Here is a 144,179-nt window from a genome sequence, read left to right on the forward strand (position 1 = left end):
GCGCTTGCCACCTGAAGATAAAACTGACGACAGCTGTCTCAATGACAGCGAAGACGACGATGTCGATCCCGATCTTCATGTACAAGCACGAGTGTCTTCATCGAGCAGTGAAGATGAAGACAAAGATGTGGTAGACCAGCCAAGCTAGTGCCTCTCTAAAAATGCAGTGCGGTGGAAAAAAAAAAGACTGTCAAGAACAGCGGGAAATGCCACACTGGAAAAACCGCTCAACCTCAATGTGACGCTGTCCGAGCTCCTATTGAATATTTCAAGAAATTTTTTTATGACGCCTTCACAGAACACATCGTTCAGCAGAGCGATGTGTTTGCGACGCAGAAAAATCCGAACAAAGGAGTGGCTCAGTCTCGTGGTGAGCTAGATCTTTCTCGGTGCCTTCACCTTCGTGTCATTCTGTCGGCTCCCAAGAAGTTGGCTATACTGGGCGGCGGAGTCTAGGGCACATTTGGTGGCCGAGACGATGTCACGTCATTGGTAGGAGGCAATTAAGTCAAACTTGCATTAACAACAATGACGACGCCAAGTTACGTCGCCCATGAAGAGATCACCTCATTGATGCGGCGATGCCATACTTGCGTTGCATTAAACATTGAGCTACTATTGGCTTAAGTGCCGGTTGTCGCGAATTCGCGACATACCTAAAAGTATGCGTGAAAGTTGCATTTTGGATAATGCAACTGCTGATTTGTGTTAAGGCTGCTATTAAAGCTGAAAAATGAAAAACAAATTTTTGTTCGGCGCTTTCATAATTCAGGCATTAAAGGGTTAAACTCTCCTAGAATGCCTACAGCAAGTGCATTTGCGAAGTGCCCACTAGGCCATTTTTATCGTTTGCAAATTATCGAAGGACCCACTATGCATCTGCAAAGCAGTACATGCACCTACACAGCTGCACACTTGTTGATGCTGTGGCTGACAACAAACGATCAATTATGCCTGGTGCGATTGTACTCTTCTGCTACGCAATACTATCACATGTTGAATGACTCGTTGCACTACATGACATCCCTACAGGTTTTCTTTCCGAAGCAGTTTCAAGCACAAGTAGGACAGCTGCTGGCCAGATGGCCTGGGTTCTATTTCGGCTCAAATAATAATTGTTGGAGTTTTATGTCTCAAAACTATGATATGATTATGAGAGACATCGTAGTGGAGGACTCTGGAAATTTCAACACAACCTGGGGTTCTTTAACATGTGCCTAAATCAAGCACACGGGCCTCTAGGATTTTATCTCTATCAAAATGTGGCCGCTGCACCCGGGATTTGATCCCTTGACCTTTGGGTCAGTGGTCAAGCACTGTAAGCACTAGACCACTGCGGCGGGTACTGATTCCAGCTCGAACACATGATTTTATTATCTGAATCCATGAATCCATTTATTATCTGAATCCTTGAATCATGAATCCATGAATCCAAGTTGGCGTTGCCCACTAGGACAACGGCAACTTTTTGCACAACCAGCGATGCCAGCGCCGGAATTCTGCGACACAGGCTATACTTCCTTGGCTTTATGGTCCGTTGATTTCATTCACAGCAAATGACACTAATACCAAATGTCATTGCAGTTTGCGTTGACCAGTTCTCATCTTCTTTGCCTTGTTCTTCTTGCACTGACACTGGTCATCCACGCCATAGGTTGTGTGAGCAAGATGTGGTGTCTTCGCTTCTCACACCACCACCACGCAACGGTTCCCTGGCCATCTTAAATGTCAAGGCCTTGATCGCTATGGTAGACAGCCAGTGGCTGGCAAATGATAACTTCGAGGGTGAAAGCAAGCAAGTGGGGGCGATGCACGCTCGCACGAGCAGTCAAACTCTCTCCCAATAACTCGAAAATAGCTATGAGCGGCGTCACTGTACACCTTGCAGAGCGCTCGGCCACGCGCTCACGATGTAGCTCATACTGAGCGCGATAGAACATGCACAATACGTTTAGTGAGCTTTTCTTTTATAAAATTTTCACACTCCAAAGTGGGAGTGCAGGAGTTACATGGTAGGCCTTAAAAGAAAACATGGTAAATGGCTGCCATTTGGGGAACGTTATCAGAAAAAAATAATAGAAAAAGGAGTTTATATATATTAAAGCTATTCTGGCACATCAGCTAGGAAAAGCCACCTATAGGTTATTCTTACCTTCATATCGTATTGAGGCTACTTGGTGAATATGTCTTGTAGGCTTCATGTGCCTGTAATGCTGATCCTTCTCACGGCATCGCATTATCGGTTCCTGAAAAGTGAAAAACAAGGTATAAAAAAAAAAGAGTTGCTGTTTTTCCTAATGCGCAAGTTTGTGATAAACGCCATAAATTCGTCATTTTCCTCTAGTTCTGTCTGAAATGAAGGCTGTTTTATTGATTTCAGCACCCAATCTTTCAATGTGGCTGAAAATCTTGGCGGCGAAAATTTTGTTCAGTATCCCTTTAAATTGTAACAGAAAAAACCCTCTAGGACCCTCAAATGCAACTCACACAAGCCAGCTAAACCTAATGCATAACCAAAACAAAATACAGTGATTGCTACCGAAGACTTCGATTTGGAGCAATTGTTGGAGCAGCAAAATTCCGTTTTGGAGCACTTTGGAGCAGCAAAATTTTCATCTTGGAGCACTTGGAGAAGTATTTCTGCATCTGGGAGCACTCTGGAGCAGCGAATTCACATCCTGGAGTGCACTACAGAAGCATATTGCAATAACATCAAGCACCGGATATTACTATGGGGCTCTTGTGAAGGCTAGAAATATTTCGATTCATTGCAGATCTCATGGAAAAAATCATCTCAGGAGAACTCCATACTCCATACTCCTCCTAAATACTTCACTCGCTAATGAAAAAATAAAAGCTCATGCAGTTGAGTGTTCTGAATTAACCTCGTCCGCGATTATTTCGACACTAGCAAATAAACAGAAACCAGATCAATAAAATTGCACTTTATGAAATAACACTCTAAATACATCTATGTGGTTATCAGCAGACATTGTAGACAAATGCCGTGATGTACAGCAGTGCCACAATGCCAAAGAGCCACACTGTCCCTAATGCATTCCCCTAAGAAAAACACCAAGGCGAAAGCCAGGTTCTTTTTCTTTTCGATCGAGGGTTGATCCTCCCCTCCTTCTCTGCAAGCTATCTGCACTCACCTGGTTTGCGCAAGCTCCATGATCGGCGCACCGATTACGGAAGCAGTGTAAAGCGACGATGTCATTGGCGTCATCACGTGCCATCACGATATATGACGACATGATGACGTCACAAGTTTTGACGATCTATGACGCGATGATGACGCCATCACATGATTATTTTTTGCATCAATCGACGCCGCCGACGGTCAATTTTCGTGTTTGATAAAGCATCTGATGCTTTCGCATTAATATTGCGTATTGAACATTAACAACCTGGCCTTACACACCAAACTGTCCTCCACCATGTCACCTCCTTGCCATGTGCGAAACAGCTTCGCTTATCATCCACTTCACAGAGTGAAATGGCTCCTCAACTTTTTATAAATGTTTGTTGTGATAACAATTATATGGACGCTCTCCGCGGATTTTGCCGTTGCAATTGCCGTAATTTTCTGTATAAAGACCAAATTAATAACAACCACGCGCATTCTAGCCGCGGGTAAAGCTCACGACCGCTGGCGACGAACGCGGCTGAAGCGGAGATAAGTAGCCGGCCGTCTGTCTCCGTCGCACGGACAGCGCATGAGATAACATCTTCCCGCGTGCGGGCCTGCCGTCGATTGCTCATCAAACAGAGAGGAAACGCCCGCCCGTCTTCGTAAGGAGCATGAAAGGACGCCAGAGGAGCAGGGGGGGGGGGAGGGGACTGCATCGTTCGAAGGGCGCAGTCGCTTGCGCGCGCGCCATCTCGAGGCATCGGGACGGCTCGTAAACTTGCTGTGCTCTCAACGCTTACTTCGTGTTTAGAGAACTCAGAGCAAGAAAACGCATCGGTTCCTGGAGCGGCCATATTCCCTTTAAACCAGTGTTTTGTTGAGTTACGCGAGATCGAATCCAAAAGAGTTAGCTGCTAGCCTACTTCGTTTAACAATACAATTTGTTGGTATCGCATTCATTGCTTCGCCATTAAGCGAAATGAGTTTTTTTACCCGCCAGCTATTGACCCCCGAAAGCGAGAGGCGGACGTGTAACATGGGTAGCCGCTTCACTGGGCCGTCAGCGACGGGCCCGCTACTGACGCTGCGCATTTACGGCTGCTCCGACCAGGATATATGCTTTTAATGAGATGACATTTTTAAAAAGCAAGCAAAAAAATTCGAATTGGAACCCTAGCACGTGAGCTCGAAAGGGCAGGGCCTTTTAGGGGGTATTTACCGCAGAGTGATTAAACTCGGACGTGCTGGTATAAGCAATTACGAAAAAGCTCTTCCGAATGAAGATCCATGGATAAAGTATATCCGAGGAAAAGCGTGAAGCGTGTCCACCGTTCGCGTGATCTTCCATAAACGCGAAGCAAGGAAAATTCGATTTGTTCCATATAATACTGCTAGCGATCCCAGATTTCATTCCGCGATGTCCGGAAACAGAAGTGACAGACATTTTAGCAGCACACATGTAGTTAAACTGAACATTGCTTTCTTACATGCCGTGCGACGCTTGAAACGAGCTATCAGCAGCGTTTCTAGAACAGACGACGTCCGCCGATGAATCGCCGTCGCACTTTCTCGCTACCGAGAGGCCTAGACGTCACGAGCCTCTGCGGAGAGCGCATTTTGCTGTCGAGCCGACTTGCAGAACAGAAGCTGCGTCGGCACCGTGCATGGCATCGTGGCTTATTCCGTACGCACGCGCGAGCGCTATTTATTCAGCGGAATAATTCTTGGTCCATGGTTGCGACTTTGGCAGCCCCAAGATCAAGGTGCACATGTTCTGACGCGCCGGCCGTGCGATTGCCGGTGATAGACGCCCCAAACCCGAGACTTTGGCGCAGTTTGGCGCAATTTTCGTCGACATTATCAGGATGGCGCAGTAAATACAATTTGGCGCACTTTGGCGCAGTTGGCGCAGGAGTGGAATCACTGAAAATAGAATGAAGCTATACCATTTCTACAATATAACAGTTCAATCAAAAGCTTTTCGGTCAGACACTTTTGATCTACAGTGCTACAATTCTGAGTCTTCTAGAAGCCTGTGGCACTTAAACACAAGTTTAAAGAACATGACATAATTGAAACAAGCCGTAGTGGGGACTTCGAATTAATTTTGACCACCTGGGTTTTTTAACATGAACGTAAATCTAAGTGCATGGATGTTCTTGCATTTCAACTCCATCTAAATGCAGCCACCGCGCCAAGAACCAAACTTGTGTCCTTGAGATTAGCAGCGTGACACAAATAATTATACAAATTGGAGGGAAACAGCGCAAAAGACGAAAGACCAGGCAGAGAAGGACACATACAACAGCGCTGACTCATGCACATACAACAGTGCAGTGTATGCACTGATTGGCACATACAACAGTGCAATTCGCCCAAGCAACCACTTTAGCTAATCATACAAGCAATGACAACAAAATTAGAGAAAGTACACTCACACATAATATGTGCTTACTTCGTGGAACGAGGGTCGATTTTATTTTCATATATGATTTTGTATTTATAGTGATCTTGAACTGTATATGTACAGATTGTGATTCCTATTTTCTTCATTTATAAATCTTTGCTGTTACTGTATTTTCTCACATATAACCAGCACCACCCACTTTTTAAGCACATTTTTCCATTTTTTGGTGCAGGTTATATGTTAGAAAATACAGTATGCTTATGCATGTTTATTTGCAACCTATTTACTGTACCTCTGCTTATAAACCTGTATATATATATAAGTTGGTGTATTACACCAATAATTACATATAGGCTAACAGTCCAACTACTTCTGTCAACATTTATCCTGCATTCAGTGACATAAACTCCAATTTGATGATGGCAAATTTGATGATGTATCACCTGCCTCCACAATATCTGGTGGCAGTAGGTGCCAAGGCTGCTAGAAAGCATCCACATGCATCATGTTACGTTCAAAAAGTGAACATGTAAGAAAATCAGTTGGCGTAGCGTACCCATGCTGCAATTGCCTGCAATGACTCCTGGACAGGAGGTGGTGGCAATGGAGGAGACTCTGTGCCAGAAAGTGTTGAAGATGGCAGTGCCAGGTCGTCTGCATTTGCGTATATCGGCTGAGAAGTCGCTGCAAGGAAAAAAGAGGAAAAGCTAAATGTTCTCTGAATAAAAAACAGAACCTTACTGAAATGTCTGTTCTAACATCCAGGCAGATATGCAAGCAGATCTTGGCCGGTATGGCACTGCTTGGTATCTCCCAGTTAACCCACATATGCCCAGTATCCTACATATAGGACGCTCCTTGATGCACTCTAATATCGCTATTCTTTAGCTGATGACTAGCACCACCTACAGCACATCAAGCAGGCCTCATTCTCAATGTGTGCAAGCCTTGACATTGCTTGCTTTTCATGCTGCCACGTGCTGACCGCTTCTCCGGGCAAACGCGTGCTTAGTGTAAAACGCGTCATGGAGAGAAAGAAGTAAAGAACTTGTGCTTTCTTTTGAGGGTAGAAGTACACTTTCTGTGAAAAAAGAATATTTGTTTGTCATTTTTCCTGAGTTAGGGCATAAATGGGTTAATGGCTCAATGCCTATGGTTTAAAAAAGGTGCAAGACGGTTGGGTTTAAATGTGTGGTCAAGAAGAATGTTGAAAGTGGCCTATTTCAAAACGGATATATACAAAACCTAAGCCTTACTGATGTGGGCAACATTTCATACTTGGGTTTCTGGACACTGTAGAGAAAAATGACAAGCCAAGCTTTTACTTTCCTTCATTAACAGAAACCAAGTTGTAGCAGCCTGCCGCACTTAGTTAAAACTGCATTAGCAATGAAGCCACAGATGCCACATAACCATGCAGATTGGCCTGCATGCTCAGTTATCCTTGAACTAACTTTTTAATCAAGCTTATTGAGGGTTACAGAAAGCTTGTGTGCAGGCAGAATAACTGAACTGGATTCCCACAGAGTGTAACAATATATACAGAATGTTTGCATTGCATATTAAGCTTATGTGCAAGGTTGAGCAAAAGCCTATTTCTGTAATTTAGAAGATTTTTGTGTCAATTGTACTGCAAAAAGCAATAAAACTCCGTGTTCCCCTCCTTTTTTTTCTTTTTACTATTCTTTTGAGCCCTGCTATCACAATTCTAGCATTGTCAGGCAAAGTGAGAAAATTTTTCAGCATAAATGTGTTGCACTTGCAGTGAAATGCTCATTAAGCCAGGATGCTATGTATCTGCAGTAAAATTCACCTAACAGCCCTTGGTGGATATTTACTTTCCTAGATTGGCACATGCAGGAAAGATCACATTGAAAAAAGCTTTTACAAGGACCACACCCAGTAACTTATCACTCTCTCTCTAAGGTTGCAAGAAATGGAAACTTTAGAGGGATAATGGCCTAATGATAATGGATCATAATGAATAGACATTAATTCATTCAAGAATGAATGAATATGAATTCATTATGATATCTATTATTATGACACCCGTAGGTGGAGTGCCCATAATTATAAAAAAATTGCAGCACTATTCAGTAGACAAACAGGAGGATTCATAATTGTGAGAAAGGTACACCTGTGGGTGTCTTATCAGTTCATCAACCTACCTTGACTTGGTAGTTGTACCTGATACTGTAGCCACAGCTGAGGCTGCATGTTTCAACACAGCTGGCTTCTCTGGCAAAGAAGGTGCAGTACTGGTGCTCGATGTGGTCCTGGATAGTAAGAACATTACCAGTCAGGCTCAATGCAGGGTAGCACACTTTCCTAGAGTGAATGGTGAACTAGACGTGCCTGATGGGTACTGGTGGCCGAGGCCCTCTAGTGGGTGTCTGGGGAGACTTTGGCCTTGCCCCACCTGTGGTCAAAGACTGTGCTGCCAGCTCCAGGCCATCTGAGCTGTCCCCCGATGTTGAAGTCAGTGTGTCAGCACTGCCACTGTGATTGGAGCCACTCAGTAAGTCGCCTTCAAGGGGTTGAAACGTCTCCGCCGTAAGCAGAGGCCTTGCCTGGTGGCCTGACCGCTCATATGCTATAAAAAGAGAGAGAGGGTGGGAGAGAAGAAATGACATGAGACCTTCACTGATAAACAAACTAGCTACGTACAGTCGCCAACTGCTCATTTGGACACGACAGGAACTGCCAAAAAGGCACAATAATTGAAAAAAAAAGAAAGAAAAGGAAAAAGGGATTTACCACAAAAATGTACTTTTATTGTCCCACTGGCCAGAAAATCTTAATACAGTAGACTCTCATAAACGGAACCTGAAGGGACCAGGAAAATACGTTCCGTTTAACAGGAGTTTCGTTTACTGAGAGATGAGCCAGGCTGAAACATTCAGGTACGAAAACAATCATACTAAAGGCAGTTGTTCCATTTAAGCAGAAATTCCGTTTAAAGGATTTCCGTTCACTGAGAGTCCACTGTATGCGACTGTGCACACACATGCATGCATATGCCCGTTTTACGTGTGACCAGGTCAGCCTGCATGTTATCAGCCAGTTGCCTCACAGGCAAAATCTTACAAAAGAGGCCAGTCTCATCACAGTTAAAAGACGTCTCGAGAGCACTGGCGCAGCAGTGCACACAGCTTTGTCAGCGTGGTAGTTCGACGCAAGGGTTTGGTCAACAGCACTTTTTTCGCCACACCTTTGTTTGAATGCCAGGTTGTACCATTTTTGAAATTCTGCAGCCAGCCATGGTGAATCTAGAATCTAAAGGTGGCCACATTCATGTGCAGGGCCAGACTCTCTGACTTTTCTCTGAGCCGATTGCCAGACAAGAGTATCCTCCAAGCAACAGTGGCTCAGCACCTCTTCCACTTTAGATGGCTGCCATCACAGGAATTTTTCTGCTGCCCCACAGACGTTTCTGCTGTCTCCAGGATCTTACCCTGGTTTTTTAAATATTCAGAGACTGTTTGCTTCAAAACCAAGAGCTCTTAAGCAACCTTGCATGGAGGTTGGTTGCTTTCCACCTGATGAATAATAGCTGCTCTCTTCATCATGAAAGTGTGGTAACTGCAAAGTTTTTTCATTGGTATTGGCGGCTAGATGGCACAGGTGGCAGCAGAGCCATTTTGCATTACGTGATGACTGGACGAGATCGTATGGAAGCAAATAAGGCCTCACACCAACTATCAAACACTAGAAGAGTGAGACTCAAATGTAGCAGTTGATCAGGCATAGCTCAAGAATTTAATGACAATGCAATGCCAAGCACAGACTTTCAAGCTCAACGGCCAGGTTGGCCTGCGGTTTGGCCCTGGTAGACAGTCAATGAATACCGGGTTGGACTGGTCAAATCAAAATCACAGGAACCATTATGTGCAGGCAATAAAACCCTACCCTCTGATATTGGCAACGTTAATTTAGAAGCAACAGTTGTTGCGTGGATTTGGACACCAACTATCCAGCCATAGCCAGCACATCTTTTCAGTGCTGGTTGTCTAGAAAAATGTAACATGGCTCAGTCAGCTTGTCATGCCACTTGACGTCGCACTTGATCAGGCAGCTGGCATCTGATAAAATTGAATGGCATGCTAAGGGCATACGAACAATCGATTGTGGTACATTACGCCAATGGAATGAGTGGGAGCACCAGCACTGTGAATGTGTCCGAATAAACAAGCATGCCTGAAATTTCAGTGTCCAATGAATGATTGGCAACTGTAATCACAACATGGCACAAAAAAAGGAAGTTAGCAGATTCAACCCCACTTAACAGTGCAAAGTATTGCACATTATCGTTGTAGCACCAGATGCAAACACATGTTGAATTGGTAGGGCCCTAATGGCTTGAGACATACTTTGTTGGTTTCCAAATGGGCAGTGTTTTAAGACAGAGGGGCGTGCGTTTGTGGCAAAATTAAATTGCATTAAGCGCCTGAATGTGCTGGCTTTACACAAGTTCATGCTTTGAAACAACTTTGTTAAACAAATGTGAAGTTGACGGTGCAAAGATATGGGTTTTATCCCAACTGCAGCCGGTCTTCTTCTCCACTTTCATTTTCCTTTCTTAATCTTTCATTTTAATTAAGCAAAGATCATTTACCCATGCTTTCTTTGGTTCTCATTGTCAAATGGCTCTGTTATGATTGTGATTTAGGATACACATGCCCACATATCACACACTCATATTGTGCATTGCACAACCATACCACTTAATGCATAAAAATTACCACAACAAAAATATTCATGACAGGTGCATAACGTAGTTTTGATGGTGCAGCAGCTGGACACTGCCATCCCCAAAAGTGAAAAAACCCTGCCATACACCACAATTCAGCTACTCACAACTGAATAGCTACTCATGCAAGTCTTCAGGCTAAAAAAAAAAAAAAAATGTCAAGAGCAAATAACAAGCAAATGTGCACTGCCATAAAATGCCCCTCTAAACATCGTTGGGAAGAGCCAATAGTTAGAGAAATGCCATCACCTTAGTCATCACAAGATGGCAACAGAACAAAGTCTTGTGTAGTTTATGACAATAAGTATTTCATTAGAAAATAATTAAAAAGATATGTTATTTTACCAGCTAAACTAACAGCAACACTGTGTCACATGTTCACAGCATTTCGGAAACATTTATTTCAATCAATCAATCAATCATCATCAATCAATCAATCAATCAATCAATCCAATCAATCAATCCAATCAATCAATCAATCAATCAATCAACTTTATTCTTGTCCATTTCAAAACAGACAGAGGAGAGGCGAATAAAACCTGCCTTTTGACAGCTTGACGAGCCTGCTGCCCTCATTACAAGGTTTCACGGCAGCACAGAGAAAGTTGTGTTTACACAAAAATTGAAAAAAACATTTCAAAGCTAGATCACTTGGAAACATAAGTAGATAGAAAAGAACAAGCGACAACGACAACAAAAAAGAATATATACATATCAGTAACTTATTCTATCGTGTTTACAAATTTCAAGCGTAATTTGCTTGATGCACAAGAAAACAGATCAAAATTAGTTGATATATAATAGTTGAGAAGGCAAGGCAAGGTATGGCACAAGCGTTGCATTGTAGAGTTTAAACGTGCGGCCGGTACCATCCATGTCTCACCTTCTCATGTCGCATAACTCTGTTTTCTCTTTTCTAGACAAGCAATCCGTCTTAAACACTCCACGTTTTCTTTAATTTCAAATTTAAAACGTAAACTTAGTCTATAGCAATACAGCTGATGAATTCTGATAATGTGAGAATTGCTGAACAAGTCAGCAGTTGGCACCCAAAAGGCACATTATAAGTAAATTTGAATGAACTTTTTTTGCACTTTATGTATTTTTGCAGGTTAGAGAGGAGAGAACAACTTTATTAAAAAATAAACGAACCCCAGTCCGGGTCCACTAATAAAGAAAGGCAAGGCTTAGCCATCAGACAAGCCTAAAAGTTTCAAATGTCCGAGTAGTGCCTTCATGATGTCTGGGGAAGAGTCCGCCAGCCACTCCTCCGGGGTCGCAGGCCTTAGATTGGTAGGTATGTTGCTGTACCCCAGACTAGCACACAGTAATTCAAATAGCAAGACAAGGTATTATAAATAAGTAATTTCACCTGTGTGGCGAGAAGGTTTGAGGCGACGAACTATTCCTGTTATGCGAGCACACTTTTGGATTACTACATTTACGTGGTTATCCCAAGACATATTGCAGAAAATACCACTCCTAAACTCTTAAAATGATCAACAATTTCAATGCTGCGACCGTTAAAAACTATACCTGCGTTGGGAGGGGGGGGGGGTGTAATTTTGTTCTTTGTTATGAAAATTAATGAAGCAAAACAAAGGCTGTTACTTTCAGGCCATTGGATAATGACCATGCTGCTAATTTTTATAATGTGTTATTACAGATGCCTATGAGGTCATGTATGTTGTTGCTAGAATAGAAAATGCTGGTGTCATCGGCATATATAATAAACTTTGCACTATATTTAATACATACCACATCATTAAATATAAAATGAACAACAGAGGACCTAATCTTCTCCCCTGTCGAACTCCGCAGAGTACCTTCATAGCCTTTGATTTAACACACTTAACATTCCTGAACCACTTATCATAATTCAGAGAACTATCACATTATTCTCTCCAGACATTTCCTGTCTTTTCGCCGCAAGTCATGATGGCAACCGGTGTTTGACATGACGCCAAAAGGGTACAAACTCTCAAGTGGTCCACATACAAGGAATATCAGACGTGGTTCATCTGCCATCATGTTTACTTTGTTGTGACATGCCTCTTATTCCTTGCGGTCTTGCTTGGCTGTGTTGCACAACCAACAGATTTCACCGATCATTTATAGTTGGTTTTTGTAGTGCACGTGGAAATAACAGTGTGTAGGTGAAAAGTGAGTGACGATCAGTACTGATGGGTTGTCCACCTGCCTTCTAGCTATAAAGAAATGAGCAGCAAGGAGGACAAGTGAAGCGAAGTGGAAAAAGTAATTGCTACCTCGCAATCTACTATGCTTCCCTTGTCTTTATTAATTTTCTGGTGGTTTCATTTTGTTGTGTCTAAAAAAAAAAAAAAAAAAGAGCCCCTCAAACAATTCCCCTTCTTTCGTACAAAATCTAGTAAGACAGGCACACAGTCTCCATTTGTACAAAACGAACAAACAATGCACCTGCTTCTGGTCGGCTAGCAAAAAACAATGAACTGTGTCCAAAAACACCACACTACTAGGTTGACGAGATTTGCTAGTGAAAAACAAACGGTAGTGCCTATGAACGTGCTCTTGATATTCAGTTCCAAATGTCTGTGTCATGGCAAAGGTTGAAAGTGCACTGAATAGAAGGTTTTAAAGGTGAATACAAATTGCTGAAATCTAATGTACAATTCATATTTGAAATGCTGAACAGTCCCACACCCTAATGAAATCACAAGTTTATTACACTGCCCTTTCAAGCAAACAAGCGACCAGCCCTCACCAGAAGAGATAGTGTGTGGTCTTTGGCACCGCAGCACTGAATTCATGGCCCGCTCAAATTGCAGGCTGTCCTGCAAATTAGGCCAGGTGGAAGTCACCGAGGGCGTAGTAGGAAATGGTGACGAAGGACTACTTGAAGCACAGCCTGGCAGTGATGATGCTCCAGTGTCCCCTCCCGACACCTGCACGTCCCCATGACAACAGCCACTGTCAAGACATACTCATCACTCACACTTCAGCTGCACAGTATAAAGAGCATTAAGCAGCAAGTGACATTTGCAAAAGTGTAATCACTAGTGGCAGTGGTGATAGTCCACCTGAGGCACACACACGCAATTTTTGGCACACGCAGCGGCAAGTTGCAAACTGTATAGTATCAGCAGCTGGTGAGGGCTCAGAAGTCTTACTGTCTTGATGACATAGTTACAAGTACTGAATTTGCATTAAAATGTGAGTGCGCTTGGCAAGCCCAATGAAAAATATAGACGTCAGAGTACAGATTCTGGTATTGTAGGCACATCGTGCTAAAGGGCCATTTGCATAAATGTACACACAGTAAAACCCACCACGGTGGTCTAGTGGTTAAAGGCCAACTCCGGCAATTTTTCGAGGTCGATGGATCTCAATGAAATTCGCTGGGTACGTTCATTTGCACGTTTCCATCATTTATGCCAAATTACAGGCTTGAGACATGCGCAGATTGTTTGCAAATGAATTTTAAAGATTGTCTGCAAAAGCCCTCCTGGCTTCCCACAATTATTGGCAACATTGCGTCTGTGACATCAGTATTGGTAAGGCGGCGGAAGTGATACAGCCGAGGGCACCGCTAACTTCAGCGCTTCGGCCGCTACAGCGAGCGTCTGCTGTGCACAAGGCAACAGACAGCGTTGGTTTGGCCGGCGCTTCGCTGGTCGTCCTGGCTGTCACAGTTTTCATACTCCGCGCCGGCGTCACCGGCATGCCTTGCACGACTTCCGGTTCGTTCGTAACAACGCCTACGTCATACGTAGACAGTACACTCGGTTGGGTTTCGGTTTCGGTGTTGCGCTTTTTTGCTTATTTAAAATTATTCTCCAATTTGCCGAGTATTTCTGCTATCGGGCCCGTAACAGGAGCGTCTCAGGAACTAAAAGCACCACTACTTTGACATGGCCAAAAAATCGCCGGAGTTGGCCTTTAAGGTGCTCGACCGCTGATCCACAGGTCGCTAGATCGAATCCCGGCTGTGGCGGCCGCATTTTCGATGGTGGCAGAAATGCTTGAGGCCCGTGTACTTAGTTTAGGTGCACGTCACAGAACCCCAGGTGGTCGAAATTTCTGGAGCCCTCCACTACGGCGTCTCTCATAATCTATCGTGGTTTTGGGATGTTAAACTCCAGCAATTATTATTACACACAGAAATATACATACAGCATGCATTAATACTTTAGGTATTATTTTTCTGTGTAAACTAGTTGTGCCACATGTGGCAAGCGTCAGCTGTAAGAGCGACAATGCTGTGCAGAAAAATCGCAATATGAACAAATGCCAGATGCATTCTGAGGGCCAACTTCAAATTTTTTTTCTTCCTTAAAAGAACAAATCATTTTGATGAAATTTCTTCAATGCTTACCAATCAAATTCCGCATACAAATATTTTTACTTGAACCGCATCAGTCAAAGTGCAATAAATTAGATATTTCCTCTACTTTCTCAATTTTCTGAATAAGATTTGAAGCATATTTTGCCCCTAAACATTTTTATACAAAAATATACTTTCGTGAAAATCATACAGATACTTATATAGATCAGGAAGAGTGCAAGTTTGTTTACTAAAAAATCATGAATATTGAAGAATTTCTTTGTTTTTGAAAATATGTAGCAGCCAGTGTAACAAAAATTTCAGTATTCCTATAATAAGACATCTAAAATAGAACCTCTATATTGGCACAAATGAAGTTTAGAGGTTCAACATACAAAGTTAAATTTTAAATGCATTTTTCATTATGCACAGTTTATTTAACCCCTTAACTGCTTTAGACGAGCAGAGCTCGTCCTGCCCAAATTGTCCCCAAACTGCTTTGGACGAGCAGAGCTCGTCCTAGCGGAATAGGTACTCCCCTCTAGCGTTCAGGGCAAGAGGCGCTCTTCTACAGCTTAGATCGCGTGTAATTCACCAGATGGCAGCATTTACTTGGCAATTTATTTTTCTCCTGCGGAAAGAGCGCGGTTTTTGTATGAAAAGATGGCTTGCGGTGGCGGGCACCTATGCATAACTGGCTCGTCAACACGAAAAGAGGCTTTTCGTTTTTGTCATCTTCTTCGAGTGATGATCATTCGGATACAGATGTTTATCTTGTGTCCGGAAGTGAAGACAGCGAAGGCGGTGAATTGAGCATCTCCTCCGGTGATGATGAAAACAGCTCGGAAGCGAACATCGCGAGTGCTCGCCAGTGGATCCTGCTTGATGCGGACAATCCTCCTGTGAAGCCTCCTCGCTTTCCATTCTTGGTCATTCCAGGCAAGACTTTCAACTTGTCATTGCCAGATGACCTTATGGAATATATTCAGCAGTTTCTTCAAATGTGCTTCGTTTGCTCTCGGAAGCGAGGAGAAAACGGGAAAAAATTGAGAAAGGAAACTCGCTTTTGGTGCAGGAGCTGCAACAGGCCCCCTTGCGTTATTCCGTGTTCTGATTTGACTAAGCATGTGGTACAAATATTTTTTTAACATCAACTAGCTATTTTTAGTACAATCAGATTCGAAATCAGGAATAAAAAAAATAGGCACTTTTGGTTGGGAAATTTTCAAAAAAATAAAGCACTTAAGGGGTTAAAGGTAAGCAAAATTTGGGAAGCACCACGGAACAGGAAAATTTTTTCATGCAGAGGTTTTTTATGCGGTACAGCAAAAAGCCACAAACTTTATCTGCAAAATTTGCGATGTCCAAGCAACATGGCTAGGACACTTGGTATGAAACCACCCCTCATTACAACAGAACAGACAATCAATTAAAACTCCAATGCACACTCACGAGGACCACACTGCACTGCATGGAAGGGTAGTCCTACACGGGCATGCGTCACTGCAATCATTTGCACAATACTGTATGTTAAAACAGCCTATTTTAGAACTTAGGCCTGGAGCTATGACACATATTGAGGTCACATTATAATCGTAATAGTACTGTACACAACTTTCCTTCCAGGTATCCGAAGTCTCTCATATTTATGTTTGTTTCTAAATTAATATCATAAATGTGCATTAGAGCTGCTGGTACATCCCATAATTTTAATCATAAAAGGCTTAAAATGGAAATAAATTCCTTCAGCTCACCTGGGCAGCTATACCAGTCCCTCGGGCGATGGAGGCCTCAAAAACAGGGTATCCTGTGAAGTGAAGCCAGAATCTTGTGACGACACACTTGACAGCCGTAGTGGTCCTCCTACAGGTGGCTGCTGCAGAAAATTCACAATAAAGAACAATGAAGAACACCAAACAAAAACAAAACTGAAAAAAAAGAAATCCAGGATTTTCAAAAGCAATCTTTCCACAATGAATCATTCAAAAAGTGTCCAACTTGAGCTAATACTATAATATTTAATTTGCCCTAAAGTATCATATTACCAGCCTCACAATTTTCTCAGGTCTAAGCTGGTAGCCACAAATTAGTATTAGAAAGACTTCTTAAAGAGTAGGCTGACACTTATGTAGTTCACAGAAGTTTCAGTCTGGCATAGCCTGAATTCAAATAAAGGATACAAGCAAAGAAAACCGACAGTGCTGGGTGACTGCAATGCAGCTTTTTATAGTGTATGACAAAACTAAATCACTTCTATGTCCACTCAAAGTGTCTTCTTCATAAATATAGTAGTAGCTTGAAATGCAGCTACGATAATTAATTGCAACTCCATAAAACACTCTTCAGTCTCTAGCCATTAATTGGTGATTCATGGCGCAAAAGGCTTATAAAAGCATTGCAAGTTAAATTGTTAGCTGGTGAAAGAGGCTTTAATGCCTTCAATAAAATAAACCTCCCATACATACGAAAGAAGCCATAGGTTCTTGATCAAAAAGGATGCCATTACAACCTCACCAACAATATGCACATGGCAAGAACTGAGGTTGTTAATTCTGACAGAAATATGTAACCAAGTTTATGTCTCAAGCAGTGAAGATCAATGACCACTCGTGATGCAGGGAAACTAATCAGATGAGAATAGGGGCCTTGATGCCCGCGCGCTCCGCTGAGGGTGAGGACAGGCGCGTCGTCTGCTACGACGGCCGCCATTGCGAATCCCGCCGCAGCTCGGCAGCATGCGAAACGCGCTACACAAAGCGCTTGCGGTGAGCGGATACGTCCGGAAATAAGTGCACGCTAGTGAGCTTTCTCTTTTTCTTTTCTTTTTTGAAGCTTGGGCAGCTTTTATTGCTGTTCTTGCCTAAATGTTTATTAAGGAAGCATGTAATTCATGTAAGCTGACGGCCTGTGCATGTCTTATGCGTTGGATGTAGACGTAGACTGTTATGTTGAAAACGAATCCTCTTCCTTACGCCGGAAACGAAAAAACTCTAAAGCCTTACTTAATTTTCTCGTAAGCTCTGCATTCCAAATACACAAATAATCGTTTAAAGTATGTATACGTGTCAGCAGCAGCAGTATATGTATCTGAACACACACAAATTAAGTGTTGCGAAGCTACCTAAGCGCGATTAAGGTGGCTCATTTTGCTAAGTTTGCAAACAATACTCGTTTATTATAAATGGCATCATACATTATTGAAAAAGGGCCGAGGGTCAGTATGGTGCGAATATCCTGCTAAAATGAAACGAAAGCTTTTATCATTATATTGCTGACATTTCTTGCTCACAATCTGTAGCCGCTACTGTACGGCACTCAAGTTGCACCTTGAGTCCTTACGAAACGAGGAATACGTTGTTGAGTAGTATGCGTAAAACTTTGCAGCGCGCAGTATCAGTGCGTTTTTCCTCTTCTTTGTATCTGCAGTTTCGTTTCTGTATCTGCAGGTTTCTCGATTGCCCAATATTGAGTGTTTCCAATACTGTTTTACACTTTGTGCGGCATATGCACGGCGTCGTTTATTTGTCTATTTTATTAATAATAAAATCTGGGGTTTTACTTGCCAGAACCATGATATGATTATGAGGCACGCCGTAGTGGAGGGCTGCATGAATTTGACCAACTGGTGTTCATTAACCTGCACTGACATCGCACAGACACGGGCCTCTAGCATTTCGCCTCCACCTAAATGCGACCGCCGCGGCCGGGATCGAACCGTGACTTTCGGGTCAGTAGTCGAGGACGTATTTTTTAAGGCGAAAGCCAATGCCTCATCAAACGCGAAATTTCACCGTCGGCGTCCCGCGTCTACGGCGTCAGCATACCACGACGTCGGGGACGAGGGATGCAAAAATTATCGTCACGTGATGACGTCACCATATGACGTCATCACGGCTTCACAAATTCTGACGTGACGTCATATAATGACGTTATCACATGACATCGTAGCTTGGTCAAAAGTGGGCAGATCACGGAGGCAGTGCACAACTAGTGAGGTGCCTCCGATCTTGGAGGCAATGCAAAACCGCGCTTTGGGCGCAAAAAACTGAGAAGAAGATGGCTTTCGCTTTCGAGCCGTCTTAAGCGAACGCATAAGGGAGCCTGTGAATTTTTATTTCATTAACTGGTTTTCCATGACGTACTCATTGTACAACTTGACTTTGTTTCTTGTATTTTTTTTACTGACATGGCGTGTCTACTGTACACAATGCTTCCCCGTCTTCTTGTTGTTTCATGCGTCTTCTTTGTATAGACGCTTCGCGAGAACTGTGTATGCGCATCCCTGTATGAGCCTTCAGGGCTTACATTATTAATAAATAAATATGCTTGCTCAAGAAATAAAATACTGAATATGTGTGTGTGTGTGTGTGTGTGTGTGTGTGTGTGTGTGTGTGTGTGTGTGTGTGTGTGTGCGCGTGCGCGCGCGCGCGCGTTAATATCCAGTGTACCGGCCATTATTTGTGTGCATTAAAGCTGCGCTGACAGAAGCAATTACACAAATAAGACTCAATTACACAATAAAACACAACTGTCACTGGTCGATTCAAAGTGATCGTAAATGATTAAAAAAAACAGGCACTGCGTAATTATTAGGACAGGGCAAAATGTAACCTTGAAACACAGAAACAGGGAAGGATAAAAACATTCAACTGCACACATACATACATGTGCAGCACAGAAGGCGTACTTGAAACACGGAAAGGAATATAAAAACAAGAACCCGGCGTGCTTTTAGTTATGGCGCTTGACTGGTGACCCGAAGGTTGAGGGATGGAATCCCGGCCGCAGCGGCCACATTTCGATGGAGGTGAAATGACAGAGGCCCACGTACTTAGATTTAGGTGTACGTTGAAGTACAACAGATGGTCAAAATTTCGGGAGCTTTCCACTATATACGGCGCCTTCAATAATATCGGGTTCTTGGGACGTAAATACTCACAATAATAATTATTAGGAAAAAGAAGGATGATCTGCAGACAAACATGCAAATATATTCCACGATACATTTTAAATCACAAAAATAGCGAAAGCAAAATCAAAGGAAGATAAGGACCAACCAAGTGCAGTAAGAATGTTTGCGAAGAAAAATGCAGGATTCATGCACACGTGAACCAAAGCATTTTAAGCATGTAGCCGATATCAGTCTGTCCATTTAGTACGCAAGGTAACACCGGCAGAATTTATCCTTGCATGTGCATTCGAAATCGGCGGGAAACTTACGCTGCCAGTGCATAATGTGTTCTTCGGATGCCGCTTGTAACGTTTGATTTTTACTGTCCAAAGAAAACCGCTATCTTCTAAAACGATACAGGTCCCAGCGTTTCAGGAATGATTGGTGCACTGCGGCACGCAACACCCGGTCATGGTGACGGTAGCGATTGCATAAAACTGGAGGGAAACGAGCACCGACCTAAAAACAGCGCGCGCCCACGCACAGTGACCGGGCGCGGGGTTTCAAAATGGCGGCCACGCTGCCGCCAGGCCGAGGAGGCGCATCTGCCCTTTCCAAAAGCTGACACCACTCTAAGCGGGGGCGCGCATCGAGCCTCTAGATGAGAACTGTCAGCCTGGAAGTTAAATTATGTGTACAGGCACTAAAAATGAAACCTACAATAGTTTTTCCAATGGCTTTTTGCCTCTCAATCTTGACTGTACATTTATCTAGCCAACTTTTCACATTCCCAATGAACCGATGACGTTTCTGTTCCCAGCAAAACACCATGAAGATATGACTATGGGCTAGCATGTGCAATAATAGTAAATTTTAGGTCGAAGCGAATAGTGATTTGGTCGAATAATTCGAATCTATTCCAAAATATATAGTATCACAGATTTACTGTATAAAGAAAAATGAACATACAGTAGACTCTCAGTTAATGGAAATCTCTTAAAACGAAATTGCTGCTAAATGGAACAACTGCTCCTACTACAATTCGTTTCGTACAGAATAATTCAACGCTGTTCATCTCTCACTAAATGGAACTCATGTTGAATGGAAAATATTTTCTTGGTCCCCTCAGATTCCATTAACGACAGCCTACTGTATTTGTCATGACCCAACAAACCTGCACAATAATTTTTTTATTGAAACAAGCCGGTGCTAATGTAATGCTTTTTGGTTCAAGGGAATTGGAAGCAAACTTTGAATACCAGTCGAACCCTTATAACGAACCGAAAGTGCCGCGAAAAATGGTCGTTATAATCAGTAGTTTGGTTGTAAATGGACTCGCCCTCAAAACATGCATTTAGCGACGCAGCCACTTTTTTTTCTGCGCATTTTTATTGAAAAGTGCTAACAACTCCTCCGGTGAGAAGTTATGCCTTTTCGTGTTGTAAAGCGATGGCCCGCTGCGTGCACGAGTGAAATAAACCGCCTTTGCAGTGAACCGACACCGTTTCACTGAACCGCGGTACCGCTACGTGGAGCCGATCATCCCTGGCTAGTTGCTTGCAGCGCGTCGCCTACTCGGCTCCCGCCATCACTGTCGGGCCGCTTGCATTTTACGCGCATTTGTGTGCACGGGTGCGGCGAGCGGCCGTTCGTTCAACGTGGCGAAGACAAGCATTTTGCAAGCAACGCGCACTACGTCTCCGGATGCTCTGACGGCCCTGCACGACAGCGCGGCGCGCTTGGGTTGCCGCCTAATAAAACACGCAGTATACGCTCGCTGTAAGTGCATCGACGTTTCTCGGTGCCCGTGTCGCTCAACAACAGCGAGCTAGTTTCGTTTACACGAAGCGACGCGCACTTTATCTCGCACGGCGCGGCGGCGGCGGCGAACTTTCGAACGGCAATGGCATCGCGCGCTTGTACTGCTTTTACCGCCGAGCCGATAGCTGCAGATGAGTGTGACAAGGTTGTCGGCGATAAATCGTAATGGCACGTTCATCGCCTTCGCTCTCTTCTGATGCTTATCCGTGATGGAATCACCGCAATCGCGCGGAAGTCGTGATCATTGATCGGCCGGTCTCTGCCGTTACCGAAAAGATGAAATACATTTTGCGGCGCATTGTGACGTCGACGCACTCGCAGTGAACATTTAAGCGCCGAAAAGTTATCGCGGTCATCGCTTATTGCATTTTATGGCTTCTTGCGTTCCAAGGCATAGGTTCATCGTAGGCGGTCGACTGCAGAGAACGGCGCCAGGATAGGTTGCCGTGCGAAAGCTGACTGCAAGGCTTCATGCTGCCTACTATTTCTTTGTTTCTTTATTTTTTTTATTCCCCACTGCCATTCTGCCACTGAAGAAACGACTGGAAAGCGAGCGACCTCGCTCGTAGCGTCCGAAAGCAGCGCGTGCGGTGCTCGCCGATCTCGGGTATCTTTGTCACGAGTAAACTGGATCGCGGCACGCGCGAGCGCGTGCCTCTCATGCTTTAGAAGGCCTACTTTAACTTTTTTCGCCTTGTATACGCCATATTTTTACCGCGACCGTGTCTGAAGTGTTCGTTGTAAAAGTAGGAGGCTTTGAAAAATGTTCGCTATATGTGGACGCAATTTCAATGGGTAGCATAGGAAAATCGTAAGTGCACTGAAATATGGTCGTTATAACGGATAGATCGTTATATCTGGGATCGTTATAAGTGGGTTAGACTGTATTAGCAGGATTTTACTTTCGGTAGAATGCAAGTGATAACCTGTAAAATATGTGACGTTTTAAATTTACTATACTTAGAGTATAAGCCAGTACAACAGCTTTTAATTTAAAAAAATGATGAATTGATGTGAGGGTAAATGTAAGGCAAAATTTAAAAAAGAAAATCATTTTTTTTTCTTTGCAATTTGGGAAGGGTGTCCCTTTGTGCATATTTTCCACATTCGTGCTTTTCTTAAAAAGTATTCTTTGTGGCTGAAATCCAGTTTTTCCCAAAGCAAGTGGTGAGTAAACACACATCCCAGGACAAGCCCCTCGTATGCGCTCCAAGCTTATGGTCCATTTTTTCTAAAAAAATAATAAACTTGTATGAAAGCTAGAATGCTTGTCTGGAGTCAGCTGTGCATGAGAAATGTCGGGTAACTTCTAAGGCAGTCCGAAGACGCTGTGCGCCTTTTTATTCGCACTTGTTCGGAGCGCATCTGTTCGAACACTTTCAGCTTCAAGCTTCATTACACCTTGTGTCTGTCATGCCTGTCGATAGGTTGAGATGCTGAGGGGTAAAGAAGGTCTTCAGCAAGTGTACATTTCGTGGCAACCAATACAGTTGTCTTGTTAATGTGAATAATGCCGGCGACGTAGTGAGGTGCTGAACGCTAAACCAGCAAGCTCTTCATCGTTGAACCTCTCAGCCTTTTCAGTGTCCTTCGAGGCGAATCGCGTGCAGGGTGACAACAGGTATTCTAATGGACATGATATTATTTGTGATGCAATTAGACCGAATTCTTCGTGCAAACTGTGCGGTGCAAATGTTGAGCTAACGGGGATTGCGTCGCAGAGTCTTTGCTGTCTTTGTTTAGGCTTCAGAGTCTTAAGGATTGCGACAATGAATGTTGTTCTTTCGTTTAATGATGGCAGTATTGTATGAGCCAAAATTCTGAAATAATTAGGATTGAAGCCTAGCCAAAATACAGCCAATTTGCTGGAAAAAGTTTACCACAATCGACGATACATTGTGGATAGAGCTGCACGACAGCTCACAAAAGAGCAAGGCAAGCAAGCAAACAGCCTCAAAAGTGAAAAATTGACTTTGGCAATGATTAACAAGCTTGTAGCTATTAAATAAAATAGTGGAACAGTGTTTGTGACAAAGTATGTTTGCTTTTCAGCTGTTTTCTAACTTTAAATTCGATTATCTTAAAACCATGTTTATCATTACTTAGGTACCATTATTTCCTATGTACAGTAGAACCCCCGCTGATACGTTTTTGAAGGGACCGTAGGAAATAAACGTAAGAGACGGGAAACGTAAGAGCCGAAAAACAGGAAAAACGGCAAAATATTTAGTGGTACAAAATTTATTTCAATTCTTACGAGCAGCACGAAAATTGGCGCGCTCAGCCGCAATCTAGTCGATGGATAGAAACGCAGAGCTTAGGACGGCCTCCACAGAAATGTAATCAACGTATGTGATTTTTTAAACACCAACAGCTGTAGGCATGAAAGAACTAAGCACACGCAATCACGACCGGCGCGGCAAGACCGACCGCGAACCGCACGCACGACCATGCGAGCTCCAACCAGCTCGAACTCCTCCCGTTCTCCGACCTATAACGATGATGATGAGTCTACGCCAACGCGATGGCAGAAGTGAATGCCAATCTCGAAGGCCTTGCGTTCGCAAGCAATTACGTCATACACGCCATGTTGTGCAATACAAATCTCAAAGGCTATGGTTTTGTCAATAGTAAATGCCAATCTTGAAGGCCTTGCTATCGCGAGCAGTTACGTCATAGACGCCATCTTTGCAATTTAAATCTCGAAGGCCATGCTTTTGTTTGCATCAATTGAAAGATTCTGTTGCTTGCGCCTCTCATGCGGCTAATATTACGGTCAGACGAGGCGAAGCTGCGTGAAAATGCATCATGGCCGCTCTCTTGGTAGTCACTCGGTCGGCTCCGAGCGCACTTCGCGACGTATCATACGGGAACGGTCCGACAGTTACGACGTAACAGCGGGGTTCCCAATACATTGTATCCTATGGGAGCTATGCCGGGACCGGCGGAAAATGACGTAACAGCCGGGAAAACGCAGCAGTGAGGAACGTAACAGCGGGGTTCCACTGTATTTCAAGATAACCAGTTGATAATTTTTTCTTGTATTTTGCATAAATGCATACAACTACTGTACCAGAATTGAAGCTATGCACTTTAAAGTTCTTGTGTTACAAATTTTCAAAGATGCAAATTAACTCACAATTTAGGTCCTTGTGGTAAAAAATTCACCAAAATTCTAATATCAGTCAGATTTTAATAAATCTGGTAAAGTTAAAAGAGCGGAAAATTTGGAAGAAAATGATAATAGTACATAAATATATATTATGTGGATATCCCTTTTAGTCATTGAGAAAACGGTACCTCAAATGGCCAAAATTACAGTAATACCTCGTTAACTTGAACTCGCATATCTCGAAAATCCGCTAAGTCAAAATTTTCCGCGGTACCGAACGATTTCCCATAGGTGCAATGTATTTACTGCCCTTTATCTCGAAGTATTTCCGTGCCCACTTTCGATTATCTCGAAAGAGTGGACACTGTCCCCCAAAGTGAAATCTGAACCTAGCGGCATAACAACTTTGTCAAGCAACCCTGTGTCACGTCATGTGAGAGGCAGGCCAGCAGGCCCTGCAAAATAGCACGGGTCGTACATGTCATTTTGTTTACCGTCAGAGATGTGATTGACATTGACAGAGGAGGCCTATTCTCTGGACTTAGCGGTGGGCTACACTGATCTTGCCTGCAACATTGACTGGTTTGACCATTTTCTTATGCGAAACAACATGGCGTCACGCACGGTGATCGCAGCAGTGTCAAGCAGCTACTGAAGGGGTGACGACATCAGCCGAAACAAGAAACATGCTTCTCTTGATGCGAAATAAGTTGAGTGCAGTGGCGCGGATGATCGCCACATGCAACATGTTAAGCAACTCGAGAAAGCTTTGCTAGGTGCAAGTGTTACTGAGAGGCAGACCAGCCTTAGTTGGTCTTTCTGCACTAAATAAAAAGGCAGTGCGAAAAACACGGCTGGTTGATAGCTCTGGTATGTCATTATTTTTCTATAAAACCTTTACAAAGAGCCAGTTAGGCACTCCTGTTAAGAAACCGGTCAGTAGAGATATGTTTTTAGATAGAACTGGACTTCTCAATGGAATTTGCGCAACTTTGCTTATCTCGAAAATTTTTCTGGGTTTTACTACTTCGAGTTAACGAGGTATTACTGTACATGGGACGTATAGGGCTTACCCTGTGCCCTTAACCTTGAAGTGGGGCTTCGCGACAGTGCGGATTTCTCCTGGATAGGTGTGTTCATGGTATAGCACCCCTCCACTGCAGTTAACCACCTTTACAGGGGCTACATGCGGTTAATATATGTCTATACATTCATTTCGATACTTCGAATTTAGAATAACTTAAGTTCGTGTCAAGCGAATTTGAATAGTACTGTCATATTCGTTTGAATATTCGAAGTGCTCGGATATTCGCACATGCCTACTATGGCCCATATTTGCACAACGTTCTATTTGATTTTCCATTCTTTTTATCCCATGGCATACTAATGACCCACCCCAGTGGTAATGGCAGCACGTTGTGGTGCAAACCACACCCAGCCAATAATGAGAAGTGACAAAATTAAAAATGGAAAGTAATGTTACAAAATATGACCCCTGGGCAAGATGGAGCTTATAGTGTGCATGTGGCCCTGTGGCCAGTCATCATCATGTTCAATGAACCCAGTGCCTTGCCCTTGTTACTTGGGAACAGTGTGAAAAGGAGCAACATCACTCACTATGAAAAAAAAACACTGGAATGCATGAGCACACATTCCACAGTAATGTCACAAAAAACTGAAGTACATGGGCCATGAATGAAGTATAGAAGGCAGCAGCAGCAGCAGCAGCAGTAGCAGTAGCAGTAGTAGTAACGAGTACACAAGAGCTGCAATACAGCAATATTTATGGCAACATTTCTTGATGGTCTATTATTATGTCTACAGTTAACATGCATAAGACTAGCAGTAAACATACAATCTAAGCACAGTTATTACTTTGCTCGGATGAAAAAACTTGAAATAAGGAATGCCTACCTGTGAGGCTGTCCGACACCGCAGCTGATGAGAGGGAGAATGAGACTTGGTGCTACCACTGGAGGAGCTGTTGAAGCTGCTGATGCTGCACATGCTGGATTTACGTGAACCCAAGGAACTGCTTGTGCTGCCACCAGTGTGAACAGGGAGCCTGGTGGCGTCTGCAAACAGTCATTGCCATTATCACCAGGTAATTGTTGTTCAATACTGCACACCACTGGGCAACTGCTCCAGCCACCTACAACTAGTCAAAGTCCTCTGTAATATCACCTACTGCATTTAATTACTATTATATCCTTGTACAAAGAGCGAGCATAACTGTGTGCAACACACAATCTATAAGTAAATCATTACGCAGTACTTCACATTTACTGTGCTGCACTTAATTACTGTATGTCCTTGCATTAGAACATAATTGTGAGCAACACACAACAGTTCTTTTCAACAAAAAGATCATTATGCAGTGCTTGAAATATACAGTGGACTTTGGTTAATTCGACTCCAGTTAATTTAATCTTGGCCAAAAGTCCCGGCCATCACCCATACAAACTTTTTTGATCCTGAAATTAATCTTTTCCAGATAAGTTGAACTCGGCTGGTCACCTTACGGGCATCCCGCCCCAAGGTGACAGAAGTAATGGTTTCCGAAAGCAACATGTCCCGCTCTGCGGGCACTGAGGTAGAAGTTAATGTTTCGAACACACATTACCTCCCCCGATATTGGCCATTTTTTCTGCCTGCCTCAGGAAAATATTAAGGTGAGAACAGTAGCTCACGATGAATTATTACCGCATTTATCCAATTCTAACATGTGCTTTATTTCTGAAAAAGTTCGTCTAAAAGTTTGCTAAGTGATGCAATATGATATGAAATCAAAACTGTCTACGAAACAATGTAGTCAGAGCCAGCCTGGCCAGCGTTGTCGCCATTGCTATCACAAGATGGCCACCACCATGGATGCAAATTCACACAGCATAACAACAACGACACGCCACTTTCAGTCTAACAGTGAGTGAACTCCTGTCTATGCCCCTGCAAGCAGGCTTTCGTACATGAAACGTGACCTTGTAACTGTAGACACTACGCTCGCAGTACTGTCATAAAAAACTGGGGTGTGCGAATATTCGAAATTTCGAATATTTTTCTAATAGTGTTTGCTATTCGATTCGATTCGCACTGATATTTTACTATTCGAACTTCCCAAAGACAAATGCAGTCAACGTCCGGTTGAAAGTGACCCCTTCAGATTTTTAATATGCTTCACCTCATTACACTCTCGTATTGCGGCAAAGCTGCCTTTCAAGCTCCGTTACGGTCGAACTGAGGCAAGAGACAACGTCTGATTGGAAGTGGTCCCTAGATTTCAATATGTTTCACCTCCTCACACCCCCGTAATGCGGCAAAGCTGCCTTTCAAGGTCCGTTACGGTTGAACTTAGCCAAGAGACAGTCACGTCCGTTTGGAAGTGGTCCCAGTTTTCAATATGCTTCACCTCATCACACTCCCGTATTGCGGCAAAGCTGCCTTTCAAGCTCCGCTACGGTCGCAAATGTATTAACTCAAGAAAACGCTGGTTCCAATATGGAGATGAAAGATTTGGCAGAGTTGGGGGCTCAATTAATGCTGTTTTGGACCTGAAATTTGGGCAGGAAGTCCGAAAATCGGACGCCGAAGCTTTTTAGCATCCAAAATTTCAGATTCCTTATATATCGACGTCTACGAGGCAGATTTGGAACTCCGGACTTGAGGGCACACCCTTGTCTGCCACACATTGGCCTTCCACAGAAGTTGAAAGAGAAGGAAGGCTGAGGAAATGGCATCTCTGCCTATCACGTGTAAAGTGTTGTCGGCAACACTTTTTGCACCAAATCATGTACATAAATACAATTCGGCCTCTACATTGCCTCGTTCTTGATAAGAAAGGCAACTGTGAAATATGACCCCACCAGCGCTTCATCAACCTAGCGAAAAGAAACACTTTCATGTTGCTATCTCACAGAACATACTTAGGGATTCTCTGCAACTCTTTCTGTAATTTCACTTCGAATTATTCGAAAAATGTTTGAGAAATTTCGAAATTATTCGAAATTATTCGATTCGATTCGCACTCAATCTTTATATTCGAATTCGCTTCGCACCCAAATTTTGCTATTCGCACGCTCTAATAAAAACCAAGAAACTAGAACAGGAGCAAGAGAAAGCAGCAAATGGTACCAACAATGAAACAACTATGTTGCAAGTATTATTTTATATCGCACCTAACTGCTTTACTGTCCCATATCCTGCCATTGCACTCTCTTGTCTTACTAGCAAATACATACAATCTTACCTGGAAGGTCCAAGTGCCTTGAGACCCCTTTAGGTCTGTGATGACCTGTTCACTAGCTGAGGAAGGCATTCAGGATTTCGAGTAGCTTGGCCAAGGAATCCAAATCTCCTGTAAATGGGATGTCTCTTGCAGCATCAACAGCTCCTCTTCCTGCAGGCAAAAGTCATTGTACATGAATAAAAAAAAGGTGGTGTAAATGTACAAAAGAATAATTTACAAGTGGCACATGCCAACTTAAATAAGCAGAAATCCTGCCTCCGTTTTCATGCAAATAAGTAACTGTGTACTTTCAAGCTCAGTATGACAAGTGTGTTCATCCCAATTTCCATGTAACGAATTTTTACTGAGGCCACAAAAGAATACCAGCGCAATCATTTGAAACTACAGTGAATGTCAGCAATTAATAGTTGGATTGCATGAAGTCGCCTGGAACACTTTCAAACCACACACTGTGCAAGGAGAACAGCTGCTAAGTGGAGCAATGTATTCCAGCAGCTATGTTAGCTGGCCATGCCTTCCAACATGCACCATTTGACCTCCGAGGCCATAAGCTGGCAAGTGATATGTCATCAGAGGTAAGCACTGCACGGGCCCGGGACCCGAAAGCCCGGGCCGGGCCGTCCGAAGCGTTTTCCGGTGGGCCCGCTGGTTTCGGGCTTGAAAGTGCGCGCCCGGGCTGGGCCCGCACTTGAAGCCACGGGCCTAAGTTTGGGCCTTCGAGCAAACGCGAACGTTATGCATCGCATGGTCTAAGGCATACTGTGCCAAGCTGCAGTGACACGTGCAAAGAGCTGGCTCTTAGTAAAGCTTAGCAATACAAATAGAAAAACAGTTGAAGTGCTATTTTTTTCACCAGTATAGATATATAATATCTATACTGGTGCGTTTATTCTATGCTGTATGCTCATGAATTCCACTGTGTATATGTATGTGTGGTGTGTGTGTGTGTGTGTGTGTTTGTTGTGTGTGTGTGTGTGTGTGTGTGTGTATATATATATATATATATAATATATATATATATATATTATATAATAATATATTATATATATATTAACAGCACTAACAATGGGCCAGATCACGGTTGTTCCATGGGAATAAAAGATTTGGTCTTTTATTGAGGTTGACACATACGGTAACCTTCATTATATCCCTTGGTATTACGTGCCAAAACCACTATATGATTACGAGGGACGCCGTAGTGGCACCGGATTAATTTCGACCACCTTCATTTCTCTAACGTGCGCCTAAGGATAAGTATATAGACCGTGTTCGTGCATTTCGCCCCCATCAATTGCGGCCTCCGTGGCCGTGGGAATCGCACCCGCGTCCTAGGACTTAACGCGAAACAGCTTAACCGCTGAGCTACCACCACGGGCAAAGCAACATTTCGTGCATGTACACACCTGATTTTCCGTCCTTTCGCCCCTACAAACCGCAAAGCATCATTATAATCATCATCAACAACTAATATCCTCTAGCGGGCCCGGGCCGGCCTGGTCATGAACACGCGCACCCTGGATAGTTTAGTAATGAACGCCTGGCCGGCCCGGGCTTGGATAATGGGCCCGGGCCGGGCTCGTTCGGTCATGTCGCCCGAGCCCGGCTTGGAACGACGGGCCCGGGCCGGGCTCGGGCTGAGTTCGGTCATGTACGCCCGGGCCCGGGCCGAGCCCGCGCTTGGAACCACGGGCCTGGGCTGGGCTTCATGAAGCGGGCCCGGGCCGTAAAATTCGGCCCGTGCAGTGCTCTAATCAGAGGCACCAGAGGGCACACGCATTGGGCATTGTGTCAGACACTTTCCATGCAAGCCTTGTGCCAACATCAGATTTGATTGTTGTCATTTGGGTGGCAAGTGATAAGGATCCACGCTACCAAGGCAGTACAGAAACTTCCGCTAATGTGACACTGGCTTTTTGATTTTCAGTTCTAATTCTAACAGTATATGCCATCAATTTTCTAGACATACCTTCCCAAAATTCACAGGTGAGGCAGTTCAATATAAAACCAATACTGCTTTCATAATATGTAGTAAGAGGCGGCCTGGCCCGCATCATCACCATCACAGACTGTGAGCTTGCGCAGCTAAGCAATGACATCGCTTTCAGTACGACTATGAGACCATTTTCAAACATTATGTTATTTTACTTGTTCACTTATGGCAACAATTGTTGTCGCATGTTCTCTGTATTCACAATCACATCCATCGCAGGTCACACTAGCAAAGTAGTCTGGACAAGGCCATTTTCCTAGTTGATCTGCTGATTAGCCATTTGATAATGCGGGACATCAAGCATGCTAATGACTGTAAAGAGTATAACAAGAATATTTTATTCTTCATAGCGATGCCACCTAAGATGATGATGACAAACATGAAGAAAGTAGAGGTTCATTCCATGAAGTGAAAGTCTGCTGGCTTTATCTTTTTCTTACAATCAGAATCAGATATATATCTGTTTTCTTGCTTGATTTCTAGGTGTTACAATGTCATTTGCTTTTCTACTTTGAACCAATAAATGGTTCGTGCATATTCGATTCAGGGGTGTGTTACAATTGGGTCAATACTGCAATGAGTCAGAATTGCATTTTATTGATTTTCCCACCTCTTGCTAAATTCGACCTGCCAGATATTCAACCAATTTCATCACTCGTTGAGGGTCACATTAATGGAAGTAGACGTAGTATATTAAATGCGACACTCTCTCACTAGCCGCAAGTGATCTCATCGTAGCAAAAGGAATGTCATAGTGGTTTTCTTTGCCTTCCTTAAAAGGTTTCTACCACACAATGAGCCCCGAAAAGACAGAGCAAGCTGCTTACCAGACTGGTGTGAGGCAGGCCACCAAAGGCAGTATCGGGCCCTCTCCTCAACCAGGGCACGGCGCACTGCTTGCTTTTCAGCCTCCTCTAAGAGCAGGCACCGTCCTCATCTCTTGCAGAGCACACTCCAGGCTACGCTGCATCTCCCACTTTCCGCTGCCTGCAGCATGGCGTCATATAAACACTCAAAGCCATGCCTCATCACCAATGTGCAAGTGACACATGACACAGTTACCAACACATTCTGTTTAGTCTAGAAGAATACAAAGCTGGATGACAGGTTGATACCCACACCTGCAACATGCCAGGCACCTGTTTCACAAAGGCAGAACCAGCTAGAGCTCTACAGTACTCTCTCATAAGCACAGTAGTCTTGTATTATTTTAGTGCACTGTTATATGAGCACACAGCCACCATAAGCCAACAGTCAGCAAAGATCGGCATGTGTTGTTATAGTTTTAATGGCTTCCTAACAAACTTTCAAAATGAATTCATCTTGTAGTTTATTTTTTGTCTTGATTATAGTTTTTACAATAGTTCTTCTGTCCTACTTTACTTCACTAGTGTTTTTTCTGCAATTTAAGCCCTGAAAATGGTGCTTTTTAGTTAACCCAGGAAATGCTCTGGAAGCCCTAGTTTTTTTTGTCCTAAAAATGCTTCGAACTAAATAATGCCCTTTAGAATACATCAGAAGCACGAATTTGGTTATCGCTACAGTGTTCAGCATAGATGTTTAAAGGGCTCCTTACACGTCACAAAAATCAGGACGAAATGGTCAAATCCCAAATGACCATGTCCCTCGAAAGCTGGGTACATGGCACATCACTACTCTTTCCACTCTCTTACAAGACAAGCTGATCTTCTTCCATGGCTTATTAGAATGCATAACACATTTCACCTTCTCTCCCCTATTCCTCAGTGATGGAAGCGACTTTTTGATTTTGGAGCAGATCATGGAGCAGAAAAAATAGTGCTTTGGAGCTACCATAAGTGTTTTCGGAGAGAAAAAAATGCTTGTTTGAGCAGCTATAGGTGTCTTTGGAGCAGATGGCAAAATATTCCAAACGACTCTGGAGTGCATCATTTAGGCATCTCATAATATTAATATCTATTATAAACATTGCACATACAATAAATCACTTCAATTGCAAGCGACAAATAATTAAGCAGTGGATATTCATTGAACACAAAGTAAGATGAGCAACATATATATTTAGAATACCAGTACTTGTGGCAGAAATGACATAAAAGCGATAAAGCTGAACACCAATTTACAAAAGTAGCCACAATCACATGTAACTATTGCCAAACAGCAGTTTATAATCAGTATGAGCTCAATACATTATTTTCATAATTCGCCAAAATAGCCAAAATTGAAAATTTCAAAAATAAAATAAGCTAAATGAGCTATACACTGATAATGTGGTAAATGTAATCATAGAGACCGGATTTTAGGCAAATGCCTATTTTGTTCCTTGCGCTCCTATCGCCCCACTTGATATATGAGCATGAATTAGAGGTGCTTATAAGTGCCTATGTTCAAAATCGGGGCCTGTATGAACACTACTTAACCTCAAGTTTCGCCTTCGAGTGCAGTGTGAGACCGTTATTCATGTGACCACGCAACAGTGACTGTTCGGAACTCTATGGGGTTCAACATAGTCTTCAAGTTCAGCCAACTCCCGGAAAACAACCGCTATAAGCAGCAGTGAAATGGGACACGCCGGCCAGCATACGTCGCCGCGCTGACATGGCGCAAGCAGTTGGCGAACGCGAGAGCGCAGAGAGCCGCCAAGGGAAGGAGAGCAAAACACTACCGAAGAAAAATGTGATGTATTTAATTTTAGGGTGTTCACCGCAAGGGAAGAAATTGGCTCTACTACGTGATTCAACAAGACCAGTAGGAAGCATCCCTCCCTTCTGGTCATGCCCTTCTCAGTCATGTCGAGAAGAAATACACCCAGGAGTGTGTTGATTCAACAGTGGACACTTCACTCTCTATGCTAGAGAATAAACAGAGAGACCATATTCTGCAAACCGTGCGGGACAAAGAACAATTGCCCATATATGTTCCATTATCGGCGCATTTGTGTCATCATAAACAATATTTCTTGATTTCCTGTTGTAGAACAGGTCGCTCATGTCTTCGCTTGAAATTATTTCATTTATGTAAATATTTATTGTGCCTATATTTAAGATTTGAAGGCCTAAAATGTTGTTTTACCTGCCTATTTCTGGCACCTAAAACGCGCTTTTTTATTCCCTAAAAAACCGGCCTCTAGTAATCAGTCAAACATCAAAGTCATTACAGCAGCAGTTAGTAATCAGTAGGATATTGAACTAATCTAGCACACATTAAACCAAAATAGTCCGTTTGTCAGGCACAGTTACTATACAGCTAAATCAGATATAATGACAATGCCAGTACGTGTAGCATTGTCAATATGCTAGTATACAGCTAGTATACAAGTTGCATACTAGATGATAGTACACAGCTTGTTTTATTTTCGTTTAGGCTTGCTCAATGGTCACATGGTTATAGTTCACTGTTTTCTGTTTCCCAGCACCATTTTGGAGCAGGTTCGGAGCAGTTTCTGACAAATATTACACTTTGGAGCAGCAGGAGCAGTATTTCTCTTTTGGAGCAGTTAAGAGCAATTGGAGCAGCACTTCCATCACTGATCTTTCAACAATATGATCCCAATGTGTTGCTGACCACTGCACCAACCTTGTGAACTACACAGATTTTCACAACATTAGAAAAAAACCCTAAAGATGCACTCTATGCCAAGAAGCTGAACTTCATTTGCATTGCTGCTCGAGTGTTCTGCATTTAAAAATGTCCCAATGAGGGCAGGGACGTAGCCAGGGGGGGGGGTTGGGGGGTTCAAACCCCCCCCGAAATTTTTCAGTTTGTTTGCGTATATACACGCGCACATACAACGCACGCACGACATACATAAAGTATGGTTGAACCCCCCCCGAAAAAAATTTCTGGCTACGGCCCTGAATGAGGGTGTTGTATCAAACCTGAACCAAACACACGCCAAACTGAAATTTCGGCTGGAACTGAACCAAATCTGAATAAAAATAAATAAAGCAGCTCAAATAGCTGTGGGCACAACAACATGGGATGCCACCATATGTTGGAGGTGACGTATCACTGAAATTCGGTATCAGCCTTTCTTTCTTTCGCTATTTATCTCCTTATTTAAGTCATCTTTTGCTTACAAAATTGTTTTTTTTTTTTTTTCAGACTTGGCTGGCTGAAGTGGAACGCAAAAAATACAGACATTACTTTTACAGCAAATTGGAACTTTAATGTAGCAAAGAAAATCATTCACTTATAAAGTTGCTCAAATATTTTCTAGTGAAAACTGCCAAAATGATAGCAATAACCACTAAAGGTATCTGCTAATTAGAAATGTTGGATCTATACCATAATTTTAAAGATATCAGTCCACAATACCTTTTGATAAGGGGGTCATTCTGTAGAAAACATAATTCCAGGATATTAGATTAGAGACATTTAGGTAGGCATGTCTTGCCTTTACACAGTCTATCAACCAATATCAATATATGTGTTTCTCTGGAATGATGCACAATGCTATAGTGTTCAACTAAAAAATTACTTCTCTCCGCACTAGATGTGACATGTACTGCTCTTCTATCTCTAATTAATTTTGACATGATTGTGAACCAGATGTAATCCTGCCATGTCACAAGTGATTTGCATGTATCAATTATGCAAAAAGTTTTGTTGCTAAACAGACTCTTAAAAACTTTGAACTGATATTTGACATCTGTTTTTATAAACATTCTTATTCGATTCAACTAAAAAATGTCAGTCTTTGAACATCCATATCAATTTATATGCATTTTAGTACTCATCTTGACTCGTTTCCAGTATGACTAACAAGAAAAAGAAACCCAGGAAAGAATGAGCTCAGGGCTGGATGCATTGAAGGGGTCACACGTTTGTCATGCAACACAGGGCTCATAAAATGGCCATGTTATGAGCATGCCTGCTGTAGCTATTTTCACAAAGTGTCACTAATATTTATGTAAAAATACCAACTGCTGCTTCCAATCTGCTTCTTCAGCTTCAGCTTCCCGAAATTTCTTCAGCTTCCTGAAAAAACTTGAGGTTGTACCACCACACCATGTTAGGAAATGAAAAGGAAATTAAATGGAAACTTACGAAATGCAAATCCTAGTGAACTTATGAGTGTAGTCACTTGAGCAGTGCTGCATGGAGTGTTCTAGCTAGCACGTCGAAGTCAAAGGCACTGTGCAATGAGTTGAAGATAAAGCTTAATGTCCCGCACTGGTTTGCGAACCTGCTGAGCACTGCAAACTGGTTTGCAAGCCGTTATAGAATTTTTTTTTTTTCTCCGAACCAGAACTGAACCAGAGTGAAATAAGCATGTTGAATTGAAATCCAAACCGAACCCATATTTCTTTCTTTTGGTTCGACACGCTGGTCATAATTCACGATTCACATGTTCAAGGAGTTGAGGCCTCCTACAATACTTACAGCATTATAAGCAATCAAATAAAGCAAAAAGTGTTGCAAAGCTTTGCTTTAGTACTTCAAGAATGGCCCAAGGCTACTATGTCTCAACAACACTAGTGCAACTGCAACAGTCAGCATAACACACTGTACAAACATTGACACTGTCTGCAGCGCCACAGTCCTCATATCAATATAAACTTTGAAAATGCAGTGCAATGCAGCGTGCATATTGCGGCATATGTTTTCCGACAACAACAGTAGGCCATAGTGTATCATTTCACAACCAAAGCTGGCTTTTCCCCCAAGAATAAAGCTGTGTTCCGAGTCCTTATATGAATATATTTTTACAGGGCACTTTTTTTTATTTCCTTATCAAAACACTTAAAATTCACCTGTGGTACACAGCACTACTGTACTTTATGATCTGGATTTCTCTCCAAGGTAGACCTCATTTGCACAAGAAATGAAATCAATATTTGGCTATAGTATAACAAGAATGAATAACTGTTGTGGTTTTAAGTCTTGAAACCCCGATATGATTATGAAAGACGTCGTAGTGGAAGGCTCCGGATATTTCTATCACCTGGGCTTCTTTAATGTGACCTAAATCTAAGCACACGGGACCCTAGCATTTCATCTCCATAGAAATGCGCCCACCGTGGCCGGGATTTTCCCGTGACCTACGAGGTCAGCATTCAAGCACCATAACCACTAGACCACCATTGCGGGCGGCTAAATAACAAAGACTTGCTATTTATCCGTTACACTAATTACATTAGAGCACATGTTGCAGCTTGCTGAATGAAGCCGGTGACTTCAAAGAGTCATATCCACTTTGAAAATCAAATGAAATGAAATAAATAAAAATAAAATTAATGAATTCTGATGATGATGCCATTTTCAAGAAATGCGTTGCTTCCGTTGGCGCTCTTTGACCACACTAAGCCCTTTCGCCATTAGCCCCCATTATCATCATTATCAAGATATGGTTTTCTGAAGTTTGAAAATAAAATTCATTCGTGCTCCAGCAGTTTTTACCTTCAATACATAGACACATTTTGTTACAAATGTAAGTGGAATATCAGTGCATTTTTACAAGATATTTGATGGTGCATATCTACAAAGTGGTTCTATTACCTAAATTCAGTCCACGTAGACGTGCCTTGCAAACTCAAAGGCCCCAGTTCATGAATTGCAATATGTGGCACATTAATGTAATAAGTTTAAAAAGGTGATTCACGAACCTTCTATGAAAAAAACTTATAAGTTTTGATTTTCAGCACATATGATGTCCACTCTTCAAGCAATCATTTCAATAGTGGGCTGGTATCGCATACCAGAGGCGACAATTTTAAATTCTAGCACATGCTACTGAAAAAAAAACAATCACTTTCACCACACATGGAGACACGCGGATGCACATAAGCAGAAAATCTTTCTCTCTGCTGAGCCATGGAAGCACACCAAGTCATGGGGCTCTTAAAGGGACCTAAAGAGAAACAATGAATTGGTTTAGATTGATAAAGTGCTTGGAGAACTCTTGTGTTGTTTTTCACCACCATAGGTTTATTATTAGAGGAGAAAACCAAGTTCAATGTTTCATTTTTAAATTTCACGCCGAACTTTGTAATTTGTAAATGCTCTTTGTAAATGCTCTTTGAAACGTAAAACATTTCAAAGAGCATTTAACGTATTTTGGCGCCACTGGCCCGACGAAATTTCCACAATATCGTTATGTCAAGTCTCTGGCCCCCTCGGAGGACAATGTACTTCGATTTAACTGGTTCAGAACTACGTGGGCCCAAGCAGGCGCCGTCAAAATACGTGACGTCATGGCAAATGGTGCGGGAATTCCAAGGTGGCGTCGCCACCTGTATTTTCTTTTTGCGAGTTTTCTCGCTTATTAAGCATCTTCTCGCAGCAAGCGTGGTGTTTTTGGATCGTGGAAGACTACTTTACTAATGCGAGAAAAATCGTTTGCTCTTTAATGTCCCTTTAAAATTCTAGAAATAAAACAAATGTGTGAATTATTTTACGATATAGCACATCCTTTCTTAACCTTTTTCTGCAACCGCAAGTGTCAGTGACATCTTCTTGATCTCCTGACGTGCCCTCTTGAATTCTGTGAAAGTGCAAGTCATAGAAAACAGCAAGCTCGAAACATTTATGAGGCTTAATTAGCAGGTATTGCACATCATAAACAAACTTCTAATGACAATGCAAAGGCTATTTGCTAGAATGCTTTGCAATATCAATAAATCACGGTGTGAATGCTATGTACCAAAAGTACAGGTTGGTTATGGGGCACAAAGTAGTGGGTGGTTTTTCAGACTGGTTTTTGCCTGCGAGAACCTTGATTCATTAACAGCCACTTACATCTCCCTGCATGAGCATTTTTGTATTCTGCGCCCCCAGTAAGAGACCCAACTGGAAAATGACCTCACAGAAGCAGAGCAAGGACACTGGGCATGCACAATTAGAAATTAAAAACAAGCAAGGCATTCAACTGTGTAGTCCAAGTAAACACTAGGTTGACTGCATTTCCATGCAAGGTCACTGGTGGGGCTCGACAGAGGAACAGGGGGGACTCCTCGAAATTTCCTCTGCTTTACATTAGGAATGTGCACAGGCCCAGGCTGACCCGAAAGCATGGGTTGGGCCCAGTCAAGGGCCAGGTTCAAGTAGCCTGGAAAATTTTTATTCGGGGGGCCAGGCATAATTTGTTGTGCAGGTCAGGCATGCACTAGAGCCCAACTTTCCCAATATTCTTGCCGTCAGTATACTTCCACAAGAAGGCAACCCAAAGGACCATACCATCTGGCTTTAGAGAACCCTCACCAGGTTTGGGCATTGCAAACGAACAAGCGTAGCATGCGGATTGGTTGATGACAGTTGTGTTTTCAAAATATGACACGCCTGTGAAGCAGGAAAATGGTCGAAACAGAAGTCTGCGCACTGTGCATCGAAGGCCTTGACTTCTAGCGTGCCGGCGGCAGAAGCAGGATGCCCCCCCCGAGAGCGTTTAGCACACGGTGTGGCTGCTTGACGTAGTAGTTTGTGAAAAACGCAATAAATCCATTATTTTTCGCATGTTCCTGCCTGAAAACAAGGTTGTGTCAACCCATTTCACCACCCAAGCTTTCCATTCGGCTTAAAATCTTGGCAGCAAAAGTTTTGTTCAGTATCCCTTTGAGAAGCAACACAAGCTTTAAAGGACAAAAATGTGTGCATGCTAATAACCAAACTATAGATACGCACCTTTGGAATGGTCCTTGTCTAGTTGTAGTGTGCTTTTCTTCCAGTCCTCTAGCTTGTCTTGCAGTGGAATAACTAGCTGCTCCATGATTGACCTGGGAACAGCACACACATAACAAGCAAATTAAAAAAGAACATTTTGCAGAAAGAGTAAAATACAACTGCTAAGTTACATCTAATAAATACGAAGATGCCACACTGTAGTACAACAAAAACATCAACTAGAGAACTGAGAATTCCAAAAGGGCATTATTTCAACAAACAATGCCCCGAAAAGGTTAGTGACAACCACTCACTCGATAAAATTTAGCACCATTCAGAAATCATGCCAATGGGCTTTCTTTAATGCATGAGCTCCCCTTTAACAGCAGTTTGCAGTTTTTAGACCTCAGCCTCACATTCTCGGAGCTGCACGTATATTGGTCTTATTGCCACATTCTATCAAGGAGCTTTCACCCTTCGACGCGGCCCATTCTCAACTTCTCAAGAGGGCCATTACTTCCATGCACCTTGAGCACTGGTGAAATCTTGTCCTTACAAGACAAAAATAGTTCCGTTAATCAGATTACACAGCAGCATTCAGCTGGCTATCCTAACTCTGTCATTGCATCTGTTTCTGAAAACCTCCTTCAAAAAAGTGAAGGGAACAAACAAAGGCATGCAGCTGGTGGTCAAATACCAATGTTGGTGCTTTACATGCACCAGGTTTCTCATAACGTTAAAAACATGGCTAACAGTACTAGGTACCTGTGGTTTTCTCTGTGCCACATTGGCTGGCCAGTGCCCATGCGCTTCTAAAGCACCAAGGCCTTTCTTGCGTGGGAATGGTGTGCTAGGTCTATGTGGCTTGCTCAGTTGGCGTGGTTGATGAAATTTTGCTCAGCTGCGGTCAAGTTTACATTGGCCAAACTGGTCGGTAGCTAAACGACAGAGTTTGTTTGTTTGTTGAATGGCAGTAACATTTGCTTGTTTACTGCCATTCCTCCTTGTGTGAGCAGAGGTTTTCTAGTGTTTCCATTCTTGGTAAGAATACAGATGCACTGGCACATGAGATTATGGAAGCTCACTACATTAAAAAGAAAAGCGACATGTGTATCAGTGAGACGCCTGTAATTTGGCGTGGCAACGAATATCAATTTTTTCAATCCTTACTAGATTAGAAATATTTTGAGATTTCGCCTCATCTGGTATTATTTCATGAGTGTTCGAAGCAATGTGGTTTACGTATGTTAGTTGCGAGTAATGCCCTTCTCCATCTTGTCTTCTTTCTGTAGTCGTTGTGCATCTTGTTCACTTCATTAGCATGCGCCAACTAGCCAACAACAAGTTTTACTAGCTTGGGTGGCTACTGATGCAGTGGTAGATGCAGCTGCACATGTGGCACCCTACATATTCAAGTGGAGCAGGATAACAACTCAAAGCTATGTTAGTAGCTACGTTACTCAAAGTAATGTAGCTACGCCATCTTCCTATTTAGATGACCCATGCGAGCTTACCTTCTCTACTGACAAGTGAATTAGCAGCTCATATAACATGGGTACCGAGAACAAAGTGCAGGTTTTGCAAAGCCCCAAAAATCTCCTAACATAGTAGGTTTTAATGCCCATAACCAAGAGAGCCAACGTGAGAGAACCTGCATAAGACAACTTGAGAGAAATTCTGACGTCAGCTAATTTAAAATGCAACGAAGCCTGGCACATAAGGGTCTTTGGAATTTGCCCCCATCAGAATGCAGCTCTCATGGCCAGAATAAAGCTTGTGATCATGTGCTCAGCAAGCAAATGAATGTCGTAGCTACTTGGCCACCTTAACAAAACACATTCTCCACACTGTGCAGGAACTCTCATATGTACATCAGCACCAAATATGCATGTTAAGCAATTACTGTAACTGCAAGCTGCTTTCCTTTTGTATGAATCAACACTATCGGTCTAGTCCTTTTGTTTGTACTCTTTTTGAAAATGGAATGCCAATACTCCCAACATATGGTTCTCATAAACCACATGTGAAGTGAAAATTATTCTTCCCTATCTATGGCTGCAAATAAGCTAACGTAGTATGTTCAAATCTGTATGGCCTGTACAGGACAAAGTGAACTCATGCATATAACAAAGTGGAGTGAACAAAAGCTGACAACCATAGTGAGTCTAATTTTTACTCATCCTGACATTAAAAATTTTGAAGTTAGTTCAAACATTTACAGTACCATGATTTCCAACTTCAAGTAACCATACTTAAAATATTCCCTGTTAAAGTGATCTGCCTCCACACATTTGCAAAGCGGCATCAAACGACACTGTGCACAAGTGCCACAGTGATATCTAACCAGAGGTGGAAGACTGTTTGCTAAAGAACTGACATCTAGCATAAGGCACCTGGAAGGCCATAATTAGGGTCCCAGTGTTCAAGCTTTTGCTTGCACTAATAAAACAACCTATTACTGAGCATAACTAAATGGCATATTCGATGTCTTCCTCTGAATTTTGCTCCCAAACTTGCTTTGAACAAAAATAACCTCAGTAATAAATTACGCGATCTACTAACTCCACATTACACAGCCTTGCGGTGTTTTTGAATAATAAATTACCTAACTCATGCTTCAGCACCTAATAAAGATGATTTGCCAGACAGCATTTAGCACACATGTCCTTACTGTTGAAGACAAAGACCTTACATCTGAAAAAAAATGAGGCACATGTATGCTAAATGTACAGATACACTTACATGGTAAATGAACGGAGCTTTGCTTCAACACTGCGGTGGCGAAGACAAAGGCGGGTCAGTGCCTTGCCAACTTCTTTTGTGGCACCTGAAAGTTTTACACACAAGAATAACTACCCCGAGAATCTTGCACTGCACGCTTTATGAAGCATTAAATCTGCTGGTGATAACACCCCTGCGCAGATACACTGTTCCTTTTTAACAAAGGTACCGAGTTTAAGTAAATTTCGTATTTTACACTGTAACAAAAAAGTAACAGCATCAATAATAAATACAGCAGCCTTTTAGAAGGGTTGCTCGGGCCAGAATGCCATCAGGCTGTTAACGCGACATTAAAAAGCAACACTAAGTCAGTTATTATTTCCAAACTAAATGTTATTCATTGGGAAGACAGGAGTCTGAAATCAATAAAAAAAAAATGAAGGCCAAACAAATTTTGTCAAATTTCCATGTCAGAACGTCAGCACCAGAAGGTGAAAGTGGTGTCGCACGTTTTCGTAGATCCTTGGGTTATTTTAGTGCACAGAAAGCTCTCAAAACTAGGCTGGTTGGGCCTCTTAATCTCTCTAGAATTCAGTGTAGTCCTTTCTTACCAATAGGTAATTGAACGGATCAGCACTTAAAGAGGCCAAAATCAATTACTGCAGTGTACTGACGTTGGAACGCTAGGATGGTGTAACCGCCTGTCCAACCTTCTTTTTTTTTATGCGATTAATACAGTTCCAACACATGCGTAGAGTTTTCACAATGTCTCCCTGTTATCAAGCCTGCCTTCATGTAACTGATTGAATGCACTCAGTGATGGACAGCTGAACATCACCAGCTGCTCTGTTCCTTTCAAGCCCACTAGATGGTGCTGTCCACCACATGCCCACCGTGGAAACAGCAGAAACATGGGCAGATATACAGGTGTTGGGGGATGGCATAAACACATGTCTCACTCAGTGGGCATACCCTTAATGAAAACCAGCAAATAATGAAGCCAAGAAAGGTATAGGGGACATTAATTGCACTGTTTTAAATGTAGTGTAACAATTGCGATATAGATGTGAAGAAAGTTAAGTGGACGAAAAGACAACTTGCCGCCAGCAGAGACCGAACCTGCGACCTTCGGATTGGTCGCAGGTTCGGTCTCTGCCGGCAGCAAGTTGTCTTTTCGTCCACTTACTTTCTTCACATCTATATCGCAATTGTTACACTACACTTAAAACAGTGCAATGAACATCCCCTATACCTTTCTTGGCTTCATTATTTGCTGGTTTTCATTAGGTTGTGTCAAACAAAGAAATGAGCCTTCGAAAATCACTTCCTTCTTTCGAGGGGCATATGCATTTTGTGGCAATTTTTGTAATGTCTGCCGTGTTTTGATGAGACTACCATCTTTCAAACATTTGCTCAGACCGACATATTTGCACAGCGCTACGTAAACGAGGACGTATGAAAAGACATAACACAGGTGCTGACTTCCACTAAATTTATTAGCGAAAACGCTAGAAATATATACAGCTGATAACACCAGCCAGATACGCAATTTCCTTTTTGGTTAGGGCAACTGATGGCATGCTTACACAGAGGTCTCCCAGCTGCTGCATTTGATAAACTTCTATGATTTCCCGCGTAAGCTGCTCCGCTGTTTCGCGACAACGGCGCACTTTTCAAATTCTGCTTTACAACCACAATCTCTACAATGTATACCGAGATGACCTTGAACAGCCGTGGTGACATGATAGTGATGCTCTTTTAAACGCTCGTTCAAGGCTGTGTTGTGTCTTTTCATACGTCCTCGTTTACGTAGCGCTGTGCAAATATGTCGATTATAAATCAGCAACTAGCCCATGCTGCCGTTCTCTCAATTTGCTCAGAGTTTTTTTGCAATGTCTGTGTAAGTACATGCCTTTATGCCCCTTCTGGCTGTGACATGAACGGAGAAGAAAGCAACAATGCCATGGCAAGTACCATTGCTGCTGTTCAAACAATTCAAATGACTACATTAAAGGTAGGTAGGTAGGTTGGAAGGGGGAAGGAGGGATGTGTGCATGTGTGTTTCTTTTTTTCCCGCCTCATTCCCAGCTTTCCATGTTGTGCTTCTCAGTAACGACGACTGTTTTGCTATTGCAGATGCATAATTTACAAGCTTACAAGTTCAAAAGTTTACAAGCAAACATTACCTGCTGCTTCACATAATAATTGGTCTACCAAAGTTATACTTAGAGCACATAAGATTCAGCACATTTTCTGAGACTCATTTAGCAAAAACAAACAGAACACAAAAATACTTAACTTTCTGGGGCTAACTCTTGCAATTCTTGGTTATGTTAACTTATTGTAACTAAGAACGTAAGATCATTGACTGCACTAGAGAAAACGAGGTTGTCTTCTCTATCAATACAGCACGTCAGTCCTTTTTTCTTTTTTTTTTTTTGTCCATCTGCGATCTTAAATGCTGGCAAAAATACAGGTGGTTCAGGTATGCATAGACTTAAAATGCTTATTCTTTTGTGAACCCCAAATGCTCCTATGCTGGTGCCAGCAATAGAAGCTAATCTTGCTGCATACTGTGCTTCGTAACCATTCTACGAAGCATTCCAGTAGTTGTACATCAGCTGTGTTGGCACGTGAAGAGAGTATGGAATGCATAATGCGCCAAGCATTTTAAATGCAGAGCATTTCTTGGCGAACCAAAGACACTTTGCATAGTTTGTCCGTTTGTCGTCCATCCGCCCGCCTATCTATCTATCTAGCCACCTACCACTTTGTGCTCTCGTGGCAGTTTCGTTAGCTTGAAATATACCAAAATTGGTACAGCATGAATGAGTGTATGAAGAACATAAATGACAGGTTGTAACAAAAATCATGACATGCATGTCATGTATGTCACGATTTACATGACACTGTCTTAGTGCACTCACATCCATTTCATTAACTTGATATACACCATAATTTGTATGGCATGATATGAATGCATGCTGAATGTGAATGACAGGTCATAACATGAAAATCATGTTATGCATGTCATGTATATCGTAATTTCCATGATGTGGTCTTTGTGCTCCTGGGGTCATTTCAATAACTCGACATACAGTAAAAGCTCGTTAATTTGACTCTCGTTAATTCGGAAAATCGGTTAATTTGGACACGTCATCTGGTCCCTGTAAATATACGCATCACTCTATGAGACTGGGCGCTCGTTATTTCGGACAGATTTGACCGCAAATTGGATAATTCAGCGACTTTCGGGCCGCTGGCGAGGCTCGAAAACGAAAAAAGAACAATTCGGAACAAAAGTGAAGCTCAAACGCAGCATCGCCATGGACATCAATTATCGACTTGGCTTGGATTGAGACTGGTTGAGCGCCTTTTTTTCGCGTGTGGGTTTGTTGCTTTGTTCCCGTTGGTGTGCTGCATCGTTGATCGCCGATTTATCGAGGAAAGTTTCAGTACGGCTCCTTTAGCTTGATCGTTGCTGGTGCTTTTGTGCCGACTTCTCGTGCGACCGCACTCTCCGCCGATGGCAACGCCGACGAAGCGGCCCAAGTACGAGGCCAAGGACTTCACCACGAAAGTAGAAATTTTGCGTGCTCTGAATAACGGGCTCTCCCGACAAGAAGTGATGAAGAGTGATGAAAGGGGATCCTTCAATCGGCGGCAAGAAGCAAGGAACGAGTAACCGTACTTTTATCCCCCAACGTGACGGGAACAGAGCGCTTGCCGCTTCTCGTTATCGGAAAGGTTCAAAAGCCACGCTGCTTTAAGAACATCAACAATCTTCCCGTGGATTACCGTGCCAACCGAAAAGCGTGGATGACGGGTGAAACTTTTGCGGTACTGCAGACATCATGCGAGCTGCTGAGCACCTTGAAGGGCTCAGAAAAATTGTGTCCGCGCGAATTTGCTCGAAAACACAAGCATCCGCGATTACTTTCTTAAGTAAAGGTATGTTGAAAAAACTCGTGCATTTATTGTGTTTATTTCGACCATCGATAATTCGGACATTCGGTTAATTCGGACATTTTTTCTGGTCCCTAGAAATCCGAATTAACGAGCTTTTACTGTATACCAAGATTGGCAAGGCATGAGTGTGACAAATATAAATTACAGGTCATGCTCTGTATATACCAGAATCTACAGGGTTGGTCAAAAGTTACCAGGCAGCGCTGCCACAGGATTACATGAGATAGTGGCCTGGGAACTTTTGACCACCCCTGTACATGCGTGCCTGCATGACAAACATGTGATAGTGAACGACATGTCATGACATGAATGTCTTGATTTGTCTCAAAGGCAAACAATGCAGTGTATGTAGCTCCTCTTGATTGCTTTACATTAAATCGCTTCCCACAGTTTCAGTTTATTAACAGAATCGCAAAATACAATGCATATATGAATCTTATGAATCTGTAACATTTTCAGAAGGAGGCCCAAAAGTTAGAACTAGGGGAGGGAGGGCCTCTTATCAGAATTAGACAAACCGACTTTAGTAAGCACAGGAATAGATTGCTTATACAGGTTTGGACTGGCTATACATATACAAATATAATAAGTTAATAAAAAATACATGGAAGAACATCAATAAAGACAAAAAACTGAATAATAGACTAATTTATGTGACGAAAGCAGGTATGTTTTCAAATACAATCTAAAACACTTTAACAGCACGTGGGATCTGCCGATTTTTTTTTCTTTTTATCATTTGCTAGTTTGCCTTTCATCACAGCGTCATTATGGTATATAACAACATTAACCTGTGTGTGCCATGGTCCTACAGCAAAACTGCCTTGCATTTTTCATTTTTGATGACGTTCGAAAAAAACAACAGCTAGTTGCAGGAATGGTTACACTACTACAGTTATAGACTGCATGGTAGACAAAACCCCCTGTGAATTTTCAAAGATGCATGACAGACCAGTGGTTAGCCAGTCTGGCTTCCAACTGCAATTTGCCTCAGGAGCATGACTTCAAATCTCAGTAGAATTGATAAGCAAGCTTTTGTCTTTTTCTCCCAATATATATCAGGGTGAAGCTGAGGGTGGGGTGTTGGCTTCATGATGATGATGGCACAAAAGAAATGAACAACCAGTAAGGACAATCAAACAAGTTCCCCGGTAAAATGGCAAAAATTTTGAACGCATTTCACATGGTCGGCCCAAGTAATACCGTATTTTCCGGTGTATAAGACGCACCTTTTTTCCTAGATTTTCGCTGGTGCGTCTTATACAACGGTGCGTCTTATATACGCAAAAAGTCACGATTCTGCGAGACCAATTTGTTTATATTTAATTTATGAGTACGATAAACTAAGCTCGAGAGCATTCGTAAAATATATCTAATTTTGTTGTAACAATGAAGCGGCTGCGATCTTAGGTGTCAGCTACTTGCTGTTCAAGCAGCGGCGACCACGGAGATTACGGCAGGAATAAAAGCCACCACTGTCGCGTGCCCCATTGTACTGTTTGAATTGTTTGTTCTTAAACGAAGAATTAAACCCACAGAACTGAGGCAATAAATAAAAAAGAGCACCACAACGGTCCATTGTAACGTTGTAGCGCCCACAATATCAGTTACAAAAGCGAAAGTACCACTTCATTATCATCATCATGAGTTTCCGTGTGAGACGTCGCTGCAGTCTAGTCGCAGTTTCCGGCTTCCGGTCGCCATTTACGTTTTGTATGCGTGTGTAGGTGGTATCCGACGATCGTGTGATAACCGTGCGGCGCGTTCGTTGTTTATGTGTTCTCGCCAAGTCTGGTAATGCCCTAAAGGTATGGTAGCCACCATAGTACAGGCAGTGCCAACGATGTGCTTCAAGGTGCTTACAATGCTGCGTAAAAGTTAGTCAGAGGCTGACGACGGTAACCCAGCGATGCTGCCAACCGAGGCGGAAGAACTTTTGACAGTGCGCCGGAGGATGTGGCTTCAAATCCAGTAGAATAAATAGTGGTTTTCTGCGCCTTAATAAAACTGCTGCTTACAGATATTCAGTGCCGTGCGTGACTACACATTTCGCAATTGCGTGGGTCATTGTGTTTTATCATGTCGACTGAGTTAAAAATAGATGCGTCTTATACAAGGTGCGTCTTTATATCATTTTTTTCTTTCGAAAGTCGATAAAGTAGAGGTGCGTCTTATACAAAGGTGCGACTTATACACCGGAAAATACGGTAAACTGAGCATTACTGCCTTAGGTTACTTCCTGCCACTGTATACCACTGTCAAAAGATATCCCGATGAGGCTCACTATAAAAAAAAATCCTACATGTTGTTTCCTATTTTGATAACACAATACCTCAACATCACCTGTGATAGATAGTCCTTAAGCCCGATTACTCCACATTGCCTGTACAAAAGGCTGATAATCAACTGGTTAAATTAATTAACATTTGATTCATTACTGTGCAATACATATTGCAAGTAAGGAACTGTAGCCTATGAATTCACAAATTGTGTCCACTTAGATGAAATCTAAGGGTATTGTGGATTTCGAGGTGGGCGCCATAAAACTTGCGATAAAAATGCACTGCTGTATATATATTAATATGTGTTGTAATAATAATATGTGTTATAATAATAATATGTTCTATCTCTTCTTTTTCTTCGCAGTTGCAACCTTGCGCACGTATTTCAAGCAACGATGCACCAACTAGCCCAACATAACGTACTGCTTGGGATACTCTTTCTACAAAACATTGTGTACTGAAGCATAAACCTATCTGGCATGCCCATGTAGTCACATACATTGGGTATAAATCAGGCACGTAGGCAAGGGGGGGGCCCGGGGGGCCCGGGCCCCCCCCGAAATTCGTCCGGCCTTCTATTTTCCCCGGCACCTTTTGTTTTATATTTGCCGGAAATACTTTCTTTCGAACAATTAGGCCTTGGGCCCCCCCCGAAAAAAAATCCTGGCTACGTGCCTGGTATAAATATTTCGAAACTGGTGTCAGCCTGAAAATGTGTTCAAACAGGATATCTCTTGTGAATTCACGGCCTACAATAAATTTCAATATGTGCTGTAAAGCGATTCATAAAAATATAATTAGTGAACTTTATTAATTATCCTGGGTGTATTTGAACTTCTTCGATAAGTAATGTCCACTGCTTGGAGTAATTGAACTCAATGGCTAAATTATACCACCTGTTACAAGAATATTTCATAACCATTTTTACAATCTGCATAAACATGTAGAAGGGTAATATATAATCACTGAAATTGTGTTGAGAAGGGCATACGAAGCTATGCTAAACATGGCACTGGTTCCCACAAGGCTCCTTGACAGTGATTGTGGAAAATAGTCTATGGTTGCATAGTTGGTAGTTTCACAGCTCAGTACACTCCCAACTTTTACCACTGAGCACTTATGCAAAAGTGTGTACATAAGTTCACACTTGTACACAAGCACAACTGCAGTGCAAAGGGAGAAAACCAGAGCAAAGCAGACATTCCACCCAGCAAAGGCTGGGTGGAATGTCTGCTTTAAGTGTGCTGAAGCACACTTAAACAAAGGCAAGCAACCTGCAGCATAATCTCGTTTCAACATTTTCTATGGCTTATGCGAACTCCTCTAGTAGGATTCCAAATTTCTGCTTGTCGTTCATTACTACTTTAGACATGACACGCAAAACGTGTAAAAACCCTGTAGTGGTATACGCACCTCTGTGAAAGGTATGCACATACCACTACAAAATGTAGACAGCAGTATTCCAAAAGACGATATATTAATAATATCAATTACCAAAAAGCTCACCTTTGGTATTTGTAGCCATGTCAGCCACTTTTTGGAATGAATCTAGGAAGGCAGCTGAAACTGATGCCGTAATCCTTGAAGAGAAAAGAAAGAACATTTTTAACTTTTGCTTCAGAATTTCAGTACTCAAGTAATACAACTGCAACAAAGCTTCCAATCAAGTATGCCACATACACAACAAAATTTAACAAAGTACTGATACTTTGTTAGATTTTTGCTGTTGTGTAGCTGTTTAGACAAGCTAGAGAGAGAAGAGAGAGAGAACAACTTTATTTAAAAACGAACCCCAGTCTGATTCTATAAAGCCTCAATTTCTCGAACATGCAGCAAATTAGTTATATATGTTTTCGTGTGACTAGTTCAAGATATGTCTCTGGTGTAGTGTAGTGCCAGACAAAGTGCAAAGCTGATTACACTGGGAAGTTGAAGGCAGTGGCCAAGTGGTGTACAGGCCCCTCATGCATGCACCAGTATGCCTGGTGCAATGGTTGAATAAAACCACACAATGAACATGCCATCTAGAACTTGCTGAAAGTAGCCAAGTCGGCTCTCCTGTCCTCCGTTCTGTTGAAGGCCTTATCCTTTGCCAACACTTTGCATGGAACACAAACGCTTCCTTCCTACCTCCTTTTTCCCTCTCAAGCGATACGTCTACCAGTGTACTCCATTTTTGGAAGCACAGCCATGGTGCAAGTGCATCAATATGTGTGGTACTATGTGACCATCACCTCCATCTTCTGTGATGCGACGAACCTCCTGCTTCACATCAAGCCACAGTGCACTTAGCACAAATTATTAACTAGTAGCATTACAGAAGATGCAATTGTTTGTTGTACTCTCAAGGAATTCAGACTTGCTCCTCTTCAGTCACAGGTTAAGATGACCTGTCAATAAATGTGTCGAAGTCACAGTTTTATTCCAAGGTGATGTAGACTCTCTTGAAAGAAAACAGATCAGTAGTGGGAAGATTCCTTCGCATGGGTGTATGCTGGCACTTGCCTTATGATGTATATATTTTTTGCACTTGAGGCCTGTAGTCACTTTTTTGCGACAAAGCTACGAATTGCATGCACGTTGTGGCAGCAAATTATCTTAAGATTTTTCTTCCACATTCCCAAAAAACAAACAAAGAGTTCTAAGTAAGATTCCACATTTTTTTTTTTCAGATTAAAAAATTCAGGTCACAACAGCTTATCCATGCTATGCTTGTCTATACCTAGTCTACAATGAAAAAGACACAACACCTAAAGCATAGTTCACTTACTTCAGCTGAGAATGCAGCTTGCTTGCCTTTGCCAAGAAATCCTCCCATATTGGAGTTCCACCCTGCAAAAGAGTAATATAGCATTAAAAATGTGCTGCTGGGCTAGCTGGTTCATTTTAGTAAGGTATAAAAATGTGGAACCTTTTCATGAACAAGAAGACAGACACAGAATAAGTGCGAAGGTTAGCGCTTGTCTTGTTTGATTGCGCAACAAAAAAGAGACAGATGAAAGAGAAGAGACACACCTAGCGCTTTTTCTGTGTCTGTCCTCTTGTCCCTTGATAAGTTTGTACTTTTTATACCTTACAAGTATACAGGGTGCCCGAGCTACCTCTAGCCAGAGTTTAAAATATGCCGACACACTCAATGGCGATGTGACCAAATGCAAGGCAGAGCTAAGGGTGTTTACATAACCGCAATGCAAAAGTCAAGCAATTAAGCAACTAAGATCAAGTATATCCCTATTCATATGATTACTTAAGATTAATCTTTATTATACTGCTGAGGGGTCACCATGCTCCCTCATTTGTTCTTCCTTGTGTCAGTAAGGTAATGTAATAATAAAGACATTGAAAAAGGAGTCACTGAAGCACTCATGTATCACAGTGATTTCATTTCTTTGAAATGATTCCAAATGCTTTAGCGGTGTGCTTCGAAGCGCAGAATGTTAACTCTAATCAAATTACTGAGATGTACAGGGTATGCAACGGTTGTGCATGGGTTTCACAAACATATGGCACAGAGGAGGATTAAAAAGAGCAAATGCCGAGCCCAACGAGGAATAAATCACAGCGATGGCAAAGAGAGTGAGAGGTGGAAAGCACAGGAAGGCGCAGGGGAAGCATGAAGAAGAAAGCGGAGGAGAGTAGCGACCGAGAAATCAGTACAGAGGAGAATAAAAAACGGCGACGATGAAGAGGGAACAAGGAAGAAAGTGGTGTGCCGCTTGCACGAGACGTGCTCCATATCAACAATTCACTATGAGATGGCGCCAGAGTGGCATGCGCTGTCACCCACTCATGAATTACACCATTACTAAAGCACATGGCAAGTACGCCAATGGCGAGCACTCTGAGCAAGACATGTGTCCCTGTGCTTACACTCTTATTCTGAACAATGAGTGACGCAGCCAGTGGAAGTGCTTTGCTTCCCGCTGCTAAGTGCTGGGCCTCTTGCTCAAGAAGAAGATCAATGCCGCTGAGGCCAGAATAATACTGCGCTCAAATTTCACATTGGGGAGTGTCGTAATCGTTACAGACTTTTTCTACAAGATATACCTGCTGGTACACAAATGTAAACATGTAGTTGCTAGCAGATCATGCAAAGGGCCATCTACACTATGCATGATTCAGCCACTGTCTGCCAGGTGGCAATTCCACCCAATCTTGCATTTAAAAGTGATCATTTTATTTATATTTATTTATTTTGTTATCAACTACTCATCAAGTTAAAACATACAAATTCATGATGCCTCGGTGTCACATGCTTTTATGAAATTTATTTTTGCATTAGATAACACTTATGTCAATGTGTCACTTCACGCAAGTGCTTATGCATGCAAGTGTGTATACTAGGCTTGTGCGAATATTCGAGCACTTCGAATATTCGAACAAATATTGAAGTATTCGAATTCGCTTCAACACGAATTTAAATTAGTGGAAATTTTGAAGTATTGGAAATGAACAAATAGACGTATATAAACCGCATGTAACTTCCTGTAAAGGTGGTTTTACTGCAGTGGAGGGGTGCTCTACAGTGAATACACATATCCAGGGGAAATCCGCACTGCCGCGAAGCCACACTTCAAGGTTAAATGAACAAATTACCTTCACATCGATTCATCATTTTTCATGCTTGTTATACCGGCTTATATCCTCCAAGTATAGTAAATTTTAAAACGCAACGTATTTTACAGGTTATCACTTGCATTCTACCGAAAGTCAAATCCTACTATCAGGGGTGCAACAGCCGAAATAGGATTTGGAGCAATTTTTGGAGCAGCAAAATGTTGCTTTTGGAGCACAAAAATCCAAATTTGGAGCCGGTTGCGAAAAAAAAAACCTGAATTTTTAGCCCGAAATCCCAGATTTGGAGCAGTATAACAAAGAAGGCTTACTTTTAGAAATGAAAATAAAAATATGTAAAAACCACTCAACATCAGCTAATTCGTGAATAGTGCATGTGAACACTGCTATTTCAATAAAAGCAGTGTGTTGAGCCACCCCACAGTGCAAACAATGACCAAGTCAGTGTGAACAATGACTAAGTCCACATTAGCATTTGCAGGATTTGTCAAATAATTTGACAGGCACTGGAAATGCTAATGTGGTCCTGCGAACCTGGCAAATTTGAGAACTACTGTCCTATTCTATTGCGATAGCAACTATATGGACACTCTCGACGAGTTTTTGCAGTCATCTCCCGTATAAACTCCAAATTGATAACATATCCCTGTGCATAGTATGTTCTACCGTGGGTAACAAAAAGCGCGCGAGTGCGTGCGACGAATGCAGCTGAAGCAGATATCAAACGAGCCAGCCCATCTCCGTCGCTCGGAGGGCGCATCCGATAACACCACTCCGCTCGGGAAGCCTGCCATCGAAGCATAGAGGAAACGCCCCGCCCGTCTTGAACGAGCATGAAAAGACGCGATAGGGGGGGGGGGGGGGGAGGGGCTGTCCCTTGAGCAACAACTTTTGAACTTTGATTCTAAGGGCGCGGTCGCGATTGCTGGCGCGCGCGCTATCTCGGCAGCCATCAGCGGGTGGCTACGTGCTGCGCTCTCAATGCGAAGACACTGTGCAGAAAGAGCATCTTTCCCTGGAAACGCCGTATTCTCTTACACCAACATTTTGTAGTTACGCGAGATCGGATAAAGAGTTTGCTGCCAGCCTCACTTTGTATGGCATTACAATTTAGTGCTATCGCATTCATTGCTTCGTCCTTCCAGTGAAACTGACTTCTTTCTTTTCTTTCGCGGGGGGTTAGGGTTAGGTTCTGCGCGTCTGTATTGGATGACGATGCCCACACTGCAAATGACCAACGCGGCCTCCATTTTTCGCTCAAATTTGCGCAACTGAGAAAATTTTAAGCTGGTCGGGCATTTTGGCGCAGCGTGGCGCAATTTTAACCAATTTCACGGTTTTGGCTCAGCTTGGCACAAAAATAAGGATTTGTATCAAATTGGCGCAATTGGCGTAGCTGTTGCATCCCTGTACTATTCAAAGTTGCTTAAACTTCCCCTTGAACCAAAAAGAATGACATCTGCACATGCATTGTTTCAACTTTAAAAATATTGTGCAGGTTAGTTGGGTCATGACAAATACGTTCATTTTTCTTTATAATGTGTGATATACACTATTCGAATTCACTTCAAAATTATTCGACAATTCACTTCGAACCTAAAATTTGCTATTCGCGCAAGCCTAATGTATAGCCGTAAAATTCCGAGCAAGCCCCCTTTCACTGCTGAATTAAAATTTCCGCGCCGTTCCGGAAAAGCCCCCCCCCCTTTTATTAACTCCACCTCCGCCCCTGATCACGCACCACGTCAAGGCCCGTTCTCGAAGTGCTTGCGCCTGAAATATGTCGTCAAAATGTGGTCTTTCTTCTTTTCGGCATAATGATCGCACCCCTAACTGGTACACGACACACATGACGATTTTCGGGTTCCCGCGAGCGATCGCATGGTCTTCAAGATCTTCCTGTGACACTAGTCAGCAAAAGTAAGGCATCCGAGATCTGAGTATGTTTCCCAGAGCTGTTGCGTTGGCGTGGCTTCATTAGAGATGTGCGCCGCCGCCTGTTTTTGCTCACGCCGCTGCCGGCCGCCGATCACGCCGCCGCACAATAATTGCGGCGCGCCGCCGTTAGTCTTTCTTTTAACACGAACGGGCAATCAGGACATGAAATACATCATTGCACTGGGGAAGCTCTTCTTGATGTGTCTATGTAAGGGACTGCCCATTTCAGCCGCCGCTGATTGGCCGGAGCTCGGCAAACAGCGCGCTGTTTCGGGTTTTCTTCTGCAACGTCATTTTGACGTCACGAAGCTTTCACAACTCTCGACAAAAATGAGAGGGACGCTATGTGCTTCAATCATGGATAAAAAAAAACAGCAGATAGCGGAGGTAGTTGTTAGGTATTGATGTTAAAAAGACGGGACGTGCCAACGCGAACACAAGAGAGAAATCAAGAAAATGAACAGTTATTTATCACGCAGACCGCCACGTGCACCCAATTGATAGGTATCGCCTCTTGCCTGGGAATGCGCAGATAAGTATTTGCGTCTACCTCCTTTTCCGCCGCTGTAGGATTTTTCAGTTGCTAGCGGCGCTTGCGCTGCCTTGACTACTCTCTTGGGTCCGTGTTTGTCGCAAAAAAAAAAAAAAAATACGGGCAGTTCGCTCTAAGTCGCGCAAAGCTTGGCACAGCGAAGCACGGGCCCGTCGCCGCTCGTACTCTCCGTCGACCGACACGTCTAGCTTCGAGATACGCAGCTTCCTCTTCGAGAGTAAAGACACCCCCCGAAAGTTTTTCATGCTTAAACTTTTCGGGTGGCAAGAAAATACTTTCACGCATTCACAGCGACCACTAGTTGCCAAAGTTAGCCCTTATACACAAACACCTCCCGAAAAAAATTGGCCGCGTATCTCCGTGCTTCACTGCAAATGTCGTCTAAAGACGATAGAAGAGGCGCTGCGTGAGATATGGACGCCATCTGGCAATACGTCGGGAAACATGAGTGTTCTGTTGCGGGCTGGTAGTCCCGCCGCATCAGCAGGCGAAGACCGGCGGTGACCAACACGATCGGCGGGGACGCCAGCCAGCCCGAACACACGGTTTGGCGCGAAGCGCCGAAGCAGAAGAAACGTCCGCACTCAACGAGTATTCACACACTCTTATTTACACGTCGCCTGGGTAAAACAGGAATGCCAGAGCGGCACCCCATGGCATTTGTACAGTGTAATACTGAACCGAAACCGAAACACAACAATGAGCTCGTGCAGTGGGCACGGAGGAAGGCAAGTTTCAGCGCAGTCGCATTTTCAGCGCAGCTTAAGAAAGTGGGTCTCTAGAATTACGTATCTATGTATTTTCTATTAAAGGAACACACCAACAATACTTGCCTAGTGATGTTGGGCCTCAGATATGCGTAATGTTTGCTTTTCGATCAACAATGTACACAAGTATGAACCTAGTCAGCCGTTCAAGATGGCTGGCCCTTGGACAAGTGGTTCAACTTTGGCTGGGTGGCTGAATCGAGTGACGCGCCGACAAACAGAAACACAGACCAAAATTTCTGCGTTTAAGTTCCCCAAGAAAGACTATCGTCTTTAAACATTCCTGGGTACGGCCCTGCGCACTTTCTTCGGATGCCCCATGACTCTATACCTGTCGCGTACGTCATGAAATCCTTTCAGTCACGTGGGCACGTAAACGCTATCCCGCTAAACTAAAACACGCTTTCCAAGCCGGGACGGTGGCGCCACCTAGCGAAGGGTGAATGCGTTAAAAAAAGTTAAAATAACAAAACCGAGAATGCTCGACTGTATCCCCGCACGCAGTCATTCCATTTTTTAGTGAAAATAAAAGTAAATAAATATGAACTAAGCGCCAAAAGCGAAAATTTTCATGTTGCAGACTTGTTTACACCGATCTTCTAGATAGGCCTAGGGACGTTCGAAATGGGAAGCGATCTCAAAAACTACGCTAAGTTATCCGTAATACCGTGTCGTCAAAGCTACCTGAAGGCAAGCGAAGCCATTTCGCACAGTCGTTTGCTGCGAAAGAAGTGGATCCGTCCACATCAACGCTAAATTCAGTTCGAAGCGGGCGCCGAAAACCGCCGCCATGTTTTACGTACACTACTAACTACCCCCCCCCCCTGCTCGTACTTTCTTCACTGCCCCTAGCTGCCCTACCCCTTGAAGCAGTAAATTTTCGTGACTGCGGCCCGCTAGCTGAGGTGAGTTTGAGACCCCTGCTCTAGACAATGCGATCGCAGCGTTAAAGGTAATGGATCCGGGGTTCTGCCTACTGCTCAGCAGCAGAGCATCAAGAAACTATCGTGGGCAAATTGGACGTTAGTAGGAGTCAAGTTCGCAAAACAGATGCCCAGGTATGTGCGATACTGGCGCAGCGGTATCGTGTTCACGCTCTGCCTTCCAAAGATGGCGGCTGATAATACGTAAGCTCCTCCGGTTACCGACAGGCTGGCGCCGACGGACCTCGACATGTGGAATTCGGCAATCGCGATACGGTGTCACGTATACGGTACAGCTGCTGTCTTGTCGGCGCCAAGTGCAAATAGTGTATTTACTTTGGCGCTCGTGTTGCGTGATTCTGCCTCTTCCCTTTTCCCGCGCTCTCAGTTCTTTGAACAATATGCACGTGGATTCCGCACAGTGAAATTGCGAGCTGCTTCGCCAGATTCTGGAATCAAGCCCATGGTAATGAGACCTCCACTCGTGGCCGCACTTGGGAAAACACAGTTAAAACAGTGGTGCAGCACACCTACATCCTCGTTTAACTGATGTTTTAAATTAGCCGGCAATTGGGGCTGAGAGGTATATGCGGCCAATGGGGAAAAAAGCCCCCCCCCTTCCCAACATATGCTAACGCCTGTGCACCAAAATACACAACAGCCACCCACGCATAACACGAACACAGGGGGTAAAAACAGGAAGGGACGAAAAAAACGAAGCGGGTTGAGCATAATTATTAGCGTTATTTTTAGTGAGACGCTGAAATCGATGCCTTGATACCATTCGATCCGCGATAAAATGAGCTCCATTGATTCATTGCATTATATATATATATATATATATATATATATATATATATATATATATAGACCGATCTTCAAGACGAAATTTACAGACTTCGATGCGCTTTTATATCATCGTCCTCCGAGCCGAGAGAGAGAAAGTTAAAAAAAGTTAAAAAGTTAAAGTAAAAAAAAAAAGCCAGAGCATTGACTATGGACCACAGGAATGTACTTCACGTGTCCACCTGGACGATCTGTGATATACATAGTTTTGCTGTTTTTTTTTCTCAGGAAACACGCGTTGTTCGTATGTCCATGTATGTGCACGTGGTGTGTTCGCGACTCTTTTTCCTCAAGTTTTTTATTTCCTTTTTTTATATTTTTTAACTTTTTCTTTTTTTTACTTTTTTTTACTTTTTCTCTCCTCTCGGCTCGGAGGACGATGATATAAACGCGCATCGAAGCCTGGCTGGTAAATTTCGTCTTGATGAAGATCGGTCTCCGATCGAAACGTCGATAAATAGTTTTCTAGAAGCGTATACCTCTTTCCTCCATATATATATATATATATATATATATATATATATATATATAATATATATATATATATATATTGAAGAAGCTTTTCCAATGGGCCAAACGTACTTGGGAAGAGAAAAGACACAACTAAGCGCCGCGGTTATCTTAATTTTATTTGCCAACGGTTTCGACCGGTGGACCGGTCTTCGTCAGGGCTTGAGCAAATACTCATAAGCCCTGCCGAAGACCGGTCCATCGGTCGAAACCGTTGGCAAATAAAATTAAGATAACCGCTTAAGATAACCGATATATATATATATATATATATATATAATATATATATATACATTTATTTCCATCTGCCTCAGCACTCGTCCTGTCGTGTTTATGTCCGTTTATTCACAGTAAATTTTTGTCCTTGTCTTAATTTGAACGCCACTATTCGAAATGACGTACACAACGAGAAAAGACTAAATAAATAAATGCTTAGGATTTGCGTGCAGAAACCAGGATTTCACTACGCAGTACTCGGGGTGAATTTGATAAACTAGCTTTCTTGAAACCACGCTCGCCTGACAATCTTTTTTTTATTTCAAATAAAGTTTCCTCCTCCTCCTTCACGTGCAGATATAACCCGGGTGCTTCCTGCATTTTGCCCCCATATCTGCCGTCACCGCTCGACCGAAGAAGCAACGGCACATACTCGAGAAACACAGGCAACCTTAAGCAGTTCCCTGTGAGCGTGCTGCAGCAACGATGAAGCCATCGGATTCCGGCGCATGCATGCAGCATATCCTGAGCAAGCGCGCCCGCGTGAGGGCAAGCAGCACCAGAGGAGGCGCCCGCGCAGACTGCCCTTACCATAACAAACGCTGCGTTCAGTGCCCGGTGGAGATGCTTTCCCAACATGGGCCGCAGCCGCTACGTGCGGGCCAGCCTGCAAACAAAGCGGCAGCACGGACTGACGGGCCCGCGGAAAGATGCAGAAAGCTGCGCCAGACGTTCCTGACTGCAGCCACCAGCACGAGGCCACCAGACGAGAAAATGTCCCACCGGCCCTTCAGACACGCAAAACTGGCCTCGCGAAGCGACGAAAGAAATGCACTACCACGCTGAACGACACAATACAGGCAGCAATTTTCCGCGACACCGCGAATAATATCGCGCTCTTATGGACAAGATAATAGTCCGTTCCCGCCACAAGGAGACGCGGCCTCGTACACGAACCACAAAAACGGACATTTTCATTGTACGACATTACGAACTATATCGGACCAAAACAGGAACACGCGTTTTCTTTCAGCATTCGCCCTTCTGAAAAGATGTGTCCTTGTTCGCATACTTTTATGCTGCCTCACCGGACCGTGCCCGTACTCTCAATGGAAGCTGTCAACGCCGGTGTGAGACAGACAGGTGGGTAACACCCGCCCATCAGCACGTGAGGCATCGGGCGCCCAAGCAGAGGACGCGGTGTCGTTCTCGGCCGACACGAACACAAATCGGGACTGCTCCTGCGTCGCGACACAACGCTAACGTTCATGCCAGAAATGCCTATTAAGTATGGTCGATCCCCAATTTCGGAAAAGATACCACTTTGCCAATGAAGCGAAACAACTTTATTTATCACGGCAGGAATGGGATCGAATAGCGACTTTCAGGCAGCACGAAGCAGCAGCGGATGCATCTTCAATGATCCGTTCTGGGCACGTGTTGCTATCGCGACACAAGTGGCCTCAGTGTTCAAGGTATGTCCGTTTAGTAGAAAATCCTCCCTTCACCATTTCTCAGATACACATCCACAAATTGTGCACGAGGTCGCACTGACGTTCCACACACTTTCGCCTTCAGTGCATAATAAGGAAAGCTTTTCCTTTCGTAATGTCAATATGGCTTCAGCACTCGTCGGCTTCCCACAGCACTCAGATTCTGATGGACACAAAAGACGCATTCCTGAAAAAACGTCTTACTGTATTTTACCCCAGAGAATACTACGGTTGAAACAAAATACACAAAAGTACGTGGTTATTCCAAACCAGCCCTCAGCTTTAACAGTGAAATAAAGAGAAGGTATGGAGTGCAAACACAAAGATATTTAAAAAAAGAAAAGGAGGGGGCTGGGGGAGGGGTCGAATTTCACGTATAGTGCGTGCAATAAGTTTGAGAATGCTTGAGATTGGCATTAAACAGTAGAATGCGATAGCGTAATCGTGCTCCGTTCGCATCGCTTCTCATTCACTATCCAGGCTTCGCTTCTCGGTATACATATATGCCTCACCCGTGTCTCGAGGCAAGGAAACGCCTGTGCGCGTACCATTGGCCGTTTTAAAACTCTCCAGAATGTATGCATACGGCAAGTACAGTTGCGAAGTGCCCACTCCGCCATAATTCATCATTTTGCGAATTAGCGAAGTACCCAATATACGGGTGGTAGTCCAGCCAGTTCATGATTTGGAGCAAATTTCGGAGCAGGAAAAAGGCTGTTTTGGAGCTTTGGAGCTTTAAATAAAGCTGCATATTGGAGCCGGCATGGAGCAGATAAAATGGAGTTTGGGATCACATTGAGCAGTACAGTCAATTTTTTTGTGTGTGTGTGCATTTCTTATTAGTGCGCGAAATATACATACTGCTGTAATGCAAACAAGGGAACAAGACCAACAGTCAGAGAGCAGCCATCAATCAAGCTCTTCAAATGAGAGAATGTCATATGCTGGCTTCACCGCACTACAAGGGTTCCACACTCGCCGCCATGGCTGACCCCATAAAGTGGACGGGGGGATGGCCGCCGCCGTAGCTCAGTGTAGAGCATCGGACGTTATCGAAGGTCGCAGGTTCGGTCCCTGCCGGCGGAGTTATCTTTTCGTCCACTTTACTTTCTTCACATTTATATTCCAATTATTAAAATAACATCCCCTATACTTTCCTTGGCATTACTGTCTGTTAGTTCTCATTAATATTGTGTCTAACAAAGAAAAACGAGCCCTTAAAAGTAATCTTTCCTTCATTAGTGACAAAGCGAGCACAGCCCATCAGGTGTCCGCGAGTGACAGGTGTCAAAACGTAATTGCAAACAGAAAAGTAACTTAACAAAGGAAACCGCCGCTGATCCATTGAAAAAAGGAAAGAAAAGTCGCTGAGAACGAGAACATTTTGTTGACGATTATCTGCACCCACAATACTTTCAATGCATCGCCCCAACTTTCTGTGGCTGATGCAACATTGTATTCGATAATAATTAAATATTAGGCACGTAAATAATTGCACAACACGTACTGCTAGCGCGGGAGCAACGGTACGCGATAGCATTGAACGTCTATACCATGTATAGCGACCACTAAGAGTATCGGAACGCTTCAGCGCAATACATATGTCGTAAATTCTGTTCATTACACTTTGTCAACGGACACTCGTCAGAAAGTCACACGAGAAAAGCTTTACGTAACAAGGAAACACCTCAGTATATTCACAAGATCAAATACAAAAAACGTCTCCTTTGCTCAGCCTTTTGATCGCATCTGCCCCCGTTTCGAGCCGCGCCGGCCCTCCGTCGGAATTAATAATAATAATAATAATAATAATACTAATAATAATAATAATAATAATAATAATAATAATAATATCTGCGGTTTAACGTCCCAAACCCACGATATGATTATGAGAGACACCGTATAGTGGAGGGCTCCGGAAATTTCGACCACCTCGGGGTCTTTAACGTGCACCTAAATCTAACTACACGGGCCTCAAACATTTTCGCCTCCATCAAAAATGCAGCCGCCGCGGCCGGGATTCGATCCCGCGACCTTCGGGTCAGCAGTCGAGCGCCATAACCACTAGACCACCGTGGCGGGGCTCCGTCGGAATTGGGGAGAGGATTTCCTCCTCACTTGCGGTTTTAGTCTTTCGGACCCCACTCCCCTCCAGGGCTTCTTCACGTGTTTTTGTTGAGGACGTCCTGCTCCTTTTCTTTACTTTTGTATTTTTCTACAACATACACGGGCATTTAGGCTTAGCGTTACAATTTGCATCGCGAAGACCCTTGCGTAGTGCAACTGACATACGTTATTTCTTAATTTTTTTTTCCGAAATATCAAAAACTTCTGCGTTCGAATCTTCATTTGCATGAAACAGTCATTTAGAATATGCGGTGCCTCAAGCAGCAGCAGCATGGCCTACGTGGCTACATTACGATACGCAGAGTGATTAGCAATAAAAGAGAACACAATTGCCTACGTAAATTATCGCCAGTTCCTGATGAAGAGAGATGAGCTACCAGTGAAAATTCCAAACTGTCAACAACGGAGGTCAAACACACATGTGGCGGCGCTGATACGTAGGCCGAATACAAAAAGAAAAAGCGCATCGGTGAAAAGGGGAGTGGGTTCCGCGGCAATATGGAAAGGCTGTTGGTGTTTGGTGCCAGACGAGGAATATTTCGGGCCAGAAGCGCTCCACTGCCGTGTAACCAGGCGGAATAGTGAGCGTGGGAGCACTATCGCCGCAAGCTGCACTTCAATGGGCGTAGCAAGGCGCAGAGAAATAGGATTGTAGCAAAATGGCTCAAACGGCGCAAATAGCACAGTTGGACCACCACTGCACAGCGAATCTGTAAGGCAACACGCGCACCTACGCAGCTGCACACTCCGCCGATGCCGTTGCTGAAGGTGATTATGAATCATCCTTGAGCGCAATTCACGTGGTGCGACGGTGGTCCGAATCTACGCTTTTGCCACGCAATATTACATGTGCTAACGAGACTCATCCCACTACATAGCGCCTATATCGGTGTTTGTTTCTTTTTTTTTTTTTTCGAGACAGTTTAAAGTGTGATGGTGAAGCGCAACTGAGAACGGATACTTTACAAGAACACAAGACAAGCGTCTTGTCCCGTGCTCTTTCCGCTCGCACTAGCGCTTTGCCATCATGAACGTACACCGACACGCCCAACTGGCAGTCATTCTAAAATATGGAGCACTGGCGTGGCTCTGCGAACACCTGCTTGCCGTGCAGAAAGCCTGGGTTCGATTCCGACTCGGACCCATGATCATTTATTATTTGTATCCATCGCGATATTTCGCTCACAACCAACGACGCCGACACCGGAATTTCTTCGACACGGGCTCTTCAACGCGTTATTTGCAAAACAGTATAGTATAAATGCGCGCACGCGAGTGTGGCGTCCATTTGCGAACCTCCCACGTCCACGACACCGCGACAGCGATCGTTCGAATAGCTCACCGATCTCTGCATTCAAATTGTGACGGTGTTTGATGAGATGTTTACGATCAACAATAATTTTAATCAATTCATTTGCGTCCTAGTGAGCGTTCTAACGACACAGTAACAGCAACGAAGAAGGCCTCCACTAGTTTGCCAACTGCTACGCTGGCCCTGCATGGGCGAACAAACTTCAAGACATCCGGATATATCGATACCCCCCCCCCCCCCACCTTGGATCTGCGCATGCAGGGAATAACAAATTCGAGAGGCAGGTTGTATTTTAGGTAAAAATGACAGTAAATACCAGCGTGCAAGGAGCCGTGACGCGGCGATGTCATACCTCACCCGCGGAGTACCAGGGGCGCATCGTGGCCGATCCCAGGGGCCCATTGTGAATGTTCTCCCAAACGCTTCCCTACATATGTAAGGAGGCTTAACAACGCTTTCGTGTGCTCGAAAGTTCTGCTAATATGTACAGGCTTCCAATTTTTATCCACTCAGGATGACATCCACTCAGGATGTCGCTAGCTGCCAACACAACCGAAATTGATGAACAAAAAAAACTGAGTGTTTAGGCATTTACGACGCGCGAGAGTGCGACGAAATGTGTCGGTAAGGAGCGTGGGACGCACAAAGAGGGGGAGGGGGGCAGCCCCCCCCTCCTCAGTTCTTCGTCACTGCAGAACCCTGCGCACGCATATGGTTAGGAGCACAGCGAGAAAACAAAGACGGTGGGCTCCGGCAGCGAAAGTTGAGAGGACCTCCGCCGGATGCCTGCGCCATGTGATGCCGCGTACGCGCTACCCAACGCGGCAGCCGTCTCGAAGTAAAATATACACACAGAAGGATGAAGTTCAACACTGCATCACGAGGCGTGAGCCTCGACGAAAGAAGAGCTAGGTCCACGTTGTGAGCGGACCGAGAAGGTGGCGACACAAGCACAACATGCCTGCTTTTGTTTGTCTTTCTTTCATTTTCGCGTTGTTCGCATGCCACAGTTCCCACACTGCTTCTCGAGGAAGAAAAAAAAAAAAACTGACCAACCGACCTGGCAATGCGCATTATGGCATTATTGCAGGTATTTCCCGACCTACCGAGCAAGAATCGAGAACCTTATTCGCATGCACGACGTACACTTTACTGGCGCCCTGACGTTCTTTCAGCTCATGCTGCGGTGCGTGGAGCCAGGCACCGCAGACCCGGTGGAGTGAACCTACTGTATAATACTACGTACTTCCAGAAAACTTTTTTTTTAAAGACGCTGCTGTGGAGGCAAAGATGTATTGTTTTTCGACATATTATAAAGAATTCTCGGCTGCTGCTGGCATGATCGTACATGTATGATAATTATATAAACGACTTTGTCATTATTTAACGAACGACGTTGCTATTGTGGCACCGAACTGCTATTGTGGGCCTCAAAGACATGCTCACTTTTGAAGGGATTTGGATGTTAGCCTGTTTCGAGATACAGGCTCCAAAACTTGCGGAGATATGTATGGCAATCAATATGGTGAAACTAAACTAAATTAACAGCAATGTGCGTTTCCTATTCAGCGAAAGATACACGACATCTAGGAACTGGCGTCACCCATGTCTCAGAATTCATTCTTATGGCGCGCAGATGGCTTACACGCTGACCGGTTTCTATTACAAAATTGCAGCGCCCACAATTAGTTGCAGGCAGCGAATATTGGATATACCATGACATGCTATGCAAGTGTAATCACACCGCTCGTCCGTAGACGCCCACAGGGCGATTAAAAGGCGCTGTTAATTTGCCGACCAAATGGCCGTGTTTTGCGCAGCACAAACGGTTCTTTTGAGAGAAAAGAAAAGGTACAAGGGAAACAAAGAGCGCGGGAAAAAGAGATGTTGGTCAGACTGGCAAACGCAACGACCGCCTGCGTGAGCACCGAAATAAAACGGCATCTCGGCGTTCACTGCCACTGTTGTGGAGGAGCCTCCCTTCTTGATCAATACGCGGTGTTCGCAAGACATATTTTACGGACGGGTTTCGGTGCCGCCATACAGCGCTGGTAGACGCATACGCATGAAACGGTCGGGTTGGTGCATTCGGCGTTTCCTGACCTTATCAATCCATGTCGCGATATACAAATATAAGAAAACATTCGTGTGACAGCCCAAGGTGGCGGCGCCCATGTGTCTTACGTAAAATCGTCCATAGGTCCTAGTTAACACGGGAGTTAACAGAAGCAGAATAAACTTGTCAGCTCGGTGACAGCTGCATATAAGCACCCCTTTTATCGCACTTTCACGGCTAGAGCGCGATTACCAGCATGGCCGGGTTCTAATGTTTTGAGCGATTTGATTAGTCTCTGCTTTCATATTAAAAATCATACATGGAGTGTTCATGCGCTGTACAAAACACCGCTATGTATTAATATACTACCAACTCGCCAAAACTTGCGAAGGTGGATATACCTTTCGCGCGACCGGCAAGGTTGGACAACAGCCCGCCGTATTGAAGAGCGATAAATACAACGCCTTGTTAGAGTACCTTGCGGTGCGGCATTCAATCTGGCTCGGACGTCACGAAACAGCCAAATAGACGAAGCGCAACGATGCGAATAAAGTGGGCTTATAGCCATTTTAAAAACGGATTGTAGGGAGAATATAAACACACGAACGATGTCCGACCCAAATGCGCTGGTGAAACGTTTTACACGCTGGTGAGACGCTCGCAACAACCATTGCGATACAATATCGCTATGGCAACCGAGAGGTATTGCTCAGCAATCAACCGTTGACTGCCGTAAGCAACGCAGCTGCAAGGTAACCATTTGGAGATAATGCTGGCTTTCCTTCGCACACCCTTAAAGCGCATATAAGAATTTTAGCGCGTAGCCACACGGCCGTGTCGAGACGCCGTATGTACATTACGACAGCTTTTTCTTTCTTATTCTTCTTTTCCCACTCATAGCGACCTCGCAAATGATCCCACGAACGGGAAGTAAACCAGCCAGATGATCCCCGTAAAGGCGGATGCGCGGCGGTGCCCCCCCCCCCCCGCCTTCTCCTCTCCCTACATCGGGACCGCGTCTAGGCGCGAAGCACGAAACTGCGCGCTCGTCCTGTGAATGCACTCTACAAAGAGAGACAGACCCCGAGCGGACAACGCAGAGTCTATACTTGGTCCTGTATACTGCCATAAATAATAGAAAATTCGCGTCGAATTGCCACCGAGAAAAACTAACGTTAATTAACAAGCACAGCGGTCGCAGTGCGGCGGGAAGCAATTTATTACGTCTTCAAAAAGTAAACGTACAAAACCGCAAGTACACCAATAGAAATAGCATCGTGAAGGACACGGTGAACCTGTCTCTTGGCCTTAGAGTGATAATAAATGCACAGTATACCTCCAACGAATCTTAAACACCAGGGTACGTGCAAGCTCGTATGCCGCGACTGCTCCTGCGTGCGGCTATTACAAGAGGTGGCTACGCGAAGGATTTCCAAAAAAATATTGCTTTGCTTCTTTCGTAAACGATTACTTTTAAGGCAAGCAATACGCACATGCCGCATGCGCCTTGCGAAACTGAAGTTGGATGCGTTTAGCTGCTCTCGCTAATGTGCCGGCACCAAAGTGCCAAGAGCTGCACTAGCTAATATTGTTGTACGCTGCACTTTCTGCAGCGATGCTTAACGCGCGCTACAGAAAGTGCACACTAATAGCACAGTCGATTAGTAAACCATTAGCACATACTACGCCGGAAACAGGGAAACACAGCAAACTTTATATCTACAGCCCATGCACAAGGACAAAGAACACAAGACACTATTGCAGATTACCACACCGCGAACTGACCGAGGCAAAAAATGCTCTTAGCGCATCAAAAAATTGCTGCGAGCCTGGCGTATAAGTTCCAAGAAATACGACACACATCTCTCAGCGTTGAATCAGACTAAAAAATGCTAAGGAAAAAAAAACAATTCTGGGGTTTGACGTGCCAAAACCACGGTGTGATTAGCAGACACGCCGAGGTGGGGGACCCAGGATTAATCGCGACTTCCTCGGACTCCTCAACGCGCATCTTAACCTCAGTACACAGACGTTTTTTGCATTTCATCCTCATAGAAACACGGCCGCAGCGACCCGGTATCGAACCCGCGCCCTCGAGCCTCGCAGCGCAACGCCACAGCCGACTAAGCTACCACAGCGAGCAAATCAAGGGGCAACAAATAACCCTCAGTGATTATGCTGAGTATGCGTCAGGGCACAGGAAACGCAAAAGCAGTGGCCGCAGCTTGCTGATTTCTGACCGTGCATAATAACCATAAAGTCATAATTTTCCAAGGTCGAAACGACGTCCGAGTGTGCTGTCGTCGCTGGACGCATCTGTAGTACCGTTTGTCATGATAGTGTGAACGTTTCACGTGGATAATTATCGGAGAATTGCCGTGTGTATATATATATATATATATATATAATTATTCTTTCCCTCCGATCGGCCAGTTCGACCCGCGAGCAAAACCCGCCGCAATGCGGACGGCCACGGACAAGCACAACACTGCGACAACAGGGTCGTCTCGCGAGAAGGTCATGACGCGGCGAGACGCACACTGATCGCTGGCCGGAAGCAAGAGCGGTGTCTGCTCTCCATTGGAGGAGTCTCGCCGGCAGCACAATGACTGGTGCGCCGGTTCTCGCAGCAGCCCATTCCGGTTCCCAATGGGCTCCCGAAATGGTCTGCCGCGACCCATTTTGACCGCATACCGCCGTGCAGCTTCAGGGGCCCACAATAAAGAGCCACACTCAGGACGGGTTATTAAAACAAAGTCCCATCTAAACATTGCATGTATGCTTATCACAACTGTAGCCGCCGCTAACCGCTGCGTGATGGGGAAACACGTGCAGCGTTGATCGCAAGCTGCAACAACTGCGCTGCCGGAGCGCTTATCGGCGTAGCTGTACTGTACGTTCGCTAGTTCGTCGTGACTTCGCAAACGGAATAGCGGTATTGCCTCAATGCGAAAGCACATGCATTTCAGGTTTCTGGCCTCGACAGATATCCGCCGCGCAACGCCTCGAGCGACTCCACTGTTATTTGCAATGCGAATTCCGTCACTGCGCGACCAAGTCTGTCCGCACATATCAAGAACGAGCAAGTCTTGCCCACGGTGGCAGGATAATTATTTTGTGGGGTTTTACGTGCCAAAACCACGATATGATTATGAGGCACGCCGCAGATGTAGGACTCCTGAATTTTGACCACCTGGGTTTGTTTAAAAGGGCCTCTAGCGTTTTCGCCTGTATGGAAAATACGTCCGACGCGGCCGGGATCGAACCCGCGTCATTCGGGTCAGCAGCCGAGCACCGTAACCACTGTAGAGACTATTTTACGGATGGGTTTCGGTTATGGGCTGTTAACCTTGCCGTTGTGTATCTTGCACAGCTAAACGAACAGTGCTACGATGGACGTACACATATAAAAACGGCTGGGTTGGTGCATTCCACGTTTCCTGACCTTAAAAATTTACGCCACGAGATACAAAAACAAGAAAACATTCGTTTAACAGCACAAGGTGGCGGCGGCCACTGTATTACGTAAAATCGTCACAGATCCACGGTGGCAGGAGTGCATGCGTTCGGATAAGCGCGTGCAGCCAACCATCAGCTGGGCTATATAGCTGGGCCTTGCGGGCGCACAGTCTATCGGGCGATCTGTGTGTTCGTCCATGCGCTGAGCAATGTCGGCAATACTGAAATGTTGCGCAAATGCCAACAGCAGCAACAAGCAATGCATGCATTTATTATCAAAAACTGATAAAATCGTGCCTTTAAGCCGTCTGCAATACTAACTCACCCGTGTCCAAGAACATTTTTTTTTTTAAACTCCGCACAATCTACCTTGACTGAAGACTAATGGAAGGAACTCGAAGGAATGAACACGCCAGTTTACGGCATACACAGATAAACATTGCGTTAAATTAACGACCAGCTGTTACACACACATCTCGCGATGAAAACAAGTCCTGATAACAGCATTTTTTTTTTTCCTTTTCTGTTTGCAGTTTCATGTGAATGGACTAGTTTGGCCCAAGTAGCGCAGATATATATATATTTTTTTATGCTGCCTCAGTACTCACAACGCCATGAAGGTCAGACATCCTTTCCAAGAATAACTATTTAATAGTTCAAAACACTTGCTATGGTTGAAGATTGGGCGGGTTGTTACAGCATACTGGATTGTGGACTGGTCCCTTGTGCCTCGGCTGTGTTGCACAATCCACTATCCATTATAATTCGTCACGGATGCAATAAAGTTACAGCTGCGTATAAGGCCGTGGGTTACAGTACCTCCCGTCCCCACTACCTAAACTTCATCAGCTGTGAGTTGCCTTGGAACATTAAAGCAATAAATATTTGCTAATTACAACGCAATAATTCTGACACATCAAGCAGATACGCCCCAGCACCTTCAAGAAATTCCTCTACTGTTTATGTAGCAGATACACAAAAGAAAATAGCCCGAAACACGGTACAAGACAAAGAGCGCTTCTTTCGGATGTATGTACGTACAGGGTCGCCACATCTAAGGTGAACACCTCAATAGTATTCAGATCTCATAAAAGCTGAGGTTAATACATAATTTGGAAAATTATTGTTTATCGACATCATGATTGGGCTCCACATAGCGAACTTTTCCCTCGTGAAGTTGAATAAGCGTTCTAGTTCTAGCGGTTGAATAATAAGGAGGTGTTCGCCTTAGATGTGGTCGACACTGTAGTACAAACTAGCTTGACAGTAAACCCTCGCGCGGGCTCTCAAACACGTTTTCACAGCGAATGTACCTGATTTGATGCTTTAAGAAGTTGAAATACCTCCAGCCACAAATTCTTGGAGCTAAAACATATATCTCCCAGTATACATTTCGGCGGCACGATCAAAACGCCGGCAAGTGCGAGTGATTCGTATTACCACACAGAGTTAAGATAACACCGTCATTTATTCACTGTTATCGTATACAGCTTTGATCGACTTATTTTTCACGGTGCATAACAGTTCACAGCTGCCGTCATGGTCCACACTTGGGCGGACGGCGGCATCCTCCTCGACACCTGCTCAGAAAGCGAGGTGGCCTCATCTCATTCAGACCACGGCACATTGCGTAATGAGACAACACCTCAGACAGCCTTGCAGGCACACGCCCACATGCGCCCCTTTTACGGTTTAATTGAAATCATGATACTACAGCCCATAAAAGGTAGGCGTCTCGAAAAACAGTACACGGGACCATGCATGAACTTCTCTGTTATCAACACAGCAACTTGAAATCACAGAACTTAAAGCATACGCAATAACTTCTGTGATCCGAAGTTTAAGAGGTCTAAGATAAAGTTATTCGCACGTTTTTAAACCGGGTATAGTTACAACATCACTAGGGAGCACAAGCAACAACAGTACTGCTCGTACAAGCACACACACTTCAATTCATGACGGTTGTAATGACACTGATGACGATGAACGCCAACTTTGCGTTATTTCACTTCGCTTACACGAATACACAGAGACGCTGCTAATTGCTACATCATCCAGTTCTCTCGTCACATGCCTTTTCTTTATGTAACCAGAACTAAAGTTTTACATTCTCTACGGCTATGCGTACACACAACACAGTGCATCGAAACCAGTTATTGTGGTAGCATGAAACGTTAAAAAATGTTTAAACTAGCCACTACCTAAACTACATTTCTGACGTCAAGGCCAACGTACAGCGAAAGTAATTGTACACACACTTGCTGGTCAGTCGTTATCGTTTTCTTTTCTCTTTTAAATCGCACAGTAGCAACGAAAACAATCCTGGGCTATCTAGCAAATGATAAATCAAAATTTACAAGCGCCTTCTCATAAAACAGCACACAGTAGGCAGATTAGTAGGCTACCGATCAAAAAGTGACGATTCTAGCGAGCAACGCTGATAAAACCTTTACGACTGCTTGTTCGGAGTAGCTTGTTTACAGTGTGTTACAATGTCACACAAGCACAGCATCGAGTCAATTTGTAGTGTGTGGTGCAAAATGCCCCAACGGTGTACTGTGCACCGGTCCGCGCATACGTTCAAAACATTTTGGACGCATGGAGACGAACAGTCTGAGAAGCAACGACGTGTTCCGCAATAAATCATTGCACAGAAATTCGTCGTTTACAGACATACGCAGGCACTGCGCCGGACCGTTAGGTACAAAGTATCAGTCCTATCAAGTACCAGCACATATAACACTACAAATATTGAGTATTGCCGAAGCGCAGGCTGGATGCGCTGCAGCATGCATCGCTTGTATGCTTAGAAACATTCGCTCACCTTCAGGTCATTGACGATGTATTGAAATAAGCTGCCAAGCGCGCTGCAGTCTTTATCGACGTGCGTCTCGACTTCCATCGTTGATGAACGGCAGCACACAGCAGCGCGAACACTGGGTGTAGGAAAATGCTACTGCAATCCTCCGTGCACGAAGCGTCGCTTGGCCAATGGCGGCGTTGGTTCCAAGACTGGCTGGATGGACGCTCGGTGTCCACTGTCCGTCACCGAGCCCCGACGACCGGACATCGTGCTCGCTAATATGAATGTCACTTGCCGTTGAAGCACTGCACTTAGAACTTCGCGAAGTGGGCTCAGCAAAACATTGGACGAAACCGAAGCTAAACTCCGAGGGACCGCACAGGGACCACCGTTTCCGGCCTAGAGCACGATTCTAGTCAATGGCGGTGACGTTAGTCACGTGGCCAAAAACCTGTCTTCCTATTGGTTGAGGCGAACCATGAGCTGAACCAAGCAAAAAAGGCAGAAACAAAATTATGCGAGAGCAAAAAGCAACGAAGAGAACAGAAAGGTAAAAAAATAATATAACGAATGGGCTAGGGGGGGTTCAACTTACGGCGCATGCGCCATTCCCTCTGTCAGCGTCTAGGCGCTTTCTGGCAAGAGCACTGGGGATGAACGCGTTGAATCTATTCACTTCGTCCCTGCATCACAGTTCTTAAAACACTGCGGCTCGCTATCTCACAAATTCGTCTTCTTAACCGTTTATTGTTTCTTTAACAGCTAACGATGATACCACGTCGTCATTTGCGCGCACTCAATGTGAAGGCGCTGTATATCACGTTCTTTTTTCTTTTTTTCTTCTTCCCTGTAATCGAAACATGCCCGAGGTTCTCACAAATATGTCTTTCTAGACTTCTTACTCGTGCTATTCAACGTTTTAAACAACTGAAGGCTATGTTCAAGCAATTTCAGCGGATCACGTGTGTTTTACCCATTCCATTTCAGGGGGCCGGCTTTTCACAACGCTCGATCGCCTCTAACAAAAAAAATAAAGAAGCATAATCTGCAGGCACTAATACCTTCGGAAACAGTTCGTGTATCCCCATATTAGAGTGTACTAGAACCCATATTTCATTACCTTCCGACGTAAGGTCTCTATGCCTTCCGAATACATTTAACCGTGATCTCTGAGGCTATGCAAAACCTGATGCTCGATTGGTTACCCTGCTTAATGAATATAATTTACACATGGGTTTCTCGTCTGTTTTACTGATCCAAGCAAACCACACCATTGACAACTGAAGCTTACAGCGCACGAAAAAACACGGACAAAGAAGGACGTGACACACAGGCGCTCCTTTGCCCGTGTTTTTTCGTGCGCTATAAGCTTCAGTATGACGTACCAACACGCGCAAAATGCCACGTTACCATTGAGAAGTCGTTCAAGCCTTTAGTTCTTTTAGCGACAGTAGCAGGTCGCGAAGGCTGTGTTTTTGGGCACTGCGTGCATCCAAATCATTCATGTTATGACTGCACTTTGCATTTTAGCCCTAGGATAAACTTATGTAGGCAACACTGTAACCCATCGACCCATGGTTGCTAAGGTTATTTTCACGCCGCACAACAAACATGCTCGTTGCCATGCTCATGTCTTTTCTGAACTGTGCTTAGTCCGTTGCACTCGCTTCTTGCTCACATATCCCGCTCGAATTCACATTGCTTAGGTTTTAAGCATGTTTAAAAACACATTTCAGAGTGGGTTTTTGTCGATACTGTACAGCATCGGAAGCAAACCACTTCAAATCTGGGACAAGAAGGTAAAACGCGAGCATGAATCGTGTTGAAAATCAACTCTATCGAGGTTTTTGCAGTGCTTCAGTTGTTTCAGAAACCTTCAACATTCACAGGTTAGAAATGGTCACATCAAAAGGATCACGGACAACGATATCCAGTCCTTCGTGCTCGAAATACTGGGCACAAACGTCAGGTGAGACGTTCGACTCATTACATTTGGTTGTCATCTGCTTCTCAAACTGGACTTGAGTGAGAACTTTGTTTAATTGTTATTTTTGTTGCAATTCTGTGTCTGCACTCTAGCACAACTTTCATCACGTGCCCCGCCGATCCTCGAAAGACGTTGGGCATCCGACTTCCTTTTCTCATCATGATTGTCAAGAATATGAAGAAATATTTCACATTTGAAGTTCAGGTAAGCAGCTAAATTTGTTGCTGTCTTGCGTCATCTTTTCGTTGTTAAACCCTGCACGTATCACAGCAGATGCAGTGAAGGCGGACGGGACACAACACTCGTGCTTTGTCTTCCGGCGCCTCTTTTCGTGCTGTAGTCTTAATGATTGTGCTAGCAGTTCATATTCAGGACTGAAGAACAGTTCCTTATGGTATAATTCGCAGATGCCAATAGGACTACTGTTGACGTAGCGGCTTTCAAGGGGTATAAGCGGAAGCTCAGCAAATAGTTGTCAAAGTTCATAGAATTTGGCTGAGCAAGCGTTGTCCTCGATCAAAGGGAACTTCGCCACCAGCCCCCATCACGTTTTTAACCTGTCCTCCTGTAGCGCCAGAGAGAGAGATCGCGGTTTGAAGTTGGGGAAGACTAATTTCTGCAACCTATGCAAGGAAAACTCCACGAAGTCTACACCATAGCTAGGTCCTTCAGCAGCACCCCTGCGCCCCTATATTAGTAGTCTCGAGTTTCTGACAGAGAGTACATAGTAAATGTAGTAAATGTTGCATTGGCCGGCTTGAACTTCGCTATTGCGGTATATGCCCTGATGTCACAAATTACGAAATCAACTTGCAGGTGTAATTAAGCGTTCCTCACAACTTTCAATGCCAGCATATACTGAAGTCGTTGCTGTAACATCTGGCTGGTCTCATGTGCAAAGAAAGCCTTGGTTTACTTTTCTGACAGCATGCAAATTGCATTATGAACGAATTCCATTCATTGTAGGTGAAGTTACATTTGCCCAGGGGCGTAGGCAGAAATTTTTTCCTGGGGGGGGGGGGTGCACCTCCTTGAACTGAAGTGGGGGCCGGGCAGGCAGATGCAGTCGAGTGTCATTTTGTGCAAAAAAAATTTCAGGGGGGGAGGTTACGGGCCCGGTGTGCCACCCCCTGGCTACGCCACTGCATTTGCCATCTGACAGGGATGTTACAGTAAAGACAAGATAACATGACAAGCTCATTCCAAGTACAGGTTAAGAATCCTAGCAACGATCTTGTTAGATTAACTTCCAACAGCAACATTAGTGCCAGCTTTGCTGGTGGAATCACAGTGCCTTCGACTAACACTTGCAGCAGCAGCAGCCCACAGGCCTTCTTAGCAATCCATTCAGTGCTAATTGACATGTGAAACAACCGATGCTTTTGATGGAGCGTCATTCTCTGCTCCTCACATGGATTGGATATGTACATGTATACAAAAGCATTGATTAGAAGAACAAAGAGATGGAAGTGCAGGACCCATTAATACATTTTAGTGTGAGTGCTTGCAAATTGGATAATCTGTGCATCAAAGCAACGTTAAAGGGCCACTGAACAGGACCTATTGCAAATTTTCATCATGCACGGGAAGTTGCAAGATACTGTGTAAGGAATGTCATCCAGGCATTGGAGCCCAGGCTCAGCCTTTTTTGTTTTCCTCTTACGATTTTGCTTTGCAGGACATTGCAAGAGGTGGTATCGCATGTTCCGCATAGGATGCTGACTGTAGTTGCATGACATGGTGAAATCAGCAGTGCATATTGGGTCAGCACTTGTGCATGTCACTTGAAGTCATTTGAAGCATGGGTCTCCCCCAAGAGGAAGGACGCATGGCCTTATTTGAAATTTAGACTTTATTCGCTAAACAGTCGTTCGATGCTTTGCAGGCAATCCACATGCTGCGCTTGTTTGTTTGTAATGTCCAAACCTGGCAAGGAGCCCTTTAAAGAGGCCCTCTAACACTTTTCGAGCCCTCGTTTTTTTTTTTAATGTAGACTAATAGTTGGAGGTGCCTTTTGCACAGACAGAAACATTGATATAACAATATTTAGTATTTTAATCATGCTAAGACTTCACTACATCACTGCCGACCGCATCAGCGTCAAGTGGCACTCGCCAGAAGCATTTCTGATGAAAGTGACGTTGCCAAGCGCTCAAACTGTAATTGGTTAAGTACAAAAATTGCACATTATTGCTTTACTTCTGCAACATTTTGCTTAAGGTCCATTTTGTATGGTTTGTTGTATTTTTTATATTAACGCAAACATATATGGTTGCTAAAAAAAAAACTGAGACTACAAGACTTGATAGGGGCACTGGCTGCTTTTTAACCCATGGCCTCCTCGTGAAGTTTCGTTTTTTTATGAGCAGTACACTCCTGAATGTTATTCATGAGGTAAACGTGTCTTACCTCGGCGCATTGTTTTTGTCTCCCCTTTTTTCCAAGAGGTGCGGCACAATGTTGTTTGTTACTGTGGTAACAGTGTGAACTGTGTGCTGGATGGGCCAGGCAACCACGGGGCACCAGCTTCCTCTACCCAGGCGTGATTAGTTGCACCGTGTTACATAGTGGGCAAGAGAGTCAGGACACGTGACCCTGCGAAATTTGAGATGAGGGCACTCATATGTTTTGTTGCATTTGGAGTTTTCAGCACTGAATAATTTCACACTGCGTACCTTTTTTATTAGATTTATCTGTATTTATCTGTAGATTGTTTAGTCAACCCAATCCCCCAGTAAAAAAGAGGGGTTTGAAAAGTGTTAAAAGGCCCCTTTAATTCACCTGTGGTGCTTCTAAAGAAACCAACAGACAGTGAAGCTAAGGAAGGTATATAGGACATTATTTGTGGCTTTTAACTGTAGTATAGGAGTCTCCTTGCCAGGCATTTGTTGCGAAGCTCAAACCTGCTGCTGGTGTCCTGTCCATGCGCACAGGATACCTACAGACATTTAGGTGCTGACCCTGACGAAGTTTTAAAGTGTCTCGTAGAAAGGTGTTGGCCAGCCCTTGACCGGTTGTCCCAGTCAGGTGAAGCCTTGGTGATTATAGCCTGAAAGCCAATGGCCCGTCTTCAGTGCCCAGTCATGTGACCGATCTTCTTCGGATTCTCCACTACAACTCTGCGACATGCAGCACTTTTCGCCTTTTCATCATGTTGTGTTGTGGTTCTCCTGAATTGGTTTCCTTCAGAGTTCTATGAATTCCCTACATTTTTTTTTTTCTTTCTACCAAGAGCCCTCGTGCCTGTTTTTTTAGCAATTGTTTCATCTCATGTAGTCTCAGCACTAACTGTATGCTCGCATTTCAATCATCATTGAGGTGAGATATCCAGACAACAGTCTCCTGAGATGCTCAGAAATACCTGCTTGCGCTGAAAGGCATGGTTTCTTGACGGACTGTCGCGACCCACTTTTACAGAATTTGCATCAGTCAATCAACAATAGATAGCTCTATACTCGGTTACAACCTAAGAAAAGAACGTAAGCTCCACCCACAAAACTGCGGCGCGCATGCTCTTCACCTGTGAAAGACAGTTGTGCTAGCTGGTTTCCATTCAAACCGTAAGTACTTTTTCTCAGCTAATGTAAATGCTATGCATATTAAAAGAAGTTCGTCTTTACTACATAAAATATATGTTTGGGTGAGTAGCCATGTCAGAATTCCTGACGAAATTTACCAGGATGTTCTAGTTTCCGATCTAAAACTGTGACATGAATGTGTGTCTGTATGGGAAAATCAACCATCTGAAACACTCAGAAGTGCTTGCCATCGCAAGAATGAGTAAGCACTGTTGGATGTGAGCATTTGTGCAAATTCTCTCTGTAGGAGGGACAGCAATGGTTGTGGGTGAAGATACCATTTTTTCTGAGGTTGTAACCGAGTATAGCTGAGCGTTTAAAGTTTGCTCAGACTTGTGAACATTCCAGATTGGTTTAAGAAAACAAAAAGTTTTTTTAAGATACTTGATAGTCAACTTCTGTATTGCAGTACAGATGCTTGCAAGCCAAAGACATAACGCACACTCCGTGAAGTTCTCAGCAAGGCAGAAGATTACCTTACTAATGCAGTTCGTATGAATAAATGCTAAAGACCAACATTCAGTTGGCATAGACGGGTCAACCATTCTTTCGAAACACTGTTTTCAATTTGTGTGTAGATTGATTGTTATTTAATAAAATGAAATTCATATTAATAATGAAGTCCTCTTTTTAAATTTTGTATTGAAATTTTAGCACCTGCATGCATCAGTGACACCACTATTTCAATGCTGAAAATGTTGAACAGTCCATGAAATGAGATGTACGTCCCGGTCATAGTGGCCAGTAGATGTTTTATATGCTTCACAATGTGCAAATATTTTGGTTAACTTTGTTTTGATAATTGGGAGCCCCAGTCACAGAGAGAAGAGCTTTTAGAGAAAGGTAGGCCTGAGCGATGTGCCTTTGGCCTGCTACTGGACAAGGGGGAAAGAGGCTACATCCATACTTCAGCGCACGTCATGATCTTGAGCACTTTCCTTTCTCGTTTTCTTTGATTGTGCATCTCACTTTAGTGTGATCATGAGTGCGGTGGTGTAATTCTAGAACTGTAGTGCACAGCACGGGCACGTCGCGGCACACTGCGGTGGCCATGTTAACTATGCAGCTCACTAAGCTCAAATCAGCCAATGGCCATATCCATGTGCTTTTCAATATATGACACAGTTCATTTTGAGTATATGGCATCATTTGTCTAGAGAAGAGAGAGCAATTTCTAGCTCACTGAAATTTAACTGTAATTCCATGCCGCTTGCGCTATAATGTTTGGCTCGCATGTTCGCAGGAGCCTTGACAACCAATCGGCAGGATTTTCGGACCATGTTCAAGAAGTATTGCAGCGCCCTTTAGCACCCAATTTAATACACTTCCATTGCATTCTGTTTCCTTCTTGACATGGACTGATGACATTTTTATGTTGAATACCAAAGGAAAATATGTGTTTTGTATGCAGTGTGTTTCACTGTACCCATGCAGGAAGTTTCAGTGCTGTAAGGGAACGAACTCGAGCACACAGCGTTTACATGACAGTGTGACATGCAACAAATCTTTTAATATTGAAAATCGTGTGAGAAACTGCTGTGACAACATGCATGTTCAGGAGGTGTATACCACTCGAATGAAGTGATCACGACTCACACCTTTGGGGCTGTCCAGTGGTGTTCACGTCAGTCATGTTCAGCTAAGTTGCACAGCACTCCAAGGTGTTTTGCAATAGATCTATGAGAAGAGCAACTGAAAGTGTCGATGGCACAGAACGCAGACGCAGGCACAGAACGCAGGAATTGGCTGCAGAGGATGGCATACCAGGAATCTGGCTTTGCTCTCCATCTATTGTAGTTTCAAGAATATTCTATGCCAGTCATAGCATAATGGCAAGCCAGTGCAGGAACTTCTGAGCAGTGTCACCACTTCTCATATTTGCATTTCTTCTGATAACAGTTGTCTGCAATTACAGCAGCTCTGTCTTATTAATAAAAAGTTTCTTTCAGCATGTTACCCACCTGAGACTATGGAGAACAATGGAGTCATGCAATTAGATAGTGGGCAGATTTGTATTTGCTTGGCACCATATGACGGAAGCTATTATCACATTAAACCGTGCCATCTGAAGTCGACACTGTATTTTACTAAAGTGAAAATAGAAGGCACTTAACAGCTGTCGCTGTTCCTCATTGCATGGACAAGACAAGAATTGTGACAGTATGGTATTAACTGCTTGTTTGCGATTGGACCTCTGTGCACAATTTTATTTGCATACTGTTGTGAATTGTATGCATATAGCACACATAAGTGTACTGTCCAAAGACCTTGTTAGGTTGACAACTGCTAGCTATAGAAATGCTACTAGAACATGCATACTTTGTTGCAAGCAGTACTTAGTGGCCCACATGTGTAGTACAAGCTGCATCATAGGTAGTGGGGGCTCTTGTATTTTCAATTACACTCAAACCTCGATATAACAACACGGGTATACGAATTATCGGCTATAACGAATATATAAGAATAGTCTTGTAATAGATGCGTGTTAAAGATAAGCGTTTATAACGATTTTCAGATATAACGAACTTATTTTCGTGGCAGATGTGACTGTTATAATGAGGTTTGAGTGTACTCTTGTAATTGTATTGAAAATACAGTACGTGCCTTTATTGGAGGGCGGATTACCTTGCAAGAAGTACAGCCCTCGGTGTTACACCATGCTAATGCGCACATTATTATCACTACTTGCAGACCATTGTTAAGCATGCACTCTAATAATTCTAAGATCTCTGACTAGTGTGTAGTGGACAGGATGCATTGTATCAAGCACACACTAGGAGCAATGGTATTCTGCCCACCTCACTGGTGATCAAATTGCTGTACTGGTTCTAGCACTGAAGCACATGTGTGCATGCACAATTGAAACTTGCATTAACTTCAAAGAAGGTGCTGACCGAAATACTATACTCTTCACTAGTGTACAAAGAAGTAACTTCAGTGCAGTGAATTGACGTTTGACCAACTTAACAAACATCTATTAAATTTTGTAGGCAGACTATACTGATGATTAACCTTGTGACTGTGCTTTGAGGCCTTGAAGCGGCCTCAACTGAACCTGTGTCTTACCATACAGATCTTGGATGACAAGAATGTTCGTCGGCGCTTCCGAGCAAGCAACTTCCAAAGCACAACGAGGGTAAAGCCCTTTATCTGTACTATGCCAATGCGTTTGGATGAAGGCTGGAACCAAATTCAATTCAACTTGGCCGACTTCACACGCCGCGCCTATGGGACGAGCTATGTGGAAACATTGAGAGTACAGGTAAGCACCCTCTTCTTACAACAAATTGGCACTCGGAGTTTTCAATTGTACATAGTAAATTAGTGCCCTTTCGTACACACTCTCTCTCATGACATGTTTAAATTGTACACTGAAATTTGGTCCTGCATGACATTAAAGCTGCATAACTCCATCTAGCATGCTGGAGTGTGGAGGCACATTAATTATGACCTATATATTAGCTGTGTGATTATTCAGACTGCAGGGGAGCCTCACAACAGTGTCCAGGAGTCTGCACTGGTGTTCTCACCAAGTTTTCTAGGAGTACTATGGCTCTTTCAAGACCATGAGGCATCCTGTTTGTAGAGAGTTGGCCCTTAAAAATTAGCATCAAAGCTAGTGCACGAGATGCAAGCTGCATTTGGTTTCTGCGGTGGGCACACTATTTCTTGAATTTAGCAGGGAGCCCCAATACCTTTCCCAAAAACATGGTGGCACCTGTCGAAGCGACAACACTTGTCAAGGACCAAGCTGGCCCGGTTTCTGATGATGCTATTAATGAATACTGGTATAGGCTATCACGTTCTCCCATCTTGCGCATACAGCAATGTCCGTTGGAAAAATAGCCACTATTTTAAAAATGGGTGCTGAATTGAGAACTTGTAGGCCTAATGTGGCTGGCGACTCATAATTGGATTGCCGTGGCTGATGATGGCGATTCATTTAGGTTCACATAATAACTGATTGCGATTTCCAGGGAATTCATTACCTCTTTTTTTTTTTTAAATATTTTAAACAATTTGTGTACTGAAAGCAAATGTCTGAAGTGGCTTTTAATAATATACTATATCAGCTTCCCTCTAGCTGCTGTAGTGCTGTAAGTGCAAGACACAAATTGTGAACATAAACCCAATGCTGAATCTTGTACCTCTTGTGCAACTCAAAGCCAGCATACACAAAGCACTTTGGGGCCCCAAACATTTGCTGCTCCTATTCTAAACTAATGTGTGGTCACAGGATTGTAGATTACAAAGCAGAACATGTGCACTCACACCGACATTGTTTGCCATAAAATCCAGTCCCATATATGATTTTAGGCTGCGTTAATTTGCTAAAGAAATTCATGGGTTTGCAACGAAACAAAACAGTTCCAGGAGTTTCAAAGGCCTTGGAAACATACCTTTAAACTTCGAGGGTTTTCAAGGATGAAGTTGCATCAATAATGTGTGACTTGGTTTAACCTTAGTTCCAGAAGTATTGTAGTAAAAATATAGGCCATAGCTGTTCATAGAAAGCATTGCATACCAAAAGTAACTCCACTATTTTTATGCATAGTTATGTGGTGCTACAGCTGTGCGATTCTAAGGTAGCTTCCACAGCCTGCAATGTATACTACAATTTCAAGGATTGTGGCTTGCAGAATTAGCTTAATAATAATAATAATTTCTTGCGTTTTGCTTGCCATAACCACTATACGATTATGAGGCACACTGTAGTAGAGGGCTCTGGAAATTTCAACCATCTCTAACATGTATCTACCATATAAGGGTGTTTCAAGAAATGAGTCTGAAAATCCTCTAAAATCAGGGAAATGCGATATAAACTCGCTGCCTTTACAATTGCTACTTCTGTAGTGACAGGCATCTTAAGATGGTTAAAGGCATCATTTGGGACGGTAATTAGGAAAGTTATATTAATTAACTTTTTAATTAATGGAGTTAGGCAGTTATGTCAAATGGGAGAATTGAAGTTCTTTATGCGAACAACCCATCACAGCTTTGAGATAAAGAAAAAGTGACCTCTATTAATTATTGCAGCGTAATGAAATTCAACCAATTTCAAGGGCGAAACCGAAACCGAGCACCGATGAGCGCAACAAGCAGACGACCAGAATGACGTCACTGTTCAAGACGAGTACAGAGGTGTAGTTCTTCAGTGTTCGTTAATGTATGTGCGCCATGCGTGCTATAATAGCAAGCGCAGCCCGCACACCAGCACAACAAAGTCGGTTGATGCTCGATATAACGACGCTCACTCATTCTGGACGTCTCAGAAGAATATGGCAGTTGAGCGCTCCCGCCTTTTGGTTTCGGTTTCGCCGCTGCATTTGGTTCAGTTTCATTACTTTGCAATTATTACTAGAGGCCGCTTCTAAGAAACCTCAAAGCTGCAATGGGTTCTTCGCATGAAGGACTTGAATTCTCCCATTTGACTTAACCTCCTACCTCCACTAATTAAAATGTTAATTAATCTAACTTTCATAATTAGTGTCCCAAATGATGTCCTTAGTTATCTTAAGATGCCTGCGGCTACAAAAGAAGTAACTGTGAAGGCGCCGAACAAATATCGCATCTTCCTGATTTTTTAGTGTTTTCGGACACATTTCTTGAAACACCCTGTATAGACCAATTACCAGACCGCTCCAGCGCCGGCATCTTGGACTGATAACGCTGCAGTTTTGTATCCGTATCAAATAAACGAACAGTGCTACGGAAGACTCGCACGCACGAAAACGCTTGGGCCGGTAGATTCAACGTTTCACGACCATGATCATTTCATATTGAGACATAGAAACTGGCCAAACGATTGCTTATCAGCCCAAGATGGCGGCGTCCCATGAATCGAAAATAAAATCGTGCATACTCATGTAATGGCTGCACCCAGAACTTTGTTAAATTCCCCCAAAAAATGTATTTAGAAATTACCCATATATTAGCTGCACCCTTGATTTTTGAGAAGGTTGGCAGTGTTATCCGTTTGTGTTGCAAGAATTCAGAAGCCTTTTTTTTAGAGCTGTGCGAATAGCAAAATTTTCGGTGTGAAGCGAATTCGAATAATAAAGATTGAGTGCGAATCGAATCGAATAATTTCGAATAATTTTCGAATATTTCTCAAACATTTTTCGAATAATTCGAAGTGAAATTACATAAAAAGTTGCAGAGAATCCCTAAGTATGTTCTTGTGAGATGGCAACATGAAAGTGTTTCTTTTCGCGAGGTTGATGAAGCGCTGGTGGGGTCATATTTCATAGTTGTCTTTCTTATCAGAGTGAGGCAATGTAGAGGCCGAATTGTATTTATGTACATGATTTGGTGCAACCAAAGAGTTGCCGACAACACTTTACACGTCATAGGCAAAGATGCCATTTCCTCAGCCTCTCCTCCCCTTTCAACTTCTGTGGAAGCCCAACTGATGTGGCGGACAAGGGTGTGCTCCCTTCAAGTCCGGAGTTCCAAATCTGCCTCGTAGACATCGATATAACTATCTGAAATTTTGGATGCTAAAAACCTTCGGCGTCCGATATTTTGGACTTCCTGCCCAAATTTCAGGTCCAAACAGCATTAAATGAGCCCCCAACTCTGCCACATCTTTCATCTCCATGTTGGAACCAGCGTTTTCTTGAGTTATTGCGACCGTAGCGGAGCTTGAAAGGCAGCTTTGCCGCAATACAGGGGTGTGATGAGTGAAGCATATTGAAAAAATCTAGGGACTACTTCCAAACGGACGTTGACTGTCTCTTGGCTAAGTTCGACCGTAACGGAGCTTGAAAGGCAGCTTTGCCGCAATACGGGGTGTGATGAGGTGAAGCATATTGAAAATCTGAAGGGGTCACTTTCAACCGGACGTTGACTGCATTTGTCTTTGGGAAGTTCGAATAGTTCGAATAGTAAAATTTCAGTGCGAATCGAATCGAATAGCAAACACTATTCGAAAAATATTCCAAATTTCGAATATTCGCACACCCCTACTTTTTTTTTTTTCGAAACGCCTGACCAAGTAGTTGGAAGTTCGAAATCGATGAAATATGTGTGCGACGGTGGTGCTCCCAAGAAGGTACACTCAGAAAAAGAAATGCACAGAAGTGCACTTTCGAGGCAAGCACAGCATGCTTCCAAACATAGAAGACTCATTTCTGTAACGCGTAACAAAGATGCGGAGCGACAGCTTCATGAGCATGAAAGCGCTCGACACCGCACGAGAGAAAGGCATGCCGGTTAGAGCATTTAAACGAGCAACGGATTGCACTGAAAGAATTTCACTCTGTCGCATTACGACGTGCGAACATCTGCCTCGAAGCGAAAAAAAAAAGTTCTTTTTTCCCTTCTCCCAGTACAAACGAGTACTGCAGTTAAGTAAAGGCAAGTACCACTGGAAATATTTACGAAAAATAAATGTTGTGCTATTTCTCAGTGTAATGGCCGCACCCGTGAGTTTCACCCCAAATGTCGGAAAAAAACCTGCAGGCATTAGACGAGTATATATGGTAAATCTAAGTACACGGGCCTCTCGCATTTCGCATCTATTGAAATGCAACCGCCGTGGCTGGGATCGAACCCACACCCTTCAGATCAGCAGCCAAGCGCAGTAACCACTGCGGCTGCAGAAAAAGTAAGACATTTATGGGTTACTATCTTGCACGGAATTCTGTAATTCACCTATAATTTCTATTATAAGGAGTTGTGTCATAAATTCAGTGGACACATTGGTAAGTGTGGCTGCTTGTCTCGGTGAATTGTTTACAAATAGCCATGCACTTAAAAGGAGGTCCTGTGTAACACACTGCGAAATTTTCATTTCTACTTTTCAGATCCATGCAAACTGCCGTATCCGGCGAGTGTACTTTGCGGACCGCCTCTATTGAAGATGAGCTGCCTGCAGAGTTCAAGCTGTACCTGCCAGTGCAAGCTAGAGCTAAAGTTTGAAGTTCTTTTCAATGACCATTACAGTCACATCCTCATGTACAGCTCTCATTTCACCATTTTTTTTTAAACACATGTACGTTAGTACCTCTTGATCAGTTTTCATAGTGTCAGATTGATTGTTTTGTGTCAGCAAGAAAGCTGCAGTGGGTATTATTACTTCGATTTGTTCCTCTTTAAGTACACCTATAAGGCGCACTTCACCATGTTATTATTGCCCAGAACTTTTCTAAAAACTGTGAATAATAAACATTGCACAAATGAGGGTTTCATCAAAGCATGTGTATGTTCAAAGCCAGCACTCCCACTGTAGACTTACGTGTGAACAAGTTGAAACGCATAAGGCATAGTGGCTATTATCGCAATTCACATACGAGGTAAAAAAAGGTTATAACAGTGTCGTGTTCTCATTATGAATTTCAGCAATATGAACATTTACAACTATTCATTAATTTGGAAATAACTAACTGGCTGCAATCAAACATGAAATGCTAGCAAAGGTGAAAACATTTTAATCCTGGTGTCTGTAATGAATACGAAATATCCAAGGTTACAAAGACATTATGTTGCTCAGTAAGCCTTTTGACTAATCATTTACCATTCGTAACCAACAATGACTTTAGTCATGTGAATAAACTGCTTATCTACTTTAATATATTCCATTGGTGTTTTAATAAGCAATGCTTACATGCTCCTGATGTGAAAACTGTTTTATACTAATTGTGAAAGCAGCTGTTCCTTATTTGAAAGGTGTTCAGTTTTGAAATGGCTATTTGCATACCCCTACTAAATTTATTTTAAATTATTACTACAGTAGAACCCCGCTGTTACGTTCCTCACTGCTGCGTTTTCCCGGCTGTTACGTCGTTTTCCGCCGGTCCCGGCATAGCTCCCATAGGATACAATGTATTGGGAACCCCGCTGTTACGTCGTAACTGTCGGACCGTTCCCGTATGATACGTCGCGAAGTGCGCCCGGAGCCGACCGAGTGACTACCAAAGAGAGCGGCCATGGTGCATTTTCACGCAGCTTGGCCTCGTTTGACCGTAATATCAGCCGCATGAGAGGCACAAGCAACAGAATCTTTCAATTGATGCAAACAAAGCATGGCCTTCGAGATTCAAATTGCAAAGATGGCGTCTATGACGTAACTGCTCGCGAAAGCAAGGCCTTCGAGATTGGCATTTACTATTGACAAAAGCATAGCCTCTGAGATTTGCATTGCACAAACATGGCGTGTATGACGTAATTGTTTGCGAAAGCAAGGCCTTCGAGATTGGCATTCACTTCTGCCATCGCATTGGCGTAGACTCATCATCATCGTTATTTGTCGGAGAACGGGAGGAGTTCGAGCTGGTTGGAGCTCGCATGGTCGTGCGTGCGGTTCGCGGTCGGACTCGCCGCGCCGGTCGTTTGCGTGTGCTTAGTTCTTTCATGCCTACAGCTGTTGGTGTTAAAAAATCACATACGTTGATTACATTTCTGTGGATGAGGCTGTCCTAAGCTCCGCGTTTCTATCCATGACTAGATCGCGGCTGAGCGTGCCAATTTTCGTGCTGCTCGTAAGAATTGAAATAAAATTCTGTACCACTAAATATTTTGCCGTTTTTCCTGTTTTTCGGCTCTTACGTTTCCCGTCTCTTACGTTTATTTCCTACGGTCCCTTCAAAAACGTATCAGCGGGGTTCTACTGTATATGCTACTGAATGAATTGCAGCAGGAATGGTGATGTTGTAAATGGAACAGCCAAAATTCACAGGCCATGATGAGAAGCCATGCAAGTAGTAACGGGGCTTTGGTTGCAGTATCAAAAAAAGCTTTTCCAAACGCGTCCACTTGTACCACAAATGTTTTAAAAGCAACAAAAATATTTACAACACACTACAATTTTTATTTCATTTCAAATTTCATTTTACTGTTGCTTAACAGTGTACAAACACAAAATGAGCCTGTGCATTTCACATTTACATTGCATACCAGGGCCTGCTTAGTCAAAGTCCTATGGTGTATGAGCGACCACATGGATTGTGGAGAGTTCCAACTTCAGGCTCTGACACCAGCCACTCATACCACACTTTGCGTGGAGTCACACAACGCCAGAAGTGCACCTCTACTGTAGCACCCTTGTGCAGACGGACGGGTTCCTGTTAAAAGAAAGACACCATCATTATGGATGTCATCAATAACCTGCACAAAGGTTTTCAAATGTGTCCAATGAAATCAAGCTGTGCACTTGCCTTGTTCACTGGCCCTCTATTTCAGCTTTTTATTTTTATTGAAATAATTGCTGTGCTGATGTTTGTTTTCTTTCACAAATGGCTACACAGTAAAAGCTTGACATACCCAAGTCAGTAAAATGGGCCATTTACTTTACAGTGGACTCTAAGTAAACGGAAATCTCTTAAAGGGGCCCGCAACACTTTTCTAAGTAGCCATGGAATGGCTTCACTAAAGGAGCTTATTTCCTCACAAATTGACCACTGCAAAAATTTTTAGAATCAGTCTAGTACAAGCGGAGTTACAAAGATTTGTTGCATGCTGGAATTGCTTTCACTCGTCCCGACAAAAGCGCTGGAAACTAAGCAGTAAGGGGTGGCACGGGGGAAGAAGGTACGTCACGCGCGCCTAGTGACCTTGAGCACTTCTTCTTTCTTTTTTTTTCAAGCGCCGCGATGCTTTCAGTACGATCGCGTGTGCCCGTGGCAAGTGACAGCCTCCTGCGCGGCCGCAGTAATTACCGAGCGCGCCATGTTCAAATCAGCCAATGGCGTGGAACATGTGTTAGTGATGCAGTGATTCTGAGTCAATAGCATCATTTGTAGAGAGAAGAGGACGCGATTTTTAGCTGACTTTGAAAATTTATTGTAAATCCCAGGCCGCATGCTGCACTATAATGTTTGGCTTGCGTGTTCTCGGGAGCTTCGACCACCGATCGGCAGCGTTTTCTGACTATGCTGAAAAAGTGTTGCAGGGCCCCTTTAAACAGAACTGCTGCTTAAATGGAAAACTGATTCTGATATGATTGGTTTTATACTTGATACTGAAGCCCTGTTCATCTCACAGTAAATGGAACTCGTGTTAAATGGAACACATTGTCCTGGTCCCTTCATGCTCCACTTAATGAGAGTGAATTGTATGTTGAAATTTGACCTTATAGTCAAAGTATAGTCGTTGTAGGGTTCTTTTTACATGGAATAGGCTACATTTTATTCGGGATTTTTTTTTTCCCTTCAAGATCTAGCAGTGCATGTTGGCAGCCATGGCCAGCTGCTGCTGGAAAAGATGCTGCTACGCCTTGCTGGCCATTCTGTCACAATGCATGAGATTATGAAATGTTTGCAAGAACCGTATGTAATAACATTTTAACACTGGCAACCATAGCCAGAGGTGCCACCTTTTGTGCCACAAATTTAAAACTCAAAAAGTAATTGGGAATGATGCAGCAGGTGAAAAATTTTTCAGCATGATATTTTCCAATGCAATGCACAGCATGTGATGTTGTAATTTGCACAATTAAGCATTTTTAATAAATTTTGCAATAGTTATGCAGTGATTCCACTCCTGCGCCAACTGCGCCAAAGTGCGCCAAGTTGTATTTACTGCGCCATCCTGATAATATCGACGTAATTTGCGCCAAACTGCGCCAAAGTCTCGGGTTTGGGGGCGTCTATCACCGGAAATCGCACCGCCGGCGCGTCAGAACATGTGCAGCTCGATCTTGGGGCTGCCAATAAAGTCGCCATCATGGACCAAGAATTATTCCGCTGAATAAATAGCGCTCGCGCGTGCGTTCCGAGTAAGCCACGATGCCATGCATGTGCCGACGCAGCTTCTGTTCTGCAAGTCGGCTCGACAGCAAAACGCGCTATCCGCAGAGGCTCGTGACGTCTAGGCCTATCGGTAGCGAGAAAGTGCGACGGCGATTCATCGGCGGACGTCGTCTGTTCCAGAAATGCTGCTGATAGCTCGTTTCAAGCGTCGCACGGCACGTAAGGAAAGCAATGTTCAGTAATAACTACATGAGTGCCGCTAAAATGTCTGTCACTTCTGTTTCCGGACATCGCGGAATGAAATCTGGGATCGCTCGCAGTAGATATATGGGACAATATCGAATTTCCTTGCTTCGCGTTTATGGAGAGCACGCGAACGGTGGAAACGCGTTGACACTTTTCCTCAGATATACTTTATCCATGGATCTTCATCCAGAACAGCTTTTTCGTAATTCCTTCCACCAGCACGTCCGAGTTTGTAATCACTTTGCGGTAAATACCCCCTAAAAGGCCCTGCCCTTTCGAGCTCACGTGCTAGGGTTCCAATTCGAATTTTTTGCTTGCTTTTTTAAAAATGTCATCTCATTAGTACAATCATATCTCCTGGTCGGAGCAGCCGAAAATGCGCAGCTGTCAGTAGCGGGCCCGTCGCTGACGGCCCACAGTGAAGCGGCTACGCCATGTTACACGTCCGCCCCTCGTTTTCGGGGTCAGTAGCTAACGGTTAAAAAAACTCAGTTTCGCTTAAGAGCGAAGCAATGAATGCGATACCAAAAATTGTATTGTGAAACGAAGTAAGACTAGCAGCTAACTCTTTTCGATCCGATCTCGCGTAACTCAACAAAACGCTGGTTTAAGAGAATATGGCCCCTCCAGGAACCGAAGCGTTTTCTTGCTCTGAGTTCTCTAAACGCGAAGTAAGCGTTGAGAGCACAGCAAGTTTACGAGTCGTCTCCTGATGCCTTGAGATAGCGCGCGCGCAAGCGACTGCGCCCTTCGAAAGATGCGCCCCCCCCCCCCCCTTCCGCTCCCCTGGCGTCCCTTCATGCTCCTTACGAAAGACGGGCGGGGCGTTTCCTCTCTGTTTGATGAGCAGGCCCGCACGCGGGAAGATGTTATCTCATGCGCTGTCCGTGCGGCGGAGACAGACGGCCGGCTAGTTTAATCTCCGCTTCAGCCGCGTTCGTCGCCAGCACTCGCGAGCTTTTACCTGCGGCTAGAATGCGTGGTGGATCTTATTAATTTGGACTTTATACAGAAAATTACGGCAACGGCGACGGCAAAAATCCGCCGAGAGTGTCCATATAATCGCTATTGCAAGGGTCAATGTACGGGGCAGATTTTGCGCCCCCCCCCCCTCTTAGGTGATTATGGGGGGGCGCCCCCCCTGTGCGCACGCCTATGCTCCTGAGATGATTTTTTCCATGAGATTTGCAATGAATCGAAATATTCTATCCTTCAATAAGAGCCCCATAATAATACTCAGGTGCTTGAATGTTAATGTAATAGCTTCTGTATTGCACTCCAGGATGTAAAATTCGCTGCTCCAAAGTGCTCCCAGATGCAAAATTATCTGCTCCAAAGTGCTCCAAGATGAAAATTTTGCTGCTCCAAAGTGCTCCAAAACGGAAATTTTGCTGCTCCAAAAATTGCTCCAAATCAGAAGTCCTCGGTAGCATCACTGGTTATGCCAACTGGCACTGAACCTGCATTGGTGAAAAAAATGCTTTTCAGCATTTTTTCCCAGATGTATATTTCAGACAACTTGCTGTTTTTCCTGACCAGATTTTGCTGCGATGTGCCTTTCTTCAAAGTTCGTCACATGAAGTTCCGGCCTGATGTAACACAGCGGCGAGATTTCCTGCACCCCCAGCGCACTTCATTTCGATATCCTGCATTGGGGCCTTCAATTTTGATGAATATCTCAAATTACGCGTGTTTTGGGGGATTTCTAAAAATGGGTGTGTCAAATTGTCAATTCCTACAGCTTTCCACATAAAAAGCCTAGCGTTAATAAATAATAAGTTAATTAACAGGTTTTTGTTATTTAATCACTTCAATGCAATGTTAGATACAGCAAAGTATTTCTGCTTCGATGTAGAGTTTGCGTGCAAAGATGACAGGTGCCAGACTGCCACAGCAATTTTATGAAAAATCTGTATTATCGAAAAAAAAAAAAACATCCTGTATATACCTGCCAGAAAGGAACATTGTGTGGATACTTCGAACAAGAGAGGAATTAACATCTTATTTTGGCACTACTAGAATGGAGTAAGAGCCGGCCATGTGCCTTTTACCACTGCTTGATTTCAGCCCTTTTATAAGCAGTTATCAGAAGTTTATTGCTTGAAAGGGTGAGGCCCAAGTTTTGCAGAGGGGCACACGTTCCACCTTTGCTCATGGCCTCAAGTTAACTGTGTGACAAGTTTTCACGTGCTTGTTTGCCAGATAACATAGCAGTGTATAAGAACTATTACATTTTTTAGAAAAAGATCAAGTAAACCATGAGTAAATGCTTCATGCCTCACGAATGGTTAAGATCAACATAGAACATTAATTTCTATTCATGCTGACTGCTTTTGTTTCAGGTGTTAGTGGCTTTCTAGACCCTTTTCTTCTAATGTCACAGAGTGTACACTACGATATGTGTGAATGTTTGCACCAATTCCTTCACCCATCTTGCTTACATTCCTTTAAGAATCATGGAAGACCACAATTTTACACGTCACGTCAACTTCACAACTGGATTGCACTGGCTTGCTCCTATGAATCTCTACATTCGCGAGCTCAGAAATTAATCATACATCTTGGCAGAGCATTCAAGTTGCACCGAAAATAGAATGTTGCCTTTAGGCATAGACTGCTACATTACCGAAATTCTACAGCCCGAAACTCAAGTAAACCACAATTGTGTCACCGACATTTTAATGAGAAAATAGGTCTTACCTTGATGGGGAAAATATGGGAAACCAGCTGAACATGCCAGGGGAATGAGAGTTTGGACAGATGCCTGCAGCAGCAAGAGTGGGGAAAAGAATTAGTTCACATGCAATATCGGTTAACCCTGTGTGAGGCACAACCTTCAAACACAAATTTTTTTTTCTTAAAATCAGCAGAACATTTAGAATGACTTAAGAAAATGTTAAGACACTATTTTCAAGAAATTCAGGAGAATAGATTGAGAAAAAAGTGGTACATATGTGTACCACTGTCTTTGTAGCAGGGCTTGAAAAGTGTACATAGGTGTACCGCGGTCCTCAGGTGGTATCAAATGAAAATATTTTTGAAGAGGAACATTATTTACAAATTTAAGGGGGCTGTTTACTTTTAGAATTGTTTCAAGCATTCAATGCACACTGGAACTTGGTATTTGCTGCACAGATAGCTGTTTGCAATTATGGCTAGCACATGCGAAGTTGACCTGTGACAGGTACATCAGCCAACGCAACTTTGCGACTGCAGTAATTAGCTGCACTTAAGCGGACTGCGACTGACGCCGATTTTGGCAATAAAAACTGCGCTACAATAAAAATGAAAATACTGCATGTGCAACTGTACCAGTGCGACAGCAGTCCTATTTATGGCTAACACCACCACCAAAATCAAGCCCGACAATGGTTCGCTGAGGAAAACTCAATAATAAACGCAGCAAAAATCTCATTCTGTGTTGCAAGTGAGTCACTAGGCTCTGTTTAGTAAACGGGTAAAATGGGACACTTTTTCTCACAGGCATGTTGAAGCAATGTTTCAAAGGGCTTATTTAGGCCACTGCAGCAAATAGCGAGCAGTAATCAACGCACGCGCAAAATCTGCTTTGCTGACCGCGCCACATGTTGTAGCAAAGTAAAACTCATAACAGCCTTCTTCAATACCTCGGTAGATTGTACAACCATAGAGTGGCACCAATTTGGCCGTTTTTTATAGTGAGTGTTTGACACGCAGTGAAAAAGCGGTACACATTTGTACCATTGTCCTACAAGGGTTTAAAGAAACTGTACCTCAATGTAGTTGACAAAGTCATGAGGGCCAGTGCAGATTGGACACGGACGAAAAAGAAACGATGACACAGGCGCTGTCTAACAACTGAATGTTTATTGGAAAAACACCAAATTATATAGTATATGGGTAACAAAGATTAAACAACAAAACCGTACAGCCCCCCCAAAGATAACCAGTAATAACCAGTAATAATATCATGCGTAGATCAGAACTGCGCACGTTCCAGAAAAGCCACTTTCTCATCAATCAGACAACAAAAGGGCACTCACGCATGTGTCCTTTTTTATCATTTCGAATGGCTCCGCAATTTCCCAAGTACGCTGGCTCATGTGCCAGTCACCACAACTGTCTTACTCAGCTTAGGTGCGCGGCCGCACTGTCGGCAATGAAGGGCAAGGTGTGAAGGCGGCGCACCCTTCAAAGAGCTAGCATGCTCTCTCAAATGAACGTTGAGACACCTCCCCGTGTGTCCTAAGTAGGAGTTACTACGTGACAAGGGTACGGTGTACAGCGTTCGAAATGATAAAAAAGAAGGACACGTGCATGAGCTGCCCTTCTATTGCTCTGATTGATGACGAAGTGGCTTTCCTGGAACGTGCGCAGTTCTGATCTTCGCGCATGATATTGCTGTGGTTGTTTATCTTGGGGGAAGGGGGGGGGGATACGGTTTTGTTGTTAATCTTCTTACCCGTATTTGGTGGAGTCTTTGGTGTTTTTTCCGATCAACATTCGGTTTTAACAGCACCCGTGTCGTCGTTCCTTTTCTCGTCTGTGTTCTGTTTGCGCTGGCCGTCATGAGTATTTTCCAACTCTGCCAACTCGCTACCCTATTACAGTTGAACAAAGGCATATTTTAAGGCACAGACATGAAAAACAATACACTCTGCGATGAGTGTTCTCAACTAATCCACAAAATTATTCTTACACACCACGTTTAAATGGACAATACTAAAGTGAAACACTACATCAGTACAGGCTGATAAAAATATTCTTTGAGAACACTACTGCAGTTTCATTCCGCAATCATGGCTTCATTATTAGAAAGAAAATGAAGGTCAAACTTAATTTTTTTTAAATTTAGCACCAACCCCACCACCCTAGTGTCAGCTTGATGTAACAAATTTCAAAGCATTTTTTCTGTGTTCACTAAATCAGCTCTAATAAAATTTCCTGATATTTGCCACGTTAATTCTCTGGCCAAGATAGTGTCTTGCTCCACTACAAGCAATTTCATAGCATTACATCAGAAGAACAGAAAAGATGAGAAATAGCTTACTCAGGGTGACATCTTTGTACGCACTGTATCAAAATATCCTGCAACCATGCAAGATACTGGTATTCTTGATTTTAAAGCGCAGAAACTTGTACCGGCTGTTGTCAATTGTTTTGTCTGGAAAGTAAACAAGAAAGATTAAGCTAGTCAGAAATTTTCAATATAGCCAAGTTTCTTTTTTTTTTTATATCTGAATATAAGCAACCACTAAGCTTAGCACATTTAGCAAGATGCACAGTATAAAATTATAATCTGTGAACCAGAAGTATATACAAAATGGAATAAAGAACTAAGTGCTACCAGAAATAAATTAAAAGTAAACGGTAACGAATCTTTGAGTAACATAAAATTCCTAGTTTCTGGCAGCGTAGATATAGAGCAGTCACCATAAAAAATTTAGCATTTGAAAAATGGCTGAAGGCATCATTAAAACTTCACTAGTTTTAGTTCTGAAAATGAAAAACACAAGAAAAGGTGCAATTACCACTGATTGAAAGCGATGTATGATTGAACACAATCCTCAGCCACTCTGATTTGCATTGTTTTCCACTAACTACAGGTTCACACACCCAACTGCATAAAAGGCCCTAAACACCAGACTTTTTTTTTTAATGCTACTTCAAGTAAATACATGCCTCGAGTTCAGAATGCTGTCGCAACCAATTATGCCTAGCACGGCAGCACCACACACTGCGGATGCACCACAAAATAAGAAAACGATCCTGCTCCTCTCTGGGCCTTTCCAGAACCTACGACTACCGTTAGCCTGCTAGTGAGCTCTGTATCTCCATGCATTGGTCGTACGCTCGCACTTTCTCAATTGTTGCTTGTGCACACATGTTGCATGTTTTGGTTCGCACTTGCAATGCCGCATCACTTGCGTTTCAAGTACAATCGTTTTCAAATATACTGATGCTTGGTGGTGCAATTTGGAAGAAAAACATAACACTACTGTACATCAACGGCACTGAACATGCCACATGCTGTTCCCGAGCACGGTGGTCTTGCTAAAAATTGGCAAGATTTTCCTGCCTGACAGAGGATGGAGTCCGGGACGAATTTTTTACAGGAACCACACAGCAACATAGCAGTCTACAACAGAGGTATAGTCACTGTGACCCGGCTATGGTGTCTCCATCAATCTCGCTAACACCGATCACCGCTATCAATATTCTCAACAGCTTCTTTCACTCCATTCCAAAGCCTGTGTGACGGTACTATTTGGAAATTAACTGCAGACGCTGACAATAGGTGGATAGCAAAAAACGTGGCTCTCGCGAAGGATTGTGGGTTATGGCGCCAGTCTGCATCGGCTTCCAGTTCGAGACGCCGTGCCGAACGGGCGCTGTTGCTAGTGCCGTCGCTTTCTGTGCGTTCCATCTAGCAGTCTCGGTCCCCTTTTCTCACAAATTACAACATAATACTTAGGAGTGGACGTTATTCATATCAGCTGCACAAGCGCAATCACTACGGAATAGTTATAAAGTGCGAGCAGTCATGTCTTCATCGTGGCATGCATTTCTGGACACATGCATGTTGTTTTGCTGCAAAGGGGCGTTTCTGCGCATGTTTTCTGGCATATCAAGATCTGTTGCACATATTGTGTGATGAAATATCCGCCCAATCTGTTTTACTGTTGCTAACTCGTAAAATTATTTGTTACTTTTGTGTTGCAAAGATACCATCTCAGGTTCGATATAGTGAATGGCCATAGTAAAACGCTTTTACTCTAAGCGTAAACAACTCTGGCAGTTTGTCGCTTTTCTTTACGCCTCTGAATGAGATGTCGTTCCCCTGCGCACTCGAACATTGTGTTTCGATCAATGCATGCGAAATTCTTCCCACTCAACGTACACTTTGCCTTTCAAGCTCCACTAAAGCTATGGACACTTCACACTTGCCAGTTTCTGAAATACTAGACGCCATGTCATGCAACTCGTTGCTTCAAAACCAACTCCAATCGTTTTACGTACTACGATACCAGTAACTGAGCTTTTTGTTCCGTACGTTGTCCTTTTACGCACTCAGCAGTTTTCATAAATTTCGCAGAAAGTAGGCAATGCAGTATATCAATGCAAGTACTGTAATGTATCGGCGTACTTGATTGGGCAGAAAGAGTACGCGTACTCTTGTCAGAAGTCTAAGTGATTTGGGAGCATTTGTATGTTGACATTTGGCACCATGTGCTCATATGCATGAGTGATCTGAGGCAGCCACCGTTTGAGCTCGAATGCACTCAACGAAGCTGATTCTGCAAAACATTACTGCGTGTTTAAAGCATAACCATATCTATACTCGCATGCTGCGCTTGAGACCCACTGCTCACCGTTCCCCATGTTTGCCCCTACTTTTTGCTTCTTTCTCTAAAATGCGAAATACACTCAAACCTCATTATAACAATGTCACATCTTCCATGAAAATAACTTCGTTATATCTGAAAATTCTTATAAATGTTTATTGTAAACACTGTAGCTATGATAAGACTCAGCTTCATTTACTTCGTTATAACCAATAATTCGTTATATCGTATTCGTTATATCAAGATTTGAGTGTATGCGTTATCCATTCGCAAAAGATTCTAAGAACACAATCACTGGACAACCGGTAACAAACGCACCGCAGATTTGCGTGTTTCCTCCCCGATTACACCAAACAGCAGGCACCTTGAAGCAACGAAGAGATAGGCTCAAAACGGAAGTACCATAGCAGACGACGCACGTTTTGCTATCCACTATAAAGACACTGTTGTTGCCACTTTCTTCCCCTTGCAATAATTTAACACACAGGAAATACATGATGCATGCAGCGCCGTCAACTTGAATGCACGCAAGCCAAGGCAGATCACTGTGCCTGCAGTAGCCGTACACAACTGTAACTGAACAACATGAACAAAGTTATGTTGGGGATAGACATTTGACAGTTATAATTGCTTTCACAAAAGACAGTAAAACCGCATTAATTCAAACTCGGTATTTCGAAATTCCGCTTAATTCGAATGATTTTGTGGTCCCGTATTTCGCAAGGTAAATGTGTGGATAATTTGAAGCGGGCAGTCAGCACCAGCCCAGTTAATATGAAAACTTTGGGTGCTATGTGCCAAATCCTGACCCCGTTTCGCCGCAAATCTGCAGAAACAACGGCCCTAGGAGCCACAAGGCAATGCAGTGCAGCGATATAATGAGTGACAAGTGAAGCACCCATCGCTGCTGCCAGCATAAAGAAGAAAAAGAAAAAAAAAAAGCGGCTCGTGGTCAGCTGAAATGTGCACCTGTGGAAAAGACGCGCTTCACTGCAACACAGCGGTGACACGTGGGCAGCATGACGCATGCTTCTCTCAACGTGCGATCAGATTTACCCTTCTTTCCGGGAAAACAAAGGAATTAATAAAGGACGGTCTGACAGAATTCGTAATGCATGTGAACCTCTGACTGGCGGTTGCTCCGGCACTTTGCGGACTTGCACTGCTGGCAGAGTTCTTGCCTGCAACGCCTACTTTGAAAACTCATGTCGAAAACTCAATGATCATGTTTCCAGCCAGAACATATCATGAATTCCGTCACACAGGCCATTAATAAATTCTTTATTTACCAGAAAGAATGGGCGAATGGTCGCATCATGACGCATGACAATGCGAGAAGCAGGCAACATGCTGCCGCAAGTCACCACTGTGGTGCAGGGAAAGTGTCTTATGTTCCGCAGGGCTGCTGTTTCGTCGGTCGTCTCCGCGAACTATTGAACTTCCAAGCAGTTGAAATTCCCGGAGGCCACTGAGATGAGTGGAGCGCCATCGAAACGTTCAGGCGACTCATTCGAACCAAAATTTTTGGCGAGTCGAAGTTTTACGAGCAAACGAGAGCCCCAACCCGCTGGGCGCTGCCGACGGGAAGGTTAGGCCTACACCAAACGCCGGGGCGCCGGAGACCACAGGCGGCTGAGCGTCGTTCGTGAGCGCGGAGGCAACCCAACCTGGTCGCTGCGATCACCCGAAACCGGACAAGTCGCCCTTCTACCAAACACCACAGAAAAATGGAAGATGCGCCCAAGACACAAGACGATGCCCCAATGGACGAGGCCTCGCCGGAGCCGTCTCTCGTACTCCCGGAACAGGTCATGCATCAAGAATATCAATGGCAAACGGTCGTCTCCCTTCATCGGCGACGCCGCCTGCGAAAACAAAAAATCTGGCGAACAGGAAACCGGGCGAGCGCATTCTACATCGAAAACCACGCCGGAAGCGCTAGCCCTAACCCGGAGCCAGACACCGGTGAGCCGTGCGAGCACGCCGAAGTTCCCGACAACGCAGACGCACGGAGTAGGCCCCGCCAAGCGCGCCACCGCTCCCGCGCGCTGATCTGAAGGTCATAATTCGCCGAGACCAGGGCTGATCGTTCAAGAACTGCGTTCTATCGGTGGCCAAGGCGATCATCCAAGCCACTGGACGGGCGTCAACATGCAATGGGGAAGACTTCACGCCTGAGACGCGGGTCGAACATCATTATCGTGAGCACCTCACGAAGTACGGCGGCTACACACTCGTGAAAATTACGAGCCTCACCTTCCAGGAACGGCCATACCCTGTGAAGGTTATCTGTCAACACCCAAGGACTGTGTAAAGGTGTCGTGCACGGCATCGACGCGGGCACCAGCGAAGAGCTTTAGCAAATCTTCGGGTACGCACACATGGAGTTCGCATCGTGCGAGCCCGCATGCTCGGGACAATCGCAGACGGCACTGCTCCACTTGAGGGCCCCAACTGCCTCAATTGGTCTACTTCTATGGAGGGGAGATGCCCTGCCGATGCTAACCAGCCACAAGGCAGTTCTGCCCCATCTGCCGAACCCCCGGACACCGACCAGACGTATGCCCCAACCCAACGGCTCGAGCATGCGACGTTTGCAACCTTCCAAACCCAGAAGCCGGTCACACCTGCGTTCCGAAGTGCGCCCGTGTGGAGGGCCCCATATCACAGCCGCACAAAAGAGTGTGAAATAAACTAAGCGCATTCAGACCTGGCCAAAACCTGCACCACCGAGCCGCCAAGTGCCACCGATCTCCGCACGTGCCATCACCGAGCCGCCAAGTGCCCACAGGTCCCGCCAGCTTCCAGTTCGAGATCTAAGTCCCGCTCACGCCTCCAACCCAGGCCTCAATCCCAGTCACCCAAACGACGATCGAGGTCGATGCCCCAGCACCAGAGGCAGGCAGCAGCCACCGCAGACCCGATGACAATGGGTTCTCGCAGCACAACAAGAATAGGGAGCCTCCACCACGGCACCGCCGCAACAAAGACAGGGTAAGCGGACGACAGCAGCAGCTTCCCACTCGCACCAAAACCAACAGCCTCCACCATCCGCAAAATTCGAACAGGAACTCGCGAGCATAAAACACAGGTACAAACACTCACACAAGAAAACGACACCTCAAAGAACTAGTGACACAACTCTAACACAGAAACCACAGGAAACAGTGCCACACAAGCCATCACTGACCTGCAGCACCAATTCGAGGCCATCCGCCCAGATGCAAGCCTTCATGGACGACATTCGCATCAGCTGGGACAGCTGACAACGACGCTGCACTTAACGGCGCACAGGCAGCAGTTGCAGAAACAGAAGCACCTAAAGACAGCACGGCCAAAGACAAGATTCACCACACGGAACTACGCAATAGACTACGACAGAAACCTCCACAAGATAACCTCTACGACAGGATAAACCACATACCCCAGACTCAAACAAAAGCAACCACGTCTAAACATGCCTAGACCACGCAAGCAAGCCAAAGAAAACTTGAACTTGGCAATGGAACTGCCGCGGGTACGATGGAAAAAAGGGCTGCTGACACAACTGATCGCTCAATCTTCAAGGCCACCAGGGGTCGTCGCCTACAAGAGATCGGTACCCGACCAACACTTCAGGGATATGAAGCATATCACTCGAGGTCAAGATGACAAGTGGAAGGTAAGCCACGCTCGTGGATAAAAACATCACAACTATACAACATAAACTGGACGAACAACATAGACGTACTGCATGTACTCCTCGAATCGTCTACAAAGGCAAGAAGAAACAAAGTGCTTTCATTTTAAACATCTATAGCCCCCACGTCAAAGGCGGGCTACCATTGCCAAATCTTCCGAGACACCCTTTGCCTCGCCAAAGAAAACCCACTAGTCATATGGGCGACCTTCAACGCGCAGAACATGCTATGGGGATACAGAGGCGTGATGGAAAGGCCTCCAGCTAGAGACAACGATGGAATTGTGCAACTCATGCTCATCACAGACCCAAGCACACGACAAGGGAGGGAAACAGTGTAACACGTGACACAACACCCGACCTCACTTTCATCACACAAACCACACGAGCCGAATGGCACACCACTCGAAAACTTGGGAAGTGATCATACATACTGAAACATACACTACAGACTGGACGCCTACGCAGGGATATTGGCACAGCCAAATTCAATTAACTGACTGGCAAAAAATGAGGAAGCCCAAGAAACAGGATGAAGGACAATCACAAACTTGGAAGATGGTGCAACAAACTTTGTCGACAAAAGAACACCACACAAAGAATAGTCAGAACAACAGAAATCCCGGAGGTGGATTCCCATTTACTACATCTGGGACGCCAGACAAGGGCTTATCTGCCGCTGGAAAAAAGCAGAAGAACAATAGGAATGAGGACACGCATAGCGAAAATAACAGCGGAAGCGGAAGAATACGCCATGCAACTCGCGTCGGCGAACTGGTTAAATCTGTGACTCCCTGGACGGCACCTGGTACAGCCAAGACATGGACACCTCAAAGCCATCCTTGACCCCACCAAGACCAAAGGAGAGGGACACAAGGCCCGGAGCGCTTACAACACCTACCCAGGCAGCCAACAAGACTCGTCGACCCATCAAGGCCAAATGCTATGGAGATCATGCTCCTCGAGCCAGCAAACATCATACGTGGACAACCGAACCAACAATGGTGATGCTATAACTGAAAATGAAATGAGAGCAGCTATCGCAGCTACTACCCAGTAACACGGCGGCGGGCACAGACCGCTCACAAACGCCATGATAAGAAATCTCAGCGAGAAGTCCATGTCTGCACTCACAGCCTTCTCAACCAACACTGGGAACAAGGCACGGTGCAGCGCGTGGAAACACGCAAGAATAATGATGATCCCCAAACACCGGCAAGAAGTTGGCAATCGAAAACCTCAGAACATTTCGCTGCATCTCCTCGGCCAAGGTGTACGAAAGAATCATAAACACAAGACTGCAGAAGCACTTGGAAGATAATAAGCACCTGCCCGACACATGTTCGGTTTCCGGCTAGGCTGTCGTGCCAGGACGTACTACTACAATAAGGAAGAGGTCTCAGCAACGTTCCCCGCAACGGTGAACACGTCCTCTTAGCCATCGACATTAAAGGGGCTTTCGACAACATCAGCCAACCAAGGATACTGGAGGGGCTCGCAAACACCAACTGTGGTGAAAGAACATACAAGTTACATTCAGAGCTTCTTAAGCCAACGCACAGCGTATTGAAGATCGGAGAGCTCCAAGACTCATGCATACCAACCTCCCAAAAGGGCACGCCGCAAGGAGCAGTAATACACCCACGCTCTCAACGTAGCCATGGTCGGCCTTGCCAGAAAACTGCAGGAGGTAGAAGGGCTCCGACACGCCTTCTATGCAGACGACATGACACTCTGGACCACAAAAGCAGTGATGCTACCGAGGACTTCCGATTTGGAGCAATTTTTTGAGCAGCAAAATTTCCGTTTTGGAGCACTTTGGAGCAGCAAAATTTTCAACTTGGAGCACTTTGGAGCAGATAATTTTGCATCTGGGAGCACTTTGGAGCAGCGAATTTTACATCCTGGAGGGCAATACAGAAGCATATTGCATATGGGGCTCTTATGAAGGCTAGAATATTTCGATTCATTGCAAATCTCAAGGAAAAAAAATCATCTCAGGAGCATAGGCGTGCGCACAGTGGGGGCAGGGGGGGGCGGCCGCCCCCTCCCCTAATCACCTAAGAGGGGGGGGGGCGCAAAATCTACCCGTACATTGACCCTTGCGATAGCAATTATATGGACACTCTCGGCGGATTTTTGCCGACGCCGTTGCCGTAATTTTCCGTATAAAGTCCAAATTAATAACATCACCACGCGCATTCTAGCCGCGGGTAGAAGCTCGCGAGCGCTGGCGACGAACGCGGCTGAAGCGAAGATTAAACTAGCCGGCCGTCTGTCCCGCCGCACGGGCAGCGCATGAGATAACATCTTCCGCGTGCGGGCCTGCCGTCGATTGCTCATCAAACAGAGGGGAAAGAAACGCCCCGCCCGTCTTTTGTAAGGAGCATGAAGGGACGCCAGGGGAGCGGTAAGGGGGGGGGGGGTGCGCATCGTTCGAAGGGCGCAGTCGCTTGCGCGCGCGCTATCTCGAGGCATCAGGAGACGGCTCGTAAACTTGCTGTGCTCTCAACGCTTACTTCGCGTTTAGAGAACTCAGAGCAAGAAAACGCTTCGGTTCCTGGAGGGGCCTCATTCGCTTAAACCAGCGTTTTCTTCAGTTACGCGAGATCGGATTCAAAAGAGTTAGCGGCTAGTCTTACTTCGTTTCACAATACAATTTTTTGGTATCGCATTCATTGCTTCGCTCATAGGCGAAACTGAGTTTTTTAACCGTCAGCTATTGACCCCCGAAAGCGAGGGGCGGACGTGTAACATGGCGTAGCCGCTTCACTGTGGGCCGTCAGCGACGGGCCCGCTACTGACAGCTGCGCATTTGCGGCTGCTCCGACCAGGATATTTTACTAATGAGGACATTTTTAAAAAAAGCAAGCAAAAAATTCGAATTGGAACCCTAGCACGTGAGCTCGAAAGGGCAGGGCCTTTTAGGGGGTATTTACCGCAGAGTGATATTACAAACTCGGACGTGCTGGCGGAAGGAATTACGAAAAAGCTGTTCTGGATGAAGATCCATGGATAGAGTGACCTAGAATAGGGGGAGGGTCCAAAGCGCCGGCTCCCGCGTGGGCCTTTTGCCGTGAACTCCGCGCCGCGCCGCTGCTGCGCCGGACCCGTGGGCTTTCCGCGCTCGGGAAGCGGGCGGAAAGCGAGGGGCGTCTGCTACGCGCTGTAGTTTCTTGCGCCGCGTTTCCACACAGGGCACTTGAAGTCTACTTAACTTTAGTAATGCGGTGCGGAATGAAGCTTATCCATCTTTAAGCGTTGTGTTAGTGCTGGGGCAACAACACAATGCAAAAAATCACGTGTCAAGCGGCATCAGCGTGGCCTAGTTCCGGTCACAGAGTTCGAGAACGTTGGTGCGTGTGTAAAAACGCGCAAGACGGACACGCATAAGCAAAGAACGAAAAAAAAAACCCTATTCGCACGAGTAATCGGGCAATAGCATCACGCATGCGCGAATTAAGAGTAATAACAAAAGTAAATGGCACGCGCAGTCAGCTGAAATACTTGCGCGCAGCGACTTCACGAGCTTTTTACTCATAGTCACCACTGGTTTGCTAGCCATGTGCACACCGCTTTATTTGACAATTCATTAGCCTCCACAAGCTCTTTATTATGTACGGAGCACACCGGGAAGACGCAAGGGAAACAAAAAAAAGATAAAAAGAGTAGTGACGGCCATACGACCGCAATGCTGTTGGCTTATTTTTGTTTCGAGGTAGCGTACAACAAATCTCACCGTGCACAAACATGTGAAAGAAAAGCAATGTCAGGTAAACTAACCTTATTCCACAAGTTTTTGCATAAAAGGCGTAATATAGAAAATGCTTTACAAATATACAGATATCACGAAACAAAGTTACAAATGCCCCCATTCTTGCTGTACAAGCTGCCTGAACGAAAATACGGTAAGAATATATATATATATATATATATATATATATATATATATATATATATATATATATATATATATATATATATATATATATCGCATGTTGCATTGGATCGCTGAACGTCAGTATGAAACGTTCGCGCGAGATGCGTGCATTCCTTCAAGCCTTCACCATACGTAATGAAAACAGTTTCAAACAACTCATTCTCAACTTAGATGTTTTCACGGTTCTCGGAGGTTAGCGTTCGCCCGGTTCAGAGACGTTACGAAAAAACGTGGATGAGTAGTTACATAAAATACAATGTTTCTGCGGCAGTTGAGTGCGCGCCAACAGGGCACCCGACCGCAATTTCCCCTTTTTCCTGATGACCTCAATATAGCGTCCACCACAATTTCGTGCTGAAGCTCCGAGTACTTAAATAGCGGGTCTGTTTATCTCTTGAATAAATATAAAGAGATGACCAGACGGGTAAAGCAAGCTTCTTTTGTCCCGCAGACGCGTGCAATCAGCTGCTCTGAACTGAGAATCACGTTTGTTTTCGGGCGATCGCTCGTAACATGAAGGGAGGCATACACGATGGTGCACCGTTATCGTTTCATTTCTTTCTTTTGTCTTTTTTTTAACGCTAAAGCCTTAGATGCCTCATCAAACACGAAAATTGACCGTCTGCGTCCCGCGTAGCCAACACGAGTGATGCACAAAATCATCACGCGATGACGTCGACAGAACTTGTGACGTCATATGATGACGCCATATCACATGACATGGTCGCTTTCCATTGCCTCCGTGATCGGCCCCCGATGTAGGCAGTGTAAAAGCAGGTGAGATGCAGAAAGCTTGCAATGCCTTCGATCCTGTGGGCAGTCCGAAACCACATTATGTGCAGAAAGCTTTCGGAGAGGGGCGAGGGAGGATCAATCCATCGACTGACGAAAAAGATGGCTTTCGTTTTCGAGTCATCTCAGGCGAATGCATAAGGGACCATGTTTTTTTTTTTTTGATGTAATTTTTTCGCATACATTTTACCTACGTGGTCAGTTCTTCAATATGTATGGGTAAGTCTAACTGTTGACATCGATATTGGCGACCACCACGTTTTTTATAACCTGACGGAAACAAATCGACCACACATCGTCAGAATTATTTCGGCTGAAATCGGGTTTGCGCGCCATACACCATATCATTATGTTAGTCGTTACGCAAATGGCAAGCATGTCAAGTTAGTGATGCCATGACATATCGGTCGTGTTGGGCATACGTACAGGGTCGACCACATCTAAGCTGAACACTCATTAGTATTCAAGACCTCATGAAGCTATTGTTTACTACATAATTCGGAAAAATCATTACTGTGTTGTCGACACCATGGTTAGACACTCTATAACGGGCATCGCACTCGTGAAGTATAAGAAGCGTACTAGTTTTACCAGTTTGAATACTAATGAGGTGTTCAGCTTAGATGTGGTCGACCCTGTACATTCGTGCCCCTCCGTGCCAATTTCGTGTATACCAAGTGAACGAGGAGCGAGTTACGTGAGTAATTTTTACTTTTGGTACCGCGGCCACGCCGACTGACACATTCGGCTTCGCATGAAATGGCTTGAAACAGCAGAGATCGACGGAGGCAGCCCTGTAAAACAAATCGAATGCACGAAAAAAAGAGAGGATATGAAGGGTGCAAACGCGTTATAGGCATGTTCTCCTCCAGCAGCAAGTCGTTCGTCATTTCACACGAAAGTAAGCTAAGCGCCTTTTCTCACGATGAAGTGGCGCGCAAGATGCGTTCCTCAAACAGCCGCGGAAGTGTGGACCAATGCGGTGACAAACAAGCGGCAAGGAGATATACAAAAACCCCGTTTCACAACACACAAACGCGTTCTCTGTGTGATGAGGTCGCTGCAGGAATGTGCAGCGACGAAGTATTAAACGTTGCCCAAATTTCCGCAATTTAGCTAATAGCGGCCAAAATATCACGCGCGTAGCAGACGCTCAACGCTTGACGCGGCTTCCGCCGCGGAGAAAGCCCACGGGTCCGGCATGGCAGCGCCGCGGCGCGGATGTCACGCAAAAAGGCCCTCGCATTCCATGTATTCGGCGCGGCGCTTTGGACACTCCCCCTATTCTAGGGCACTATCCATGGAAAGTAATCTGAGGAAAAGTGTCAACGCGTTTTCCACCGTCGCGTGCTCTTCCATAAACGCGAAGCAAGGAAAATTCGATATTGTCCCATATATATACTGCGAGCGAATCCCAGATTTCATCCGCGATGTCCGGAAACAGAAGTGACAGACATTTTAGCTTGCACTCTTGTAGTTATTGATGAACCATTGCTTGTCATACGTGCCATGCGGACGCTTGAAACGAGCTATCAGCAGGCATTTCTGGACCAGACGGACGTCCGCCGAGAATCGCCGTCGACTTTCGCTACTATAAGCCTAGACGTCACGAGCCTCTGCGGAGGAGCGCGTTTTGCTGTCGAGCCGATTGCAGATCGGAAGCTCCGTCGGCACCGTGCATGGCATCGTGGCTTACTCGGAACGCACGCGCGAGCGCTATTTATTCAGCGGAATAATTTTGGTCCATGATTGCGACTTTATTGGCAGCCCAAGATCGAGCTGCACATGTTCTGACGCGCCGGCGGTGCGATTGCTGGTGATAGACGCCAAACAAACCCGAGATTTGGCGCAGTTGGCGCAAAATTTCGTCGATATTATCAGGAGGCGCGTAGTTAAATACAATTTGGCGCACTTTGGCGCAGTTGGCGCAGGAGTGGAATCACTGCAAAAGGATAACACTCGCTGAAAAGGAAGAGCGCCTGCAAACTGCAGCTCACATCATCTAAGAATATGTCAGCCAGCGTGGTTCTACAGTGCTCCCCAGAGAAATCTGAAATCTTAGTGTATGGAGAAGCAGACGTAACCACGCAGCTTCCACAGACCCATCACAAAAACTTGAGGTATACCTCAATGGAAAACCTCATAACCAGAGAAACCATGATCAGGATCCTGGGCATGTGGCTGCAGAGTAACCAACGAGCCCACCCCCACCCTTATGCTTCCTCCAAACCAGCGTCAAGGCTATCACGCATGATATCTCGGGGACATCTATAGAAAAGAGGGAGGAAGGAAGGAGACACCCTTCGACTTGTTCGAAGCCTGGTGGTAAGCCGCATAACATTAGCCTACCTTATTATAATCTCCACACAATCTGAGACCAGACGGGCCGACACCCTCTTGAGAATGGCATTCAGACTACTCTCCGTCTGCCGACCAGTACATCTACTGAGAAATTGATGGCAATGGGGCTTCATAAAACACCCTCAGCGACTTGTTGAAGCACTTCACGTCTCACACAACAGAGGACTTGAGCGTACTCGCAAGGGCCAACAGGTCTAAAAACCTAGGATTCCAAGCCTCGACAACGGAGCCAGGAAACCTGCGAGATACCCGTCTGTCCGGGAGGGCTATCACGTTGCCCCAATTCCACGCAACCATGGACCCCAACCTGCACAGCGGCAGAAGGAGAGCAAGGGCCCAAATACTTCCAGAAAAACCTATAGATTCCAAAATTACAGCCCGTTTCACGGACGCTGCATGTATGGGACGACGACGACTAAAGGAGCATGTGGGCAGTGGTATGCGACGCCGAGGCCACATACCTCTGGAGCATCTGTCCGCCTTGCAAGATCACAGAAGCCGAAGAGCTGGCCATCGCACTTGCCATCCGCGAAGGCCTGCATGCCAAACAAGCCGCTGACAACTCACAGACTCCAGCAGGCCTGCAGGAACTTCTGCAGGGCAGAATTGGGTGTGCGCGGCACATGTCCTTGCACAAATACCAAGGGAAGGCAAGGACGACTCCTACATACAACCGTCATATGGATACCAGGCCACTCTGGCATCACGGGTAACCTGCACGTGACCGGGCAGCTCGAGGCTTCGTACACAACCGAGCGCTCCCTACGTCGACTGCAGCGGACCCGGAGCCAGTTGACCTCCAGTATGCCACAATACTGATTACCACAGAGGGCGACGCCTAAGGTATCCACCACCTCATCAAAAGCTTGCGACGAAGGAGGCCACTGCATGGCGTAGACTCCAAACGGAACCTACAAAAACCTACACACACTACACCGCATGCACCCACATCTTACAGGGATGAATGCCCATGGTGCGGGGCCACACCAACCCTGTACCACATTACATGGGAGTGCACACTACACGACCTCGAACACCACAACATGAACACCTCATGTGAGCAATGGGAGGCACTGCTGTCCAGCCCGGCCCTCGACGACCAGATCAGGCTCGTTCAGAGAGCAGAGTGGATGGCAAGAGCCAGCGGAGCCCTGGACTAAGGGCCCGACCATCAGCAAGGCCCCTACGAGGCAATCCACAGGAGCTTTGCCTGTACATAAATAAAGTTTGTCATCATCATCATTCAGCTGACCACGAGACCGTTTTTTTTCTTCGTCTTTTTTCTTTTTGCACTGGCCACAGCGAGACCCGCCGTTTCCCCGCGTTTGTGGCAAAATTGGGACCGGGTATTGCTGGAAAATAACCCTTGGAGCCACAAACTAGCAAGCACAGCAAACAAACACCTCTGATTACTTTCAGTAAATCAAAGTTCTTTGCATGCCGCTTTTTTTATGTCTCGTTAATTCAAAACCCGCTTAATTCGAAGATTTTTCACAGTCTCAGTGACTTTGAATTAACGAGGTTTTACTGTATATAGTTACTGCATCGCTTATATAGTGTGCATTATTTTATCCAATAAGCAACTGTAGCCGATTTTTGTGTTGCCAGTGATGGCGATGCATGGTCTTCAACCGGCCCACTGGTTGTGCTGCAGGCGGTACGCCAGCAGAACTGCCATGAACTTTGGACACCTCTTGCACGGGAGACATTCTATGAATCAAAGGCTGGTGCACCACCACAGCATGTTTGACGCATAAGCCGGGGGGATGCAAGGCAGCATATCAGGCAAACTAAAAATGTGGAGCTGTTGTAACCGGAAGCGCACAATGTTTTGAAACATGATAAATATACAACATGACACTGGTAGTGATGTAGGTACCACTTGACTTTTAAGGAGGGAGGAAAGGGAGCTGTTTCTTGACATAAAAGTGTTTTATTATTTAAGGTAGAATGACGAGAGCTTCACCAATTAAGTATTTTCATTAGAAGTGTGCGAATATTCGAAATTTCGAATATTTTTCGAATAGTTTGCTATTCGATTCGATTCGCACTGAAATTTTACTATTCGAACTATTCGAACTTCCCAAAGACAAATGCAATCAACGTCCGATTGAAAGTGACCCCTTCAGATTTTTAAATGCTTCACCTCATTACACTCTCGTATTGCGGCAAAGCTGCCTTTCAAGCTCCGTTACGGTCGAACTTGGCCAAGAGACGAAGTCCGGTTGGAAGTGGTCCCTAGATTTTCAATATGCTTCACCATCACACCCCGTATTGCGGCAAAACTGCCTTTCAAACTCTGTTACGGTCGAACTTAGCCAAGAGACATTCAACGTCCGTTTGGAAGTGGTCCCTAGATTTTCCATATGTTTCACCTCATCACACCCCGTATTGCGGCAAAGCTGCCTTTCAAACTCCGCTACGGTCGCAAATGTATTAACTCAAGAAAACGCTGGTTCCAACATGGAGATGAAAGATGTGGCAGAGGTGAGGGCTCAATTAATGCTGTTTTGGACCTGAAACATGGGCAGGAAGTCCAAAATATCGGACGCCGAAGGTTTTTAGCATCCAAAATTTCAGATAGTATATATCGATGTCTACGAGGCAGATTCGGAACTCCGGACTTGAAGGGAGCACACCCTTGTCTGCCACACCAGTTGGCCTTCCACAGAAGTTGAGAGAGGAGGAGAGGCTGAGGAAATAGCATTTTGCCCATCACGTGTAAAGTGTTGTCGGCAACACTTTGGTTGCACCAAATCATCTACATAAATAGAATTCGGCCTCTACATTGCCTCATTCTTGATAAGAAAGACAACTATGAAATATGACCCCAACAGCGCTTCATCAACCTAGCGAAAAGAAACACTTTCATATTGCTATCTCACAAGAACATACTTAGGGATTCTCTGCAACTTTTCTGTAATTTCACTTCGAATTATTCGAAAAATGTTTGAGAAATATTCGAAAATTATTCGAAATTATTCGATTTGATTCGCACTCAATCTTTATTATTCGAACTCGCTTCGCACCCAAATTTTGCTATTCGCACAGCTCTAATTTCATATGTTGAAAAAAGTGATAAAAGTAAGCCATTAATTTAGAACAAATTATAACAAAAACATCTTTTGATCACATATTTAGTAAGTGGCTGTGCATACATTACTAAATTAGGGTCATTAGATTCTACACATACCAAGGAGTGCAACAAGAGTAACTTTTTGGTTGTAGCTTTCCTGCAACAAGTTATGAAGCTTCAAAGTTCTAACTTGAACAACTTAGAAAAAGCACTTTTCTTATTTCACCCTTTCTAGCAATTTATAACTTCTCAAGAGTTAACATATGGCACCCTATTGCACTCACTAAACACTCAGCTTTTCAGCAAGACAAAAATGATCAAAATTGAGTGTGTCAAAACTGAGAAAAGCTTGTCAGTAGATTGTAAGGTTATAAAAACGAAACCAAAAAATCAATATGCCTGGCAATTTTTGGCACCAAAAAGCAGCTTCACCCCTTAAAAACCAGCAGGCTGAGTGCAATATCAAATGTCATTTTCTGGCTTCATACTGCCATAAGAAACTGTTTTGGGTCAATAACAAGGACTCATTGTTTATCAGGAAGTAATTGAAATTATAGTAACATTTTTCTGTAAAATGTACAAGTCCGACTTTTTGACACGCTCTCTTTGAAGATGAAGCAGGACCCTGCTTCATTTTCAAAACTTGCGCCACTGCAGTACAGTTAAACCAACTTCTAACGATATCAGTTTTAACGATTATTGGTTATAACAATGAGAAGCTGCTGCACTGCGAACTTTTGTACATTTGCTGTGGTGAATTAACCCGCTTGGTCATTTCATCTGTCTGGCTGCTGTGCGTCCGTGCTTGCCGAAAGGTAATCAAACGCAAAATACTTAAAAAGCAAGAACAAGCCCACCGGCGCATCCTCATACAGTAGGACCTGTTTTGCAGCCTTCTTAGCATTGCCAGCCTTGCACGCCTCTCCCGTCGGCCTTCCACCCCTCCAAACATGAATGGGCTACTCCGCGCCACACGCCACCCTCCAAAACACGAATGGACCGGCCAAGCTGTGCCAAAAGCGCTGCCCGGGTACCAGTTGGCTCGCTTGCCCCTCATTTGCGTAAAACAAGCAAGGCTAATCAACATGGAGTTTTCTCGTCCAAGCCAGCAAGAGCATGTAGCCAGATGCTTCTGGTGATCTTGCCAGAGGTTTAAGGATTTCTCAAGCTGATAGGCAGCTGTGGCAACCTCGCATTTTATAAGATATACTCACGTTTGTCTACTATCCTTCTGTGTCATCATTACCAATATGTGTTGGCATATCCCATTGGATACAGTTTTCTCACATACCCTTATTTTGCTTTTTTTCATGCAACCCTGTTATAACAATGGAATTTTCGCGGCACTTGAATATTGTTATAAGTGGGTTCGACTATACAAATCCTAGAGCACCACAGTTTTAACAGACTTCAATACCATTTCTACAAAAGACATTAGAAGAATGTGGCATGGTAACAACCAGAAACCAATGCATATTTTCATAAGCCTACTACACGATACTACCAACACTACTATGCTCATAGAAGTGTCCCCTGCATGGCAACTACATTGATGGTTTACTTGTGCAGGTGCCTGAGCACAGTACCCCTACTCTACTAGACTATAACCACTGAATGAGTTAGAAGGGAGTCTACAGAGCTTTAGAACCGACAAATGGTCTTATGACTCATTGTAAAATGTGGCTCAAACAATAGATAGTTTTATAGATTTCACTCATAAATTTGCACAAAAATAATAGCATCCAATACCATCATGAATTTAAAGGGGTCCTGAACCACTTTTCCAAGTAATCATTGCCTGACCTCAGTATGAGAGTTTATTGCCTCACGAATTGATTGCCACAAAATGTTCGAAGCTGTTAAGTACAAGCGGAGTTTCAAGAATTTTGTTGCACACTATAAGTGCTCTTATTATCGTCCTGACGAGTGTGCTGGAAGCACACAAGGAAGGATAACAAAGGGAAAAGAAGCTATGTCACACACGTAATGAAACGTGATCGCTCTCTCCCGGTGAGATTTCAGTGCTGTTAATGTGTAATTTCAGCCCACTATAGAACGCAGCACCAGGCACGTGGTGGCACAACATGGCAAGAAGCGCATCCCATCCAAACGCCCCTGTTAGTTTATGTCAGCTATCAGCCAACAGCAGCAATCTGCTGCATGACAAAAAATCTGTTATGACGGCCCTCTGAAGAGAGTGCACGGGCCTCTGTCAGAAGAGAGGCTGGTTGAGAAAGTGGCAACTTCACATTCCGCTTGTGAACTCTCCTTGCCGTGCATGACTGCAAGATTTGGCTGTAATGTTCACAGCATCATCTGCTTTACACTGTATGTGTTGTTCCACCAAGAACAAGGGGTGGTTCAGGTCACCTTTGATTTCGAACAACCGCGGTCGGCATATAAAGTATGCCGACCGCGGGCGGGGGGGGGGGAGGGTACTGCGATAGCAATTATATGGACATTAGGCAGTTATAGAATAGCGTACGCAAAGCTTTGCGTTGGCTTTTCGCGCAACTGCACATGCGTCGTACGCTAACCGCTTGCGGGCTCCTGTTAATAGCGGGCCGCAAATGCTAACTTAGCGTACGCTAATCTAAAACTGCCTACTGTCAGCGGGATTTTGCGGTCGCCGCTGATCTGTACAGAGTCCAAACCGATAACATCGCTTACGCATCGTCTGTTTCACGTGCGAGTAAAAGCGCGCTAGCGCTCGCGACGAACGCGGTTGAAGCAGAGATGAAACGACACGGCCGTCACCGTCGCGCGAAGGGCACATGCGATAACATCACTCCGCGTGCGTGGCCTGTCGTCGCTTGCTTACCAGTTATTTCGTCGGGCAAGGGACCATAAGGGGCGCCGTTGAGACGGGGACGGTCGCGATCTCGACAGACAACGGTAACGGCTACCCTTTTAAGTGCTGGTCTCTCCACTTAAAGCAGTAGTGACACAAAATTTTGAAGGCGAGATAACTTGTGGGATAGATTTTTTAAATTGCGTGTAGCGCATCTGTACGCGAAACGTCCCACCTCGCGTCACGACATCAAACAACAGCCACGTGCATCACGAGCTTGTGTTGGCGCCATAATTCTTGCGAGCGCTCTCTCCTAGCGAAAACGGAGCGCATCTTTTTTATGTACTTATGTACGCATCACAGGCAAGACGCGGATGCAGCGCTATGACACGTTTGCGTTGGCAGCACTGCGGCACAAAGTGCACAGCTACTTCATGCGCAATGAAACTGAGTTGAACGTTTCTACCATCGTTAAAAAAAGAAGAAGAAGAATCCTTTCTACTACATGGCCAGACAGCTCTGCTCATGTGGCCAGACAAAGCACTGGACGCGCGGGGCAAAACTGGATTTCCGGGAGATTTTCCTATGACCCGTACAACCGGGAGAAACGTTCAAAATCCGGGAGTCTCCCGAGGAATCCGGGAGACTTGGCAGGTATGCTTCCATATATCCAATATTTCATTATATCAAAGTTCAACTTCAATTTAAACTATGCTTACCACAAAAAATTTCTTATTTGACCAGAGATCACATTCAAGCAGTAACTACACCAAGTTATATCATGTTTTACAAAAAGTACATGCTTTCTACTATGTTACTGCAAAATATTTTGTAAGTATTTTATTGTGCACAGTAATATTAATTCATTCGAGCAAGATACAGCAATTTGATCATTTCACCCCCTTCAAAATAATTCATTTGCAAGGCTCTGTATTACCAACCACACTGAAGTCCCTGCTGTTCAGAAAGAAAACACCTAAATAGCACATATACTGGTACTTCAAAGTATAAGTTGAAAGTAAGAGGTACAGTTTCACCAAAAGAAAATTAGTAGACAAACCTTTGTTTGGATGGACAAAAGTGAACAAGTTGATGTTCCGCTAGCTCAGTAACATTATGCAGACGCACCACATAAGGCACTTCGTAGGGAGTCTGTGAATAAAATCCATTGAAAAGAAATGGCAGTTATCCAATAAAGTTATGCAAGTACACATTAAAAACAACATGTTTATCATGTAGTCGCAAATTCACATTCCAAAGGAAAATATGAAGTATGAATATAGATGGATTCACACTGTTAATCTTAGTTCCACACTAAGCAAATGCTTTTAATAGCAAGCAAGTGAAAAGCAAATGAGAAAAAAAGAGCGCTAACATCAAACAAACTTTATTAGTGGAAACAGCGAATAATAGACCTTTCAACTGGGGTTGCTCTGCAAGTTCCGTGCAACCAAACTTACGATAAGCAAAAAACATTTCTGAGATTACCTGCTTACACAAGGTGTCCCATCATCTCAAAAAGCCCGCAAACATTCTAAAGCTAGAGCTTTTTTCTGCCCCTTGCAAGCTAAGTGAGCTGTGTCATTTGAGGCGTCTTGGTCTAAGAAGGACTGTGTAATAAAAGACACAGAGTGTAGTTCGTCAGCTGCATCTACAATATGGTGTACAACAGACCGCACCGCTGTGATGTGTAATTATAATAATTGTTGGGCTTTAACATCCCAAAACCACGATCTGGTTATGAGAGATGCCGTAGTGGAGGGCTCCGGAAATTTTGACCACCTGGGGTTCTTTAACGTGCACCCAAATCTAAGTATACGGGCCTCAAGCATTTTCGCCTCCATCGAAAATGAGGCTGCCGCGGCCGAGTTTTGATCCCTCGACCGGCGGGTTAGCAGTCGAGCACATAACCACTAGACCACCGTGGCGTAGCCAGAAATATTTTTCGGGAGGTGTTATATGCCGCTGGTAAAAAAAAAATAAGAAAGAGAGCCTGCTCCCAAACAATATCTTCATAATTTTTCTGCTTTAAGGGGGACACTGCTCTTAAAAGCTTTTTCTCATTTCTTGATCGATTTTGAGGATACTTCGCAAGTTTATGTATATTTGCATGCTGATCTCAAATATGCAATTATTTTTCTAGTATAACCAGTAGTTTTTAAAATACAAAATATTTTATGTGCCTTTTGGGGAGGAAGATTTTTTTTTTCAACAAAAAGGGTTACAAAGTAAATCAGCATATCACAATAACCTGAAATCAAAACTGAGTGCAATGCAACAAAAATGAATGTTCTAAGCCCGTTAGAAGAAAAGTTACGGTATGTTGAACATTCGCGAAGGAAATCCCAGCTTGAAATTGACGCACTCGTGAATGTTCAACATAGTGTAACTTTTGTTCTAATGGGCCCAGAACATCCGTTTGGGTGAGCTCTATCTTTAATTCCCCTTGTGTTTAATTTGTGCATTTCTTTTCTGAATATTCATGCTCGAACTGGATATAACGAAAACCTGTTTATAACAAATTTTTGGGGGAATTCGTCAATTTCGTTATATCCAGGTTTAACTGTAATTAGTATCCAGTAGGATCAGCTGTGTGATCCTGTGTTTCACCGCACGGCCTCTAGGTGCAGTGGTGAACAAAAAAGTTAATGTTTATTAGTTTGTGATGCTTTCTGCCAAGTAACCACGACGTATTCGCCACTTATAGTGCCTCAGTTTTCATTTGGGTTTAACAGATCAGTGGCAGGACCACTGACAGTCAAATTATTGTTGGTGACTTTTATGCTTTAAAGGTCTATGTCGGATAATCACAAAATTGAAGCACAAATGCTTTAAATAACATATAATTAATGCTAGCATTGTTAATTAGGAGCCCCGCCACGGTGGTCTAGTGGTTACGGCGCTCAACTGCTGACCCGAAGGTCGCAGGATCGAATCCCAACCGCGGCGGCTGCATTTTCGATGGAGGCGAAAATGTTTGAGGCCCGTGTACTTAGATTTAGGTGCACGTTAAGAACCCCAGGTGGTCAAAATTTCCGGAGCCCTCCACTACGGCGTCTCATAATCAGATCGTGGTTTTGGGACGTTAAATCCCAGATATTATTATTATTATTATGTTAATTAGGATCAATTTTGGAGTCACTTCAAGACACCTGCCCAAAAATATATAAATTTAGCGCCCCACCAATGTGGAGCACCATAGGATCATGTAGGCTCAAGCTTCAGCAACATTGAGAACGTGCTTTTTTATTCAGGGCCTCGTATGCATAGGTCGGCAAAAATATAGGAGCTCACTCAGACTCACTCAACAAATACATTTTGCTCTGAGGGCTCACTCGGACTCAGACTCACCAAAATTTTTCTCAACCGGACTCACTCAGACTCGGACTCACGGCTTCACCTGAGTCTGAGTGAGCCTGACTGAGTCGACTCATGAGTCCGTTGGTGTAAAATTAGCTTTTTTTAGATCTTGGTGTCAATTCTCTTAAATGCCAATATCTGACATAATCGGTGCGCTACAATGCGCCTTTTGATCTTGTACATTCAAATACTAATTTTCAGTGGTTTCAATCCAGTACGGACATTTTATGAAATACACGACTCACACGAGATATTTTTATCAACAACCTCAAGAACTTCCCATGAAAGAGTTTGCTGGGGGAGGTCATGGCACCTCTTCCCCTAACCGCGCTTCTGATCAATAAATAATGAGGTGGCGCATGAATGCTAGAGTGCTGAGATATATATGAATAATCTTTAGTACAAATGCAAGCCAATATAAGGCTGATAGTAATGCTGAAGATGAGTAGACAGGACCATAAGTCGGCAAAAAAAGGTGGAGCTCACTAAGACTTACTCAAGAAATACATCTTGAGCTTCGGACTCACTCGGACTCAGACTCACTAATATTTTCAACTGGACTCACTTGGACTCAGACTCACGAAAATTTTCTTCAACCGGACTCACTCGGACTCAATCTCACCAAAATATTACTCACCTGGCTCACTCACTCAGACTCAGACTCACGACCCGATCTGAGTCTGAGTGAGCTTGAGTGAGTCAACTCATGAGTGAGTTTGCCGACCTGTGCTCGTATGTTTGAAGAAAGGACACGACGTGGGTGTTGCATTATTAGCCAGGGTGTGACGCCGGGCGTGTTCTCCTGCCAAAATTTCTGTTAATATAGGACACCTGCCATACAATGACACGCAATATATTCGCCTACACAGGCCCCACCTCACAGTCAGTAGTATGCCCCTTCGGAAAAAAAATTTCCTCGCAATGCCACTCACAATGCCACCGGAGAAGCAACCCGAACCATCTATGAGAAGCCCTACAACAAAGCGAGAGAGCCGAGGGAGGAAGGCCCCCGTCATGCACCAGTCACGCACGTCACAGGAAGCCTGAGCACCCGCTAAACATGTATTGATGACAATGACGTGAGGTGCTGCTAACTCAGACGAGGACTCGTGCTCACTTTGAAACATGTTCAAGGCTACGTTTGCCACGGATAACCAGTCAGAGATACCTATGCATGCAACAGAACGGAACAACAAAAAAACGCCAAGCCTGCGCTGAAACCGCAGCACAGTCACAGCGAAAGCTGGAAGAGCGGCGTTTCTAGAGCCCGTTGTAAGCTCTCTTGGGGCGACAATACAAGTACACTAGAAAGGTACCCACTACGCCATAAATCACAATTTTTCTGAAGTTGGGAAGCACCTACTAAGCCATTATTCGTCATTCTGCAGAGAAGCGAGGCACCAGCTACGCGTCTGTAAGGCATTATCTGCACTTTGTTGACGCGACGACTGATGACGATGAAGAAATATGGCTCAGCCCTTTGTAATGGGTTGGAATCTTTAAACGCCCACCAGCTATGTAATTTGCATTGGGTGATGCCCGGTCGCTATTTCCTTCTCCCGTCATGCTGTATAACATACGTTGACGTGGGAGAGAGACGGGGGTGGGGCGAAGAACTTTACTGAGACCCCGAGGAAATGGATCATGCGCTTATGGGCTTCCTTGGCAACCAATACAAGTTCACTTGCAACCCCGAGGAAGTGGATCATGCGCTTATGGGCTTCCTTGGCAACCAATACAAGTGCACTTGTGAGGAACCCACTACGCTATAAATCATTGTAATTTTTGAGAATAGGGCAGCAGGCACTGTGCCATTTTTCGTCATTCTACGGAGAGCATTGGTACCTGCTAAACACACGTAAGGCATTATGCGCACTTTGTTGATGCTGTGCCTGATGACAATGAAGAATTATGGCAGAGCCCTTTGTAATGGGTTGGAAGCATTCAACAACCTACTCGTTGCGCAATTCGCATTGTGTGACTCCTGGTTACAGAATTCGCGTTGTGCGACGCTTGGTGCTTATTTTACTCTTCAACCACGCTATATTGCATATGCTAGTGTTCCTTCCAGACATGAAGCCAGTATAGGACCTTTTTGCAAAGCAGTTTCAAGCACCGGCATAGCTCAGAGGTTGAATACTGGGCTCCCACGCAGAGCGCCCAGGTTCGAACCTCGTTCCATCCTGGAAATTTTTTCTTATTTCGTTTTTTTTTTTCCTTATTTCGAGCGATACTGGTTACGGACACCGGCGGCGGCGGCGGACAACTACGGCGCCAAAAACGGCCGGTGAAATGATCTCATAACAGCTTTCGCTGTAAAACATCTCAAGCTTGATATTTTGGTGTCAGTGGTCCTTTAAACAACAGAAATCATAAATGTACGCAAAGCAGCAGTTTTCATGAGAAACCATAAAAACGCTCACCAGAGGATGCTTGTCCTTGTCCCTTAGTGCAGCCACTTCTGTGAAGAGCTTGTAAGACTGAAGTGGTGCCAGGTATGACTTATACTGGCAAGGTATGCTGATGCCATCATCTGATAAAAAAAATAAGATTGAAGTGCAAAACAATATTTAAAACACAGAAGTGATACACAGCATCACTTTGCAATTCTGCACAAAGAAGTGTTTAGCTGGACTATGAAAATGACAGCTTATAAAAATTTGCATAACCGTATTCTTTTGAACAGCATGAGGAAGATTGGACAATCTTGGTACATGAAATCGTCACTGCGAAGTGTGTGCCTTTGTTATGAGCTTGAAAAAACAACTGTGTTGAATAAAATACATCTGCTTAGCTTTGAGAAAGTTAGACTACAGACTGAAGAGATGAAAAATTCTTGAACCAGGGTGTTGCTAGAGCAACGTTTGGCAAGTGGTCTTGTCTTCTTGAAGGCAGATACTAGGTACCTTCCTTAGCTGTGTGTATCCTTACGCTTTGCTCACTTTCCCCCAACCACAAAGTGGAGGAGGGAAAAAGAAAAGGGAGGTAGGAGGAAAGACAGGAAGGGTTGTGATAGGCTGGCATGTCAAATGGAGTCAGTAAGGAGGAACACATCAATAAGGGAAAGAAAACCAGGGGAGGTACATGCCTTGTGTAGGGGTTTTGTTATGTTCAAAGGGGTGAGGGAAGGCGTTCCACTTAGTCGTGAATCGGCTGGGGTCCAGGAAAAATGCAAAAAGCACCATTGTATTTCGCATCACATGTGAGCAGAAGCTAAACATGGGGATTTCACAGTCAGAGCGGTTAAAACGCTTAGTAGGTAAAAGGATCAAGTCTCACTAGTCGTCAGTGTACAATCGGCATCACATGAAACGCAAACAGCGGAGCACCTGGCCCAAGCATTGGCAACGGTATAGTGCACGCCGTTCAGTCATCACCACTGACACGCACACACACCTGGTTTGGCAGCACAGTGCAATACAAAGCATGAATGCGGCGCACGAGTGGAAAACCGCATGAGTGTATCTCTTGATCACGAGGTTGCAAGCTGCAATACGCACACCAGTGCCCGCGTTTCATTCAGCACCGATAGTACTCATGGTTTTGGCGAACTGTGCTACAGCACTCGCCGCCAATTTTTTGCAACAATATTGTTATAGGGGGATCGTGCAGTGCTGCCAAACTGGATGTGCGCGCATTTCAATAGTGATGACTGGACGGTGCATATTATACCATTGCGAATGCTTGAGCCATGTGCTCCACTGCTTGCGTTTCATTTGACACTGATATACCTACCATATAGGATAGATTCAAGAGCTCTCTTCGAAATGTTTATGCCTATTGGCTGGAGTGTATTAAAACTTGTGAATAAGATATGACTCTATATTTTCTGTCTCTCGGGACAGGAAGTTTGACTGAAGTATGTAAACTTTGAGCTCATAGAAGATAGACGTTGTGACCTCTCAAATTGAAATGCTGTGCCACTGCTTTAGGAAATTTCTTTGCTGTGTCTCTGCAATGACCATTTAATCTAACATTAACAGGCTGTCCTGTTTCACCAATGCACTGCTTGTGCCAAAGTGAACATTCGACTGAGTCACGTCAAATCAAGCAATCAATAAATTACTTTCTGCAGTCTCCATCTAATGTATGCACAGTCATCGAAAAATTAAACACCAACGAGAAATTAGGAAGAGGAATAGACCCTGCGACTGATAACTCAAGGCACTATTTTGGACCACTAATTATAATGGTCAAGAAAGATGGTTTAGGTCTCCAAATAAACATGCACGCCAATTTCATACAGACATTAAAGGGGCCCTACAACCCTTTTTCAGTGTGGTCAGAAAACTAGGCTTGTGCAATAGTAAATTTTAGGTTCGAAGCGAAGTCGAAGCGAATAGTGATTTTGGTAGAATAATTTCGAATCAAATTCGAATAGTGTATATCACATACTATAAAGAAAAACGAGCATATTTGTCATGACCAACCTGCGCAACGTTTTTTTTTTTTAATTGTAACAAGGCATGTGCAAATGTCATTCTTTTTGGTTCAAAGAAAGTGGAAGCAACTATGAATAGTAGCAGGATTTGGCTTTCGGTAGAATGCAAGTGATAACCTGTAAAATATGTTACGTTTTGAAATTTATTATACTTAGAGCATATAAGCCGGTATAACAAGTTTTTAAACTTAGAAAATGATGAATCGATGTGAGGGAAATATGTTCATTTAACCTGAAAATGGGGCTTCGCGGCAGTGCGGATTTTTCCTGGAAAGGTGTATTCACGGTATAGCACTCCTCCACTGCAGTGAAACCACCTTTACAGAAGCTTACAAAGGGACAGTACGGATTTTTCCTGGAAAGGTGTATTCACCGTACAGCACCCCTCCCCTGCAGTGAAACCACCTTTACAGGGGGGGGGGGTTACAAGCGGACTAATATACACCTGAATGACATAATGCAGCGCTAAAAACACACACACCACAAAGTAAGGAACACAAACCGAGGGACAGGCGCTACTCACAACTTTAATGAAGACTACAAGATTGTGGCACATAATACACATTATGTCATTCAGCAAGGCATTACTATGTCATTCAGCAAGCACCAACTCGCCCAACAACACGTTCTTCTGTAATATACACCTATTCGTTCATTTCGAATACTTCAAAATTTTTAATAATTTAAATTCGAATCGAAGCGAATTCGAATACTGTATTATTCGTTCGAATATTCGAAGTGCTCGAATATTCGCACAAGCCTACAGAAAACGCTGATCGGTGGTGGAGGCTCCTGAGAACACGTGAGCCAAACATAACAGCTCAGCACGTAGCCTGGAATTTACAATTAATTGTCAAAGTCAGCTAGAAATCGTTCCCTCTTCTCCCTAAAAATGATGCCATATACCCAAATGACCGTGCCCTATACCCAAATTCACGGCCATCGGCTGATTTGAGCATTGTGGGCTTCAAGTTACCGTGGCCGCCGCGGGAAGCCGCCACGTGCTTCTACGTCCGCTCTCTATCACACTGAAAGTAAGCCACGCGTTCAAAGAGAAAACAAAGAAAAAGTGCTCAAGGTCATGATGCGCACGTGACGTTTCTTCTTTCCCCCGTGACATCCCTCCCTGCTTAGCTTCCAGCACACTCGAGACGAGAGAAAGCAATTACAGCGTGCAACAAATCTCTGCAACTCCGCGCATATTTGACGGATCCTAAACAGTTTTGCAACCGCCGATTCGTCAGGCAATAAACTCCTTCAATGAATAAGAAGAGAGGAAACAGCGCTAAACGCGGGACGGAGAAGAAGAACGACAGACACTTGTGTCTGTCGTTCTTCTTTCCGTCCCGCGTTTAGCGCTGTTTGCTCTCTTCTTAATCATGTACCAACCAGCCCAGTTAAGCGCACTCCTTTAATGAAGCTATTCGATGGTTACTTGTAAAGTGTAGCAGGGCTCCTTTAAGTGTACTGGTGGAGAAAAAAATGAAGGAATGAATTTTAGTTAACCCTAACTAGTTTTATATCAATTGTCCATGATTGTACCTGTGTGGATCTATTTCTGGCTCACTACTTGGGAAGCAGGGCATGAATAAGACTGTATTATGATTACTATAATGTGACAACTACATTACAAGCTGTTTAAGTCATATATACTGCACTGCATGATGAAAAACTTGTTGCAATAGACAAGTTATATTATCACAATCAATTACATTTTTGAAGTACGTATTTATCAAAAAGAGCTCCCAAACGCGGAACCATTTTTAAACAAGCACTAATATTCCACAAAATCTATTGCTGACAGAAACAACTGGGTGAAATTTTAAGTGAACTGACAACTCCTCCACAGAGTAGGCCAATGGTAAAAGGTTATATAAGAGAGCTACAATGCCTCATTTCTTACTTAAGCTGAAAGAGTAGCAGATCAAAAATTTCAGCATCAGCTACGTTCAAGGTATTGCACACTTATTACTTGCCAAGCAGTATCTCACAAAACATGGCTGAACATTATGAGTAAAAATGGTCACTAAATGCAGTTACATAACCTAGTAGTACTAGCTAGCACCTGCAGCACTTGAAGGAAGCAGTTGGCCTACAGTTCTGCTGTGAGACTGCTCTCATTGTCAAATATTGTACCTTTCAATATTAGACACTGTATTTTTTTGTTGTTTTTTTGTTTGCATGTAGGCAACTACAAAAATGCCTGATAACCAGGCAGTAAAAAAAATGGTTAAAGGAAAGAGGAAAAAAGAGTCAGTTGCCAACCACAATGCCAGCACTTGAAAACCTGTGAATTTTTTCAGTCTGCTGCTTAAAACATATTGGAACAGTGCAAATGAACAACACATGCAGGACAAGAGAGGAAACCGGAGAAGCACTTACTCTCAACTAGGCTAACCCATAGAAAACAGGAATACATATACGTTACATGCAAAAAAACTGATCAAAATGCATAAACAACAGCACAAGTCTCCCTTCAGCCACCTTTATTACTTTCTTTAAACATGGTGTAATCAAAGCTTGTGGATGCAATCAGCACCTTTTTAAACAATATGAACAGTTTCAACTGTACTAATCTCATGTATTGATTCCTATGTTTATAAATAATAAGCATTTCTGCAAACCGGACCAAGTACCTATACTGGCGGTAGTGCATCGACACATGCACAGACACATGCACGTAATCATTTTTGCTAAGTGACAAAGCATGCTCTCTTAACACTTTCGTGACCGCACCTATTCCCATCGATAGTATGTTATCGATGACTTCAAGTTCAAGTTTTGGCACTCTCTGAGCGGTTCTGGACAGCTAACGCAATACAAAGGGTAAAATAGCATGTTCTTTATCAGATTTGTTTGCGAGTTTCTTTTTTCCACCGCGGGAAGATTTTTAAAGCTCATTCGCAGTCAGTAGGTGAGCGCTCGTTGCTTCGACTTCGCGTCGACATCGCTCGCGGGTGCTCCACAGAAACGGTGAATTTCGACGGATTCCAATTAATCTGAGCGGGAATCTCTGGATGATGGTAGCAGCACAGACACGGAAGACGACTTCGATTCGCTAGGCTTCAGTATACAGACGTCGAAAGTGCGTCAAACGTCCCCGGAACATCAGCAGCTATGCACCAGTAAGTTTCGCCTTCTCCTCAGGTCGTTTTATCGCTGCCGCGCGTCGACGTAAACGTATCGGGTGTGTTCTTAAAATAACAGCTCTTACCTGCAAGGTGTTAATTCATTCGGGGGGAGCATTTGGCGCGGCTGCAGAAAGAGCGCAGTTCTCGGCGCTCGGAAGACGGCGCGGAGTGGACTTCGATCCAACGCTCCGGTGCGCTGCGCGGCGGCATCTTCGTGTGGTTTTTCACCGCAAAAGTCGTCTGAGAGATATGCAACCACACAGATAAGTATGCGTGGATGCATACTTTCATGCGTGGATGCTACTTTCGAAAGCCAACATACAGTGAGAGGGAGGATCCATGGAGGTAGGTTACTGAAGAGAAGATGAGCAAGTTCGTCGCACTCCATGTGTACATGATAATCGTTGAAGTCCCGCGCTTGCATTGGTGTTGGTGTCAACGACACATATTTCAAGGCTTCTTGAGTGTCTCTGATCTGAAGACGACCGTCGCATCCACGAGAAGCTTCACCACGTGTCTTCTCCATTGCAACACATGAACGATTCTTCTACGCTATTTTTTAACCCGTCGGAACCTTTCAAAGGATGAGAAAAATGCTGAAATCTGAAGGTCGGTATGGTATTTGGCAGTATATGAGGGAGAAAGGTCAAATGAGCGTACAATTATGGATTTTGCAGATTTGGAACAGGCTACACTGTTCATTTCAACGGATACACAGGAAAATTGAAAAATACCAGAACTGCAAACTATGCTAGGAAAGTTGAACAGAAAAAAAATTTTTTTTCCTGAAACATGCGCAGCCAGCCTTTGTTTCACCGCGTCGAACCTGCATCACGCGGTGGCATGATAGGCACTAGTGCCTCCATTCTTGTATTATGTATATAATCTTTGTACTTACAGAGCTTATATTTCACTATTATTCTACGAGGGCTTTGCAGTCAAAACGTATACTTCGATTTTTAAAATGTTAAACCTTTGCAGATAGCATTGATGTTTTTATTCATCTTTTTTTTCTTTTGATGCATTTTTCTTTGAGAATTTTTTTATTATATTCAAAATAAATACGTTCATTGGAATTAATACTGATCGAAAGATCAATTCTTCCTCTATCATTTGATACCCTACACTTTAGCATCAATTCTTTTCTGTGGCAGGAAAAAAATATTTCCTAGACTAGCCAAAAACAACCGATTTCTCCGCGGTCATGAAAGCATTAATCAAGCAATGAGGCACTGGTGCATCTGGCCTACGTATACATGTGAACAAACCCTGTAACAACATGTAAACAAACCCTCGCATCCGTCAGGAGGCGCAGTTTTTGGTGCCATTTTTAAATGGCTTCAAGCACTCCTACGGGCTTACCAATGCATGGAATTGCTCCTCCGAGTGTGTATTATTTTTAGTAATTAAATAAAAAAATTGTTTTTTTGGTCGACTTACCCTACCATACCCCCCAAAGCATACTCTGCATCACCTTCCAGTTCCCCAAAGCCAGCTTCCCCACAATGCAGCAGAGGTATTATGCGATCAATCATGTGCAATGTATAGTGGTGGCCCATTTCCAAGAATGAAAATGGGCCACTAAAGCAGGACATAAAGCGTTCCTTAATTACAAAAACATGGTCCAAATGTTTCCTGTCAACACAAGCGTCGAGACGCCTAATAAGCATACTGGCAATGCATTTAGAGCTATTTTGGACGTGACTACGGCGATTTGGACTCTTGAGAGCAGTAAAAAGGCATGCATTAGTCTTTCCAGACTAGCCACTTTTTCAAATGATTTCGCAACCCCCAGGAAGTTACAAAAAATCAGACATTTACTGTAGCGCCAAGCCAAAGCCATCATGCAGCTCTAGTAGTTCCTACTGTAACAAATGTGATCTGCACTTAGTTCTCAAACAGCTTATGTCAATGCATCACTGGGAACATGAGAAGCACAGATGGATTGGAAAAACCCATCTTTAAAAACGTTTGTTCAGATGAGCTCAAAATTCATCAATAGTTACGCAAGGAACCTGGACTATAATTGCTTGAATCTCATCAGCAAAGTGCAAAATTGTCCTTGGCACATTACATGAAACAGCGAGTAACTAGACGAGAGACAAGAAGAGGGGTGCACAGGTCATGCGCTTAGTGAACTTAGTTTTAAGTGACCATTTAACTGCTTATTTCTGGCAACTGGTACAAATCTGCAAAGCCTAGCAATGCAGCCTGTAATCATAACACTACACACTGTGCCAAGAACAGTGCAGTCGTACACTTCATAATTACTCATTTTACGACTCTTTCATCAACGGCATCTTACGACAACATTTAAAAAAATTTATGATGAACCAATCCTGGCTGCTATACAAGAATGTGTTTGCTAGGCTTTGGGACATGATTATTTATTACACTAAGCTGCACTGTGTGATATAAGTTACGCTGTCCTTACTATTGCCTCAGCCAACTAGCTTTTGAGGTGGCGCTTCCTCAATGACCAGTGCCAAACTTCACCAAGCTTTCTGCTCAAAAGTGCTCTTGCCATTGGCCAGCTCTCCACTAATGTCCTGAATCAAGATTTGTTAGAATTTTTGGTTTAGTGTAAGGCATTTTTATGAATACAGGCTTAGTTCGAAAACCCGCGCTTACGATCGCAGACACTGCACCAGAGGTGCAGTCCAAAAAAGCGAGCTGTATAAAGCACTTACTGTCATGGGGGAAGAATGTAAGACTCCCCTTACAAAAGACACGAGTTTGATACACATATGGTTGTACCATACCTCCATGGTTCTTTTTTTTGCAACTGTGTAGACTACACAATTTTGGGACTGACTCACAAAACAGTACACACTCAAGAAATAGAGAAACATCACCTTTCAAGAAACGCTGCGCACCATCCAAACACTCTGGAGAGAGCTCGTTGTCTCCAAAGGAACCCAGCAGCTCAGAGACAAGAATGTCTGCTTTTTCAGGAGCCTCAAAATCACGCATATCACATGACACCACAGTCACTAGGTCCTTCCATAACTCAGCCTTTTGTGTAAGTAACCTGCATGCACATGAGACAGGAGTCTTTTCACTTCACAAGTTTTTTCACTCGTTGAATTATGATGAAAACTTCAGCCAAAACATCATTTGTAAGACAGTTTTAAAGACTGTGTGCAAAAGCATCTTAATTCAGAAAATATACACACATTCCCCCACTCTAGTTGTTTTTTTTTTAACAATGGTTAGCCTTACTCCTATTGGTACCTGTACTTATGCTTTAGAGTATGCGCTTCAGAAAGCACATACAAGGCAGAATGGTGAATTAAACCAAATACGGGAATCCAGTTACTCACTACACAGCTTTAATGCAGATGGCCATCCTGCTGTGAAAAGCTGCCAGCATCAACTGACCAATCATCATTCAAGGAAGCCTGCCTTACAAATTTTCGCATGTGATCACTTTCACGCAACATGTATTACCTAGTTAACAATACTAACCACATGCTGGTTATATTTGTCGAAATTTCTCTTGCTTAAGGTTATTCTTATATAAAATGCGAATTAGGAGTAAAATAGAATATTCTTCATCCATCTGGGACCCGCATTCTGAAACCATTATTCAATCATTTGAACCAATCAAAAACAATACCGCGTTTCATTTTTAGCAATTATAACCACACATGAAGCATAGCTTACATAAAAACTGCTCCTTATTACTTTCTCTGCTCTCAGTTCAACTTGGTGAGTGCTTTTGACTAGCTTTATTTCCACAATTCTTATATGCATGAAACCTTATATCACCTCCAACCTATGTTTCACCTCACACTGATCATTGCCATAAGGTTGGAATTAATGTCACACTAGAATCCATTATGAGCAATTTATTCCCAGGAATTTTCGGGAATGAAGCCACCTTCCCAACGCAGTCATAGCAATCAAACACAACACAACATTTCGTTCAGTTATTGCAGACATCATCGCTCCTGGCTTGAATTAACAAATCATGTTATTTGTGTAGACTTTACACATTCCCTTTTTTAACACCTTGGTTGAGGATACAATAAAATTTACAAAAAAAAAGGAGCACATGCATGACTGAAGTCACACTGCATGTGACACGGTTCAACCACGTTTAGACGCTTCACAATGTGGACACTGCTAATACCAGCCTACTTTGATTATTCTGCAAACTAGCTCAGTAAGAAACAAATATTAACAATCGTTTTTGAATTGCCAAAAGCTGTGTTGAAATGAAGTTGATTAACCGCTGTATTCTAGAACGTCCCTCCACTTAGCGGTACGCCTCAACATGAGAAAGTCAATGGCAAATCTGCCCCTCCGCAGACATGGTTGCTGTGCATGAGCAACAGTTGGCACCAATTCTTGAGAAACACGTCATCACTTTCAGTTGAGCAGCGGTGCTGTGTTCAGGTCTGAAGGGTGAAATTCGAGTAGATACTTCTTTGAGAATACAGCGGTAAGCCTAGTGGCACTTTCATCCTTTCCTCAACATCTAGTTGACACGTGTAGCAGCATAGTGCTGCTTGTATGGTCATATCGAAAACTTGCCATCAGCCAGCAAACCGTTTGTGGTACACTACTGCAGGAAGCTTGGCAGTAGTATCTTTCCTTATGAAAATGCACATTTTTGCACACTCTGTAAGTAGCTGGAATCAGTTGCATGCAATGCACTGCTGCATATGCATTGCCAAAGCGAAGTGTATTGTAGGAATTTGTGCAAGTTCTGTGTTGTTGCCGATAGTCTCATACCATTAGAAGTAAAATTTGTTGCATTGTTAACCGTGGCAGACCAAACTTAGAGACACTGAGGAGAGAAATTAGTTCATGCTAATAGCAATTACCCTTTCACAATACACTCAAACCTCTTATAACAAAGTCACATCTGCTCCGAAAATAACTTCGTTATATCCGAAAAATTATATAAACGTTTATTTGTAACACTGTAGCTATGACAAGCCTATTCTTAATTTACTTCGTCATAACCGATAATTCGTGCTGTCGAGGTTTGAATGTACTAATAATGCCACTCTTGCCACAAGAAGATCCTGGGAGGTCAGAAAAAGCCCCAAAAGAAAAGACTGGTGGGGACACAGCCTTAGAAATTCCTGCCCCAGCTCACTGTGACATCAGATCCTGACAGCGTCTGCTAAGGCCTATACAAATGTTTATTGGTAAAAATAAATTACATTGCATCCTAAGGGAGCCAGAGACATAACATGCAAGTTTTGGGAACTTTCACTGAGCCAACATGGCCAAAAATGCCAAAAGATGGTACTCTGAAACTTCATGATGTCACACCAGTGTGCTAGTGTATTGGCTTTGCCACCCATCATTTTTTAATGCAACATTTAGAGTTCACATAGAATTTATCAGTTTAAACTGATTTAGTGTTCATCTTTAATGTCCCTTTAATGAGAAGAATGGTCTGTTATATGTATCTGAAAACATATTGTATGCAGATCCATTATAACAGGCATGTACTATCGCCGTCAAATGAAACACGAACAGCGGAGCGCGTGGCTAGAGTATTCGCAACGGTATACTAGTACACGCCATCCAGTCATCACTACTGAAAGGCGTGCACATCCGGTTGGCAGCACAGCACGATCCCCTATAGTGTGATATACTGTGCAGAAAATAAAGAAGAAAAGAAAACAAAAGCTAAATTACTACAGTTGACGGCGTGTGCTGTAGCACAGCTTGCAACCTCATGATCAAGAGAGAGATACTTATGTAGTACTCGGCTTGTGCACCACATTCATGCTTTCAGTCGCGCTGTGCTACCAAACCGGATGTGCGTGCCTGTCAATGGTGATGACTGGATGGCACGCACTGTGCCATTGCATTGCCATTGATAATGGTTGGGGCAGGCGCTTTGCTGTTCGCGTTTCATTTGACGCCGATTGCACTGTGTGATGTAACATTTGCTAGCAAAGAGGTAAAAAAAACATGAAACTCACGTGAGCACTGCGTTGGGGTTCTTTTCAATTGCATAGACCCGAACCTTCTGGCCAGCTGACTCAGCAGCATGCAGTGCTGCTCACAAGCGGACCTCTCCAGCACCCAGAACCATGAGGATGCTGTAGGCGGTGCCGAAAAGGTAAAAAGCATTGTTTGCATGAGCATCAGCTAAACCTCAATACAACAAAATTGAAAAGATTGACACTTCACTATTACATCAGACTCCTATACAGGGGTTTTTTTTTAAACAATAGATTTTTATAAAAATGCTATGATAATGAAGCCCTTGTCGTCTTTGCAAACGAACTCTACAACAGGACGGGAAAACTTGCTGCACCTAAAGCTGCATACAAATGAATAATTAGCAAAAGTTCGTTAATTAACATTTAGACTATTAACTTTAGGGCCATTGTTTATATAGAAGAGTAGTAGGGCATGACAATTTATGACATGTCCATTTTTTAAAAATTGCAAAAAAACACGTAGTTTAAGATAATAATCACCGAAACTCAAGGCCGCGATCGAGGTGATACCGAAACTGTGTGCACCGGATGTGCAGGAAATCTGTCAGCCCGGTTACGTCAGAACGGAAGCTCACGTGACAATTTAAAAAAAAAAAGGCACGTTGCAGCAGAATATGGTCTGCAATAATAGCAAGTCATCCCAAATACCCAAATGGGACCGCTTATTCTTTGCGTTTGGTGTGCAGTGCTTATTCGTTTCTTTCGCACTGCACCCAAGAAAACCACAATTTCCACTTTTTCATTCACTGTACAGCTTAAAACTAGGCGGCGGCCACTGCGGCGCTACTTCTCTCAGACAAGCACACGAGTTCTTTGCACTTCTTTCGAGTTTAAGAAGAAACGGATAAGTACTACACACCAAACGCTAAAAATAGCGGCCTTTTTGTACTTGCAGAGTACAAAAACGGCGGTCGAGTGGGTACACATGACCCCAGTTTTACCACACAGTAGGTCACTAAAGGGGCAGCTTTCATTAGTCTCCATTGCTCGCAGATCATTTGCCACCGCCGGCGCACAGCACACGTTTTTCCACTAGTGTGGCTGGCCCTTAACATGTTTGTTTGTGGGTAATTAGAACTTAATTTAATCTCTTCCACTTTAATATAAAAGTAGGGATGTGCGAATATTCGAAATTTCGAATATTTTTCGAATACTGTTTGCTATTCGATTCGATTCGCACTGGAATTTTACTATTCGAACATCCCAAAAACAAATACAGTCAATGTCCAAATGAAAGTTACCCCTTCAGATTTTCAATATTGCTTCACCTCATCACACCCCGGTATTGCGGCAAAAGCTGCCTTCAAGCTCCATTACGGTAGAACTTAGCCAAGACACAGTCAACGTCCGATTGTGAGCGGTCCCTAGATTTTCATATGCTTCAACTCATCACACCCCGGTATTGCGGCAAAGCTGTCTTTCAAGCTCCGTTACGGTCGAACTTTGCCAAGAGAAAGTCAACATTCGATTGAAAGTGGTCGTTAGATTTTCAATATGCTTCACCTCATTACACCCCAGTATGGCGGCAAAGCTGCCTTTCAAGCTCCCCTACGGTCGCAAATGTACTACTAACTCAAGAAAATGCTGGTTCCAACATGGAAATGAAAGATGTGGCAGAGGTGGGGGCTCAATTAATGCTGTTTTGGACCTGAAGTTTGGGCGAGAAGTCCGAAAAAACAGAAGCCGAAGCTTTTTAGCATCCAAATTTCAGATGTTCTTATATATCGACGTCTACGAGGCAGATTGGAACTCCGGACTTGAAGGGAGCACACCCTTGTCCGCCACATCAGTTGGGCTTCCACAGAAGTTGAAAGAGGAGGAGGGGCTGAGGAAATGGCATCTTTGCCTATCACTTGTAAAGTGTTGTTTGGCAACACTTTGTTGCACCAAATCATGTACATAAATGAATTCAGCCTCTACATTGCCTCATCCTGATAGGACAACTATGAAACACCACCCCGCCAGTGCTTCCTCAACCTAGCGAAAGGAACACTTTCATGTTGCTATCTCATAAGAATATGCTTAGGAATCCTCTCCAACTTTTTTTCCGCAATTTCACTTCGAAGTATTCGAGAAACATTCTAGAAATATTCGAGAAATATCGAAAAATATTTGATTCGATTCGCACTCCCACTCATATTCGAATTCGCTTCGCACCGAGAATTTGCTATTCGCACAGCTCTATATAAAATTAAGAGTTTCAAAATACCATTTGCAGTCGTATTATCCCATTTCAGGTGAAAACACGATCGTATCAACCAAATGAAAATACATTCCTTCTATGGGGTGTTATTGGGCAAATAAAAAAATATGCATTAAAAAAATGTACTATACAGAATAATATCAAGGAGATTCTACTGTATGCAATATATGAATGGTCCATACACAAAAGTTTCAGAGGAATATGGAGGCTTAAAGCGATGAGAAGTTGTGCAACAAGGAATATCAATGATATAAATATTTTGTTGATAGGGCCCTGCAACACTTTTTCAGCATGGTCAGAAAACGCTGCCGATCGGTAGTTGAGGCTCTTGAGAACACGCAAGCCAAACATCATAGCGCAGCACGCGGCTTGGGATTTACAATACATTCTCAGTCAGCTAAAAATTGCTTCCTCTTTTCTCGACAAATGATGCTATTTAATCAAAACCACTGCATCATTGACTCAAGTTCCACGCCACTGGCTGATTTGAACATGCCCGCGCTCAGTAATTACTGCGCCCGCTGCAGAAGGCCAGCATTTGCCCGCATACGCAACCGCACTGAAAGTACGTCAGGCGTTCGAAGAAAAAAAAAAGTGCTCAAGGTCATGAAGCGCACTTGACATACCTTCTTCCCCCGTGCCATCATCACTCGCTGCTTATATTCCACCGCTTTCATCGGCACGAGAGAAGAGAGAAAGCAATCACAGCGTGCGACAAATCTTTCTAACTCCACTTGTACTGGACGGATTCTAAAAATTTTTGCGGCGGTCGATTCGTGAGGCAATAAGCTCTTTTAATGAAGCCATTCGATGGCTACTTGGAAAAGTGTTGCAGGGAACCTTGAAGGAGACTTTTCTTCAGAGCAACACCTGCTTAGTTGCTGCCCTGGCAAATACAAGTCTTCTTGTTCAAACAAAGGCTGCAGCAACATTTCCTGCACGACTAATGCTGGTTGGAAGTAATTCATGTGTGTATGTCATATACAGAGATATATGTGTGTCTTAAAATTCGTAATTCAGTAACACACAAAAAAAAATGGATGTGAAAAAAGAAACCATGTCAAATTGGGACACCTAACGTGGCAGGAAAACTGATATTCGATTTTCAGACACTCACATTTCTTTGTCCTTGCCAACTTGGCACCTTTGTCCATGAGAGCAAGGTACATGGCCTGTAAGATAATGCCAGTTAGTTGCATTAATTTGCACAAATGTAAATGTAATAACTGGTACAAGCAATGAACTGCCATGTCACGACAGTTGGTTACCGGATTTGTAATTTTCCACTTTGACTGACGTTCAAACTACGCAAATAAATGAGGACAGGACGAAAGAGCGAGCAAGACATCTTGGGCGTCCGTCGCGTCTGCTTATTCCATCCGCCTGTCCTCGTTTTTTCGCACAGTTTTAACCTCGGTCAAAGTATGAACCAACTAGCCCGCAAGAACCTCCTACTATAGCTTCCACTGAGCACCAGATTTCCATTATAAGAAGAAATGAAGAAGAAAGATCCAGTTTTAATTACAATAAACGGTTTAAGATCGATTAAATTCAGAGATTGCAATTCCAGAACCACAATCCAATTATGTGGCATGCCATAGCGAGAGACTAGGCAAAAATTTTCACCGTCTGGGACTTCCTTAACGTGCACCTAAACCTAAAGTACATAGGAATTTTTGCATTTTGTCCCCATCGAAACGCGGCTGCCAAGGCTGGGACTGAAAAAAAAAAAAAAAAATCACTCTGGGCTACTGTGGCAGGTGTGTTTCACAGATGGCCTAAGAGAGTAGAATTTAAAGAAACCTATAGCATCACTCCAAATAGACAACAGATTGCAAATACCTAACCTCGAAATGACTTGAAATACCCAACTCAAAATGACCACAACTAGATTATTATCGGGAATACTGATAAGTGCAGTGATGCGATCGACCGACGCCACTTCGGTGCAGCTTCTGGAGTAGCTAAAATCTCGCTTTGGAGCAGCATAACAATCTTTTGGAGCAGTTACCAAGCAAACACTTTCTAACACAAATATTTGTCTCTAAGCTTGATCAGTTGTACATGTTTAACAAAATCGATACATGCACAAATAGATGCATCTCTACTTAGAATACCCCAAAAGATTAAATTACGTTACTGCTTGTCGCTGTTCTGCGGACAGCCCTAAGTTTATTTGGAGCTGTGACCTCAGGCCACCTTGCATTTTCCCAGAATACACCTCATATTTGTGAATGAATATGACTTTCCCTGATGCTTCAGTTACAGTACTGGAAGCACAATCCATAAAATTTCTATCACTCTGTTTACTATCCAGAAAGACTATTCTGATGACGTTCGTACTGTCAGAACAACCTAGGGCTCCGCTGCATGGTGAAGTGACTGTGATTTTGCTTTATGGAGACAATCGTGAGGATGCTGGTTCATGGACGGTCGATAAAATACAGGGTTTAATACTTGGTCCTTGATGCCCGAAATATAATCTGTGCTCCATGAAATTTGTGGTAATGCGAGCCTTCGTATTTAACTTCAGCAAGTTTTCAAACACAAACTGTTGTTTGTGTTTGTTGTTTGTGTTCGGCGTTTGTGGTGTCCTGACTTCTTTCTTGTGTCCGTGTTTGCACGCCCTGTCTTTTTAGAACAAACTGTAGCTGCGGTCGAGAAACAGAACAGATGCCTGAATGCTGGGACACCATGCTTTCTCAGCAAAATCGCACAGTCCACTGCAGCGAGTGATATTGTTTATAAAGTCCGGTGACTTTAAACGCAACTTGTAAATTAAGCACCCTGCACGAACTTTTATGGAAGTATATCACAACAAATAGTACAACCTTTTTTTTGTAAAAAAAGCTAACTATAACGAAATGGTCTATTCTCAAGCACACACAAGTACTGCTCAATGTAGCTTGGTCCACAGCAGTTAGAAGCTATTTTACTGAGCTTAATAATGTAATACAGTATGGTCTAGTAGTAGTAGAAAACTTCATGTGCACAGTATGGGTCAGTTCAAATTGTTTGGCAGGGTTGTACCTAGCAACTACTTCAGCTACATAGTATACACGTCAGTATGCACCAATGACCACTCGAAATTACAGTGGTAGGTGAAGTATGGTTTGCAAGCATGTTCAGTCTTCTTTTTCTCCGAAAGACTGCAAAACGATGTCTTGGCGCATGCTCGGCACAAATTATGGGATTTTTGCACAAATGTAGCGGAATGTAGCAGGTTTCACCTATTGGCGCAGTTTGGCGCAATTGGCGCAGCTATCACATCACTGTAAGTGGTTTACATTTTTAAAATGTACAGTGCTGTACAATTCTGTGTAGAGCATGCAAGTGGCCCACTTTGTTCTGCAGGGTAATGCCTAGCGGTGGCTGTTGGTCTGAGATTATGCCTTTGTGAGCATGCGAAGCCTAATAAGCATCTAGGCTTGTTTTTACTAGTGGTGACATTGATAAGCACCTTGATTACGCTAACATACATTGGGGCTTCATGGTGCTATAGCTCTCACTGCACCACAATGCAATGGATTGATGCTTATGGGTTGATAATGCATATCCGATCCTTTAGCAATAAATGGAGCACACAAAGTGAAAACAGCATTCTGGGCAAGTTGGTAAACCATTACTTCAGAACAATTGCGCAACAAAAAAAAGAGAGAGAGAGAGACACCGACAACGCTGTGTTTGAGGGAGCATTTCTTTTCCACTACATGTTAAGGATCTATAAAAAAAAACAGGAATTCAGCAAAGTTGTTAGATAGAAATACCTAGACTCTCAGTAAACGAAAATCCCTTAAACGGAATTGCTGCTTAAATGGAACAAGTGCTCCTACTGTGATTAGTTTCGTACCTGAATAATGCAACCCTCTTCATTTATCAGTAAGTGGAACTCCTGTTAAAGGGACCGACACCTGTCCAGAATATGAAATGACTCCACTGATGTAAAGATTGTCCGTTGCACTGACTCAAACCAACCCGCTTTTTTTCGTGCGAGATGAATTTATATTTTTCATTCTTAATTGAAAGTCGCGGGAAATGACTTGTGGCGCCTCTGGCGGCAAAAACATGGACGATCCGATGAAGACGGCCACGTGACCGTTGATTGCTGTACGCAGTCGACGATTTTTTTGTTAGTATTGAAATATTGTTCGTTTCTTTATATTAAAAGGTATTAGTCCATAATAATGTACATATAGGCCTGCGTTAGTAGTATGCATTAAAGTGGCGCTTCCTTCGCGTGACGTAATGATCCCATGCTCGTCAGCGCGTCTTGAGCAACTTTTCAGCGTGCTCATGCAACCGTGCACACAGTTACCAGGTCGCTAAGATTTTGGAGCGACAGAGTTTTGCTGCCTACACTTCGTCTCAGAAATGACGCGCGCTGCTACTCGGTGCGGCCGTGCATATGCACAGTTACGTTTTCGATTACTTGGCTTGGCTCGTGTATCGAGAGAGTAACGACGCCGGGAGAAGCCATCCATGAAACAGGCGCAGGCAACCTTGGGCGCAGGCGCACACAATGCTGTACAAATACCGGGAAGGTGTATAAAGCCACACATCTCATTGTGACAGCTTGCTATTTTCTAAAATGGTTGGAAAGCTCAAAATAAAGGTGGTTAAGCATAGTTACAGTAACTCCTGCGAAAGCAGAACAACGACAGCTTTCACAAGGGCTAGCGGCATCGCTATCAATTCTCAGCGTTGCTGGAGCAAGCCTTCATGCGTGTTTGGAGCCTTTCAGATCGAAAAATACTGCTTATAAAATAACTACGGGCTTTTCGGATAAACCACTGCAGCTACAAACGCTACGAAGGGTGAGCTTCGTGTCGCGCCGTAAAAAACTGGGTCGAGAAAAATCAGTTGTCGGTCCCTTTAAATGGAACACATTTTCTTGGTCCCTTCAGGTTCTGTTTAACGAGAGGCTACTGTATGCACAGTTATTCTAGTGACTTGAGTTATTTTATTGGCTGTTGACATTATCTGAAGTGGGTGAAAGCATGTCGTTTATTCATACCAGGTGATGTGAAGTGCAGGTCATCAGCCTGCACATTAGCAACCAGGAGAAAGTGGTTTAAACCTGAGGTTTTTTGCCATACATGTACGGCGGTGGTTTTCTGTCCAGCAAGGTCTTTGCCATACACGTACGTTTTCGACCCTCCATTTGAAATTTCGCACTACGAGGTAAGTACTAGGAGGTGCTGCCACCTCCTAGGACTTACAAGAAGCGTTTGAAATTTGACTGTGCTACCTTCTTGCCGAGATAAACAACTGATTTCTAGCTTCAGCGCATCACGCGGTGTGCAGCAACGCCGATGGGCAGCGCCCTTTCGTGGTTTCGGTTTCGCCGCGTGATCGCAACAAAGGTGCAAGAAACTTGATTTTCTATTTTTTTTATCAGCACTCCCTTGCAGGGGTAGCATAAGTTTAGTATTTCCATCTTTATTGGTGCAGCTTTTAGCTTGTTTATCACGGACGCTCATGAGGCATTCTTGCTCTCCTTGTTTACTGAGTGTACTCTGCCCAAGGCAGCCATAAGCAGAGGAAATGCCGTGTGTGTGCCAACACAGCTCTGCTCCAGAAGGAGAACAGACACGCATTTTATGTGTGCAGACTGCTATAAGGTGCTGTGCATAGACCCATGCTTAAAAGAATACCATGCTCTGAAATACTATTGAACATTTTGCAATTCTGAGTGATGATGACACCAAAATACTGTTCCCAATTTTTTTTTTTACAATTTTTTCTCTACTTTGCACATTTTGTACATTCAAAATTTGCACTATAGTAATTTGACCATCTGAAAAAAAGTTTTTTTTTTCAACAAAAATTCGACCCTAAAAGGGTTAAATATTGTTGAAGTACAGAGGAACCTCATCAATTTGAATTCTGCAGGAACCAGAAATTTCTTTGAATAAAAAGTAGTTTTGAACCTCAGGGAGAGAGCCCCTTTAAATACAGCACCTGATCACCTGAGCCAAGCTACTAATTGTGCACTGCCTGCCCAATCTCTGTGCAAGCTGGAACAGCAGGTAGGTATCATCAGTTGGGGGTTGCTGATTAGATGTGAGCATGCGTGCAGCAATGGAGGCAGGGTGCGGGACAGTAAGCACATCTCCTCCACTTGGCCACTTGTAGGGGGAAGTGGTTATTGTTAGGAAAAGAAGATGTGGAGGTATTTCCCACATTCCAAAAGGCAGCATGGCTCACAGAGAAGTGAGTGGGACAATAGAAGAAAGGATGGAAGAGGTCATTTGAATTTGAACCAACATGCGAAGCAGGAGTCTGTGACCTCAGCCAACCAAGAGGCAAAAGTCACATCAACTCGTGACTGCCACAGAGAGAGAGAGAGAGAGAGTGATTGTGGTTTGAGGTTAGGAAAGACACTGATTTCTGCAATCCATAAAGGAGCACTGTGCAGCATTGTGGGGGCGGGAAAAAAGTGAAAGATAAAAGAGAGAGAGGAAAGGAAAGGCTACATTCTTAAGATGAGGACCTACATTACCGAGTACCAGATTGGGGTACCTTTCTTCCTTTTAGAAAAATCAGTGCATACCCAGCAGCACTGGGAATCAAACTCAGTACCTCCCACATTGCACGTGGACCCACTATTACTTGACCACCATTGCGACTGCTGCCATGCAGCTCTCGCGCTGTAGGCAAGTGCACCAGAATGAAGGGAGCAAGGGAGAGAGGCAAGGAGCAAGGACCTTGGAATGTACGCATGAACATTTAAAGGACTTTAGACAAAGATGTGAAGCACAACTAATACGCACAAACGGTAATGTTACCATTAGTACGCGTGCCAGGTATGGCACAGTTTCAAACTATGACCATTTTTTATCAGCCACTTAGATGCGACAACATGTTCATTTTGGTACAGAGCCTCGGTTATTTATTTGGAATCGTGCAACAAAACTGCCAGCATCAAGCATGATGAGCCTAGTTGGTGTTTTTCATGTCTTTGACCCATATGATTGCAGACCAAAAGACTTCAAAATTTCCAGTCATGCACTCACAATTCAGGCCTGAAAGGGCTAAACAAGTAAATGTAAGGTGTATAAAATGCTCTCAAATACACACAGTAAAATGTGTTCTCACCCTCTGATACTCTGTGTACTTCACTGGATCCTTTTCAAAAATTTCATATGTCACTGACTCCAGGTTGTCCATCAGGGGCTAGAATTAAAATCAAGCAAAGACACCTAAACACCAAGGCAAGTTCAACTTTCTTTGTTAAATTATGGCATACTTCATATGAACCCAACCTAGTAATAAATACCTCAACACATAGCTAATTTCTTCACAAAAACAATTTTAATAATTAGCACTAATTACTGTCAGAATTTCCACGAATTCAGCACACTTATTCAAAAAGGGTCTCATGGTAAGGCTTGAATTCCTATCAAGTGTTCATGTTTACGCAGAACCAAATGTTGCGTAAGACGTCAATAAGAATGAACACCATCTTTTTAGACTAACAGCATAAATCAATGTTGTGTTTGTGCCTCCTTTTAGTATTTAGTGTCCAGAGCTTGTGGCACACATGAATGCAATATGCGATCAGTCTGCTGGTGACACACGTAAGTGCCACGTAAAAACTCTGTGTCTCCGCTTTGGAAACGGGAATACTGAGGACGCACTTCAAAGTCGGCAAGGCATGGGCATTGAAGTTCATGAAAAGGGCTGGCTTGATGATGACAAGTGAACACACATAGTCAGCCCAACAACAGCTTAAAGGGGTCATGAACCACTTTTCCAAGTAATGATCTAATGGCCTCAGTATCGGAGTGTACTGCCTCCCGAATCGATTGCCTCAAAAATTTCTCGAATCCGTCAAGAATCAGCGGAGTTACGGGGGTTTGGCGCACGCTCCCAGCGCTTTCTCTCTTTTCTCGTGCCGACGAGCGCACTGGAAGCTAGACAGGGAGGGATGGCATGGGGGAAAGAAGTTACGCCAGCGCGCGTCATGAAACGCGATCGCTCTCCCGCTGTGATTCGCTTGCGCGAGTGCGGCTACCGTGTACTGAGGAGAGCGCCGGCAAGTGACGGCACCCCGCGGCAAGAAGCGCATCTGATCCGAACGCCGCTCTCGATTTACGTCGGCTATCGGCCAATAAGCGTGCTATGTCTCTGCGACGTACAGCGGACAGACGCCCCGCCCACTGACGAGAGTGAGAACCGGCCTCTGTTTGAAAAGAGGGTGCCTGGGGAAACGGCAACTTCGCGCTCCGCTTGTGGCCATTACGCGGCGCGCACGACTGTAATATTTGGCAGAGCAGTTCATAGCCGTGTCAGCTTTCCGCAGGATGTGTTTTTTCAATCAGCCCAAGGGGTGCTTCATGACCCCTTTAAAATAATTTCTATTACTGAATGGGCTTGCACATTCTTGTTTCTTTTTTCTTTTCTTCTTCCTTCCTTTTTTTTTTTCACGATTTTGAAGGCTCGACCTACATTCGAGTCAACTTACAATCACATAAATATGGTATGTATTATAATTTGCAGAGCAATTCTGCAATCAGGCACGACAGAAGAGTCACACGAACATAAAACTGCAATTACCCGGACACAGTAAAATATCACCAGGGTTGCCCTGTAAGCTAATCTGGTTTCCCAACAATTGTTCCAGCATCAATATTTTCTTTATCGGGAAGCTACCGCCGATATTCATACCGACCAAAGGTAATTAAAATTTTTGCTTTCTGATATCAGAAAGCAAAAGCAAAGGAATATCCCACCTGAAGTGGTGTTTGCAGATAGTCTTCAAACCCTTTGGAAAATTCACTCAAGGGGTCATCTGGAGGCTGTGTCTGAAAAAAAAGAAAACACAAAGGTAAAGCACGTGATGGACTACAGTGGCGCCACTTTTGAAGAGCATAATCAAGCACCAGGATGAAAAACTAGTAATGCACAAATAAAAAGTTCCAATAGTTCAGGTAAAAGCCACCCGCCACGGTGGTCTAGTGGTTATGGTGCTCAACTGCTGACCCGAAGGTCGCAGGATCAAATCTCGGCCATGGTGGCCACATTTTCGATGGAGGCAAAAATGCTTGAGGCCCATGTAATTAGATTTAGGTGCAGGTTGAATAACCCCAGATGGTTGAAATTTCGGGAGCCCTCCACTACGGCAGATCTCATAATGATATCGTAGTTTTGGGACATACAGCCCCAACAATTATTACTATTATTCAGGTAAAGGCATAAAAAAATTCCGAGCCCTTCCACTACTGTGAAGATGGAAGCCAGTGAAGCTGTGACTATGGTGGGTCTGACATAGTGAATATTGCTAAAGTGAATGTGTATACAGTTGAACTTGCATATAATCAAACTCGAAAAAAGAAATACTGGGAATTAGTTCGATATATCGGATAATTCAATTAAAACTTTAACGAAATTATTGTATTCTTCCTATGAAAATTTCGGTGCGCGAGTTGACTTCATGGCACTGCTCTCTGTGATGTAAGGAAAATGCCTTCACAGCAATACGCAGGTTTTTATTTTTAATTTTGTATTTTTTCTGAGCTTTGTAGTTGGGGATGCGAGGTTATACAGAAGTGAGTTATGCGCGAGAAAATAAGTTATCGATCTAAATAGCGCCTCAAAATCTTCATATGCAGCTATGTGTATTCATCATGTGCATTGAGTCTGCCTTGGCCCTAATGTTGGCCTTGTTCTTCAATATCGAACTCAGCATACTTCTTGGGATGCTGTACGCAGCAGTGATGTAAGGCTTGTTTTCCCCACGTTCGACTGCATTGATTATCGCCAGCTTTACGGAGAATAGCATGTCCTTCTGTTTTATGGCATCCATCATGTTAACAAAACAAGCAGAGAAGCGAACAGTGACCCCGCACAACCGGCCAGCGGCGCAACGACAAGCAATCATGCGGGAAAGCACGTGAGGGCAAGTGGTAGTTTCTACACACTCCATGCGGCGATCTCCTAATCACACTACCCACTCTCCCAAACGCATGGGGAAAGTCTCCTTCAGCAAGGCAAAGAAAAAAAATTGTAAGGAAAAGCCGGGAAAACCCACTTCTTGGGGTGTATTGCGCTGCCCAATGTTCGATATATCAAGTGTTCCCGCTATTTTGTTCGATGTAACCGTAGATCTTCCTTTCAAGCATTGTCGTGCTTGAAAATAGTTCAACATAAAGGATCATTCGATTTACCCGAGTTCAATATAGTTGGGTTCGACTGTGTTATCATCATTGGCTATACCAAGTGGATAAAGAGACACACACTCAAAGATACCGCGGTGCTTCTTTTGTGCATGACGTATATTAGCTTATCAATGGCGGCCAATGGCACTCTCAAAATTAAATCCTGTAGTACATAAGAAACCCCCTTGTTACAGGGGGCATGACATTTGTTTGCTATGCGAGTGGTCTTGTCTTTCAGGCAAAAATGTTCACATGACTCTGCCATGTCGGCGAAATCATACGCCTTTATGTTTACTTTTATGTCGTGTCCATTTTTTCGACACAAAAACACTGGATTAGTTGAGTTGATCAGTTCGCTGAACATTGTTCTTCTCCACGTGTTTTGTCCACGGATGCAATCTGCCAAAACCCAGCATTATACAGCGTCTTTGTAAAAATTAATCAGTAGAACAGGCACCTGAGCAATGTTCAAAAACAAAACTTGACATATCGAAATGTGTACGTAAAACAAAAAAACTACGGGCATTTTGCGCTGAGTCGTGCAAAGTTTGGCACAGTGAAGCACGGGCGCGTCGCCGCTCGTACTCCCCGTCGAACCTACACGTCTAGCTTCGAGACATGCGGCTTCCTCCTCGGGAGTACGCAAGCAGGCCATGCAATGTTGGCCGCGAGGAGTTACGGAGTCGCCCTCTATCGGACACACCTCGATTGCGTGCTAGGTAGGATACCACCGGCGCGCTCCCCATAGGTTTTGCTGTCGGCGCTCTACAAAAACACCTTGCGGAAGTCCTACAGGGCATTTCTGTCAGTACTTTCGAAAGGAACTGTGTTCTTTACTGTCAAAATAATCATTTTCGACGAACTGAAAGCACAAGATAGTCTACAGTCGCTGTCTCATTGCAGAAAACCGAGCAACCGCTTCACGCGATCACCGCGTTGGAGACCCCTGAACCGGCCTCTTGCGTGAAGGGTAGTTACTCGCTGAGTGCAAACTATGTGAAATATCTCCTTAGAGTAGACTGCCTGTACAACCAAACGGAGCATAACAGAAAGAAGCCCCAAGCCAGCGATCGCACGGGTTCGCGACGACTGACGGTGCCTCTGCATGTATGAGCGTCTGCATGTATGTTCGTACTGATAGTTTCGCTCTTGCTACGAGCGCATTTTGGCACCGCGCTGTGAACTTTAGGGCGCAAAATATGAGAATTTGTGAGTACACAAACAACTACTGTTGCGCTGACGCTATCAGAGCAGTTCAAAAACAATTTCGTTACAACTAGGGCTTCTGTGCGCCGTCCCGACGATTCCGTGGTTTTTTTTTCTGTCTAAATTACTGTACGTTTCAATGTCATTTGACAAGTTGTCTCGCACTGCGTATTGATCGGCTCTTTCTCAGGGGGCAAATGCTGGTGCTTCAGTTTCTTTATTCAGTGCATTCGTTTCGTTTGGTGCTCACACAAAACGTGAGCGAATGCGACGCTTTTTTTTAATGCTCCTTAATTATCGATCCCTTTGCATTCCAGTGAACTTGCCGCTCTCTGTCATCAAAAAATTCATAGACCAAAGCTTCACCACTTCGAGAGTGCTGGTGGAAGGAGAAGCAGTCTACGAGACCGAGCATATAGTAGCATGCAACGCCAAGGAAAAGAAGAAAATACAGTAAC

General features: G+C 43.9%; 3 protein-coding genes across 3 annotated transcripts; 1 reads left to right on the top strand and 2 right to left on the bottom strand.

The window, feature by feature from the left end:
* Positions 1 to 2,152: 2,152 nt before the first annotated feature.
* Positions 2,153 to 72,167, bottom strand: LOC119378806 (protein MTSS 2; the record flags this gene model as incomplete). The annotated part of the gene is given in 20 exon segments (XM_049411825.1): positions 2,153 to 2,246; positions 6,097 to 6,224; positions 7,728 to 7,816; positions 7,896 to 7,933; positions 7,982 to 8,133; positions 13,034 to 13,214; positions 16,362 to 16,469; positions 26,332 to 26,449; positions 28,068 to 28,087; positions 28,661 to 28,810; positions 28,948 to 29,003; positions 31,478 to 31,584; positions 31,586 to 31,637; positions 38,040 to 38,071; positions 38,073 to 38,115; positions 39,252 to 39,343; positions 41,973 to 42,057; positions 49,709 to 49,782; positions 50,973 to 51,034; positions 71,802 to 72,167. Coding segments are annotated over 20 exon segments (1,759 nt in total), but the record flags the coding sequence as incomplete, so codon positions are not given.
* Positions 72,168 to 73,344: 1,177 nt separating this feature from the next.
* LOC119378805 (cilia- and flagella-associated protein 20-like) lies at positions 73,345 to 85,360 on the top strand. Its single transcript, XM_037647832.1, is given in 6 exon segments — positions 73,345 to 73,579; positions 73,670 to 73,749; positions 73,860 to 73,971; positions 80,419 to 80,607; positions 85,154 to 85,203; positions 85,205 to 85,360. Coding segments are annotated over 6 exon segments (579 nt in total). The 5' UTR covers positions 73,345 to 73,495; the 3' UTR covers positions 85,269 to 85,360.
* Positions 85,361 to 87,158: 1,798 nt separating this feature from the next.
* On the bottom strand, positions 87,159 to 141,162 carry LOC119378807 (protein arginine N-methyltransferase 5-like; the record flags this gene model as incomplete). Its single annotated transcript, XM_049411824.1, is given in 13 exon segments — positions 87,159 to 87,409; positions 91,982 to 92,045; positions 93,034 to 93,118; positions 94,356 to 94,424; positions 114,306 to 114,334; positions 114,336 to 114,397; positions 119,029 to 119,138; positions 127,033 to 127,208; positions 130,129 to 130,248; positions 131,169 to 131,199; positions 133,500 to 133,527; positions 139,454 to 139,531; positions 141,091 to 141,162. Coding segments are annotated over 13 exon segments (1,077 nt in total), but the record flags the coding sequence as incomplete, so codon positions are not given.
* Between the last annotated feature and the right edge of the window lie 3,017 nt (positions 141,163 to 144,179).

Source organism: Rhipicephalus sanguineus, unplaced genomic scaffold (assembly GCF_013339695.2).
Source record: "Rhipicephalus sanguineus isolate Rsan-2018 unplaced genomic scaffold, BIME_Rsan_1.4 Seq989, whole genome shotgun sequence".
In the NCBI taxonomy this organism is placed as follows: Eukaryota; Metazoa; Arthropoda; class Arachnida; order Ixodida; family Ixodidae; genus Rhipicephalus; species Rhipicephalus sanguineus.